The sequence below is a fragment of the Saccopteryx bilineata genome, chromosome 6 (assembly GCF_036850765.1).
Source record: "Saccopteryx bilineata isolate mSacBil1 chromosome 6, mSacBil1_pri_phased_curated, whole genome shotgun sequence".
Lineage (NCBI taxonomy): Eukaryota > Metazoa > Chordata > Mammalia > Chiroptera > Emballonuridae > Saccopteryx > Saccopteryx bilineata.
The window spans coordinates 88,376,318-88,520,496 of NC_089495.1; positions in this window are offsets into that span (position 1 = coordinate 88,376,318).

Here is a 144,179-nt window from a genome sequence, read left to right on the forward strand (position 1 = left end):
GTAAATCAGTATTAGAACCTATGTATTACTGGTGACACTGTTATTTATTTTGAGAAAGTATAAAATCAGAGAAGCAGAACTAATGGGCAAGGAGAGAAGGAAGGAGGGCCAATGGAAGACTGTTATCACTTAGTATTAAAATATACTGACTGGCATCTACGGCCATACCACCCTGAACGCACCCAATCTCGTCTAAAATATACTGACTGGTCAATCTCATGACATTTTTCTAAATAGCAGTGAAATGAATGTATCTCAAGAAAAACCATTTGAAAGAAAATGGGTTAAGAATTTATGTGTTGGCTCCTAAATCCTATTATTCAAAGATTACCACTCCTAAATTTTTACTGAAACCAAAAATTTCTACTGCTCATGTAGATGATCTGAGATGTTTCATACTTCAAGGTCAATAAGAAAATCCCAATTTGGAGGCAAATATATAATAATTTGGTCTTGCTAAGGGCCCACCCACATGAAATTGGAAACAGGCAGCAAAGTGCCAATTGTGACAGAAATATCTGGGCTGGAACACTGGCAAGAGCAGGAAGATAGGGAAGAATATAAACTGATGCATTAGAGGTGCTTCAAGCAAATACCAGGAATCTAATCCTTTGTTATAAATTTATATTGCTTGATGTCTCTGTTTTAAAGATATTTCATTGGGCTAATTATATCTTACTTAGTTGTATATATCAATCAGTGGTACCTTGACACACGAGTTTAATTAATTTCGTGACTCAATTTGCTCGTGTGTCAAATGAATCTCACCATTTAAATTAATGGGAATGCAATTATTCTGATCCAGCCCCCCAAAAAACACATAAAATTTTTATTTTATATGCTTTTAAATAAGAAAATGTACTTTATAAATAATATATATGTATATATATATACACACACACACACACATAATAAGAGAGAATGTAAAGAAATAAACTGGTTTATGAAATGTATTTACCTTTGAGGTCAGACAAAGATGCTGGTGGAGGGGGAGGATACATTAGCATAACAATGGCCCTTCCAAAGCAGTCAGGTAATTGATAGATATGTGTGTTCCAAACTGCCCTCTTGATGTTCTGCTTATCTGTCAGACCTCACCCTTCCTGGACTATTGCATTCCAGAAAGCTGAAATTCTAAAACCATAAAAGGAAATGTACCAACACTTTTGCCTCAGTATCCCCTCAGGTTCTTCCAAACAATATATAATTCACCCCTAGTCTGTAACTGGTGCTCTTCTCCCCCAGAAAAGTGCCTGGCAGGGTTCCTCTCTTTCTTTCAATAAAACCTGTTACTCTGGTCTTTCGGACTCCCATGGATTCTAATATTTGGTGCCAAAACCCAGGACAGGGTACTAACTGCCTGGACAATCCCTCTTTGCTGTCCAAACTTACAACCAGGGAAGCAATGGGCAGCGGCAGCTCATCCCGGGCTTACTCCCTGATTCTGTTTGGACATGTAATTGTAGGTTGATTGGCCAGCAGTCTAACCCTGTCCTGAACCCCTGCTGGACCAGAGAAAGGTAAGGAGTTTCTCCCTCCCCCTTCCCCGGTTGGCCTCTAAATTTCTCTCTAAAACACCCCTTCCTGGTCAGATGGTTTTTGCTGACATGCCTCACATTTTGAGGAGTTTGACTTTCTGTCTCAGTGGACTGCACGGAAGACTAGGCACTTAGCCAAACCTCTCCACTCTCTTGGACTTCTCGTCCTCGGAGCTCCCTGACAGGTGGTGATGACCTCTATCAGGGACGACTCCCCCACATGGAGATTCTCTCTTCTTGGGGCAGTGACAAAAGGTGGGGACGCCCCCTCTTGCTCACTTGTCTCCATGGCTCTTCAGAGTCTAAGCCTTCTGACCAGACCCCTCTAGGATGTCTCATAAAAAACCTCAGCAAACTCAGTCTCTCAGACCTCAAACTGAAGAAATTCATCTTCTGTAACACAGCATGGCCTCAATACAGACTAGACAATAACTCCCATTGGCCTGAAAACAGGACTTTCGATTACAATATCCTAAGAGATTTTGACAATTTCTGCCACCAGACGAGGAGGGCATCAGAAATTCCTTATGTAAAGCCAGTAGCCAGGGCTGCCATCAGAGCAGCCGCCTGGCCCATGCAGGTTCGCATTGGATTCGGACAGTCGGTAAAGAAACAATGGAGTCAAAAACTGATGGGCCATCATTTTTAGTCCTAGCTTGCACCCGGCAGGCAAGTAAAAACACACACTGGGCTCCAAAACCCACTCACATTCAGTGCTCACAAAGCTACTGACTTATCCGAGTTTCCTAGAATCAAAGGTTTCTCCATGTGGCCTCTCTCCCCTCTCCTCTCTGCTCTCTCCTCTAATGATAATCTCAGGAACCAAGAGAGCAAGCTCCTGTTCTGCCTCTATTTTATAGTGTAGAAATCCAAACCTTTAATCCAATATACAAAATAGGGAAGTCTCTAATACAGTCACTTCTCTGGGGTATAATGGGATTGTACCACCCCACATCAAAAAGGGTGGGAAAGGCTTAATCCCAAAACCAAGCCCCAGGCTCCAAGGATCCTGCCTTCCCACAGCACGCCATGGCTGTTCTTTTGGGGACCGTAGGCTGGCTGACTTTTACAGCCATGCGTGAGGAAACCGAGAGTTCTGTGGAAGAGGCTGCCCGGGACCTGCAAACCGAGCAGTGGACGGAGCTGGAGCAAACACAGGAGAAACAGATGCTGACCCTGGAGCTGGAGCAGCTATTGGAGGAGGATTCACAGGTTCGTGAGTTGCAGATTGCCCTGGATGTTGTGGAGAGCCAGCAGCGGCAGGAGGCCGGGGCTGAGGCTGAGGTTGAAGCTGAGGCCAGGTCCGGAGCTGCAAGGTCTGCGGAGCAGAAGGCGGCAGCGGCTCAGGGCTCGAGTCCGGCAGCTGGAGTTGATGTTTTCAGTTCCTCTTTGGAAGATGAAGAGAATCAGGCTGGAGTTGCAATTCGCAGTCTCCAGAAGGTGAAAGCATCACCTACTACCGCCCTGGTAGGTCTGCGATTTTGGGATATAGGGCTGGACACCATCATGCTCTCCGGAGCCAAGATGGAAATGCTGACTGCCATTGCCACGTGCTCCTCTTTGGGACAGTGTAAGACCTGCCAGGATGGCAGGGATGAGGGGGGTGACTGACGCCCCATGTGCGTGGACTGATTTCCTGGACTACTACTACTATCAGCGTGGGCACTCACTGACTCCTTTGTTGGATGGACTTACGGATTACGGATTTTGGACAATGTGAAATACCCTGATGGGGGTGGGGGGGTGGCTTGGCTGGAAGCACTCCTCTGCCCCGGGAAGCTTTTCCCATGGCTAGAAAGAAGGCCGAGGACATTTTGCGCTTTGGGCAAAGGGCTCAGAGACTGGTGAAATGTACCTTTGTAATTGTTGAAACTGTATGATTTCTGCTGTTGTAATTTGTGTAATGTGCTAATTTCTTTATACAGGAATGCTGGTGGTGTATTGTAGGTAGTAAAGTGAGCATAGGGTTGGATTGTTGGGCAGATAAAATATATTATGCTCACTTTGTTAAAGATGGTGCTACCCACATGGAAGCCATCGTCCAGGTGATATTAATGTGTGTTGGGGGCGGGCTGTGGGCAGGCAGGATCCTTGGAGCCTGGGGCTTGGTTTTGGGATTAAGCCTTTCCCACCCTTTTTGATGTGGGGTGGTGCAATCCCATTATACCCCAGAGAAGTGACTGTATTAGAGACTTCCCTATTTTGTATATTGGATTAAAGGTTTGGATTTCTACACTATAAAATAGGGGCAGAACGGGAGCTTGTTCTCTTGGTTCCTGAGATTATCATTAGAGGAGAGAGCAGAGAGGAGAAGGGAAGAGAGGCCACATGGAGAAACCTTTGATTCTAGGAAACTCGGATAAGTCAGTAGCTTTGTGAGCACTGAATGTGAGTGGGTTTTGGAGCCCAGTGTGTGCTTTTACTTGCCCGCCGGGTGCAAGCTAGGATTAAAGATGTTGGCTCATCAGTTTTTGGCTCTGTTGTTTCTTTACCGACTGTCCGAATCCAATGCGAACCTGCATGGGCCAGGCGGCTGCTCTGATGGCAGCCCTGGCTACTGGCTTTACATTTGGTGTAGTCTGTGGCAGGATTCGATACAAATCGGTATGGAGTCACCACCACCTTTGAGTGGTGGAGTAGAGGACTGCCTGCTGTTATGGTTCCCCATGGCTGTCCTTTTGGGGGCCATAGGCTGGCTGACTTTTACAGCCATGTGTGAAGAAACCGAGAGCTCTGTGGAAGAGGCTACCTGGGACCTGCAAACCGAGCAGTGGAAGGAGCTGGAGCAAACGTGGGAGAAACAGATGCTGACCCTGGAGCTGGAGGAAGCGCTGGAGGAGGAGGCTGACCAGGTTTGTGAGATTCGCCTGGAAAAGGAGCAGCTGCTGGAGGAGGATTCACAAGTTTGTGAGTTGCAGATTGCCCTGGCTGTTGTGGAGAGCCAACAGCGCAGGAGGCCGGGGCTGAGGCCAGGTCTAGAGCTGCAAGGTCTGTGGAACAGAAGGCTGTGGCAGCCCAGGGCTTGAGCCCGGCAATGGGAGCTGGTGTTTTCAGTTCCTCTTTGGAGGATGAGGAGAATTGGGTTGGAGTTGCAATCTGCAGTCTCAAGAAGATGAGAGCCCAGCAACAAGGAATACTTACTATGTTCCTGGTAGGTCTGCGATTTGGGGATATAGGGCTGGACATGCTCGCCGGAGCAGAGATGGAAATGCTGACTGCCATTGCCACGTGCTCCTCTTTGGGACAGTGTAAGACCTGCCAGTATGGCAGGGATAAGGGGGGTGGCTGAGGTCTCATGTGCATGGACTGATTTCCTGGACTATGACCGGAGTGGGCACTGATTCCTTTGTTGGATGGACTTACGGATTTTGGACAATGTGAAATACCCTGATGGGGGTGGGGGATGGCTTTGCTGGAAGCACTCCTCTGCCCCAGGAAGCTTTTTCCATAGGCCTAGGACATTTTGCACTTTTGGCAAAGTGCTCAGAGACTCGTGAAATGTACCTTTGTAATTGTTGAAACTGTATGATTTGTGCTGTTGTAATTTGTGTAATGTGCCTAATTTTCTTGCACAGGGACGCTGGTGAGGTAGACTGTGGGTAGTAAAGTGAGCATAGGGGTGGATTGTTGGGAAGATAAAATGTATTATGCTCACTTTGTTAAAGATGGCACTGCCCACATGGAGGCTGTTGCCCAGGTAATAATAATGTGTGTCTCTGTGGGCTGTGGGCAGGCAGAATCCTTGTAGCCTAGGGCTTGGTTTTGGGACTAAGCCTTTCCCATCATGCCCCAGATAGGTGACTTTGTATTAGAGACTTTCCTATTTTGTATATTGGATTAAAGGTTTAGATTTCTACACTATAAAATAGGAGCAGAACGGGGCTTGCTCTCTTCGTTCCTGAGATTAGCATGAGAGAGCAGAGAAAGGCCACATGGAGGAGGCCAGGAGAACCAGCCAATATAGCGGAGTGTTGAGTGAGAAGCCAGTTAGTGCAGAGTTTATGCAGGGAGAAGGAAGGAGATGGGAAACAGAGGTGAATAAGTCTGGTGAGCTAGAAACTTTTGATTCTAGGAAACTCAGATAAGTCAGTAGCTTTATGAGCACTGAATGTGAGTGGGTTTTGGAGCCCAGTGTGTATTTTTTGCTTGCCTGCTGGGTGCAAGCTAGGATTAAAGAAAATGGCCCATCAGTTTTTGGCTTCATTGTTTCTTTACCGACTGTCTGAATCCAATGTGAACCTGCGTGGGCCAGGCAGCTGTGATAGTGGCTGTGGCTTCTGGCCTTACATTTGGTGTAGTCGGCAGGATACAGAGATCAGTATGGAGCTGCCACCTTTGAGTGGTGGAGTAGAGGGCTGGCTCTGTTATGGTTCCCCATGGCTGTCCTTTTGGGGATTGTAGGCTGGCTGACTTTTACAGCCATGTGTGAGGAAACCAATAGCTTTGTGGAAGAGGCTGCCTGGGACCTGCAAACCGAGCAGTGGACAGAGCTGGAGCAAATGCAGGAGAAACAGATGCTGACCCTGGAGCTGGAGCAGCTACTGGAGGAGGATTCACAGGTTCGTGAGTTGCAGATTGCCCTGAACATGAAACATTTCTTTTAGCTCAACTAACTGCTCTCTCCAGGGCTGCCAGGAAGACTATCTCTAACTTTACCATGGATGAACTTTCACACACACACCCCCACTATACAACCCTCCTATCTCTGCATTCTTGATCTCTAAATACTTGCCTCTTTCTTTATCAAGTTCCTACAGGCCCAGATGAGAGAAATCTCTAGAATTACCTACAATCAAATGCTCCTACACTCCTATTCCCCAATACCCCAAGGACAACTCCACAAGGGAAATATCAAATAGGTAGGGATGACAGCAGGAAGAAGATGCCCCTCAGCCCGAGAAGTTCCCTCCTGAATGTTCTCCAAACCCCCTTCCGTTTAAACCACACATACTCAGTCCTTCTAAAAACTTACACCAACAGGTTCCCTGTCTCTAAAAATCTTCACATGTCCTTTCATTTATGAGGAACCAGACCAGCACGTCTCATGAGGCTTATCCAGGAGACCATGTATCACCATGTCACTCTGTCTACTCGGCACTCGCAGCAAGAAATTCACAATTATTACCTCACAATTTTTTTTTTTTTACTTCCTCACTCAGATTTTCAGAGACATTGCCTGGTTCAGACCTTACAGCATGGAAATTGATGACCTCCTTAACTGGATGGGGAACTTGGCTTGGCAAGGTTTCCTTCTTGAGTTCTCTCCAGAAGAAGCAATAATTTTTCAATTTTTTTCTCCTCATCACCCCTCACCATATATTATAAAATTAATAACTGCCTTTCTTTTATATGTGACCAGAGTTGAGAAATGATAGATATGTGTATTCCAAACTACCCTCTTGATGTTCCACTTATCTGTCAGACCTCACCCTTCCTGGACTATTGCCCCTGAGACAGAGGAATTCCAAGAAGCTGGTCAACCTGCCCCAAGAAGGAGCATTCCAGAAAGCTGAAATTCTAAAACCATAAAAGGGAATGTACCAGGACTTTTGCCTCAGTATCCCCTCAGGTTCTTCCAAACACTATATAATTCACCCCAAGTCTGTAACCGGTGCTCTTCTCCCCCGGAGAAGTGCCCAGCAGGGTTCCTTTCTTCCTTTCAATAAAGCCTGTTACTCTGGTCTCTCGGACTTCTATGGATTCTAACAGTAATTAGCAATTTCACAGACAGCTGCCCAGTGCCATTTTTAACAATAAAAGTGAACAAACTCAAAAAACACAAATTTTGCAAACTCATCTGCCCTACATTTCACCTTTTTTGCTCATTTTGCAATTCATACCATAGGCATTCCTGTGCAAGGAATTAGGCACATCACACAAACAAATTACAGCAACAGCATAAGTCATACAATTTCAACCAGACCTGCTCCTCCCATCAGGGTCTCTCATACTGTCCAAAAGCTGCATGTCCATCCAACAAGGGAGCTGGTGCCCCCTCTGGTCACCATCCAAGAGTCAGTGTATATACATAGGGTCTCAGGCCTCCCTCCTCATCTTTGCCATCCTAGTAGCTTTTAAGATGCTGCCCCAAGAGGGAGCATGTGGCAATGGTGGCCAACATTTCCACCTCTGCTCCAGAGAGCATGCTGCCAATCACCCCTGTGTCCCAGGTAATCTTAGAAAACCTACCAGGAGCTTAGTAGGTACTCTTTGCTGCTTGGATTTTACCTTCTGGAGTCTTCAGAGAACAACTTCAGCCCCAGTCTCCTCATCCTCAGAAGAGGAGCTGGAAATTTCTGCTCCCACTGACTCAGAGCAACTCCGCTGGCATAGCTCCAGCTTAAGCTCCTGTGGCTGCCAGCTCTCCACAACTTCCAGGGAAAACTGCAACTCACAGACCTGTAATTCTTTCTCCAGAGACTGCTCCATTTCCAGGTGCAACTCGTATACCTGGTCAACCTCTTTCTCCAGCACTTGCTCCAGTTCTAGAATCTGCATCTCTTTCTTCCATGGTCATTTCAACTCCTTCCAGTCCTCGGTTGCAGGCCTTGGGCAGTCTCTTGCACAGAACTCTTGGTTTCCTCTTGCAGGGTGTTGGGCAGATAAAATATATTATGCTCACTTTGTTAAAGATGGCGCTGCCCACATGGAGGCCGTTGCCCAGGTGATATTAATGTGTGTTGGGGGCGGGCTGTTGGCAGGCAGAATCCTTGTAGCCTGAGACTTGGTTTTGGGATTAAGCCTTTTTGATATGGGATGGTACAATCCTATCATGACTCAGAAAGTGACTTTGTATTATTAGAGACTTACCTATTTTGTATATTGGATTAAAGGTTTGGATTTCTACACTATAAAATAAGGGCAGAATGGGAGCTTACTCTCTCGGTTCCTGAGATTAACATGAGAGGAGAGAGCAGAGAGGAGAGCAGAGAGAGGCCACGTGGAGGAGGCCAGGAGAAGCAGCCAAGATGGCAGAGTGTTGAGTAAGAAGCCAGTTTGTGCAGAGTTTGTTCAGGGAGAAGAAAGGAGATGGGGAACAGAGGTGAATAAGTCTGGTGAGCTAGAAACCTTTGATTCTAGGAAACTCGGATAAGTCAGTAGCTTTGTGAGCACTGAATGTGAGTGGGTTTTGGAGCCCAGTGTGTGTTTTTACTTGCCTGCCAGGTGCAAGCTAGGAATAAAGTGATGGCCCACCAGTTTTTGGCTCCATTGTTTCTTTACCGACTGTCTGAATACAATGTGAATCTGCATGGGCATGGCTGCTGTGATGGTGGCCTTGGCTACTGGCTTTACACAGGGCTATAAAAATCAGCCAGCCCATGGTCCCCAAAAGGACAGCCATGGGGAAACATAACCACAACCAGTCCTCTACCCAACCCATCAAGGGTGGTGCCGACTCCATACAGATCTGATCTGAATCCTGTTGCAAACTACGGCAAATGTTTGGCCAGTAGTCATGGTCATCGTGGCCATACACATGCAGGTTCTCATTAGATTTGGGCAGATGGTAAAGAAACAGTGGAGCCAAAAACTGATGGGCCATTCCTTTATCCAAGACTCATACTGGCCAACGAGCAAATACACACAGGGCTCCCAAAGCCACTTACACATTCTCTGGTTCCATAACCAGAGATTCTTCTCTGATTTTCCCTAGAATCAAAGGCCCCCATCAGTCTTAGTCACCTCTGGCTTGCCATCTGCACACCTCCCTTCTCTTCTCTGTACAAACTGGCTTCTTTTTCAGCACCCTGTCAAACTGGCTTCTCTCTTTCTCTGCCAGCTTGGCTCCTCCTTCAGCACTCTTGCATCCTCTTTGCTCTTACTCTGCCATCATGGCTTTTTCTCTTCCTCCTTTTTTTCTCTCCTTTTTAAAACTTTTCAGGTGCTAAAACCTCTCCTCCAGCCAACATTAGCATAACAATGGCCCTTCCCAAGCAGGAAGATAATTCACAATTTGCAATCAACTGCCCTTCTCTGAAGGCAAACACACATCTGGCTGCCCAAAACTATTTTTAACAATACAAGTGAGCAAAGTCAAAAAAACACAAATTTTACAAACTCATTTGCCCACCATTGGTGATTCAAATATCCTTTGTGCCTTAAAGGAAAAAAATCGCAAGAGTGACTGCAGATATCTCAAATTGCTCGTGAGTTAAGGTACTCATGTGTCAAGGTACCACTGTACTTGGTTAGTTAGCACAATCTTAGAACTTTTACTTAATACTAAATTAAAAAAATTACTCCTTTTGTCTATTAAGATTGTACTTCTATTCTTAAATTTTATTCATTCATTTTTGAGAGAAAGGGAGATAAAGAGAGAAATGGAAACATATATCTGTTCCTGTATGTGTCCTGATTGTTAATATTATATTTCTAATATATTTAAATTTTGATCTAACCAGTGATTCTCTGCTGCTATTTAAAAAAAAAAAATACAATTGTTGGGCAGATAAAATGTATTATGCTCACTTTGTAAAAGATAACGTTGCCCACGTGGAGGCCGTTGCCCAGGTGATATTAATGTGTGTTGGGGGCAGGCAGGATCATTGTAGCCTGGGGCTTGGTTTTGGGATTAAGCCTTTCCCACCCTTTTTGATGTGGGGTGGCACAATCCAATCATGCCTCAGAGAAGTGACTTTGTATTAGAGACTTCCCTATTTTGTATATTGGATTGAGGGTTTGGATTTCTACACTATAAAATGGGGACAGAGCTGGAGCTTGAGCTCTTGGTTCCTGACATTAGAGGAGAGAGCAGAGCAGAGAGCAGAAAGAGGCCATGAGGCCAGGAGAAGCAGCCAAGATGGCAGAGTGCTGAGTGAGATGCCAGTTTGTGCAGTTTGTATCTGGGATAAGGAAGGAGATGGGGAACTGAGGAGAATAAGTCTGGTGAGCTAGAAACCTTTGATTCTAGGAAACTTGGATAAATCAGTAGCTTTGTGAGCACTGAATGTGATTGGGTTTATTTGCCCGCCGGGTGCAAGCTAGGATTAAAGATGAAGGCCCATCAGTTCTTGGCTCCGTTGTTTTTTTACTGACTGTCCGAATCCAATGCGAACCTGCATAGGCCAGAAGGCTGCTGTGATAGTGGCCCTGGCCGTGGCTTCTGGCTTTACAACAATAAAGGAACATTATTTCACTTAAATTAAGGAGCTAAACTGAACAAAACATTTCTTGACAACTCGTGGTTATGAATTAGGAGTGACTTTTATAAATTTAATTAATAAAATAATAGTTTTCAAAATATCTTTTACTTATAACACCAAGCAGAGATTTTATTTTTTTTAATATTTCTTTCTTTTTAAAACATATTTTAAAATAAAATGCCGATAATACATTATTTTTCCCAAATAATGAAATAAGCTTTTTTGTAAAAAAAAAAAATCATTATATCTTTCCAGGAAAGGTTATAAAATTATATAATCTTTTGTTATACATGGCATTAGAAATGGAATTGAGTTCTAAAATTATCACTATAAATTCTTGTCTTTTATAGGAGGGATATTTTATAGTTGATTGAAAGCTCAATGTCCCATATTAGCAATTCATCATTTTATGATATTAATATTCATTTTTACTAAATATGGAAACCTCATATAATCAGCAATTTCCTCATCAATTTGAGGAAATCAAATTCATTATTAAGAGTTAGGGTAATATTAACAGAAAAATGCCATTTCTGGTTTAAAAATAAACAAGTTTTGATTTATGTATTATGTCTAATTTTGCATGTTATAATAAGATAAAATTTATAATGTAATTTTTAAATTATTTTAAAGGCTGTCTAGCTCATTCAAGCTATATGATAAATGAGAGAAAAATTGAGCTGGAAGGAAGGAAAAGAAAAAAAAGAAAGAAGGAAAGGATAAACTAAAAATAAAGTTTATGCTTTTCTTTCTAAAGTTACCAACATAAATACAAATTTATTGCTGATATTCTAAATATAGACTTTATTCTTAGTATCATTATTTGGTGGGCAACACAAATACCAAATTAAACGTTAATTTTATGTATTTAAATAAGGAAAATTACTAGAATTTTCAGACACAACTACTAATAGAGAAATATCTATTTCTATTCCAAGAGGACACAAGGCAAGGTGGGGTACAATTATGTACATTAAAGTGAAAACAAGGGTTTTATGTTGTTGAAGATAAATAAGAATCAAGTGGTCAGAAATCTTTCACAAAATCTTTGTGAGTATATATTAATATCTTATTGCCCTATTCTGTGATTACTACATACATAGTTAATTAAATTGTAGTTTACATTTTAAAAACAGAATTTTTCATAAGATAAATTCAATGCTATATCTTAAGATTTAATACAGCCTTTATTCCATCTAAAGGATGCATGCAAAAACCTTTTTAATGGAAAAAAAATCAAATTCATAACGAAGATTTACGTTGTCTATCATTAAAAAAAAATAAACTTAGGGAATACATAGGAAGAATATGTAGACATATATTATGAGACAATCAAACATACAACAAATAAAGTGAAGCATTTGCCTTACTTTTAACATTATACAAATTCTCAGTAATTTCTAAGTGTTGTAATGTGATTTGTTTTTATTTGCCTTGCTACTAAACTTCTAAATTTCACATGTATATTGTCACCTAATATTAGACAAGGGAGCCACAAATACTCAAAAGAGAAAGCATAGTTTCTTTAATAAATGGTGTTGGAAAAACTTGTTAATTACAGCAGAAAAATAAAATTGGATCCCCACCTTTTACCACTCACAAATATCAACTTAAAATGGATTAAAGACATAAACACAACACCTGAAATCATAAAACTCCTAGAGGAAAAGATAAGAAAAAAGGCTCTTGACACGGGTCTTGTTAATCATTTCTCTGAATATGACACCAAAAGCACAAGTCACTAAAATAAAATAAATAAAATAAAATAAATAAAATAAAATCATAAGTGGAACTACATAAAAGGAAATAACTTCTGCTTAGCGAATTAAAATACAGGCAGTCTCTAGGTTATGGACAAGATAGGTTCTGTAGGTTTGTTCTTAAGTTGAATTTGTATATAGGTTGGAACAGGTACATTTCCCTATGAAATGCAACTTAGACATTAGTCTAACACAGTATTTATTTTTACTTTTTGTGCATATCGATACTTAAATATTTTCAAACCTACAGAACCTATTTTGTTTGTAACCGAGGGACTGCTTGTAATCCACAAAATAAAAAGACAACCTATGAAATAAAAGAAAATATTTGCAAATTCTGATGAAGTGTTAATATCTAAAATATAAAAGGAACTCATACAGCCTATTAATAATAACAATAACAAAATTTTGATTTAAAAAAGGTAGAGGAACTAAATAGACATTTTTCTAGAGAAGACATGGAGATGGTTAACAGGTTTATTAAAAAAATTGTATGATCTTACTTCTATGTGGAATCTAAAAAGGCCAAACTCACAAAAATGAGTAGTATAGTGGTTGCCAAGTATTGGTGTGTGGAGGAAACAGGTTGATATTGGCCAAAGGGTATAAATTCTAGATATTAGATGTTGGTCAAATAAGTTTGTAAATATGATATATATGTTTGCTCGCTTGTGACTTATATTGGGTGTGGGGGACAGGCTATAAGCAGGCCAGGTCATTGTAGCCTAAGGTTTGGTTTTGGGACTAAGCTTTTCCCCACACCCTTGACTGATTGTATGATCTGGGTGGTGCACTCTCATGAGGAATCCAATTATGCCTTGGATAAATGACTTTGTATCAGAGACTTCCTTGTTTGTATATTGGATTAAGAGATTTTGGTTTTCTACACTATAAAGTGGGACAGACCAGGAGCTTGGACACACAGTTCCTGCTATCACAATTGCAGGGGCTTCCCTGATCCCTTGCCCTTCATGAGAAGAGCTGGTTTTCTGCTTTTCCCTTGTCTTCTTTTGTGGTTTGCCTGTCTTGGTGAGACACCAATAAATAGGATGGCCCCCCATCCTCTGACTCTGCCATTTCTTTATCGTCTGCCCGAATCCAATGGGAACCTGCATGTGAATGGCCACGATGGTGGCTCCTGGCCTTACAACTGACGTAGTCGGCAGGATCAAACACATTCAAGGCCTGTGCCACCTTGACAGCTCTCTCAGCAGCTGCAAATGAACCTTGCGCCTGCTAGTCCAATCCCAGTGAACTCCCTTTCAAATAAGGTTGTACAAGGGGTGTAGTAACTGAGCCAAGTGCGGTATAAATGCTCGCCAATACCCCAACAAACCTAAGAATTCCTGTAACTGTTTTACCGTAGTGGGCACGGGGTATGCTTGAATCTTATCTATAACTGTGTCAGGGATAACCTTTGTCTTACCCGACCAGACAACTCCCAAGAATTTAACAGATAACCCAGGTCCTTGTAATTTGTTCTCGTTAACTACCCAGCCACATGCTTTCAAATGGGATAGCAGGGTAGGGACTGCTTGCTCCAATTCTGAAAGAGAATCACCAGTTAGCCCAATATCATCAATATAATGGTACATGCGGACTACCTCTGGCTGTTTCCATTTAGCCAGGTCAGCAGCCACCAGCCCATGGCACAAGGTGGGGCTATGCAAATAGCCCTAGGGTAACACTGTAAAGGTCCATTGTCTCCCTTCCCAACTGAAGGCAAATTGGTCTTGACTCTCTGCGGCTATATCAATAGAGAAAAAAGCATTGGCCAAGTCTGCCACAAAGTGGTATGTCCCCAAATCATGGCTTAGCCGATCCATCATGTTAGCTATCGAGGGAACAGCAGCATGCAAAGGGGGAACAACTTTATTAAGTTCCCTGTAATCTACTGTCATTCTCCAGGTTCCATCTGCTTTGCGCACAGGCCATACTGGGGAGTTGTAAGGACTGTGTGCTGGCCGGATGATCCCCACCTTTTCTAGTTCAAGGATTGTCCCTGTGACTTCTTCATAACCACCTGGCAGGCGGTACTGCTTGGTGTTAGTCACACACCGAGGGACGGGTAATTGCAAAGGGGAATGTGATGCGTGTCCCTTCAATACTGCCTTCACAACCCTGATCCGCAGCCGGAACTCCCCAGCTGTAGTTTTCAACCACAGTCCTTGCAAGACATCTACCCCCAAAACATATTCAGGAATAGGAGATACATACACCTTATATGGCTTAGGAGGCAGTCTCCCTATCCCCAATGGAATAGTTATTGGCTTCACTTGAACAGTTTGGCCCCCATAACCGTCAATGGCCACTGGGGTCCCAGCAAACCACTCTGGGTTTCCATAGAGAAGGGAACATTCTGCACCTTTATCCACCAAGGCCAACACCTGTTGTACATTGGAAGGGGACCAGTGGATAGCCAGTTCCACATGTGGCCTCCAGTCCCCGCCCATCCCCGTTAGACGGGTCCCTCGGCCTTTTTCCTATTCAAACTGGTACAGTTGGGTCTTGGGAGTTCCCCTCTCCCTCGGCCGTCTCTATCATATAATCTTGTAACCAAGCTGTGCGCGCACCAAACGTTTTATTGGTAGCTGCTGGGGCCTTTTGTCTCAGTGTCTGGAACTTCTGCTCTGGTTTAAACTGCCGCCAAAGCTCCAAAAGAATTTTATTAGACTGGCCATCCAATTTCCCCTTATCTGCTCCAGCCTCAATCAAGTCTACCCACATCTGCATTCAGGTAACCTTTACAGGCCCGTTTCCCTTGTTAGTTGGGGGAAAACATAGGCAGCAGCCCTCACTGCTTTATGATCCCGAGCGGCCTCCAGCTCTCCCAAATCTGCTACCATCTGTGTAACTGCATTGATGGGCTGCCCCATATAGGGGCCCAAGATAGCCACAAGTGACCCAAAAAGGGCTGACAGGGCGCTAGCAAGGACAAATTCCCTCATTTTGGCCGTAAACACTTCCTCATCTGGCCCACGAGACCCAGGGTTGAAAACAGCATTCTTCATACCTAGTTCTCGAAGGACCTTTACTAACTCACTGTAGCACTGCCACCGACTCATTGCCCCTGGCAGTTCTCCAGCATTCTGCCAGACCATACGAATGGCAGCCATCACCCATTCTAATAGGGTATGGTCTCCTGGGTTGCCATGGCAGTTCTGAAGACGCTGCCTCAAGGAAGAGTGTGTGGTAATAGCGGCCAATTTCTCCATCTCTGTTCCGGAGAGCATGATGCCATCCACCCCTATATCCCATAATCGTAGTAACCAGGCTACCATGGATTCAGTAGGTTTCTGCCTAAATTGTGCCCCCAACTCCATCAGCTCTGCCTGGGTATAGGGCCAGACCACAGAGTGTTCCATTACCTGGGCAGGAGGCTGTGGCTGCCCCTGAGGGACTCTTTGTTGCTGGATTTTTACCTTCTTGGCGACAACTGGTCGGGCTCTCAGTGTGCGTATGGCAGCTTCAGCCTGAGCCTTCTCATCCTCAGAAGAGGAGTTGCAAGCGCCTGCTCCTGCTGAATCAAAGCCAATCCACTGGCACGGATGCTGCTGCTCCTTTGGTGACCGTTTAGGCTCCTGTGGCTGCTGGCTTTTGGCCAGAAGCTGAGACTCGAGCTCTTGAATCCGGAGTTGTTTCTCCAACAACTGCCGGTGAAAACGTTCAGCTTCCAGGATAAACTGCAACTCGCGAACCCGTAATTCCTTCTCCAGTGCTCGCTCCAATTCCAGCCTTTTCTGCCGTTCTGTTTGTAATTCATGCTGAAGCTTTTGACCTCGGGCAGTTTCCTCTTGAGTAAAAAACATGTAGCCCATGGCCCCTAAGAGGACAGCCATGGGGAGCCAGAGCAGCAACCAGTACTCTATCCCACCCATCAAGGGTGGTGGCTCCATACCAATCTCTGAATCCTGCCGGAAACTACGCCAGTTGTAAGGCCAGGAGCCGTCATCGTGACCATTCACATGCAGGTTCCCATTGGATTCGGGCAGACGATAAAGAAATGGCAGAGTCAGAGGATGGGGGGCCATCCTATTTATTGGTGTCTCACCAAGACAGGCAAACCACAAAAGAAGACAAGGGAAAAGCAGAAAACCAGCTCTTCCCATGAAGGGCAAGGAATCAGGGAAGCCCCTGCAATTGTGATAGCAGGAACTGTATATCCAAGCTCCTGGTCTGTCCCATTTTATAATGTAGAAAGCCAAAATCCCTTAATCCAATATACAAACAAGGAAGTCTCTGATACAAAGTCACTTATCCAAGGCATAATTGGATTCCTCATGAGAGTGCACCACCCAGATCATACAATCAGTCAAGGGTGTGGGGAAAAGCTTAGTCCCAAAACCAAACCTTAGGCTACAACTACCTGGCCTGCTTATAGCCTGTCCCCCACACCCAATATAAGTCACAAGCGAGCAAACATATATATCATATTTACAAACTTATTTGACCAACATTTAATATCTAGAATTTATACCCTTTGGCTGTAGTTGGTACTATTTCTGTTTATGCAATGTATCCTACTCCTTGCACAGTGACCATCATGGAAGATGCCTGTGGTTTAGATTGTAAAGCGAGCCAAAGGGGTGGAATGTTGGTCAAATAAGATGGCGGCTCCTGGCCTTACAACAGATGAGTAAGTTCTAGGGATCTAATGTACAGCAAAGCAATATAGGTAACAAATCTGTATTATGTACTTAAAAGTTGCTGAAGGAGTTGTGTCGGAAGCCAATCAACAACTGCTGGTTGACACAGTCTCAGCAAAGAAAAGGTACGACGATAATTCCCCCTTTAACTTCTTGAGTTAATTTGGTTCCCCCCCCCCCTTTTTTCTCTGGGGTGTATGTGTGCTATCATTTATGGCACAAGGAGAATAGCACCATACTTTCCCTGCAGATTCACAGTAATTTCTTTAGGAGTAAGACAGAGGGTGGGATTTCTACAGAAAAACCTATAAACATTTTGCCTAGGCCTATGGACCTAGGAGGCTGGCTATGATATTCCCCAAAAGGGAATCTATAAAAAAAACTCCCTCCTGAAATCCTATTAGGAAAATATAAATTGTGACTCATGAATAGGTAGGATTCAGAGACTAAACACAAAAGCAACTTTCAGCCTTAACCCAATCCATTACTTAACCCCCCTAGTCCTTTACTCATTATAAAAGAATAAAAAAACTTTCTGTTCCTCTCACATAGCCTATCACATACCTAGCCTTTAGGTAGTGGAATGTTCTGGGAGTAATAGTTGGGATTACTAATAGATAAAAAATAGTAGACATAGTTTTTACTAGACAATATGTTGCTAAGGAAGATAGAATCAACAGGTCTTTTTAGACGAGATTGGGTGCATTCAGGGTGGTATGGCCGTAGACTCAACAGGGTCTTTTTAGAAGCTTGCATCAATATTGTTGTTGCTGCTGCTCAAGTTACTGTATAACTGTACTTAATGATTTATCACAGGATTCATAGCTTAAAGAAATGTACTAACTCTTCCCTGGAATATTTACTCATATTAAAGCAAAAATAACTGTTAATTAATGTATTCCACATATCATGTGATTATAATTTCAGTGTATTCCGCATACCATGTAATTATAACTTAGTGTATAAAAATAAAGCTATACTAGCCATTGGCAGAGATGCCTGGCAGAAGAGCTAAAAAAGAGTTCGGCTCTCTCACTCGTTTTGTGCCGACGCCGTCTCTTCCTGTGGGATCCCTGGATTCCCCCCAGAGCTGGACCCTGGCAGAATTGATCTTAAATGCTCTCACTACAAAAAAGATGATAATTATGTGAGGTGATAGAAGTGTTAACTGAACCTCTGTGTTAATCATTTTACTAGATATATATATATATATATACTATATATATATATATGTAGGTATGTATCAAATCATCACCTGTACACTTTAAACTTATACAATATTATAAATCAATCACATCTCAATAAAACTTAAAAGTAAAATTTTATTGGTTAAATAAAAAATATTATAATTTTGATATAGTCAAATCATTTTAAAAGATATCAATAGAGCAAAACAAAAAGCACAAAACTAGTTTCACAAATATACTGATACTTGCAATAGAAATAGAGTTAGCTTTGAAAACTTATATAAAAATAACAATTAAATATGTGACTTGGAACAAAACCCTATTCATAGGGATAAAATGAAACTAAAACACTGTCTCAGAATATGTCCCAAAGCATATTACAGATATCTTAAATATAATATGTTAACATTTGAGTATATATAAAAAATATCTCTAAGATATATCTTAAGAGTTGGTAAAGAAAAGGTCTGCTTTAAAAAGCATAAGTATCCTAAATTAAAGAAAAATAAAATAAACTGGTTTTACTATAGGAAATAAACTACATAAAAAGGCATAATATTACAACACAAAAAACAGACAGAAAATATGTATGCATAATATATGAGAGCTACTTTTGAAGTATAGTATTACAGAAATAAGTCTAATAAAGTTGAACAATGTTGATAAATAGAAATTCAACTAGACATAGACTGAGCAAAAATATGAAAATAATATCCAGCTGCACTAGTAATCAGGTAACTAAAATTAAAGCAGGTCACAATTATTTTAAAAAGAAATGTTCAAGTATACTAACGTCCAATGTTGGTCATGGTGTAGTAAAATAAAAACTCTCTAATCTGTTTTTGGGAATATAATGTTGTATAACCATTTGGGAGACAAACTGATAATATTTTATAAACATGTAAAATTAAAAATGCACATTCTTATATCAGTTCATATGTACGGGGGGGGTCATAACTAGTTTACAGTTGTGAGTATGGGAAGCAGAGTTTATTCTTATAATCTTATTTATTAATTATTGTTTTATTTTCCATACATACAACTGTAAATGTATTTTTGCCTTGCATTACATGTATACATGAAAAATTACTGTTTATATGTACTACGAAAATGTGTTCAAAAAGTACAGTGCAGCATTAATTTTATTCAAGTAGCCAAACTTGGAACTACCCTAAATAGGAATTTAAAAAAATCTATAGGATATATTCATGTAATGGTACTCAAATTTAAAATAAAGTATATATATATATGTATTAAAATGGACAGATGTCTAAAACAAAAGGTGGAGTAAAAACAAAATTTTTATGAAGATATAATAGATGTGTATAATTTAAAATGTGTATAAATTCTAAAAAAATTTAATTGGAAGAGTGCTAGATAATTTTGAATTAGAGATGGTAATATGATATTTTTATTTCATTGGCTCTGAGTTGTATTTATGCTTTTTTATTAAAAATTAATCTAGTAAAATAAGCTTATAGCTCATAAAATTTTTCCAAGTTTTTAAATTTAGTAATTAAAACTCAGTTTGTTTTCTATAATGCCAGGTGCTTAAATAAAATGTTATGCACAATAAAGCACCATTCATTGTGTAATGATAGTTTTGAATAATAATTGCAAGTAAAGATTGCTCATAGTACAATATTAGTAAATCTCTTTGCAATTTTCTTCTAGTCAACTCCTGATATATTCTTATTATGATTTTCTTCCAAGAAAGAAACAAGAAATTTTATTTCTGTCCACTCCATTATCACATTAAACCAGGGCTCTTTTGGTTATTTTGTAGTTTATACAAGGTTGATTAAAAGTGCTTTAAAGTTCTTAGAACATACTTGTTATTACATCTGATAAGGGGTTAATATCCAAAACTTGTAAAGAACTTAAACAACTCAACATAAAAAAACAACAACAAGCAATCCAATTAAAAATGGGCAAAGGACCTGAACAGACACTTCTTTAAAGAGGACACACAAATGGCCAATAGACATATGAAAAGATGCTCAATGTCACTAACCATAAGAGAGATGCAAATTGAAACCACAATGAGATACCACCTCACACCTGTCGGAATGACTTTCATAATACATTGACAAGCAAGTGTTAACGAGGGTGTGGAGAATAGGGAACCCTCATGTACTGTTGGTGGAAATGAATATTAGTGCAGTAACTGTGGAAAGCAGAATGGACTTACCTCAAAATGTTAAAAATGAAACTGCCTTATGATTTAGTGATTCCACTTCCAGAAATTTATCCAAAGAAACACAAAACACTAATTTGAAAGAATATGTGCATCCCTATGTTCATAGCAACATTGTTTGCAACAGCCAACATTTGGAAACAGCCCAAGTGTACCAAGCCATGGTACATTTACACAGTGAAATACTACTCGCCTATAAAAAAAGAAAATCTTACCTTTTGCAAAAGAATGAATGTACCAGTAGAGCCTTATGCTAAGTGACATGAGCCAGGAAGGGAAAGACAAGTACTATATAATTTCACTCATATGTAGACTCTAATGAACAAATAAACTAACAAGCAAAATAGAGACAGATTCATAGATAAAGAGCAGGCTGACAGCTATCTGGTGGAATGGAGGCTGGGAAGGGGTTGGAGGGTTTGAGCAAAAGAGAAAAACAAAAGAGAAAAGAGCTCATGGGCATGACAGTAGTGTGGTGATTGCCGGGCAATGTGGAGGAGGGATGGAGGAAGGAGAGGAGGGTAGAGGGGGAATAAATGCTTGACGGACAGATACTTGGCTTGGAAGAGTGAATGCACAATACAGTGTACAGGTCATGTCTTGTGGAAGTGTGCACCTGAAACCTATATAATTTTGTTAGCCTGTGTCACCCCAGTGAATTCAATTAACGTTTAATCCCTATGTACCACTAAGTTTATTAGGATTTGGCATGTTAATGGTTGATGTTGAAAATGTTATTCTGTTAGAAAGCTGATGTGTTTGTTTGTCAACCTGGGAGTAGTTATAAAATAATAACTATCTTAGTAGAAGAAATGACCTGGCTTATATTAGAACAGTTGCTTAAAATTAGCTAAAGGATTGTTTTTTATATGTGCTTTTGTTGACTTTACTCTTAAATTTAGAGATGAACTCATATTGGGTAAATAGGCTATATTGCATCCTATTATGTTATTGTTAAATTGTAATTCACATTATTTTAGTGAGCCATACAAGAGAATCATGTTTACTAATTCTCCTAAAAAATGATAGTAACACTAAAAATACTAGTAGTAGTTCTATTGCTATTAATGCTAAGATTGGGTGTAAATTTTTTTAAAGTTTTTTAAATTAATTTTTAAAGATTTTATTTATTTATTTTACAGAGAGGAGAGAGACAGAGGGGGGAAGAACAGGAAGCATTAACTCCCATATGTGCCTTGACAGGGCAAGCTCAGGTTTTCCAACTGGCGACTTTAGCATTCCAGGTTGGTGTTTTATCCACTGCACCACCACAGGTCAGGCTTAATTAACTTTTTTAGAGAGGCAGAGAGAGGAAAGAGAGAAAGGGGAGGGGGAAGAGAAGCATTTACTTGTTGTTCCATGTAGGTGTGTATTTATTGGCTGTTTCCAATGTGTGCCCTGACTGGGGATCAAACCTGCAACCTTGACGTTTTGGGACAGCACTCTAATCAACTGAGCTAACTGTTCTGGACAGATTGGATCTAAGATGAAGACAAAGTCTAATAGCAAGAAATTGACTTACTAATAATAGTGCTTTCCATTTGCTAAACATTAATTGGGGAAAAAAGATGCTTTATATCTATTAACTGATATTTATGGTAATGAGAAGACAAATAATTGTTCAAGTGCGCAAAGTTACTATAGATCAGTGGTCTCCACCCCAGACTGTGGACCGGTACCGGTCCATGGGCCATTTGGTACTGGTCCATAGAGAAAGAAAAATAACTTACATTATTTTTGTTTTATTTATATTTAAGTCTGAACGATGTTTTATTTTTAAAAAATGACCAGATTCCCTCTGTTACATCTAAGACTCACTCTTGATGCTTGTCTCAGTCATGTGATACATTTATCCGTCCCACCCTAAAGGCTGGTCCCTGAAAATATTTTCTGACATTAAACCGGTCTGTGGCCCAAAACAGGTTGGGGACCACTGCTATATATGATGACATTGGGATTGGATTCAGAGACCACACATTGAACACTGATCTACAATTAATTTTTTAAAGAAATAATATAAAGCCTAAAATACTTAGTATAGCTCCTAAAAATCCAGTATCATTATGTTTAGAACCTGAAATGACAAAATGAGGTTGAAAAAGAGAGATCTCAGGAAATGTCTCTGCTGGCACCCCCATAGCCTGGCCGTTATAAAGTTTTTAATGCTATTAATAAATATGATCATTTAAATTATATCCTGAGTAAGTTCTTATTCTCATCAATGTATATATTATTGATAGTTCTTCCTTTAATACAGAATTTAATATTCAATGGTTTTTATTAAGAACATCAGCAAAAAACAAGCAAAATATCTAAACCTGAATGATCATTATAACAGCTGTATTAACATAAAATTCACTCAATTAAAATATAGAAATCAGTTTTGTTTTTTTGTTGTTGTTGTTTTTGTATTTTTCTGAAGCTGGAAATGGGGAGAGACAGTCAGACAGACTCCCGCATGCGCGACCGGGATCCACCCGGCACGCCCACCAGGGGCAACGCTCTGCCCACCAGGGGGCGATGCTCTGCCCCTCCGGGGCGTCGCTCTGCCGCGACCAGAGCCACTCTAGCGCCTGGGGCAGAGGCCAAGGAGCCATCCCAGCGCCCAGGCCATTTTTCCTCCAATGGAGCCTTGGCTGCGGGAGGGGAAGAGAGAAACAGAGAGGAGAGGGGGGGTGGAGAAGCAAATGGGTGCTTCTCCTGTGTGCCCTGGCCAGGAATCAAACCCAGGTCCCCCGCACGCCAGGCCGACGCTCTACCGCTGAGCCAACTGGCCAGGACCTAGATATCAGTTGTTTTTAACACACCCACAAGAGTTGTGTGGCCATCACAACTATCTAGTTTTAGAAAAGATACATACCCTAGTGGAATCCCCATACCCATAAGCAGTCACTTTTTTTTATTACCCCTACTCCTAGCCCCTAGCAACCCCTACTCTACCTTATATTACTGTGTACTTGCTTATTCTGGACATATTATATAAATGGAATCACACATATTTAGTATTTTGTCACTGGCTTCATTTTCTTAACAGGATGTTTTCAAACTTCATTCATGTTGGGGCACTTGTCATTCCTTTTTATTGCTTAATACTTTTTCTTTGTATGGATATATCACACTTGTTTATGCATTATCAATTGATAGGTAGTAGGCTTTTTACATTTTTGATGAATTTGAATAATGCTGTTAGAAAATTTCATTTATAAGTTTTTAAACATATTTTTAATTGTATTTTCTATATATTAACAGTGTAATTGATTGGTTGTTTAATGAAAACTTTCTCTTTAATGTTTTGATAAAGAGCCAGGCTATTCTTTCTTTTTTTTTAAAGCAAAAATTAATATTTACTCAATATGGTTTTTTTTTGTGGCAGAGACAGAGAGAGTCAGAGAGAGGGACAGATAGGGACAGACAGACAGGATGGGAGAGAGATGAGAAACATCAATTCCTCATTGTGATTCCTTAGTTGTTCATTGATTGATTGATTGATTTCTCATATGTGCCTTGATGGGGGGGCTACAGCAGACCAAGTGACCCCTTGTTTGAGCCAGCAACCTTGGGCTCAAGCTGGTAAGCCCTGCTCAAACCCGATGAACCCACGTTTAAACTGGCAACCTCAGGGTCTTGAACCTGGGTCCTCCACGTCCCAGTCCGACGCTTCATCTACTGAGCCACCGCCAGGTTAAGCAGGCTATTCTTTATTCATTTCTTTTCTTTTCTTTTCCACCCTACTGGTTGAGAGTTATGCCTTCATTTTTTTTTTAACAAAGTGCAACTCTGTGCATCATACAAAAGCAAAGCAATAAAAAGAGGTATCTGTCTGCACCCAGTTCAGCCCTCCTGATTTTTCTGTGACTAAGAATGTGACTTTCGGCACTATATCCTCTAAATTTTCTTTTTATGTTCAAATAACGGATTATTTAATATTTTCATCAGTAATATATGAAGTTTCAAATTTCTCAACATCCTAGGAAGCACATGTTTTATCTCTCTTTTGGACACAACCATCATAGAGAATAAGAAACAATATTGATTTGCATTTTCCATATGGCTAATGATTTTGAACATCTTTCCATTGTACTATATATATATATAGTTTATATATATAATTTTCATTTTTAATTGGGATATTTATATTTTTATTGTATAGTTGTAACAGTGTATTATACAGTGTGGTTTCAGGTCCCTTTTCAGATTTGTGACTTGCAAATATTTTCTCTCATTCTGGAGTTCTCTTTGCACTTGATGGTGCCCTTTGAAGCACAATGTTGAAGAAGCTTAATTAAGTACTTTTTGTGTGTCACTTATTTTTTGCTGTCATATTGAAGAAGTAAAATGTACTGATATGGATATATAAAAGCAAAAATACAAAATTTTTTATTACTGAATATCTTTAAAATCTTGATGTTAATTTAACAATTAAAATAACTTCTGTCAGACCATGTAGATTCATAGAATAATCATGGCCTTTAGAAATAAACATCAGTGAAAAATGACAACTTAAATTTTGGATTCACAATGCAAAACCAACAGAATGTAGCTCTTTAATTCTTGACATTATATTATGTATAAACACAAATATAGATGGAAATTTAAGAGTTGAAATTTTAAAAAGAATGTACAAGTTATAATATTATAAGATCAATTAAAATACATTTGTCAAATAATAAAGATTTAAAAAACCCTTCTCATTGATTGTCTCAAAAGTAATCATTTACCAGTTATGGAATCTAAAAAGTAGATTGTTACTCTTTCAAAAGAGAAATAAAAAAAACTACTTTATAATTTTGTTCTGGAATTTCAGCTATATAATTTATAAACATCTGAAAATAAAAGTCATTCTTTAAAAACAAAACTTAAATAAATAAATATATGAATAAGTTAGTATATCAAAAAATTGATATTCTTACCCCTTATATCATATTTCCAAGTTTGTGTTTATAAAAATACTAATTACTGGTATTAATTTGCTTTATAAATGATAGTCAGGATTTTTAATACAATACATTTATCTTAATAAAATGTCATTTGTTACGAAATGAATTGTGTTCCCCCAGATTCAGATGCTGAAGCACCGACCTGAATGGGACTGTATTTGAAGGGAGAGGCTGTAAGAAGGTAACTGAGTCTAAAGAAGGTCATTAGAGTGGAAACAATATTAGATTTTATTTGATATTATATATAGAAAAAGCAATTTCACGGAACAATTACATATTTGCTTATTTACATGTAATGAAGTCATTATTGAATGGAACTTCTGTAAGAATGTTAGAAGGTCAAGATATTTCTACTATTGAACTTAAGATACTAGTTTATTGAATCCAATTGAGTAATTTTAATTAATGACATTTAATTATTTCCTCAGAAGTATAATTTGTTGTTATAAACCAAATAAATAATATTAGATTAGAATTACATATCAAGTAAATTTTATAGGTATTAATATTTCATTGAAAATGTGATTCTAGCAATAATGATTCATATGCACTGTAGTATTTATGTCAATTTTGATCAAATCATTATAAAGTTTTTCCATACTTGTAGGTCAAAATTAATCATTGGATGGTATAATCTAGAAGAATTGTCACAAAAATATTTATTAAATGAAGTAAATATTAAATATTTTTAGTTGTTCTATTCTTTTTACTGATTTATTCGTTACCCTTCATCACCCAAAATTCTGCCCCGGAAGGCTGACTTACATGTACTCCATCATCAGATTTTTTGTTTTCTCTCTAATGGTTTCTCAGTGAACGGGATCGTTGACAGGCAACCAACCAGAAGTAAAGGTATGTAGTGAGGGCATTTCTTCCTAAGGCTCCTTAACTGCAGAGTTGCCCTAATTTGGCTGGGTCCCACGACTGAAGGTTGCTGCTTGTCACAAGTCACCTGTTCTTCTCTTCCAGGTTTTAGTAACTGTTGCCTCTCCTTTTTTAGTACTAGACTTGTAATCACTTTGCTGTTATACACTCCCAAGAATCATATCACCTTTTCTTATTTGTTATACTCTACTCATACTTTTATAACTGTCATCTTTATTTAATATTTCCTGGGGTGTTCTAAATTTACTGTGCCATCTGTTTCATGCTGATACTCTGTCTGGAACAAAGATCTACCTCCAAATTAGATACTTTAAATTTTAAGTAAACTTATGTAAGTTATGGTAGTAATATGATATTAATTTAGTCAAACTAAACCATAAGAAAAACATTTATTTAAATTAATTGTCTCTAAATTTCCTCACAGTTTACCATTACTAATCTCAGTAATCACAAAGTATGAGTCAGATATCTGTAATGAGACTTTCTGACCTCTCCTGGTACTGAAAAATTATTCGGAACTCTAAAAATGTCACGTTATTAAACAAAGGAATTAAAATTTTTGACTTACATTTGTAAAGTCTAGATTCTATTGTGATGGTCAAACTGATGATTTTTAATATTTAAGCATGGATTAGAGAATATATTTTAGGTATCTTCCCATATTATGAAATAATGTTTTGTAAAACAGAAAAAGTGAAACATTTCATAATTTAGATAGCTGCATAAAAAGAAGGTATCATATTTGCAGTAAACATAAAATATAGGGTGTTAGATTTGTCAAGTCTTATTTCATGGATCTAAGATGAAAACTGATGTATACTTAGCAAGAAGAAAGTCAAAATTTTGATGAGCCTGTATTGGAAATCACTACTATACCCAGTCTTTTTCTCCTAAGGAAATCGTCTTTCAAGTCTGAGCTTACATTCTGTCCCTTCCCACAACTTTCTATAAGCAACACAGCTTAAAAACATTTCCTCGGGGAATCTAGTCTTTCATTTTCGTAGGAAAGTAATTTCTACTTTGGCCCAGCTCTTTCCTCTTCTTTACTGTTTGTGAGGAAAGAAAAAGGAAAAAGTTAAAAGAAAAATTATTACCCTGGCTGGATCACTCAATTGGTTAGAGCATCACTCTGATATGCAAAGGTTGCCAATTCTATCTCTGGTCAGGACACATACAGAAATAGATCGATGTTTCTGTCTCTCTTTCCCTTCATCTCTCTCTCAAATTAAACAATTTAAGTACTACAACTTGGAGTTGATGCTTCTCATCTTTCTCCATCCCTTTCTATCTCTAAATGTTAAATGATGATAGATGATAGATAGATAGATAGATGATAGATAGATGATAGATAGATAGATAGATAAAAATTATTATAATTCAATGTGGACTATATAATTAGTGCTTAGAGAATTTCAAGCCTATCCTCCAAATTTTCCAGTTAGGTTAGAGCCATGTGATCAGGTTGGTCTCATAAAAAAGTGTGAATAAAAGTGATGCAGAAATCTGTACTAAAAGGAGGGCGTGGCTTAAAAAAACCAATAATATTTGGCTTAGTATCTGAGAAGACATCAGTGACAAAATTACTCTTAAAGGCTGGAATTATTACTATTTGTATCAGGCATGAAAAAAAATTATTAATATAGTAAGTCCTCAGTTTATATCATGAATAGCTAAGACATGCATAATGAAACCAATTTTACTATATAATTTATGTACACAAGTTAAGTTCCTATGAAATCCCATAAACACTGAACAAAATTATGTTAGTGAAGGACCTGATGTCTTCTAGGTAGAAGAAAAGGTTGTTTCCTAACTTAAGCAGGAGCTTTAAGAGAAAGTTAAAGAAAACTTAAGAAATAAAGCAGGATTGAAAATTAGGTGTTTAAAATATCTTAGCATTTTGTTCCTGGTATTTAAAATGATTAAGATTAGGAGATTATTAAATATTTGTGGAAAGTGTATTTTCAAATCAGCTACAAATCTAAAGATGGAAGAGAATTTGATCTGAGACTTAAAATCACCCTTGGGCCCTGAAGCTGCATTAACAACATTGGTTCCTGGTGTTCCTCTTCCTTTACTTGCTGCTTTCTTCATGTTCAGACTGGCTTCTCCACTATCTTACAGCCTAATTTTAGGCCCAATTTATTGTGTTTATATTTCAACAATGAAATCATATAGTTGTAACTAAAAATAGATTTATAACAAAGTTTTAAAAATATGTAAATCTACAAACTCTTTTTTAGATTCTATAACTGATATACCAATGTTTATTAGCTATTTCCACTTAGATAAGTAACAGACCTTATTTTAAATGTCCTCAAATTTAAAATGTCCCAAAATGAAACTCTTTTATATTCACCACTCATCCCATCACTTTGGCCTTGTCCTGCTCCCACTCTTCCAACCTCACTAAATGGTGCACAAACTATGTTATCACCTCCAATCTCCCACTAACCCCAAAAAAGAAGTATGAAATCTTTCCTGAAACTCAAAGCAGAGAATGCTATTATTTCCACTGTATCCAGCGAAGTCATGTAATTTCCCCACAAATGTGCCCATGTCTCCCCTTAGAACTTGTTATAAAATCCTCAACCCTCTGGATAGCAATTTTCAGCTGCTGTGTTGCAAGAGGTACATTGGTATGTCACAAGAATTTTTAAAACATTCAACACCTATTTTATTTGAGGCACTGATCTTTTTTTTCTTAGATTGTCATATAAAAAAATGACAGCCATCACAACGATAGCTATCTGGTATGAATGAATCAAAATTATACCATTTTTAAATCAAATTTGCAAAAAATATATATTTTTTTCTGTGCCCAAAGTTTAGTTTATGTGTGCCATAAGATTAAAAAAAAAAAGGCTGAAAATTGATGTTCTAGATAGTATACAAACTTAGGCTTGATTAAATTTCCAACTTGTTCAATTCTTGGCTTTGACTTCCTTTGCTCTAGTCATAGGAGTTAGTCTCCTGTATTTTCCTAAATGATAATGTACCCTTTATATTCCTTGCCTTGATACTCTAGCTTCTATAGATAATATATTCTCATCCGTCAAGTCTCAGGTCCTATGACACCTCAAGGAGGCTTCCCAGATTGCTTTATACAAAATAGCATCACCATCCTTTAACGTTCAATCAACCTATTAATTTCTTCCAGCACTTCTTAAAATTTGAATTTTCTCTCTTTTGTGTGTGTGACAGAGGCAGAGAAAGAGACAAAGAGAGGGATAGATAGGGACAGACAAATAGAAAAGGAGAGAGATGAGAACCATCAATTCTTCGTTGTGGCTCTTTAGTTGTTCATTAATTGCTTTCTCATATGTGCCTTGATCAGTGGGTTACAGCAGAGCAAATGACCCCTTGCTCAAGCCAGAGACCTTGGACTCAAGTGAGCTATCTTAAACTTCAAGCCAGCGACCATGGGGTCATGTCTATGATCCCACACTCAACCAAGCGATCTCATGCTCAAGTTGGTGAGTCCACACTCAAGTCGATGAACCCACGCTCAAGCCAGCAGCAACCTTGAGGCTTCAAATCTGGGTCCTCTGCATCCCAGTTCAACACTCTGTCCACTGTGCCACCGTGGTCAGGCTGAATTTTCTTGACTATTTATTACTGGTATCTACAGCTTGACTACTAGGGTCAGTCTCTTGACCGTGTTTTATGTGTCCCTAATGCCTCACTTGAAAAAAATGTTGAATAAAACAGGAATGATACTGAGTAGGTTGAATAAAATTTGCTAATATTTCATACATTATTATTTTAGAATAACTGGTAATGTGATGAATACAGCTATCATGCTCGTTTTCTTTCAAAAAGTCTTTTTAATTCTGTGTTAAAATTTGAAAAAAAATTAACCTTTCCAGAAATTAAATTGTAAATAGTTTTATTATATGGAAATCTGAAAGCCTCTTATTAGAGATAATACCCATAGTCTAGGTAATAATTGATGCTGAAAAAGTTGTAAGTTATGTTTTCCAGAGGTTTTTTGTATGTTTATATATGAATAAACATATAGTTATATTCTTATTAATAATTGTGGTAATAAATCTACAAGCCGATGACATGAATACATAGTATTCTGACATGTCAGAAGTGCTCAGTATAAAAAGAAAAATCTTGCTGTCTGTAAGAATATCTTTGCAGTTTTCACTTTTCATATGCTAGCATTAACTGCATAGTTGATAGTGTGGGTCTTCTTATTAAAACAGATACAGAGCAGAGTAAGGCTAGGTAATGGAAAAACAATGGGACACAGAGGATTAATTCAGAAATTGAGGATTTGGCCCTGGCTGGTTGGCTCAGTGGTAGAGCGTCGGCCTGGCGTGCAGAAGTCCCGGGTTCGATTCCCGGCCAGGGCACACAGGAGAGGCACCTATCTGCTTCTCCACCCCTCCCCCTCTCCTCCCTCTCTGTCTCTCTCTTCCCCTCCTGCAGCCGAGGCTCCATGGGAGCAAAAAGATGGCCCAGGCGCTGGGGATGGCTCCTTGGCCTCTGCCCCAGGTGCTAGAGTGGCTCTGGTCACGACAGAGCTACGCCCCGGATGGGCAGAGCATTGCCCCCTGGTGGGCGTGCCTTGTGGATCCCGGTCCGGCGCATGCGGGAGTCTGTCTGACTGCCTCCTCGTTTCCAGCTTCAGAAAAATACCAAAAAAAAAAAAGAAATTGAGGATTTGAAGAAGAAGCAACAAAATAAAACTTCTTTCTCATCACTGTAAATGGTCCACAATCATATAACTACTGATAGTAAACCCTCTAATAGATAATAAATGTTCTGTTTAAAAGTTTGAAATAATCATTTAATAATTATTTTACATGTATAATTTTATTTTAATTTTTATATCATAAAAATATAGAAATGTTAAGAACATGCTTTTTAAAAATAAAAAAATGATTTGAAATAAATATAAAAGTAAGTGGAGAAAAGGAAGATAAATTTTGATTGGGGAATACTTACTATTGCAATTTATCTATTAATCTACAGTATGTGTGTTTGTGATCATCATTAAAACATTCAAGTCTGCAGAGTGTACTGGTTATACAAAAAGACCCTGTAATTTCACTGCATGGGTTATAGTCTTTAATAAGTTTCCTTATGTCTCTGTCTCTCAGGTTTTCATCTTTAAAACAGGCATAAGCTTCTACCTACCTTATAGAGTTATAGAAAAAAATTAGAGAAAGTACATGCAAATTATAAGAAACTCTCACTACTCATCCATTAGAGTTTAAATTTATACTGACAGTAGATTTCCATAAATGTTATATAAGAGGGATATTATGTCTATTTTTCTCTTTGCAATTATGTTAACAAAAAAACTCTAAAAGTAAGAACCAAAACTACATTACCAATTTTGCCTAGACATATGCGATAGACCCAAAACAAGACCAGAGTAACCATCAAATTAGAATAAAGACAGAAAGCTCTTGTGTGACCTAAAAAAGACCTGATACATACATTCTAATTATTTTTTAACTTTTATGAGCTTATGGCATAATGATACATACAACACTTTTCTAATTAATTAAATATATTTTTAAAAAGCCAAATGATATTGCCTAAACTCTAAACATTCTAGTGATGAACCTGAAGTTTTTAAAAATGTTGTTGATGATAAAAACCAGAAGGATATTTCATAGAAAAAGAGAATAGAGGGCGAGGTGGAAGAAAGAAAAAGAGAAAGAAAGAGATTGCCTCTTATTTTAAAATAGAATTTGTTAAATGGCTTTACATGTTTACATAAAGAGTTTAGCCTAAGTATTTTTAAATTTTTTATTTAGTAAGAAAGCATATTTTAAAGATTTTTTTTTCAGAGACAGAGTCAGAGAGAGGGATAGAGTCAGACAGACAGGAATGGAGAGATGAGAAGCATCAGTCATTAGTTTTTTGTTGTGCGTTGCAACACCTTAGTTGTTCATTGATTGCTTTCTCATATGTGCCTTGACCACGGGCCTTCAGCAGACCGAGTAACCCCTTGCTAGAGCCAGCGAACTTGGGTCCAAGCTGGTGAGCTTTTGCTCAAACCAGATGAGCCCGTGCTTAAGCTAGTGACCTCAGGTGTCTCAAACCTGGGCCCTCTGCATCCCAGTCCAACGCTCTATCCACTGCGCCACTGCCTGGTCAGGCAGTAAGAAAGCATATTTTAATTAAAAACTTTCCTTAGCCTCTTCCTCAAGTAGTTGAGTGATTAAATTATATAAAATTTATTTTTACTCTACATCTAATGTTAATAAAAATTCAACTTATTTGGCACAAAAATGTATATTCAGATATATTTGTTGAAAATATAGAATGCAAAATAAGCATAAATAAAATTAATATAGCTTTGTATACTCTACCTGTGACGGTCTAAGGAATGTCTTTAATGTATGAAATGTTTATTTATCATTGTTTGTTGTGGAATAGTTCACTATTTAGTGATAATCATGCAACCAATATTTTTTTAAATGCAACAGCTTATAAATCATCTAGTTCATACACAATAGTTTGCTTATTAGAAAATTGAATATGGGAACTCTAAAGTAGTTGTCTTCCATGGATTAGATCCTAAATCACTGTATCACATTGCATGTTAATATATTATAATCTCTTTTTAATTTATTTTATTTTTATTTATTCATTTTTAGAGAGGAGAGAGAGACAGAGAGGGAGAGAGATGAGAAAGAGACAGAGAGAAAGAAGGGGGTAGGAGCTGGAAGCATCAACTCCCACATGTGCCTTGACCAGGCAAGCCCAGGGTTTCAAACCGGCGACCTCAGCATTTCCAGGTCGACGCTTTATCCACTGCGCCACCACAGGTCAGGCCAATATATTATAATCTCTACATAGGTTATGCATGTATACTGAAAGTTGCTCAAACAATGAACCTAAATAATATGAAAAGCAAAAGTTATTTATTTATTTATTTATTTATTTATTTATTTATTTATTTAAAGAGAGAGGCAAAGAGCCTGACCTGTGTTGGCGCAGTGGATAAAGTGTCAATTTGGAATGCTGAGGTCACTGGTTCAAAACCCTGGGCTTACCTGGTCAAGGCACATACGTGAGTTGATGCTTTCTGCTCCTTCCCCTTCTCTCTCTCTCCCTCTCTCCTCTAAACTGAATAAGTAAATAAAAATAATTAAAAGAGAGAGGCAGAGAGAGAAAGAGAGAGAGAGAGAGACATAAATACAGGAACGTTAAGGTGTTCCTGTATTTGCCTTGACAAGGGATCGAACTTCCAAGCTCTGCACTTTGGGAAGACACAAAAAATTTTAAATCAGCCCACAGGTATTGTGTTATACAAAAAGTTTAAAGAACAATTTAATTGTATAATATATATTTTATAATCTTTTAAAGCATACAAGTGATCAAAGAAACATATCATATGGTCATAAAGATTTATAAGCTGTTAAATGAACTTTAGAGCAAATGCAGAGAACATGTAACACCTGGCATGGATAGTATGTCCAACGATAATACAAATTCTTTATGGTACATTAACACCTTCAAAAATGACTAATGTTCTAAGATTAACTTCACAGAAAGTTACCGATGAGGGTCGAAATGAAATGTAATTTCATAAAACAAAATCAGCAGGAGAATTCATCCAACGTTCTGTTATTTCTGTTGCCATTAATATTTTTCAATAAACATAATTTAAGGTGTGTCTATGATGGATGATATTTATTTCTTTTAAGATCTGAGTCATTTTTCTATTTATCTAAATTAGAAATATTATATATTCTGTTCCTCATTACCTTCCTAATTAATTCACCGTATTAAAAATTCATCTTACTTTGTTCAGATCAGGCAGGCTAAAACCTTTTAATGTCCTTTTGCTCAAAAATTAATTCTTTCTGTAACTTTTAGGGCAAATAACTTATCTGCATTACTCAAATTCTCAGAAAAGCATGATTAGCCTCTAACTTTGTTTGTAAAACTTTTTAAAGACTTCTATGAAGGTTTTTTTCTTTTGTAGAATATTCAGATTGAATGACAGATGGTTTAGAATAGTAAACTACAAAATGTAATATTTTACTTTATATTTGTTATTGTCTTTGTATTATGATGCAGAGCAATGTGAAAATAATTCTATGTAGCTAGATTTCCAAATAATTCATTCTAAACTTTTTTTTTTTGTATTTTTCTGAAGCTGGAAACAGGGAGAGACAGTCAGACAGACTCCCGTATGCGCCCGACCGGGATCCACCCGGCACACTCACCAGGGGGGACGCTCTGCCCACCAGGGGGGATGCTCTGCCCCTCCGGGGCGTCGCTCTGCTGCAACCAGAGCCACTCCAGCGCCTGGGGCAGTGGCCAAGGAGCCATCCTCAGCGCCAGGGCCATCCCTGCTCCAATGGAGCCTCAGCTGCAGGAGGGGAAGAGAGAGACAGAGAGGAAGGAGAGGGGGAGGAGTGGAGAAGCAGATGGGCGCTTCTCCTGTGTGCCCTGGCCGGGAATCAAACCCGGGACTTCTGTATGCCAGGCCGACGCTCTACCACTGAGCCAACCAGCCAGGGCTCATTCTAATCTTTTAAAATATAAATGAATACTAAAGTTAAAATTTTGATAGCTTTTCTTTTAAATATTTCAAATAAATTATTTTTTATTAATTCTTATCTACAAATAAATTGGAAGGTAAAATAAAATATTAAGTCTAAAATGTTGTTAAGTCTAAATAGCAATAATTTATCATAGAAACAATCAAACAGTAGTATTTGAATATTATATAAGGGTGATTACAGACACCACTGCAAAAAGTATCTCTCATTATCCATCTGTCCCACAAAAGTAGTTAGCTCTATAGTTGTTCCATTAATCTTATCACAATGACTGAGAAGTTAATCGTTATTACAGATTTAAGATTTTAGTAGAATCTCTGCGCTTGTCTATTTATACAGAACCTATTTTTTTTCTTTGAGTGATTCTAGGGCCTAGAATAATTTGTTATTTCGAACACTTCAGGTTGAAGAATAAGTAATACACATAGATTCAACTCTTTATGTAGATAAGGTCTTCCATTAAGTGGAACATGAATTTTTGGTTAAATTACACTTTTTTTTATTACTGTGGTATGAAATTGCTTTTTAATATCTTGTGCATTTGTCTATTTCTTTTTCATTTCATAGCTGCCTATGGCCCTTTTTTTGTGAAATACCTGGAATAAATAAATCTATGGGAACCAAAAGTAGATTAGTGGCTATCAGTGCTGTTTTCAAGAGAGGAGAGAGAAATGGATATTAACGTGTATAGGGATTTTGGGGAAACTGCTGAAATGTTCTTGAATTTAGATAGTAATAATGTTCACACAACTCTTTGGTTATATTAAAAGGTGTATAGTTTAGAATGCAAATTATATCATAATAAAACTATTTTAAAATACAATGATTCCACATTGAAACTTCTGACATTAGAACTCAGTGGAGAAGGAGAATAGGGGACACACGTGAAATAAACCAATGCAATATGAAGACTACAATCTTGCAGGAAACTTGAAGTGTATAGAAGTGAATATTTGAAACTGTGCAAATTAGTAAGAATGAAGCAGGAAGACAAGCATTTTCCCCCATGGAGGCAGAATGAATGTATAATATAATAATATAAGACCAAAAGAATGGTTTAAAATATATTTTGTTATCTCCAGTAACCTTAGAAAAATATTGCAAGTTTTATGTACGTTAAATATAAAAAAGCATTGAGTAGATCAGTTCAATTAAGTATGATTATCTATATAGTATCCAACTGGAGCTTCTTTTGAGCTGTCATCTGAAATTCTTAATGACAAATAGAGATAGTCATAAAGTTTCATGTATGTGTCTTTGTGTATGTGTGAAAAAGTGAATATGTGTGTTTCAGCATATTTGGAGAGTAGAAAATGGCAAAATAAGTTGGGAAGATGGAAGCTAGAGCTTTGCCTTAGGCTCACACATTACTCATCTGCTACAGAAATGAAACATTCAAGGGTAAAACACTAAATCACTGAATATGACAGAGAGAAGAATTTAATACTGTGAGAGCTCTATAGCATGACAAAGTTTAAGAATAAAATAAGGTTGTAAACAAGGAGAAAGATCAAGTTCTCATTCCAGTAAAATTCTTAATTTAAATTTACTCCTTTCAAATAACTTTCATAATTTATACTTTTCCATTTGAAGATCAGATATTCTCTTCTGCAAGATCTTTATATCAAATCTGACAGCAAACCTGTCTGGAACACTGGCTGAAACAAATTTATTATTAAGCTCTGATGCCCAAGCAATATAATTTTTAGTCAGGAAATAAAATTGACAAACAGAAATTCAGTTGACATTATTGCTTAATTAAACTGTATTATTTTACAGACAGTCTGCATTTGTAGGATGCAGGTATTTATCACTCATCCCCCAAATTGAATATAGATATAAAAATACTAGACAAAGCCAATGAGATTGAAAAAAAATTAATGATTAAGTATGCTGTAGCTTTTTATCATTGAAATTACTTCAGTTTTAAGTACTAGTACATAAATCAAATTAGATTGTTATATGGTGGTTAGTAAGATTTAACTGAAAACTCACTGATCAAAAACAACAATGTTTATTTTGTATTTATAACACATGACCAAGAAGAAGGGACAGAAAGGTCACAAAGAGATGGAGGCTAATGGAAGGCTAATATGAATAAAATTATTTACCTGTACCTATACAGAAAAAATGTATACTGGCACTTTCAACAGGATACTGACACCTATTTGTTGTTCTTTCATTTCACTGCCATGTAATAACCACGATTGTCTTAAAAAGAGTTGGGAAGCACAAAACTATTAGGTTGCCAGAAGAGCAAAGACTATAAATTGAAGAGCATTAGTGGAGACTTTTTAAGGTTTCTCAGATTGAATTTTAATATGATAAAATGAGACTGAAGATAAATTTTCTATTTATGTATATTGTAAAAACTAAAAAAAATTGCAAATTTAAGAAGCTTTAGAAACTTTGATAAAAATCTCACCTATAATAACTGCCAAGAAACTTTTTGGTTAGGGTTAGGGTTAATCTTTCTAAATAGAATTTAAGGATAATTAAAACACTTATTTTACTAAATAATTAAACATCTATCAAAAAAGGCATTTTATTGGATTTCAATCATAAAAATTAAAGAATATAAATATATCTAAATACATTGCATTTCAGTTGTATCAATTGGTATAAGAACAAGTTATTATAAAAATAAAACCTGGATGAATTTTATCTTTTAGCCTTTAGTATGTGAATTGTAAAGTGATTAGCACAAAGTTCAGTTAAGGCAAATGCTCATTAAGTAAAAGTTAGAACTATAAATAAAACCTTGTAACAAACTTATTTTTCATCTCATAAACAACCTCAATGTCTGGTTTTCCAGTGTAGTATTAATTTTCTATGGTTGCTGTAACAAATTATAATAAAGTTAGTAATTTAAACAACATAAATTATTAACCTCTTTCAGTTATGAAGGTGAGAAGATGTAATCAAATTCCGTGTGTTCGGCAGGTTATGATAGGCGATAATCTCTTCCCTTGCCTTTTCGAGATTTTAGAAGCCATCTGCTTATCTTGGCTCATGCACTCCTCTCTCCTTTTTCAAGAACAGCAGTGCAGTATCTTCACACTCTCCTACCTCTGTTTCCACTGTCATGACCCTACTCTTTCTCTGACTCTCTTGTCTTTGTCTCATCAGGATCCTTGTGATGAGGATAACTTCTTAAGAACATATTATATTTCCTTACACTAGTTTTTCTTTAATTAAAAGAAATCTACAAATCAATCCCAATTAACTATTTTTCTCTAATTATAAGAAAATTTTGCTAGAATTTTCATTTATGATATTATCAAATTTACCCCCATAACCTTTTATCGCAAGTTTTTAGAAGGATTTAAATGTACCAGAGGATTAATTAAAAGCCAACAGATAGTAATTAAAATTGTATTTTCTTCTGATGAACTTTTTCATATTCTTTTTAACAATGCTGATAAAAGATTTTTTCTTTCAAAAACAAGAAGAAAAATCAAAGGGATTTAATAGCTATTTAGCAGAAATGCACCAACTTGTCTTTATTGTCATGAGGATAAAGAGAGATACTTTTGCAAAACAAGTGTCCCAATGATACAAAAAACTGAAATCAGTAATGTGAATAGGTCTTGGAACTAATCGGTAACAAATGCACAGTGTCAGTCATTGAGGTAACACAGTGTTTTTCAACTGCCAGTGGGTGGACCGGTGAAGGTCTCCCAAAAATTTTGTGTCAGGCTGTGAAAGAGTTAACTATGGTGTTATAAAGATTAGAGAGTCTATAATCATTGGGTCTACAGTCTTCATACAACATCAAGGTGATTACCTCTTTCACAAACTGGCATGAAATTTCTGGCAGACCGACACTTGTCTGTATACCAGAAGTTGAAAATCACAAATGTGTCTGACCTATGGTGGTGCAGTGGGTAAAGTGTTGACCTGGAATGCTGAGGTCACAGGTTCAAAACCCTGGGCTTGCCTGGTAAAGGCATATATAACAAACAATCAATGAACAACTAAAGTGAAGCAGCTAAGAGTTGATGCTTTTTACAACCTCTTCCTCTCTCTGTAAAATCATACATAAAAGTAAAAAAAAAAAAAAATACACTGATGTAGTATGTTCTCAGCATTGCACACATTTTTACCTTTGCTTTAACATCTGAATTGATCATGATTCATGCTGATGAAATTAAATGATAAGATAAATCTCACAAAAATACAGGAAACACTTCTCCACTGTGAGTGATTGTATATAAACTGTCTCAGTATTGTATTAGATGTATGGTAATATTGGAATAAAATTATTATGAAACAGTAATGCATACAAAAATATTAACCTTAGAGTAGTACTGTTAACAACACAGTAAAAATGCATGTATACCACAGAGGATTCATAATAATTTAAGACAGATTAATAGGTTTAGGGGTGGACATTAATTTGGAAAATAATACAGAGTACATAACACATTCCCATCAGACACTATGCAAAGTGGTAAATTATGGGTTATCAAAGAGAAGTTTAAAATATCATTAAGGGAAGGTCCTGATTGGTTGGCTCAGTGGTAGAGCGTTGGCCCAGTGTGTGGAAAACCCTGGTTCAATTCCCGGCCAGGGCACACAGGAGAAGCACCCATCTGCTTCTCCACCCTTCCCCCTCTCCTTTCTCTGTATCTCTCTCTTCCCCTTCCACAGCTAAGACTCCATTGTAGCAAAGTTGGCCTGGGTGCTGAGGTTGGCTCCATGGCCTTCGCCTCAGGTGCTGGAATGGCTCCAGCCATTCTGGAGCAACCTCCCAAATGGGCAAAGCATTGCCCCATGGTGGACATGTCAGGTGGATCCCAGGCGGGTGCATATGGGAGTCTGTCTGACTGCCTACTTGCTTCTAACTTTGGAAAAATACACGCATACACACACACACACACACACACACACACATATAATTAAGGGAATCTCTGAAATTTAATATCCAGTTAAGAAGAGGTAACTAATGAAAATGAAGTATTTGGAGAATCATCAAAAGCTTGATGCTACTCTATAGACAATAAGTATAATATAAATTAAGTCTTAAAATGCAGAAAGAGGTTTGGAGCACTTTAAACAGAAAAAGATGAATTCTGAATTTAACAAAAGTGTTTGTTTATGAATAATGTCTGGGACATAATTTGAAAATGTAGGAATTTGTTTTGTGTGAATATACATTTTTGGCTATGCACCAATAGTTCAGAATGATATGCATGTGTGTTTCAGATAGTTACTGGATTACATTGAGCACACATCAAATTGAAGTAGTTCTTCTTAAAAAAAACATTGGGAAGTTAGAAACTTCTCAAAATTATTATGTAATATGTTCCATTAATTTGTTTCTACATCTGGTAACAATAAAACAAATTTTCTAATATGTGCAGTAATTGCTCTTTTGCAAATAGTAAGGAATGTTCACCTTATATTTAAAACAGTCTAATTTATATATGCACATAAATATATGCACAGTGTATTGCCAGATACACCACACAATCATAAATACTTAATGCTTTTTATTAAGATTTTAAATAGATTTTTTAAAGTTCCCCACATTGTTGCATAAACAGATCATAAAATCAACATGATCTGGCTGTGTAATTTCTTTTTAAAATTAACTTGATATGATAAAGGCCATATATGATAAACCATCAGCCAACATCCTATTAAACGGCATAAAACTGAGGACTTTTTACCTTAAATCAGGAACAAGACAGGGTTGTCCACTCTCTCCACTCTTATTCAACGTGGTGCTAGAAGTTCTGGCCAGAGCAATCAGACAAGACAAAGAAATAAAAGGCATCCATATCGGAAAAGAAGAAGTAAAGCTATCACTTTTTGCTGATGATATGATCCTATACATCGAAAACCCGAAGGACTCCACAAAAAGATTATTAGAAACAATAAACCAATACAGTAAGGTCGCAGGATACAAAATTAACATACAAAAGTCCATAGCCTTTCTATATGCCAACAATGAAATATTAGAAAACGAACTCAAAAAAATAATCCCCTTCACGATTGCAACAAAAAAAATAAAATACCTAGGAATAAACATAACAAAGAACGTAAAGGACCTATATAATGAAAATTACAAAGCATTGTTAAGGGAAATCGAAAAAGATACAATGAGATGGAAAAATATTCCTTGTTCTTGGATAGGAAGAATAAATATAATCAAAATGGCCATATTACCCAAAGCAATATACAAATTTAATGCAATTCCCATCAAAATCCCTATGAGATTTTTTAAAGAAATGGAACAAAAAATCATCAGATTTCTATGGAACTATAAAAAACCCCGAATAGCCAAAACAATCCTAAGGAAAAAGAATGAAGCTGGGGGCATTACAATCCCTGACTTTAAACTATATTATAGGGCCACGATAATCAAAACAGCATGGTATTGGCAGAAAAATAGACACTCAGACCAATGGAACAGAATAGAAAGCCCAGAAATAAAACCACATATATATGGTCAAATAATCTTTGATAAAGGGGCCAACAACACACAATGGAGAAAAGAAAGCCTCTTCAACAAATGGTGTTGGGAAAACTGGAAAGCCACATGCAAAAGAATGAAACTCGACTTCAGCCTGTCCCCGTGTACTAAAATTAATTCAAAATGGATCAAAGACCTAAATATAAGACCTGAAACAATAAAGTACATAGAAGAAGACATAGGTACTAAAATCATGGACCTGGGTTTTAAAGAACATTTTATGAACTTGACTCCAATGGCAAGAGAAGTGAAGGCAAAGATAAATGAATGGGACTACATCAGAATTAAAAGTTTTTGCTCAGCAAGAGAAACTGATATCAAAATAAACAGACAGCCAACTATATGGGAACTGATATTTTCAAACGACAGCTCAGATAAGGGCCTAATATCCAAAATTTACAAAGAACTCATAAAACTCAACAACAAACAAACAAGCAATCCAATAAAAAAATGGGAAGAGGACATGAACAGACACTTCTCCCAGGAAGAGATACAAATGGCCAACAGATATATGAAAAGATGCTCAGCTTCATTAGTTATTAGAGAAATGCAAATCAAAACTACAATGAGATACCACCTCACCCCTGTTAGATTAGCTATTATCAACAAGACGGGTAATAGCAAATGTTGGAGAGGCTGTGGAGAAAAAGGAACCCTCATTCACTGTTGGTGGGACTGTAAAGTAGTATAACCATTATGGAGGAAAGTATGGTGGTTCCTCATAAAACTGCAAATAGAACTACCTTATGACCCAGCAATCCCTCTACTGGGTATATACCCCAAAACCTCAGAAACATTGATACATGAAGACACATGTAGCCCCATGTTCATTGCAGCACTGTTCACAGTGGCCAAGACATGGAAACAACCAAAAAGCCCTTCAATAGAAGACTGGATAAAGAAGATGTGGCACATATACACTATGGAATACTACTCAGCCATAAGAAATGATGACATCAGATCATTTACAGCAAAATGGTGGGATCTTGATAACATTATAAGGAGTGAAATAAGCAAATCAGAAAGAAACAAGAACTACATGATTCCATACATTGGTGGAACATAAAAATGAGACTAAGAGACATGGACAAGAGTGTGGTGGTTACCAAGGGTGGGGGGGGAGGGAGGACATGGGAGGGAGGGAGGGAGAGAGTTAGGGGGAGGGGGAGGGGCACAGAGAACTAGATAGAGGGTGGCGGAGGACAATCTGACTTTGGGCGAGGGGTTTGCAACATAATTTGATGACAAAATAACCTAGACATGTTTTCTTTGAATATATGTACCCTGATTTATTAATGTCATCCCATTACCATTAATAAAAATTTATTTAAAAAAAAATTAACTTGATAGTAAATTTTAATTATTTATCCAATCTGTATTATACTGCTTGTATTTTACCAGTGGAGTTTGTTACTGGCTTATATTCTTATACAAACTAAGTTATCTAAAATAAAATAAAGAGTACATTTAGTTTATGATATCAGCATGCTACCATTTGTTGGTCCTTATTGGAAGTAATTAATAAAAGCATATTGCTAGGATAATTTTTTCTAACAGTAAATGCATATGAATTCATACTGTAAAAAGAAAAAAAAAGCGAAGAAAAAATGTCACCTGGCACTCTTATAAAAAGGTATCCTACATAATGACCATGATTGGGTATGATTACTTGAGCTATATTTTTACTATTTCCTTTTCAGATTGTTTACCATTAAGCAGGCAATTTGGTTATTTTGTTTGATAGATCTATTTCCTGACACAAAGTCTCATCATGTCAACAGCTTATTGAGTGAAGAGAAATTGTGACATACCAAAGGAAGTTATATACATATAAAATGTATACAAAATTTAGTGACTAGGGTACCACCTATGATTCTTCAGCATTAGTAAGTTCTACCTTAATGACAAATTGCAATAATATGTGTAGTAAATAAGGCTATTACAGCTCACAACAAAATGATGGCTGTGCTAGAGAAGAAGTGTTTTAAGAGAAGAAAATAATTTAAGTGGAATCAAGTATCATAAAATGAGATACAGAAGAATTCACAGAATTCAACTTATCACAATTTCTGATTATATCTACTTCATAATGAAGTTTATTACACAACTTCTACTGGAAAGTTCTGTGAATGCAGTTAAAAAACTTTTAACTTGAAAGATGCTTATATGTCATCATGCCTTCTGTTGAATTTGATGGAATCAAAAAACCACAAAAGACTGAATTTCCAATGAGAAGGAAGACAGAGAGACAATTCTTAGATATCTGAATGTAGAAAGATTTTCCAACATTTAAATCTTCAGCCCCATTTATGCTCCTTTTTCAGGGGAGGAGACAGGGACAGACAGACAATATGGGAGAGATGAAAAGCATCAATTCTTTGTCATAGCTCCTTAGTTGTTCATTGATTGCTTTCTCATATTTGCCTTGACCACTGGGCTACAGCAGAGTGAGCAACCCTCTGCTCAAGCCAGTGACCTTGGGCTCTAGCAGGCTACTTTGGGGTCATGTCTATGATCCCACGCTCTAGCCACACACACACACACACACACACACACACACACACACACAAAATCTTGCTGTCCTTTCCAACTACTGTGCTTATGGACCAAATTCAAATTCCTTATTTTACTGACTGCTTAATTCTGCAAAATTAAGCCACTTGTTTACTTAGTACATTACATTAACTCATTTTTATTACACTGCTGACTCCAATGTAAACAGTGAGTAAGCACATCTCCAAAATGTTTTCTAACAGAATATTTTGTGCTCCTTGGATACTTTTAACTGACTTACATGTTGATAGTCATTCAAGGGGCAGTAAAATATTAGCATAAAAAATAGGGAAAGCAACAAAGTTAGTCAACAATAAGAAGAAGTTTTGAATGGAATATGTAGATATAATATGTGGAATCCTAACACACCCTTTGTAAGGACAAAACTAAAATTTTATCATATAATGATCTCCATTTGCATTTGCCTCTTCTTTGATAAACTTGATTTTAGCAATATGCAATCAGAGGTTACACTAACATATAGACATAAGTTAAAATAATAAATCCTGAACTTTCACAGTCTAAGTATATTGTAAATTATGTCACATCTTCTAGCTGTTAGAAAATATATATACCATATACAGAATGTTCTTCCTGATTGCCTCAACAAACAAAACACTGTTTGTAAATACTGATTGAAGGTATACCTCATTACCAAATATACTAAAACAAATCAATTGAAAGACATTATACAGTATCTAAAAATGAAAACATCAGACAAACATATAAATAAACTTTCTATCCAACAATTGAAGCTATATGGTTTAGCTTCCTCCAATTATCTGAAGAATTGATTCCAAACTCTTTCTTCTGATACTCCTCACACATTTCAAATATTATCACTGTTTTGCTACATTTCAAGAATTGTTAGGAACCATCTATATCACATACCTCTAAATTACTCATTATCTAAATTACCTTTAATAATTGAAAGGTATCATTTCATATATATGTATATATTTACATTGTTCACACATATGTATATGTACATATATGTATATGCATATGATATGTTTGTGTGTGTGTGTGTGTGTGTGTGTGTGTGTGTGTGTGTGTGACACAAGATGGCAGAATATGTAAGCAGTAGAACTCAATCTCTCCATATTGACACATTGCACTGGCCAAATCTGCCTCATGTAATTATTGTGGAATTCTGTAGTGTACAGAAGGCTTCAATGGTAAATTGCAGTCAATTTCACTGCTTATGGGAGCAGCTGAGCAAATGTTCCAGAAATATCTTGCCCATACAGCTTGTGAGGACCAGGTTGAGCAAAAGAACCCTGTCCTCTAAATGTGGGAGTTCGCTTCCCTGATTGCTGCCTTTGAATTTAGAGATACAGAGGAATGTTGTCAAAACTAAAAATGAATAAAAACACTGTTTTCTGGGGTTTTATTTGTGTGTGTGTTTGTTTGTTTTAGGTGAGAGGAGGGTAGATAGTGAGACAGACTCCTGCACGTGCTCCAACCAGGACCTACCCAGCAATTCCCACCTGAAATCCACCTAGCAACCTCCGTCTGGAACCAATGCAAGCAACCTAGCTAATTTTAGCACCTGAGGCTGATCTGCTTGACCAACTGAGCTATCCTCAACACCTGGGGCTGTGCTTGAACCAACTGAGCTACTGGATGCAGGAGAGGAAGATGGAGAGAAGGGGGAGAGAGAGAAAGAATTAAATGGTCACTTCTCTTATGTACACTGCCAAGAATTGAACCCCTGACATCTATGTATGTGGTGGGCTGATGTTCTACTCACTGAGCAACCAGCAGGACTACACTATTTTTAAATACTGACTGAAGATATACCTCATTACCAAACATACTAAAACATGTAGTTTGAAAGACATTATTCAACATTTAAAAGAACATCAAACAAATAAGTAAACTTTCTATCCAACAATTGAATGAATGTGATTCAGCTTCCTCCAATTATCTGTAGAATACATTCCAAACTCTTTTCTTAAAACTTTTCTATTGATTTTATAGAGAAAGAGAGAGAGAGAGAGAGAAGAATCAACTCATTTTTTCATTCAGCTTGTACACTTATTGGTTGCTTCTCATATGTGCCCTGACCAGAATCAAATGCACACCAGGATGGCACTCTATCTACTGAGCCATCCATTAAGGGTCAGTTTCAGACTCTTTATTCTGACACTCTACATACATTTCAAATTACATTTATCACTGTTTTGTTACATAATTTAGCCCAATACCTTCTTGTTTATTTTCTCTCGTAAAATTATTTTCTTCATGATATAGTTCAAATACAAATACCCTTTTGAGCCTCCCATTGTTATAAATATCCCCTTTGATGAACTCAGAATCATTTATTTCCATTTTTAATTGTGGTAAAATATACAATATATAACATAAAATTCACCATTTTAACCTTTTATAAGTAAATAAAGCAATAGCATTAGGTACATTCACAATTATGTGCAATCATTGCCACTATCTTTTTCTATATCTTTTTGTCATCTCAAACAGAAGATCTACCTCTTAAAAATTAAATCCCTTTTAACCCCTTCTTTTAGCCTATAGCAACCTCTATTTTTTGATGAATATAACTACTCTAAGTAACTCATAAAAATGGTATTATATAGTAATTTTGAGAAGCTTATTTCACTTACCGTAATGTAACGTAAGGTTTATTCATGTAACGTAAGTCAGAATTTCCTAAATTTTTAAGGTTGAATGATATTGCATGTATACCTATATTTTGTTCATTCATTCATCAGTCAAAGAACATCTGGGTTGGTTCCCTTCTGTCTTTCAACTTTTTTTATTGTGGCAGAGACAGAGAGAGAGTTAGAGAGAGGGACAGACAGACAGGAAGGGAGAGAGATGAGAAACATCAATTCTTCGTTGCGGCTCCTTAATTGTTCATTGATTGATTTCTCATATGTGCCTTGACTGGGGGTGGGGAGGGGTTTTACAACAGACTGAGTGACCCCTTGCTTGAATCAATGACCTTAGGCTCAAGCTGGTGAGCCTTGCTCAAACCAGATGAGCTCGCGCTCTAGGTGGCGACCTCGGAGTCTCAAACCTGGGTCCTCCACATCCCAGTCCAATACTCTGTCTACTGCACCACCGTCTGACCAGGCTCCCTTTTGACTTTTTGTAAATAATGTTATGAGCATAGATGTAAAACTATATGTGTCAGTCTCCCATTTCAAATTGTGGGGTACATGCTTAGAAGTGGGAATGCTGGATTATACGGTATTCTGTTTTGGAAGAAGCATCGTATTGTTATACATATTGGCTCCACCATTTTACAGACCCACTAACAGTGCATCAGATATCTAATTGTAAATGTCCTCATCAATGTTTTTTTTTTTTATAATAACCATTCTAATACTCTAACGTGGTATCTCATTTTGGCTTTGATTTATAATTCCCTAATAATTAGTGATGTTGAACATTTTTCATGTGCTTATTGATCACTTGCATATCTTTTGTACATGTCTTTTCAAAGTCTTTGCCCATGATTTCTAAAATTGTGGTTAAAATATCCCACAAAACATTTATTATCTTAACCACAATAGCAGTATTGTGCAACAGATATCTAGAACTCTTTTATCTTGTAATATTGAAACTCTATACCCACAAAACACTAATGACCCTCCCCCAGAACCAGCCCTTGGAAACTACCCTTCTTCTTTCTATTTCTATGGTTTTTACTACTTTAGATACTTTATATGGGGCGAATAATGCAGTATCAGTTTTTTAGGGTCTGCCTTATTTTGCTCAGCATAATATTCTTGCAGATTAACTATGTTGTGTGTGTCATGTGATAGGATATTCTTTTTATGGCTGTGTATTTTTCCATTTTATGTATATACCACATTTTCTCTATCTCTTCATCTGTCTAAAGATATTTTGATTGATTCTATCTTTTGGTTATTGTGAATCATGCTACAGTGATCATTAGTACATACCTTTTTAAGGTATGTACTTTCAACAGAACCTTTTCAAGATTCTGTTTTGGATTATTCTTTTGGGTACACACTGAGAAGTAAGATTGCTGAATCATATTGTAATTTTATTTTTTTCAATAGTTTTGGGAAACCTCTATACTCTTTTCCATAATAATGGTACCACTTTACATCCCCACCTGTGGTCCATAAGGGCTTCAGCTTCTATGTATCCTTTTGACACTTATTTTATGTTCTTTCAGTTTAGGGCCATCCTGATGAGTGTGAGGTGATACTTCACTGTAGTGTTTTGACATACATTTACATAATTATTAGTGATTTTGAACATATTTTCAGGTGCCTATAATTAACTTGTGTATCTTCTTTGGAGAAACGTATATCCAACTCCTGTGGCTATTTGTGAGTTAATTTGTTGTTGAGTTGTAATAATTCCTTATATATTCTGGATATAAATCCCTTATCAAACATATAATTGGAAATTTATTTTCTTCCATTCTGTAGGATGCATTTTCACTCTTTGTTGTTTCATTTGATACACAGAAAGTTTTTTTGTAATTGATTGATTTTAGAGAGACAAAGTGAGAAAGAACAAAAAACCACAATGGTCCATCTGTTGTCAGTCACAAGAAGACAAATCTTATATGATTCCACTTACATAAGTTATCCAGACTAGTCAGATTTATAAATACAAAAAGTAAATTAGTAGTTGCCAAAGACTGGAGCAGGGGAGAATTGGGAGTTACAGTACTGCAAGCTGAAAAAGGCATCAAGATCAAGAAAGATGGTGGTGACGGTGGCACCACAGTATTCATGTCCTACACAGAGCTGATCTCTACACTTCAAATGAAAAAATGATATAGGTTACATTATATACATTTTACCACAATTTAATATAAAAATAAAATCATGTAGGATTAAACTATGAATATTTACCAGTACTCAAAATAAAAAAAAATGAGTTACTGATTTTGAAGAAAGTAGAATGTAATAAAAAGTACTTAAAGATTTTTTAAAAAGACACACACACACATTCACACACACACACACACACCACAAAGCAAACCAAACCACTCAAATGGAAAAACATTCCTACAATCCCATTTGAAGCAATTATATTAGAACTTCTGGGTGGTCCTGGGCATCAGTAAATATTAAGTGTCCCCAGGTATTTATTGTGTAGTCAAGATTGAGAGAAACTGTTTGGGCTTTTTCACTTCTCTAATTCCCCATGTACACATTCAGATATAAAGTCCTATAAAGTGAATGTATTGCCATTGACTAGAGAAATTCTAAAGTAACAGTTTTATCAACTATTTTAGTGTCTGAAATTTGGGTGCTGCTCAACTAATATTAAGTTCTATTTAATTAACCCATTTATGCCTCATGTGTCATTATTGAAATGGTAGTGACGGGTTATTTATATCACACTGCTTAAGTTCATCACTGAGGTCTGATTTTTCTTACATCTGTCTATTGAGGGTATATGTTATAACATGGAGCACAGAGTTAGTCACTGCGGCAGACACTGGCTTCCTGGGAGCCTGTCAAGAAGTGATGCGAATTTTAAAAAATTTTTTGAAGAATTGAATTTTAAAATTTTCAACCTCTAGCATGAATGGGTTAATATGAAAGGAAACATCTTACAGGTCAAAGTGAAGAGTTCTGTTCTGGCAAGTGATCAATGCATATCAAAATATATTCTGATCTAAAAATACATAAAAAAACCCTGCAGCTAATGGTACAAATTTGGATAAAAAATATATGAGAAACACATTTTAAGTTTTGTCAATTTGTGATAATATAGAGACAATACAAAGAAAGAAAAGAAAGGGAGTGAAAACCAACACATTCTGATATATAATATTAAGGAATGTTATAATTTAAAACAATTGAACTTGAAATCAAAAACCCTGCATGCAAGTATTGTAATAATCCATGTAGAAAAGTGAACAAAATATTTGTTATCTGAAATTTCATCATTTGTTACATAGAATTATTAGTATTTGTCATAGTTTATGTGAGAAGCATGCGTATGATAAATTAATATTGAAAAGTAACACTCTTACCTGACCTGTGGTGGCGCAGTGGATAAAGGGTAGACCTGAAACGCTGAGGTCACCAGTTGGAAACTCTGGGCTTCCCCAGTCAAGGCACATACAGGAAGCAACCACTATGATTTGATGCTTCCAGCTTCTCTCGCCTCTCTCTCTCTCTCTCTCTCTCTCTCTCTCTCTCTCTCTCTCTCTCGTCCTCTCTCTAAAAATAAATAAATAAATGAAAAGTAGTATTCTAAATGTGGAAGATTATGTTAGTAATTCATAAAATGTAGAGGAGATAGGAATACACTTAGGAAAACACAATATCAAAAAAGTTCAAGTATCATATTTTATTATATTACTCCCTGCACTATTATTGATCAGGGTAGAGTACAGCAATAAGTAAGAAATAAAATATTTTCTAGGAAAAATTTTTAATTAGTTTTACTGTTTGAATGCTTTTCCCCAAGAAAAAAGCAAATGATGTCTTTGTAGAATGTTATTAGAAAGTTGGCATAAGAGAGAAAACAAATGTTACATTAACTTGTATTTTTTTTAGTAATGGAAGTTTTAGAGTCACTGTCAGGTGAATAGGCAAAATATAGTCAACCATTTGGAGTGAGGAAATGAAATACACTTTTTTCAATTATCTAACTGGGCAGGATTTCAAGTGATAAGAATGAATGCACTGCTGCAGTGAAACAAATCCACTGGTTAGTGTGGTTACTGAGCTACACTATAAAGATAAAATACATAATGGTTTTTCAAAATATAGATAGTATGAAAGAAGAATGTAAAAATGTCTTCTTAGTATTTATAATCATTACATTTAACATGATACATATTAGTTTAAGTAAAATGTATATTAAAAATAATTTTATCTTTTTTACCTTTTAAACTGTAGCTACTAGAAAACTTAAAATCACCCATGTGGCTCATTTTGTTTTGAACAGAGAATGAAATAAACTCTACTTATTATTTTATGTTTTCACAAATAAATATTGAAAGTAATGATTTGTGCATCAACATGACTCTTTTTTTTTACGTGTTAAATATCTTCCACTTACCTACCACTTGATAAAAATTTAGTAGGAAGTCAAACAGTGACAACTACCATGGTTTGCTACCACCACGAAGCATTGTCTCTCCCTTCTATTTAGTTATCTGAACTAAGACTTTGTTCAGATGAGAATTCTGTCAGATTCTTCTCCCAGATTACCTTTACTTTCTAAAGACTCTTCATTCAGTCAGACAAGGAAAATGACAAGTGCCTCCACATCAGTTCTTCATTTCAGTTCAAGTAAGAATTGTTTGTCACTTGGTTTTCTGGATCTTTCATTTTCCACATGCATTTATGCACACATGTGTTTTATTATAAGAACTTATAAACATGAATTTAAATTATTATTGAAAAAACCAAACTACTCTTTTACTTTTTAACATGTTTTCAAACATTAAATTTTTTAAATTTCCCATAAGATAGTGCAGATTACTGAAGAACATAGTTCATAGTATGTTTCAATAGAGTAAGAAAAATATTACACTAGTTTAGTCATCAAATTTTTAAGTAAATCATATGAAAGGGTTCATTAGATTACAAAACAATAAAAATAAAATGCTAGAGTTCAAACAGAGCAATGGATTCTTGCTGGTTTCCACCTACCCAAACCCTGCAGAAGGTCTGAGACACATCTACAGAATTGTAAATCACATCATGCATCTGTTCTTAGTTTATAGGAAAATATAATTACAAAGAAGTTGTGAAACCAATACAAATAACCTTTCTCGAAAACTTAAAATATATCTTATTATTTTTGAAACATAAGTTGACTATTGATCAAAATTAAACATAATTATATTATATCATTTTAAAAATAATTACTTTTACTACTTTCTCCAACTCCCATTAAACCAAAATTTATTGCCTGGTACTTCTATTGCTTTTAAGTTTTAAATTATTTTTGCTCTGATAACTAATACTACTACTATCTATATTAATTATACTGCTGCTACTGCTTCTACATTTACTGCTATAGTATTAATATATTTCAGACAAACCCAGATCTACTTTTTTATTCTGATCTAAAAGTTTATACTCCTAATTCAACTGTTAATATTATTATTGGAGTTTTAGAATAATCCTTTTATCTCTCTCTCTTTTCAAACTAGAAACATATAGAAATGCTAACACAATTTCATTGATATTTTTTTAAATTTTGAATCAAAAAGAAATAGTTGAATTATTCTACAGTATGCCTTAAAGAAAAAATAAAAAACTTATAAAAATAGAAATTAAATATTTATGATAGACATTTAGCAGCTCCATCTTTCAGTCTATAAAAAAAGCATAAAAACTCAAACTTTGTCAATAAAATTAAAATATAATTAGAATTTTTATCTACCTCTTTTACTATAATTACATAAAGAACACATAAAGTAATAATAAATGATAATGCTATTGCATAAGTTTTCTAAAGAGTGAATTTACATTATTGATTAGGAATAATTAAGATGCTATGGATTTGCATTCATTTAAAAAGTGCTTTTTTTCTATCTTCACAAGGATACTGGTTACTTATTTTTTTGTCTTCTTAAAATAACTGGGCAATAAATATTTGTTATTGTTAATTTTCCATTTTATTTTCAGAGTCGAAGTTTTCATCTTTTCTTATTTTATCACCAAATATAAGTGATTATATTTAACTTTAGTATTAAATTTATTCTGAGACATATTCCATTACATGAAATAGTTTTGCACTGAATATGATTATTCTGGAGAACAATGTATAGAACAATTCTATCCTTATATCCCTGGAAGTTAAAGTGGCAATGAAGAATTCTGTTTTAAAATATGTATGAAGATATAAGGGATTCTTGTCATTTTTGTCATCAAAACATCTTAAGAGAGGCCTTTGTATGAAATATGCTGTCCAAATCAGCTTTTCCATCAAATCTGAAGCTATTTGTCATCAAAAGTAATGAGTGCCTCAGCTGCTACTTCTTACAGCTCAAACTGATAGAAAACCAAAGTACCTTGGCCAGTGGTGGAGCAGATATATGGATGTTTCAGGTTCAATTCCCGGTCAGGGCATACAGGAAAAGCACCCACCTGCTTCTCCATCCCTCCCATTCACACTTTTCTCTCTCTGTTTCTCTCTTTGCCTCCCCTCCTGCAGCTGGCCCCCAGTGCTGAGGATGACTCCATGGCCTCTGTCTCCGGTGATAAAAAAAAAAAAAGGCTTCAGTTGCAATGGAGCATGGTCCCAGATGTGCAGAGCATCGCCCCCTAGTGGGTTTGACAGGTGGATCTTGGTCTGGCGCATGTGGGGGTCTGTCTCTGCCTTCCCTTCTTTCACTAAATAAATTTTAAAAAAAAAGAAAGAAAAGAAAACCAAAGTAAAATTTCAATGAATAAAACTATATTGAATTTCAGATAGCAGTATTATCAAGGCAATTACATCAAATTACAATTATTATTTTGATGGCATTAACAATTGTTAATTAAATTTTGTTAAAGGTTGTTCCATGTTTTCAATAATACATATTAATATATAGGTTAAAGTTAAACATTTAATATGGAATACAGATTTTTTTGTTGGAAGGTATAAAATAAAGATGATATACAAACTTACTCTTCTATATATGAATTCAATAGTAGTGTCACAGAGTGTGTTCAAGAAAGTAAACAAATTTATTCTGATGATTTATTTTAGCTTTTTAAAAAACAGAATAACTGTTGCAGAGAAATAAGAAACAGATTATCACTTTTCAATATGAATTACAATTAAAGACACACTTTCTACAAAAAATAGAAAGACAATACTTACCTGGCAGGGGAGATACCATGATCACACCAAAAGATGGTTTCCCAGCCAGGCTAGTTGGCTCAGTGGTAGAGCATTGGCAGGGCGTGCAGGAGTCCCAGGTTCGATTCCTGGACAGAGCACACAGAAGTGCCTATCTGCTTCTCCACCCCTCCCCCTCTTCTTCCTCTCTGTCTCTCTCTTCCCCTCCCGCAGCCAAGGCTTCATTGGAGCAAAGTTGTCCCGGGCGCTGAGGATGGCTCTGTGGCCTCTGCTCTAGGCACTAGAGTGGCTCTGGTTGCAACAGAGTGATGCCCCAGAGGGGCAGAGCACTTCCCCCTGGTGGGCTTGCCGGGTGGATCACGGTTGGGAGCATGCGGGAGTCTGTCTGACTGCCTCCTCATTTCCAATTTCAGAAAAATACAAATAAACAAAAAAATTAAAAGGTGGTTTCCCCAGGGTGCTCTTATCTAATGCACTGACCCCTGTGATTTCCTCAAATATGGAAAATCTGACTATAAAATTTGTGGTAAAAAGAAGATAAAAGAAAAAAGATAGAAAAACAGATGCAAAGTTTTATTACATAGATGCAAAAATGAAATTGATTAAGAAGTAACATGAAGTATATAGCACTTCAGTAAGTTTCTCTATAAATCGTTATATTTATGAAGTTTGACTTGGCTTTATCATGTGTCCAGCTGTGACAGAAGATTATTTAAATACATAATTATATATTGGTAAAAAACATTAAATGGTGTGAGGAAAATCTGATATTGACAGTATAATTTTGTCACATTATTATCTGATTTAGAATTAATGGAAACATATACAGTGTGTCCGTAAAGTCATGGTGCACATTTGACCAGTCACAGGAAAGGAACAAAAGACGATAGAAATATGAAATCTGCACCTAGTAAAAGGAAAACTCTCCCAGTTTCATACCTATTCAGTGCAGTTCGATGTGGGCTCATGCACAGAATTTTTAGGGCTCCTTAGGTAGCCATCCCATGTAGCCTCTACAGACTCGTCACTGACTGATGGCCTACCAGAATAGGTTTCTCCACCAAACTGCTGGTTTCCTTCAACTGCTTAGCCCACCGAGTAATGTTATTCCTATGTGGTGGTGCTTCGTTATAAATGCACCCATACGTTGCACTTTGGTCACGGATTTGAATTTAGCGAGCCACAGAACACACTGAACTTTCCTCTGTACCATCCACATCTCGACTGGCATGACCGTGGGCTGCTCTGCTGTATACACGGTGTTATGTCATCATCTGCGCATGTGCACATGCTGCCACATCATCCTACAGAAACTGGGAGGGTTTTCCTTTTATTTGGTGAAGATTTCACATTTCTATTGTCTTTTGTTGCTTTCCTGTGACCAGTCAAAAGTGCACCGTGACTTTACACACTGTATATCAAGATTTTGTAACAAAGCCAAGAATTTTGTTGGGGAATAGAAGAATTTTGTTGAAGTAAATGTAAAGTTGCTGAACTCCACAGATTAATAAATTAAAGACTAAGATTCTCTTATTTTTTATTTATTTATTTATTTAAAAATTTTTCCCAAGTTAGAAGTAGAGAGGCAGTCAGACAGACTCCCGCATGTGCCCAACTGGGATCCACCCAACATGCCCACCAGAGGGCTATGTTCTGTCCACTAGGGGCATTGCTTCATTTCACCTGGAGCCATTCTAGTGCCTGAGTCCGAGACCATGGAGCCATCCTCAGCTCCCGAGGCAACTTTGCTTCAATGGAGCCTGGACTGCGGGAAGAGAAGAGAGACATAGAGAAGAAGGAGAGGGGGAAGGGTGGAGAAGTAGATGGGTGCTTATCCTGTGTGGCTGGCCAGAAATTGAACCCCCGGGGACTTTCATATGCCAGGCTGAAGCTCTACCACTGAGCCAAGTGGCGAGGGCTAAGACTCTCTTATTTTAATATACCCAAGACTAAGAGTAAATATAATGTATCTACTTATTCATAATTAAGTTGCAAATAAATTATTTTTGTTACTTTTAGTTACAATAGAGACTACTTAAAAATTCTGTTAAAAAGATGACTGAGGCTGAGTCATGAGGCTTTAGTACCATGGATACTAAATATAAACAAAATAATATGATTATAGAAGATAATTTTAGTGTTATATCACTTTAAAATATATTTACAATATCTAAAAGTGCAAAATAAATGATTTGCTATTCTACCGGAAAAAAGCATACATTTTAAAATAGGCCAAATATAACTTTCAGAGTGTTCTGTAAATTTACATACAAATAAAAAAAATTTACTGCAATTTTGACTAATAGAGATGTAGAACTCTTTACATAAATACTACAATGTTAAATATATAATTTATGTGCAATATTTGTTTTTTTATTTAGTTTGTTGAATTAAAATCTTACAAAAGTAGTTAAGTTCAATTCAAATATACCACAGTGTGTGGTATAATTTGTGGCATAATAAAATAATTATAATATAAAATAATAGAATTTATGGTTAATATGATTAATTAAAAATAAATATAATTTGAATTGTAAGTGTTAATTTAAATATTAATATTCTGTACATAAGCTATAATTATGTATTGAAATTTATATTTTAGAAACCCTTTAAGTTTTAATAAGAGTTCTAAACATCAGTAAACTGTGACCTAAGTGACCCAATCAATCCAGTTAATTTAATTAAGACCTGTAAATGAATACCAAAGAAATCAATAGCTGGCTCTTGTGCCATGTTTGATAAAATACAAAAATATAAAAAGACAATATGAACCTGAAAATGTCAACAATCTGTCTTTCATCATTCTAAAGATGCAAGTCAGGTTAAATTTATATTAATGTTCTTCAATTATAGTCACTCTCCATTGATGTATTTGCACGGAGAATAATCTAAGGAATTCCCAGGAACCAAAAGACATTTCTTGTATTTTTTCTAGTCAGTTACATGAAACTTAGAAAATATGTAAGCAAGTATTAGAGATTTTGAACCAGTGACCTCAGCATTCCAGGTTGAGGCGTTATCCACTGCCCACTACAGGTCAGGCTCTTCACAGCATTTAAATTAATTAAGAATATGTACATCCATATCCCTTTATAATCCCAAATTAGCTTATTTGCCATAAAACTTTGATTTTTTTTTTGAGGTGGCTATAAACACATACACACACATAAGACCACTTTATAAGTAGTGCAACAGCTTCAACTCCTGGTGACACTATAAATAAGAGATGTCCAAAATGTCCTATCCTCAACAGCCCTGCTCAGCTCCTGCAGCCTTATACTTGTGACTTTTTTTATAGAGTCAATCCATTTACTTCCTTCTTCCCATCTTTCATGCTGCTGTTGTACATTTTACCTTTTTTTATGTTATAAACCCCATGGAATATCATTATTGCTCTTGTTTTAAATAATCAATTATTATTTAAAGACATTGAAGTAAAAATATTTTAATTTGCCTATATATTTGTTATTTCAATTATTTTATAAATTTCTTTCTATAGACCCAGGTTTTCCTCAGATAAGATTTATGTCTGTGTGAGCAATGTATTTATTTTAACGTTTCTAAGACGGCAAGTCTTTTGGTAATTCATTCTCTTGGCTTTTGCTTGTTTAAATTGTGTTGTAGTTATATTGAAATGTATTTTTACTAGTTTTGAAATGCTAAGTTGAGAGTTTTGCTTTCTAAAGACATAAAAATGCCATTCCACATTTACTTTGCTTAGACTTGAACAGGATATCTGGAAGGTCCTATATTTGTTTCTCCATAGCTAAAGTGGCTTTTTTTCCCCCCCTACTAAGGGAGCTTTATTATTTTTTCTTGTGATGTGCCTTGTTTTTATGTTTTTTATTTGTGATTCATTGTGAGGGAGGAAGGGCTCAAAGGGCTAAGTTAGTTTGAAAAGTAACAAACCACAGCTGTGCGGCTCTTTTAATCAGCTCCCTGAAATAACTTGCAAAAAAAGCAAGAGAAATGGGATATGTGAACAGTCAAGGACAAATGGTCTGGACCTCTTTTCATATCCCCTCCCTTCTTGGAGACACGAAAATCACCTAGACCTGCAAACAAAGAAGTCAAAGAAATCAGGTGATTTTTACATGCAAGCTGAAGCTATAAAGGTATGTAAGACTCAGAAAAGCTAACTTTGGAGAGCTCATGTTGTGATGTCTAGAATGCCATGCTCCACAGGCTAATAAATCCCTTCCTCCAGAATGTTGTCTGACGACGTTGTCCTCTGGCAATCACTTCCTTTGTCCCTGCTGCAACAGAACTTTGTGAATCTGTGTGCTGTGCTTTAAAAAAAAAAATACTTGAAAAATTTTGGCAATTAATTTTTAAATATTATTTTTTGTTCTACCTTTAATCTCATCTTCAATTTGGAACTCAGTCACACATATATGTATATTACACTACCTCAATATTACTGAGGCTCTGATTATTTTCTTCATGCTTTTTTCTTTCTGTGACTGAATTTGGAATGTTTCTGTTATTGGATCTTGAAGTTCATTGTTATTTTGTGAAGTTGGAGAAAATCTTTATGACTGTGGGTTGGACAAACCTTTCTTAGATACAACATCAAAAGAATTAAGAATGAATAATAAAAAAACTAATTGAAAAACCATACTTCATAAAATTTTGAAGGCTTCTTTTTATAAGACAGTATAAAGGTAATACAAAGATCAGCCTTGGGCTGGGAATTAAGTTATTTGAGGACTATATATTTAATAAAGTATCAATAAATATTCAAAATTTAACAATAAGAAAACAAGAACACGACTTAAAAGTTGTCCAAATATTTGAACAAAAACTTTATCAGAGACCTAAATGGATAAGAAATAAGCATATCTAAAATATGAGAAATCAATCAATGAACAACAAAGGAGTCGCAACAAAGAATTGATGTTTCTCATCTTTCTCCCTTCCTGTATGTCTGTCCATAACTGTCCCTCTCTCTGACTCTCTTTGTCTCTGCCACAAAATAAAGTAAAATAAATTAAAAGCATAAAACATCATTACTCATGAGGAAATTACAATTTAAAATCATAGTAAGATACTATTACATATACAGTAAAGAGGCTTAAGTTAAGAAAATTAACTACATTAAGTGGTGGTAAGGATTTGAAGAAACTTGAACTCTTATACTATGCTGGTGGGAATGGAAAAACCTTACAAGTTTATAGAAAACAATTTGTCAGTTTCTTACACATTAGAACATTTGGCTCCTACATGAGTTAACTTTTCCACACCTAGGCATTTAGCCAAGAGCAACAGAAGCATATACCTATGTGAACACTTTAAAAGACTGTTTACAGCAATTCTATTTGTAGCAGTGAAAAACTGAAAATAACTCAGTCATTCATCAGCATGTAAATTGATAAACTGTGTTATTATCTATATAATGATATAGTACTCTGAAAAAATTGAATGAAATATTGATATATACATTAATTTCCAAGAATCTCAAAATATAAACACACTGAATGAAAGAGGCAATACAGAAAAAAAATATTGCAAAATTTTATTTATATCATGCTATAGAGAAATTAATCTATTGTGACAGAAAGTACATCACTGTTATCCTGGATGAAAGGCACTGTGAGTATTGGTGCAAGGAAAAGTGGAAAGAAAAGAATATAACGGCAGACAGAAAACAAACAAACGTAGTCATAATGGATAATGTGTTATCTGGACTGTTGTGTTATTTTGCATGAGTACACATTAGATATGTCAAAACTTCACATTTTATAATTTAAAATTTTGTATTTTATTGTATGTTTGTTACAACTCAGTAAAGCTGTTTTTAAGAAATGGCAGTTATATATTGGGTTTAATGTGGCTGAGATAAAAAAAATTCTCAGAAATGATGAATATTCATTTGATTAGGTAACATACTTTCACTTGATTAGTCATCTTAAATAAGTGGCTTTAAAAAGATAGGTCAGATGGGAAGCTATATGGAAAAATTCACATGAAATCCTTATTAGATATTTACATTTAGATAAATTAATACAGAACAGATAGTAATATAAGAAGTGAAGTTGCCTGACCTATGGTGGTGCAGTGGATAAAGCGTCAACTTGAAACACTGAGGTCTCCAGTTCAAATCCCTGTTTCAGTAAAGAGATTTAGAAAGAGAAGTGTAAGGTATTTTTCCCCGCTGAGAAGGAAGGAACAGGGCTCGGAGCCACGAAGTGTGGAATAACAAAAGGCTTTGTTGAGTACAGAGCACGCATCCCACCTGGTGAGGTTCCCTGGCCCCGAGGAAAGATGGAGAAGATGGAGGCCAAGGAAGTCGCAAGGATTAAACCGCGTGTGAGATATTTAAAGGGTCCCTCTAGGGAAGTCGAGCTAATATGACGTGGTGAAATCTCACTGGCTGGCAGATGGTCGCTTTTCTCCAAAGGGTTCCTGCGAAGCTTCTTTTGGCAAGCTTGGTTGTGGGCAATCCTAGCCAAAGTTCCCGGGCCTGACCTTTCCCCATTATCCACCGACCTTACAAGAAGCATAATATTTTTTTATTATACAATATACACATTACAGGGAATCTCGGGTTGCAATAGTCTCAACATATGATGTTTTGATTTTCTGATGCTCACTCCTATAAACTCTTAAAAAATTGACATATGAGTGTTTTGGCTTATGCCATTAGCATCATATGCATGGACTATGTGGGTGAACTAGTTTGGTTGCTTGCAGTGGAAGAATAATCAGTACAGTGTACAGTACAGTATGTTTATGTCTTTTTCCTTTTTCTGTGTCTTAGTTATGTTTTTATGTTCTAGATTATGATTTTATGTTAGAATAGAAAATAGATTATGTGTTAGAATAGAAAAGTGACTTAGGCTAAGGTGTGTTTCGACTTAACACCAAAATTTGGGTTAACTCACTGTTGTAGGAAAAGAACTTTGTTGTAACCCAAGGACCCCCTGTATTTGAAATAGCATGTGCAAAGTAGTTTTTTAAAAAGTTTCAAATTTGTATTTCAAAAAGTATGCACTTTTTATTCAACTAGATCAGATGATGTGGGCATTAATAAAGGCACTATAATTTGCTGAAGCACATAATTAATACATTTTGTTGATCAGTTCAATTTTTTAATCAGGTAGACATGTAGATAAAGCTCTGCTGAGCCTGGCAGATTTATGGCTTTATAATATGAAGAATAAAACTGCACTTGAACTGAATAACTAAATCTGATTGGAAATTGCCAAGTCCATGTAGACTTTTGCTTTCCATTTAATATTTACAAATAATAATGAAAAATAAACTATAACATATTCTTCCCTTATTTAAACAATAACCATCTCAAATGCATTTTTTATTATTTTGATAGCAAGAAAAACTGGAAATTAAATAGTATACAAAAATATATAAACTATTTCATTAATTATTATGCTATAAACAGCTCTTTTTGTTTGGATATATTTTAAATTATCTGAAGATTTTTGCAACTTATATACCTTATTTCCAATTATTTTTGGAGACGTACACAAACAGTATTTAATGCAAAAGAATAGCATCTGTGAAAATATGACTAAAAGTAATAATACTCAACAAGCTAATTGTCAATAGCAATAAATTATTAGTATTCACATCATTGCCTAATTATGTTCTTCCTTATATCCACTATTATTCACAGACAAGTAAATAAAAAATGTGAGGTGTGGCGAGTCAAAGTTTCTAAATTAGACTTAATTAAAAATATTCCCATATAGCTACTAAAATTGTCAAAAGCAATTCAGAAATGTTTTTCAATTGAGCTATGAAAATATCATTATAGCTCATTTAATTTATTCTTATTTTAAATTAAGCATTTTAAAACTATAGGTTTGCATGCTTGTAAACAATTATATTTAAAATTTATCAAGTATTAGTCCATGATTTTGTTCCTTTAATTTTCTGGTAGCATTCTTCAGGTAACTGTACTGTACATAAAATGGTAAATAACAGATGGAAGAAATGCATCTTCCTACACCATGGGGAAACAGCATAAAACACAGAAAATGTTATTAAAAACCTAAATGCCACACAATTCATCAAATTCCTTTCTTCATAAACCTTTTAATCACTAAAAATGTATTTAAATTACTTCCTAGAGGGTTCAGGTGATTCTAAATTCACAGTTTCCTTGGTGGGTCATTCTTGATGTTTATTGGTCTCTGTCTGATGAAAGATTACTTGACATCTGTTTTACATGCTTTTAAAACACGTTTGTGGCACACTGTTTTGTTGATGGTGAGAATAGAAAAGTATCAACTTGAGTGCAGGATGCTTTCAGAAATATTGTTATGAAAATCTTATTTGTTCTTTCTGTTTTCAAGCCTTATTTCTTTTTTTACGTAAATTTTCCTTCTCCTATTTCTTATTGTTTATTCTTCCTGCTGCCTATCTCTGTAAGTCAGTGATTTTCAACCTTTTTCATCTCATGGCACACACATAAACTAATTACTAAAATTCTGCAGCACACCAAAAAAATAAAAAATAAGCTATATAGATATTTTTTCCAACCTGACCAAAAAAAAAATAAAAAGTATAATTTTGATTCACTTGCACCAGATGGCTATTGTTTTGTTCGATATTATAAATTTTTATTTGACTATTACAAGAAAAGAGGTTAGTGCCCTTAACTAAAAAGTCAGGTATTGCATGTTTTACAAATTCTTGTAGCACTCCGGTTGAAAATCGCTGCTAATAAGTGAACAATCCTTTCTCTTGCATAATGCCAATCTTTTCTGTCAAACTGGGTCTTTTCTTTCCTAAATCTTCTAAAAGATCTTGTTCAAGCAAGTCTTCCTTCTCTCACAACATCTGAGAGATGTTTTATCTCTTTTATTTACTATTTTCATTGACACAGAAACATGCTTTTATTTCTCCCATTTACATAAGAGCAATGATTTCATTTGACCCAACATTTGTTAAGATTTAAACCTCTACTTCAAATTCTCCCTGTCCCACAACAGTCCTGAAAATAGTTTTCTGTATTCTTTCCTCAATTTCATTCACCTCTTTATTTCTTCAAATCCATCCAAACACATTTGCAAACATTATTCTTATGGAATTATTTTAACAATGTCAGAAATAACTTCCAAATTTGTTAATGGGGTGTTGAAATACCAGTTTTTGTATTATTTGACATAACATCAGCATTTGACTATTTTTTTACTGGCATTGTTAAAACTTCATCCTCTTAATTGTCTTATCAAACCAGCATCTCCTACCAACTCTCTCTGTTAGTACTCTTCTTCTCCATTTATGTTTATCTTGGCAAGTCGTGTTCAATACTCCTTGTTCCATTTTTTCTCTATGTACTTTCAGGTCTAAATAATCATATTAAATTTTGTGATGTTAAAAATGACCCATAAACTGAAGACTTAAATTTTTGTTTCTTTACAAGTGTAGTCTTGAATCTAATTTTATCTTATATCTAATTGCCTACTTTATATAAGTCTTCAAATGTCTAATAACATCTGAAATTAATAATGTCCAGTAAGAACTTCATTTTTTACTGCTCAATCTACTCTAATCCCAGTTTCTTCTTTCCTCATTTAATGGAATTTCTAAATTTGTAGTTATATGGACCAATCATTGACCTTGCTCCATCACAACCCATATTCAATCAGTCAGAAATTCCAGTCCTGGCCAGACAGCTCAATTGGTTAGAGCATTAGCCCAAAGAGCGGAGGATACCAGTTAAATCCTTGGTCAAGGCACATACAGGAATGAATTGATATTCCTGTCTGTCTCTCTCTTTCTCTCCTCCTTCTCTGGTTGAAATTAATACATAAAATTAAAAAAAAAAAATCTTTAGCCTGACCAGGTGGTGGCACAGTGAATAGAGAGTAATAGCATCAGCCCAAGACACAAAGGACCCAGGTTCAAAACCTCAAGGTCACCAGCTTGAGCGTGGGCCCACTACCCTGACCACAGGGCAGCTGGATTGAGCAAGGGGTCAATTGCTTTGCCTCATGGTCAAGGCATGTATGAGAAAGCAGTCAATGAACAACTAAGGTGCCACAATGAAGAATTGATGCTTCTCATCTTTCTCCCTTCCTGTCTGTCTGTTCCTGTCTGTCCCTTTCTCTGTTTCTGTATCTTTCACTAAAATATATATATTCCTGTGTATTTTATTGTCCAAATATACATAAGATCAAGTCACTTTCTACTATCAGCACTGCTACAATACCATCTCCACTTAATTAGAGAGATAATGTTCTCATAGATCTTTCTACTTCCACTCATACCCTCTGGACTGGAGTCTCTTCTCAGCATTGCATCGGGAATGATTCTTTAAATATAATAATTTGACTGTGCTGTTCCTCTACTCCAGAGGTAGGTGCTAGCTAACTATACTCCAAAGGCCAAACATTAATGTTTGCTTTGCAAAGAAATCTTTATTGAAACACAGTCAAGCCTATTCACTTATATATTTTCTATGACAGCTTTTATGCCATACTGCAGAGATATAAGCAGTTATAAGAGAGACTATATATAAGTGCCAAAAGTATTTACTATTAGCTTTTTACAGAAAAAGTTTGTTGATTCCATCTCTACTCAAAACTTAAGATATTCCTTCCCTGCTCACTCAATCATGTGAAATTCCCCAAACACTTAAATAGTCACAAGGCCTTCATCACTTGACTCCCACTATCTCTCTCCCGTTTCAGTCACATTTCTGTCCTTACTGTTCCTCTTTAGAATTTTTGCATTGTATGTCTACTTTGTATGGAATAATCTTTCTTGAGATAATCCTGAACATAGATCCTTGATTTTTTTTCAAGTCTTTGCTAAATTGTTAAATTAATGAGGATTACCTAAGGTTCTCTTTAAATTGCAACTAATCCCACCAGCTCTGTATCCTCAACCTCCTGATTCCCTTTTACTGCTGTATTATTTCCGTAGCATTTAGACTCTAAAAATCATTATTTATAATTTGGCTCAACCTCCCTATAATAAAATGTAATCTCAACTATAGCAGGATTTGTTTGGTTTACTAATCCATTCCAAAAACCTAAATTAGTTTTGGACCCAAAGTAGGTGTTCAATGCATATTTATGTAATAAACATGAATCTTGTGTTTTGAATGCCTAGTAAAACAACTGATATGGACCAGACATATAAGTAGATAAATATGTGAGTGCATTCATGAATGACTAAAGAGTTTCACAGTGGAGACTTGGTGATATATAATGAAAGGTAACTTAAAATAGTGAGAACAATTTAGTTTTTGCATATAATTAAAATGACTGGAATTTGCAAATAAATAAAATGAATATTAAAAATTATTATATTGAGTAAGCATAAAATACTAGTTGAGATTTTAAATAGTAATAACAATAAATATTAGGTAAATTTGCAAGATTTTATTTTGAATGAAAACAGAGCATCAGACCTGGTTAGCTCAGTCTGTTAGTGTCCCCGCCAGGCACCAAGGTTGTGGGTTTGATTTCCAGTCAGAGACACACACAGGAGATGACCAATGAGTGCACACTAAAGTAGAAAAACAAATGAATGCTTCTCCCTCTATCTCTTTGTCTCTCTGTGTCTCTCTCTCTTCTCTCTCTCCCTTTCTCTGTCTCTCTAAAATCAATCAAAAAAAATAAAGAAAAAGAAAACAGAGCATTGGAATTAATAATGTCATGAAATTATTGAGAAATTTAACTTAATATGTGTTAATGAGCTTTAAGACTAAGAACACCATAATCAGGGAAGATATGTTCTTGTTTTTTGCAAGGACAAATTTCAGCTTCAATTTATAAGCAGAAGTGAGCAAGTATCTGAAAAAAAACCTGCTAACGTTATATGTGAGACAGACAATAGCTAGGATAGCATTCTAATAAAACGAGAGATGAAAAAAGTATCTGAAGTAGGAGAAATACAGACAAACAAAACAAACATGCAAATGTTATTTAATACTCGCTAAGGGCTAAGATATGACATATGTTTCATTTTGTTTTTAGTTAATCTTAATAGAAGGTGTTGGAGACAGGCATTGTTTTCTAAAATTTAAATCATTTTACTCCTCAATACCCTTACTGAGGCATATTTTTCTCTTTCTCCAGGCACTGTCTTCATTAAACGGTTCCACCATTCACTTAGTCACTCAATATTAAAGGTTTAAGGTCATAGTTGATCCCTTTTCTGACAATCTCAGATTTAGTTAATCAAGTCCTATGATTTGTATTATTAAAATGACCAATTTATACCTTGCATTCATACAACATACTTGGCCACAGACAAGACACTTTTTAAGTACAGTATTAAGTAATTTTTTTTTTTTTGTATTTTTCTGAAGCTGGAAACGGGGAGAGACAGTCAGACAGACTCCCGCATGCGCCCAACCGGGATCCACCCGGCACGCCCACCAGGGACGGTGCTCTGCCCACCAGGGGGCGTCGCTCTTTTGCAACCAGAGCCACTCTAGTGCCTGGGGCAGAGGCCAAGGAGCCATCCCCAGCTCCTGGGCCATCTTTGCTCCAATGGAGCCTTGGCTGCAGGAGGGGAAGAGAGAGACAGAGAGGAAGGAGGTGGGGGTGGAGAAGCAAATGGGCGCTTCTCCTATGTGCCCTGGCCAGGAATTGACCCCGGGTCCCCCGCACGCCAGGCCGATGCTCTACCGCTGAGCCAACCGGCCAGGGCTAGTATTAAGTAATTTAATCTACAGATACCAATACAATGTGTATACTATTAATAATTTAGATATTAGTAATTTAAATTTTATCCAAAAACATATGTTTAAGTATATATACTTACTAAGTGAAAATATCAAAATTTAAACTCTGATTTCTTTTTCTCCAAAGTATATGTGACTAATCACTTTCTAATAATACTGCTTTAAGTGTTCATGTATTCTCCTTAGATATGTTTTGTGTCACTATTATCTCAGCATCATATCTCATTTGCACTGTGCAATAACTTACAAATTTAATTTTCTATATCTACTCTTACCTCCTCAAGGTCATTCTCCCAACTAAACTCAGACAGATATTTGTTCATTTAAAATAAAATAATATTAGTCTCTTGTTTTAAAGCACATCAATGGCTACTATTTCTTTAGGAAAATAAAAAGAAAAGTCTAAGGAAAAAAAGTCAAGCAAAATCCTCATGCAGATTTACTCTGACCTTTGGAACTCCAGCACTTTATAGCAATGGCTTGGATTAAATAACTCTAACTTTTTACATTCTAGCCACACTCAATCTTTTCTTTCTTTATTTTAGATTAAGAACAAGCATTTATGCATGTAGTTCCTTTTGTTCAAATTTGATACTTCTTTTCTGCCACAACCTTTGTTCAGCTAAATCTGCTAAATTTTTAGATTTCAGTTTAAGTATTGTTTCCTCAAAGAAGGTTACACATTTACTACAATATGACCCAAAGTAGTCTGCATATTTTCATAACCTACATTCCACTTCTAAATAAGTATTCAATTTCCAGATTTTCTATTACTTTATAACATTCGTAAAGACAGGAACCACATTTATCTTGTTCACTGCTCTCTGATTCAATATCACTAATGGCTATAACACTGCTTGTACATTGTACATAGTTCTCAGTAAATGAATGTGGTAAGAATAAATTAATTGCATTTAGTCACATACTGGAAACTTTAAACTTATATTAGCTACAATTTTATGAATATACATTCCTCATTCTTTTAATTCTATGATAAAGATTAAGTGTTCATTATATTATATTGAATTTACTTTTGTATTACCAGTGTGCATATTGAAAGCTAATTTAAAAATAACAAAAATATAATTTAATAAAACCACTGAACAATATTGTTCCAAATTTCAATGTATTATTTTTATAAGCTAACATTAGGTTTGTTAAATATTAATCTTAAATTTTTATTAGATCCAGATTCAAAATCCAACTACTGAATGTAATTTTGTTGAGAATGTGCACCCATTCTTAGGGTCAGGTTATGTTAGTTTACAAATTTGAACTTCAAAATTGATAAAGGCATGATAACAACATTGAAACTACTTTGATCTTCTCCAGGACTCCTACTAATTCTACTATCCTGCATGCAACAATATTAAAAGCCATCACTGGTTTATCTGAACACTTCTAACAATCCAGTTTGATTGTCACATTACATCTTCATAGATTCAAATGTAGCAACTAATAAAGAAACTAATGAAAGTTTTCTAATTCCCTGTGTCAGCAGTTTTTGTTTTAAGCCATCTAAAATACTCAGTTCTTAAGTCAAATAGATCATAATAACAACTTGAGTATATCATGTAAAAATATTTATATAATGTGGAGCATATAAATTTTACAGTATTTTTTAGAAATGCACATTGGTTTTATAATATAGCTATCCATAAAATTTTAAGATTTTATATGTTAAAACAAAACTCCTTTATCCTTGATAAATATACTTCAAAATGAAATGTCAGACTCTTAGAAGGGTGTTTAATTAAATTCATTATATTCATTGTAAATAGGTATTGGAATTATTGTAAATAATTACTGGAATCCGTTTATATACACTATGTATTTTAAACATTTTGAAAATTGAATGTATCGACTCTGCCATTGATCAAGAAATGCTTAACATAGGACCCTAAATATCACTATTGTTTGCATATAAGGCACTTAGTGGTGCTAAATTCTTTCTATAACACCAAACTTCAGTTTTCTATATTTTATTTTATCACAATCTATGGTATTTTAAGAATGCTTTGAAAGTAAGGTATAACATTATCAGGAAAGAGAAAATAAATGAATAATATTATGCCTATTTGGATGAGATGACATTTTCAACCACTGGAGTGCTTGATTCATTTGTTTATTTGACTCATGGAAATACATGCATGTTAGTAAGGCATTTCTAAATATCCTACAACAATTAAACAAGTTAACCTGAAATATGATTGAGAACAGTTGTATGTAGAAGGACTCAATGACAGCTTGCTGAACATTGCTCTTTCCTTCAAGTAGATTTTAATTAGAAAATGATCAAAGACATGTCATCAAATTTCAATTATATTTCTTATTGAAAATATGATGAACTGAAATACTAAGAAAACTTCTAGAGATTTAAGATAATATGAACAAAATTTCCATTATAAATTTTGTTCATATTATCTTAAAAATAAAATTTGCTCATTTGCTTAATGTGTTCCTAAAAGGTGAAAAATAAAACTCTACAACTCTTTGAATTTTCCAAAAACTTAAGACAATACTGTGTCTCTAGTGCATTTAGAAGCTAAAAATACAAAATGATGATCTACCAAAAAAAAAAGTATTATCCAAAAGCCTCTAGTTCGGCTTTGATTCAGACAGTAACATGAAACAAATTGTTGACTGATTGCTGAAGTATTCTCCATAAAGTATATAAGTTGAAAGCAAATAATAATAACAAAGATACTTGTTATAAGGAGACATATACACAAAATGAAATATAAAAAACTAGAGAAGATCAATGTTTTTATCGTCTTCCAGAAGTGATATTCCTTTCACCTTCCAGACTTGAGCAGTTAAGATAGTTTGTCAGTTGTCAAAAAAACATAGCAGCCATGTGTGATAAACAGGGTAGTAATCTCCTAAATATATACATGTCATAATTTTTGAAGCCTGTTAATATATATACTTACATGGCAAAAGAGATTGCTGCGAACTGAATCATGTACCTTCCCTTGATTGACATGTTGACCCTAAGCCTAGCACTCAGAAAGTGAGTATATTTCAAATTAGAGGTGGTTAAGTTAAAATGAGGCAGTAAGGGTGGGCCCTAATCCAATGTGACTGGTATCCTTATAAGAAGAAAAAATTTGAACACATAGAGGACATCAAGGATACACACACAAAAGAAAGACCATGTGAAGAAGACTCAGTTAGAAGGTGACCACCAGCAAGCCAAGGATGCCTCAGGAGAAACCAAACTTGCTAACACCTTGATCTGGGAGAAAATTATTTTTTTCTGTGTTCAACATCCAGTTTGTTGTATTTTTTTTTTTATGACAAACAAACTAATATAAAGACATTGCACTCAGATTAAAGTTCTTAAACTAGAAAGATTATTCTGAATTATCTGGGTGTACTCAATGTAATCACAAGGGTTCCCATAAAATGAAAGGAGGGAGGGTCAGATCAGAGATCAGCAATGAGAAAAGCAAAGACTGGATACCAAAAATGATGGACTCTGAAAATGAATTTGGGGAAGTGAACCACCAACCTCTATACAGCATCAGGTGATGATCTAACCAACTGAGCTATTCAGCCAGGGTGATTTTAGCCTTTAAGACTCATTTTAGGCCCTGGCCGGTTGGCTCAGTGTTGGAGCATCGGCCTGGCTTGAGGAAGTCCTGGGTTCAATTCCCGGCCAGGGCTCTCAGGAGAGGCGCTCATCTGCTTCTCCACCCCTTCCCCTCTCCTTCCTCTCTGTCTTTCTCTTCCCCTCTCGCAGCCAAGGCTCCATTGGAGCAAAGATGGCCCTGGCGCTGGGGATGGCTCCATGGCTTCTGCCTCAGGCGCTAGAATGGCTCTGATCACAACAGAGCGAGGCCCCAGATGGGTAGAGCGTTGCCCCCTGGTGGGCGTGCCGGGTGGATCCCAGTCGGGCGCATGCAGGAGTCTGTCTGACTGCCTCCCCGTTTCCAGCTTCAGAAAATTCAAAAAAAAAAAAAGACTCATTTTATACTTTGACCTTGAGAGCTGTAAGATAATAAATTTTGTTGTTTTAAGACACAAATTTTGTGGTAATTTTTTTTTAAGATTTTATTTATTGATTTTAGAGATAGGAGAAAGAGGAAGGTGGGGAGAGAAGAGCTGGAAGCATCAACTTCTAGTTACATATGTGCCCTGACTGGACCAGCCCAGAGTTTAGAACCAGCGACCTTAGCATTCCCGGTGGATGTTCTATCCACTGCGCCACCACAGGCCAGGCCTTGTGGTAATTTGTTACAGCAACAATAGGAATCTAATAATACACTAATAGTATGTTAGTCTCCAAAATCTAAGAAAAAAAAATTACAACAAAATAAGAAAAAAATAATAATTCTTTTCCTATTAGGAAAAACCTTATTTAATTGAAACCAATTAATATTCAGGCACTATTTATAGCAGGGGTCTCAAACTTGTGGCCCGCGGGCCGCATGCGGCCCGCCGAACAATTTTGTGCGGCCCGCAGACTAATCCACGAAGTTCAAAATATTTTGGATAAAATTAAGTAAGCCTAGGGGCCTACTTGTATTGTTCATTTCTCTAGCATCCTAGCTAGATATTAGCTTAGTTAACAGCAGTTGTGATGCGAACTACAGTTTCTGGTCGTTTTGTGACACTGAGTAAACTGCATGTACGATTGTGCTTGTTGTACTGATTTTTTTTTGTTTTCAACTGCAGTGAGAAAAGTGTTGCGTAACAGTTGCCTTTTGTAGATCTAGTGTGGCCCGCCCAACGGCTGTGATCTTGCTCTGCGGCCCACATGCTGAGTTGAGTTTGAGACCCCTGATTTATAGTGTCCTATATTTCCCTGTAAGGAATGTGTCAGATAATGTACTCAGTATTCATAAGCAGTTATATCATATTATTCATAAGTTTATAGAGCTTCTTAGAAGTTACTTGAATATAGTATCAGTAAATTATATCAGCATTTTAACATTTTATAACATCATACTGATATGAAGAAAGGATTTAAAGTGTTCTAATATAAGGTCACGATCATCATTTCTAGAAAGAAAGACCATAAAAAGGCATAGCTTGTCGGTTGCACTTCTTGCTTTTTAAGTTTCCAACTTGGAAGAAATCCTAAATATTAAAGAGAATTTCAGCAATCTTATAAATCTTTCCTGACACTGGCAAAGGATATTTAATTATCTAGCCTTTGTGTCAGGTACATATTTGATTTGTAAGCAATAAGTAATCTAATTGATTATTTTGCTTGATAATACTGACATTGAATACAATCTACCTTACTTTGCTAATATTCAATTAGCTAAGACATTTGACATAGCAATATTTTCATAAGCTTATTTTCTGGGGACAAAATAAATCGAATATCACTGAATATTCTATGTCTCCTGAGAGTAAGATACTTCATTTAAAAATAATTAATATTACTGTGTTATAATATTTCAGTAAGTATTTACTTAGTATCTGCAATAACTCAGTTTGTGTGTTAAAAGTGGAAGGTAGCAATAATTAAAACAGTCAAGAAGTTAAGAGAGGGATATAAATAAAAACAAAATTGAGCACAATAATTAAGTTTTAATATTCTTTTTATAGCATGCATACATAGAAACAAAGTGCATCATTCTAAGAGTGTTTTGAGAGAATTTGATGAGCTGTATAACCATCATTATAAGTTCAAATTAAGTTTTGTCTATCATTCCATTGTGATCCATCATGGAGGTGGCAGATCTTAGCTAAATTTGTTTAATTTTTTTTAAGAAATTGTCAAACTACTATCTGAAGGTACTATACAATTACACAATCCCACCAACCATATAATAGATTTATTTTCCATAACTGCAGTATCATTTGTTGCACTTATTATAGTAACCTAGTATGTAATATATTATTATAGTCACTCTACAAAAAAAAAGGTGTTTTTAAAAGTTTGCAAAAATTAAAGGCATTACAAGATAACCTGGACTTGTTATCTTTGAATATATGTATCCTGATTTATTGATGTTGCCCCATTAAAAATAAAATTAAAAAAAAAATTAAAGGCATTGACATTTTATTAATAGACATTTCTTAAAATATATCTAAAGTAAACAAATATAATCAACATATGCTACTATTAAATATTTTATATAAATAAAGTAAATATGATTTTATAATCTATCTGTTCTTTGGGGAGAATATAACCCATTATTAAATTTCATATAGAAAAATAAGGTATGTCACCTTAAAAAAGGTAGATGTCTTGAAAATTATTTTTGCCATTTCATCATATAAATTAAGAAAAACTGTATCTTATCTTTAAGAAGACAGAATTATAAAACGGGAAAATCAATTATAGAAACAAATTTCTATATTTATTCTATTTTCCTCAATTATAATAGAGAGAAAATGAATACAGGTGAACATAAAATTATTTTAGCACGCAACAAATTTGAAAGATGTCAAAGTGAATGTTTGAACTATTTACAGCTATCAAGATTATAATTTGCCATTATTAATATAAAACAATTTTCTAAATATATTGATGTTCTTAGTAGAACAAGTTCAATTTTATGTCAAAAATACCCAGTCTACACTTGAAGCAGCAGACCTGCTTTCCATTCCAAAATTAAGTTAAACTAGATAGCAATGCATTACCATAATTACCTCAGTGTGATGTACATGTTAGTGACTAGTGTTATGTTTCTGAGAATGCATAACTTTGCTCTGGGACTCAATACTAACCCAATTTCTGTATAAGTATCAGAGAACAGGCAAATGTAAAATTCATCAGGATAAATATAGAACACTAATAGGAAGGACATTTCAGTGAATTTTGAAGAACATAATCATTGGTGAATACCTCAAAGACAGGCTGATTTCATATAAAAATTTATTTCTAACTTGAAAAATAGAATAAAATCATTGACCCATAGCTTAAAAAATATTCTAATCTATTTCTCTCTGTTTGGACCATAATATTAGCAGGATTATTTTTAGCACTAACCTAAGGAGCTGGCTCTAAAGTTTAAGGTTAAACATAACCCCCTAGGAATATAAGCCTTATAACACTCCCTGTGTGGTTTTTAAACACACATAGGGACTCTATACACCTAATAAGGCCACCCTCTGTTCTCCTTAGGACAGAATTGGGAGAAGACCTTAAACTCTGGTCACTGATGTTAAGTATTCTGGTACTAAGGATGAGCGTGCTAATGAGAAATGCCCAAAACATCATTATAAGTTCATTATAAGTGTAGAGCCTGAGTTTGAAGCCTGGCTCTGCTATTTACTAGCTGTATAATATTGGGGGAGTTAACACTTTGATTGCCTCCTTTGTAAAGAGGTGATCTGAAAATAATATTTTGAAGATTTAATAAATTAATTTATCTATAAAGCATTTAGAAAAATAAGTGACACATAATAACTGGTGTTATATATAATGTCTGACAAGAGAACAGTTCTTAGATGTCCTAAATTAAATTATTGCAGGTAGAGAGTGAAAGAAAGAGACAAGAGCAATTAACCAGTTAATGGGTAGTTGTGGGCCTAATAACAAAAGACTACTTTCATTCTTGAATACATGGTAGAGTTTTGAGTCAACTTCAATATCAACCCTGGGGGACCTCAGCATACTGTTTATGCATAAACTTTTAGAATTGTTACTGACCACTAATCAAAAGTAGTAAATATTTCTTTCATACGAACTGTGCACTAATCCTTTCACCTGCTGTGGCTTCACCTCCCCCTATCTCTTATCTGTAACAGCTAATGTAAATTCCAACACAATTTACATCTTTCTTCCCAAATAAAAAATGTACAAAGAACCCATCAACTCCAGGATGGTGGACATACTTTCCTCACCTAGCCCTGCTCATGCCCCATGACCTAGTCCTTCTGGCTAGCATTTGGCCCAATAAATCTTTTCTTTCATAAAAAGTTTTAGTCGTGAATATTTTTATGTTTAACATGTTTGTTATGTATGCCCTGTAACGTGGCAGAGCTAATAGGTACACTCTATTACTAATGAAGAAACAATATTGTAAATAGATTAATATAAATATAGGTGAATTTTTTTTACTGCTAAAATCTTTTTTTTTTTTTTAACAGACAGTGTAGAATTGATTAAATAGCACGAGTCCATTTTGACTTTAGTTTCCCTCCACAGCTTTCCTTTCACTGTCTCCTAGGATGTTACCCTCTAGTCATCCTATTATCCATTTGTGGATCTGGGAGTCATTGCACACTGTTCGACAGTTCCTCTCTCCTGTTTCAGGGAGATTCCACTTTTTTAAGAGTTTTAGAACCCCCCCACACACACCTGTCCCATTTTATGCCACATAGATGGAGGATTTGAGGTTTCTTTTTGAGCCAGCTTGAAGGATTTGCAGGATACATGACTAATGCATGGTTTTTACAGTCATTGACCTATACTGGGTGAACCTATCCCATTCCACCTATCACTAAAGGAAAACAGGTTGTTGTCCATCATTGTAGGCATTACTTTCTAAGTAATTATGAATCCTAACCTGTCTACATCAAGAAATGGAATCATGGAGTCTACATATAGTTGTTCTCTACCAATATTCAATTTAAACTCCCGGTTCCTGCAGTGTAAACCCTGACAGTTTTATTTTTATTTTTGTAATGCAGGTGCTTGACTTAAGCTTTCATTATCCAGTCATTCATTTCAAAAACACAGTCACTTTAAAGAAAACTATCTCAAATAAACACATTGCCAGTCACAGAACTAGATAAAGAATCAGGCCAGGCCTCCTGGGCAATTGTTTTTGAGATTTTGGTTGATTTCCAGAAACTGACTGTGTGGGCCTCTTGTTGTTGTTTTTTCCTCTTTTTTTTTTAATTCTTTCCCTGTTTATGTTTTAAATAAATGATGAAGATCCCCACCCCTTAGCCCCACAGAAGCAGAACCAAGGCCCGTTCTCACTAGCCCTCCCCACTGCCACCATGACCTCCCAGGTGTGCTGTGTAATTTCTTATAAGTATCTTTTCAGTTTCCTGATGGTTTTTGCTGAAAGACATTTTATAATCATAGTCTAAAGAACTAGGGCTGATCTAGCTATAACATTGGTTATTGATGAACCGAGACTGACAGAAAACAATCCTGTATTTGGCTTAATTCCTGTCATTTTATGTAGGAGGCTCAGTGTCTTTTCTGTCCTTTGCTAATATAATTAGCAGCCACTTTCACTAGCAGATGGGAAGCTTAAATTTTAATCCTGTTTAATTACATACTAGGTGAGGCAGTGTATTTGCTTTGTTCTGTTTTGTTTTTAAAGGCTTTATGTTTTAAAAACAGTTTTATGGTCACAGCAAAATCAAGAGGAAAATATAGAAATTTTCCATATATTCTCTGCCCCATTATCCACAGCTCTCACTGAAGTGGTGAACTCATTACAGTCAATGAACATCTGCCTCTGCCCACAAGTTTCCAAGGAAATTATGTATCACCCACAGCACCCTGAGCCAGTCTTTCCCAAGCCTACTGATATGCTTCCACTCATCTCTCCCCATATTGTTCAGTTCAATAGGGCACATGCTGCCTTCCTCCCCTTGGGATGATTATTTTCTGCCCACTGCTCTGGCCAGAGGATCTCTAATCAAATTAGGTAGAGGGCTGTCATTTTGAGAATTAAAGATTTTCTACATTGCTATAATGAAGTCAGCTTAAGGGGCAAAAATAATTTGTCACTTTTTGTATATGTTTATACATTTTCTGAAAACTAATATTTCTCATGCTTAATAAACTATGGTGTTTTATAGTTATTAAGCATTGATTTCAATCAATATACTTCAAGATGCTTTAGCATTTTTAGCAGTTATTTTTCATTCTCTTCAAAGACTGCTTTTCTTAGATTTCTTAATACCACCACAGCCATCTGAAAACCCATGTGTCTTCATTTCTCTCTCTTGGAAAGAAAAAGTGTATTTCCGTCTTAAGGGGGCTCGCCCATTCCTCCTATAAAGAGGAAACATCTACACCATTGACTTGACATTGTATCAGTCTAGTCGTTCCTTCTTTTATCTTAGATCAGGCTCAATATTTCAAAATGTTTCTACCATTGCCTTCTCTCTGCCATCAGTTAACTTTTCAATGTTAGTTCTGCCTTAACTAATTGTGTCAAGTTTAGAGAGTATTCTGAATGCTATATCTATTGTAGTTTTCAGTATAATTCTTCTATCATTTCAGATATATTAGTATGCAATTTTTTATTTTTACAATATGCTGTCACTTGGGAACCAAAAAACAATTTTTAAAAATCCTAGAATGTAGTGCTCCTGTGTTTATTTTCCCTGCTCATCTTTAACCATGGCTAAGTGATCCAAAAGTCGATTATATTTTTTAAGTAACCACAAACAGAAACATGTAAATAGTCATCTTTTTTACAAATCAAATATCTTTTCAGTCCATTTTAAATAACTTCAACTGGATTTGGAAAGGTCTTTTATTATTTTGTCTCCTTCCAAATTCTTCTTGATTAGATCCTGAAATTAGTTTTTTTCTCTGGGATTCTAGCTCCATCACTAAAGAATTCAAAGAAAGAATGAAATAAGATTACATTACTATCAATACATCTGTTCATGTACATATTGACTTCTGTGAGATTCTTTAGAAAGAAGACCACTAAGACCAAACATTTATGTAAAACTAATGACCCCATGTTTTTGAAAAGCTCTGGTGTTATATTTTCCATCATTACTCTCCTTTCCTGGTGTAAACTGTAATATAAAGGGAAAGTCAGGGGAAGAGCCCACCTTCTTCAGTCTTACACAAATATCTACTCTCCGAAAATTTATTTTATTTTTGACAGTGACAGACAGAGTCAAAGAGAAAGACATATAAGGACAGACAGACAGGAAGGGAGAGAAATGAGAACCATCAATTCTCCGTTGAGGTATCTTAGTTGTTTATTGATTGTTTGTTCATTGATTGCTTTCTCATATGTGCCTTGACTAGGAGGAGGTGTTATAGCAGAGCGAATGACCCCTTGCTCAAGCCAGCGACCTTGGGCTCAATCCAGCAACCTTGAGGTCATGCTTATGATTCCACGCTCCAGCCAGCTACCCCGTGCTCAAGCTAGTTAACCCATGCTCAAGCAAGATGAACCCGCACTCAAGCCAGCGACCTCGAAGTTTTGAAACTGGATCCTCTGCATCCCAGTCCGATGCTCTATCCACTGCATCACTGCCTGGTCAGGCTCTGAAAGTTTCTTGAATAATATTTCCAATGCTATTCACAAATTTTAAAAATAACTATTTATTCTTTATAAATTATTTAGAATAACCTTTTATATAGCACTGCTTGATCATTTTCAACATAGATAGTGAAGAGAAGTACATTAAATTATCATAAAATTAACCTTTTGAATAGTGAGTTTTTTTCATGCTCGCTGACTCCAGGGAGTGAGTTTATTTTTTTCAAAAAATGAAATTAGTTCCAGTTCCAGTTTTATTAACTTAAAATCATGCTTGTTTGACAACAAATTTATGGGAACAAGAACATACATTTGCCTTTTTTTAATGTTGCCTTACACATTTTAAAAATAAATTGATTGTACTCTGGATGGTCAGGAGGCACAAGGAAGTGCATGAACATTTGTACTACTTAAAGGGTTAATAGCTCAAATCAATATGAATGCTTAAAAATTAACCTTGATTTCTGACTCCTGTGCCTTCTGTGTATAAATTGTATGATATATCTTTGGATGCCATTTTTCTCAGTTTATCACTATGGTTTCATGGAGATGTAAAAATGCAACTTTTTCACAATCAGACGGCATCTTGAATTTTTTTTTTTTTTTGGAATATCTGAAACTATCAAAATCCACATTGACTATATTTGTGGATAATACATAAATTTAATTTTCTTCATTATATTTGGGGCTTCCATTTTCTCAGCTGGTCCTTGAAATTAATTGTGCATTTCAGTTATATTAGTGTTGTATATGTCTTTACCATATTTATCTTATTTTATTATCTGGATTGGGAGGAAATGAAAGCAGAGAAGGGGGTAAGATAAACGAAAAGACCTTTTTTTTTTTTTGTATTTTTCCAAAGCCAGAAACGGGGAGGCAGTCAGACAGACTCTCGCATGCACCCAACCGGGATTCACCTGGCACGCCCACTAGGGGGCGATGCTCTGCCCATCCGGGGCATCGTTCTGTTGCAACCAAAGCCACTCTAGTGCCTGAGGCAGAGGCCACAGAGCCATCCTCAGCACCCGGGCCAACTTTGCTCCAATGGAGCCTTGGGTGCGGTAGGGGAAGAGAGAAACAGAGAGGAAGGAGGGGAGGAGGGGGGGAGGAGTGCAGAAGCAGATGGGCGCTTCTCCTGTGTGCCCTGTCCAGGAATTGAACCCGGGACTCTTGCATGCCAGGTTGACGCTCTACCACTGAGCCAACCAGCTAGGGCCGAAAAGACATTTTTTAAGTTGCTGAATAAACTTGTATTTTATATTCTTAAATAACATGAGAAAATATTAAAAATAAAATATTTACCAAGGTTTTGGTTTTGATTTATAAAGCCAAGCTAATAAACTATATATATATATATATATATATATATATATATATATATATATATATGTATATATATATATGTGTGTGTGTGTGTGTATCAAACAGTCTTCTTTTCTCCTTTTTCTGTGCATCAATATAGCCCAGGGCTTCTTTGGGTACTATGCACATCAAATCTATTTCTAGATACTTGGGAGTCAAGAGGATAAAAGGTGTATGAATGTCATAATAATGTAATTATTTCTTACAGGAATACAGCAAAGCCTGGCATTTATGGCTACATAGTGAAAGATATATGGAATTGGGGTGAAAGTAGCCCAGAATAATGGAATAACAAATGCAGTTTCACTAAAAAGATAAGGTTAAAATTCAGATTTGCTACATTGGACAATAGAGGTGCATAAAGTATGTATTCAGGTAGTCTGAACTTTTGTTTTCCTGAAAAAATAGAAAACTGATTTCCAAGTTTCTTAATATTACTATTGTTAATGTATAAGCAAATATTTTGATGACAACTAAATTTATTAAATGATTTATTGAATGTAGGTACTTTATAGTAACTTCATATATACTATCTCACATAAATATTGAAATGACCCTAGAATATGTGGATGCTACTGATGATAGCATGGAGAATCAGATGGTTTTCCCAGGATCATTCAGCTAGCAAGTGTTAGAGCTAGAATATTTATTGTTTAATGTAAGACTTATAAATTAAACAAAACTATAATATATAACCAGTTTCATATCTTACCTATGCTTAAACTATTTTTTCTTCATACTTATATTTTTATAAAAACATAAGACATTGTCAGCTAACAGTGTTATTGAAATTAATCTTGACCCTGGCCAGTTGGCACAGAGGTAGAACATCCGCCCAGCATGTGGATGTCCCAGGTGCAAATCCCAGTTAAGACACACAGGAAAATCACCCATCTACTTCTTTATCCCTCCCCTCTCATTTTCCTCTTTCTCTCTCTTTCTCACCTGCAGCCATGGTTCGATTGGAGCAAGTTGGCCCCAGGCACTGAGGATGGCTCCAGGGCCTCCTCTTCAGACACTGAGAAGAGCTCCATTGCTGAACAATGGAGCAACGCCCCAGATGAGCAAAGCATTGCCCCCTAGAGGGCCTTCCAGGTGGATCCTGGTGGGGGCTCATGGGGGAGTCTGTGTCTCACTCTCCTCCTCTCACTGAATATACATAAATTAATCTTTACAAAAATTAATGTTTAAGTTAACTAAATCTTAAAAATTCTATTTAAGATGACTATTATCAAAAAGGTGAGAAAGAAATATCAAAGAGAATGTGGGAAAAGGGAATATTGTATACTGTTGGTATGAATATAAAGTGGTGCAGCTACTATGAAAAATAGTATGAAGTTTGCTTAAGAAATTAAGAATTGAAATACTATATGATCAAGCAATTCCTCTTCTATGGCACTTACCATGAAAAATATGGAAACACTAATTTGTAAATATTTAAGCACCAAGCACCCTTATTTTCATTGCAGCATTATTCACAAGAGTCAAGACGTAAAAACAATCTGAATATCCATCAAAGAATAAATGTATAAAAAATGTAGTCTGTATATATACCGTGGAATACTACTCAACCGTGAAAAGGTGAAACTTTGACATCTGTAGCAACATGGATGCATTTTATAGGTAATATTTTAAGTAAAATAAATAAGATGAAAAAGGACAAAATATATTATTTCAGTCATATGTAAATATAAAACAAATAATAACTTAGCAAACTTATAAATGAAAACAACAGAGCAGTTTTTACCAGAGGAGAAAGGTGGTGGGGGTAAGCAAATTGTGTATAAAAGTACAAATATTATATATGGTAAGGAGAGACAATTAGACTTTGGAAGATGAGCACACAAAGTATATAGATATTAAATTATAATGAACACCGGAAATTAACATAATACTATTAACCAATTTTACCTGATTAATATTCATTTTTTAAAAAAAGAATGTGGGCTTGATGTGGTGGAGAAGACTAGAGACTACAGACTAGACAGAGACTGTTGATCACAGCCTGCTCTGTACCCAACTGTCTTTGTCTGGATCAGCAGATACTTGTTTATGAAACATTTCTTTTTGAATTTTATGGGAATTACATTCTCTCTTTTTGAGGTCACAAAGCACTACCTCCTTTACCGTTCTTAAGGTGGCATATAAACCTCAACTGCATGATTTGCCCTGCAACCATCATATTTTTGTGGAACCCTGCTATGTACAAAATTATATTAGATTTTCTCCTGTTAACCATGTCAATTTAATTCTTATGCCAGCCAGAAGAAGTTAAAAGGGTGAAAAACCATTTTTTTGTCCCCACAGAAATGATGATTCACATTTATCGTATTATTTTTATGTATAAATCATTTAATCTCAAATTATATGATTGAACAATATATGATAGATCACATTTTTCAAATAATTTAAATTGTTTACTAAACATGGAATATTGTGTATTCATCAAATTAAAAATAACTTACAGATAATTATTATAAATATGTAAACATTACTTAGTGCTTTGATAAAAGGCTTAGAAAATGTATTTTAAAAGATTTCTATTTCTCCAAATAAGTACACTTGCTTAGACTTGTTTACAAAGTCATAATAACTAAATGCTGAAAAAATTAACATGAAAATATTAGTGTTTTTTTTTAATAAATTTTTATTAATGGTAATGGGATGACATTAATAAATCAGGGTACATATATTCAAAGAAAACATGTCTAGGTTATTTTGTCATCAAATTATGTTGCAAACCCCTCGCCCAAAGTCAGATTGTCCTCCGTCACCCTCTATCTAGTTCTCTGTGCCCCTCCCCCTCCCCCTAACTCTCTCCCTCCCTCCCTCCCATGTCCTCCCTCCCCCCCCACCCTAGGTAACCACCACACTCTTGTCCATATCTCTTAGTCTCATTTTTATGTTCCACCAATGTATGGAATCATGTAGTTCTTGTTTTTTTCTGATTTACTTATTTCACTCTTTATAATGTTATCAAGATCCCACCATTTTGCTGTAAATGATCTGATGTCATCATTTCTTATGGCTGAGTAGTATTCCATAGTGTATATGTGCCACATCTTCTTTATCCAGTCTTCTATTGAAGGGCTTTTTGGTTGTTTCCATGTCTTGGCCACTGTGAACAGTGCTGCAATGAACATGGGGCTACATGTGTCTTCACGTATCAATGTTTCTGAGGTTTTGGGGTATATACCCAGTAGAGGGATTGCTGGGTCATAAGGTAGTTCTATTTGCAGTTTTTTGAGGAACCACCATACTTTCCTCCATAATGGTTGTACTACTTTACAGTCCCACCAACAGTGAATGAGGGTTCCTTTTTCTCCACATCCTCGCCAACATTTGCTATTACCCGTCTTGTTGATAATAGCTAATCTAACAGGAGTGAGGTGGTATCTCATTGTAGTTTTGATTTGCATTTCTCTAATAACTAATGAAGCTGAGCATCTTTTCATATATCTGTTGGCCATTTGTATCTCTTCCTGGGAGAAGTGTCTGTTCATGTCCTCTTCCCATTTTTTTTATTAGATTGTTTGTTTGTTTGTTGTTGAGTTTTATGAGTTCTTTGTAAATTTTGGATATTAGGCCCTTATCTGAGCTGTCGTTTGAAAATATCAGTTCCCATATAGTTGGCTGTCTGTTTATTTTGATATCAGTTTCTCTTGCTGAGCAAAAACTTTTAATTCTGATGTAGTCCCATTCATTTATCTTTGCCTTCACTTCTCTTGCCATTGGAGTCAAGTTCATAAAATGTTCTTTAAAACCCAGGTCCATGATTTTAGTACCTATGTCTTCTTCTATGTACTTTATTGTTTCAGGTCTTATATTTAGGTTTTTGATCCATTTTGAATTAATTTTAGTACACGGGGACAGGCTGTAGTCGAGTTTCATTCTTTTGCATGTGGCTTTCCAGTTTTCCCAACACCATTTGTTGAAGAGGCTTTCTTTTCTCCATTGTGTGTTGTTGGCCCCTTTATCAAAGATTATTTGACCATATATATGTGGTTTTATTTCTGGACTTTCTATTCTGTTCCATTGGCCTGAGTGTCTATTTTTCTGCCAATACCATGCTGTTTTGATTATCGTGGCCCTATAATATAGTTTAAAGTCAGGTATTGTAATGCCCCCAGCTTCATTCTTTTTCCTTAGGATTGTTTTGGCTATTCAGGGTTTTTTATAGTTCCATATAAATCTGATGATTTTTTGTTCCATTTCTTTAAAAAATCTCATAGGGATTTTGATGGGAATTGCATTAAATTTGTATATTGCTTTGGGTAATATGGCCATTTTGATTATATTTATTCTTCCTATCCAAGAACAAGGAATATTTTTCCATCTCATTGTATCTTTTTCGATTTCCCTTAACAATGCTTTGTAATTTTCATTATATAGGTCCTTTACGTTCTTTGTTATGTTTATTCCTAGGTATTTTATTTTTTTTGTTGCAATCGTGAAGGGGATTATTTTTTTGAGTTCGTTTTCTAATATTTCATTGTTGGCATATAGATTAGTTTTTGTTTTACTATGTCTTCTATTATTACCCTTAAGTTCTAAAAAATGTCATACTTAAAGTATAGAAAGTTATCTGAATCCAAGGTGTTTATAATATTAGACTAAGCCAGTGGTCGGCGAACCACGGCTCAAGAGCCACATGCAGCTCTATAGCCCCTTGAGTGTGGCTCTTCCACAAAGTACCAAGTGCATGTGCTACCTCGATAAGGAATGTACCTACCTATATAGTTTAAGTTTAAAAAATTTGGCTCTCAAAAGAAATCCCAATCATTGTATTATTGATATTTGGCTTTGTTGACTAATGAGTTTGCCAACCACTGTACTAAGTGATTGTTACAATAATTTGTTGAAATGTATCCCGAATTTAATAACATTTATTTGACTTAGTCATTTACATGCTTCTCCTGGTCATATGAAAAAAATAAAATAAAACAAAGGGCTCTTTCCAAGTGAGTAATTTGCCCCTGCTGACTATATTTTTGACATGGTTATACTTATAGAAAACAGTGTATATATAAATTCTGTTTAGCCTATTATGCTACTTCTTTTTCTATAGAGATTACACGGAGTTATGAGTTTTGCTTGTAAACACTTTCATTCTAATTTAATTGAGCCACAAGATGTCATATGCACTGAAAACCCAGGATAAAATATTTAGGAGATCAATACATGTATACAAGTAGCTTGCCACATTATTAAAAACAACAAAGAAACATCATGATGTTTCTTAAATAATCACAAAGAAAAAAAGGATGAATGTCAAGATGTAGTAATTTTAACATTTACTTTGAGAAGAAATTTATCTATTATGTAATATGATTTAAATATATTATTTTAATAAATATTTTGTTACTGAAAAAAAATTTAATTATGTTAAAAGAAACAAATTTGAGAGTGTAACTTTTAAAAGTTTCAAAGAGAATTCCTTTAAAAAAGTAGATTCCAATAACATTATGTTTTACTTTATTCCCATCTTTGTTGTAGTCCATAATATATACAAAACCTAATAAATATTTCTATAGCCTGGCTTGCATCAACATGTTGTTAGAGCCTGACTTGTATACTCTCAAAATTCAGATGTTCAAGTCCCAACACCCCAAACATCAGAATGTAAATTTATTTGGAGATAAGGCCTTCAAAAAGACAATTAAGATGAAATAAAATCACATGGACACTATGTGACTGTATTTGGAGGTAAGGTGTTCAAAGAGGTGCTTACGTTAAAATGGAGCCTAGAGGGTAGAACCTTATCCCAGTAGGACTGGTGTGTTTATATAAGTAGAAAACCTCAAGGATGCTGGAGCACAGAGATAAGGCTATCCCTTAGCAAATCTCAATTATATAGTACAGTGTTACCAACTATAGCTGTCATGGTTTACATTAGATGTTCAGACCTTATTCATCTTAGAGCTGAAATAGATAAATATTCGAGGTTATGGATGTTTTAACTAACAGATGGCAGGAGGAATGTTTTCACAATATCTATGTATACCAAATCACCTCAATGTACACTGTAAAAACCCTACAATTTTATTTGTCAGCTATACCTTAATAAAGCTGAAAATAAAAAAAAAAGAAAGAAAGAAAATGAGTCTCCATAAGGCACAGCTAGAAGGCAGCCGTCTGCATGCCAAGGAGGGAGACAGTAGGAAAAAGTACATACGCCAACACTGACATCAAGGGTCTTTAACATTTTGATTAAATTTAAATTTAAATCTTAATTCTAGAAATTTTATCTCTCTATGCTATATTTCAACCTTTTTCATTTTATGGCACACAGACTAGTTACAAAAAAATCTATGACAAACCAAAAAAGTCTGTTATATTTTTTTGCCGATCTGACAGAAAAATAGGTATAATTTTGATCCATTCACATTGGATGGCTATTGTACTAGCTGTTCTCATTTCTTTATTTGCTAGTCTAAAGAAAATGAGTTCAGTGTCCCTGACTAAATAATCAGGTATTGTGTACTTTAAAAATTCTCACAGTATACCAGTTTAAACTCACTGCTATCTCTGTATATAAATATATATACTCCCTCAGAAACCTAGTTTTTCCCCAGATAATCAGCAACCCCCAAGGAATCAGAAGACAGGAGGCTGGGCCTTAATAAATAGTTATATGGTCCAGACTGCTGTCAGGTTAAAGATAACATGTTGACACAAGTGAGACCAAATAGAGGGATACCAGAAAATACTCAGAGCTGCCCTCAAGACCTGATGAAATGATTCATCAGTCTTATCTCATCTCCAGCCAATCAGCTCTCAGCATAATCCCAAACATTTTAGCCCATGGTATCTTGTGATTTTGCCCTATATAATTTGTTACCTACATGCCATTGGGTAGTTCAGGCTTTTGAGTATTAGCGTCCCGTTCTTCCTGATAGCACCATGCCAAATAAAATAGTCAATATTTTTCCACTGCAATTTCTGGTGTCTAGTGTTTGGCTCATTAGTGCAGATTAGATAAACTTGAATTTGGATTTCTAGTTTCCAGAACTGTGAGAAAATAAAATTCTATTGTTTAATTCATCCAATCTGTTATGGCAAACCTTGGAAACTAATATACATTTTAATGCTTTTACTGTGAATAATTATAATATACACATAAATTGAATACAACAGAATAATGAAATTCCCATTATTCTACCACAATTAAGATGAACAACAGTCAGTTTAGAGTCAACCATGTTTCATCTTCAACCCCATCTAAGTTCTTCTTTCTTGTGTATTTAGAGAACATTCCAAATACCACAACATTTAATTTTTATTTTTAAAATTGTATATCCCTAAATATAAGAGCACTTTAAGATGCCATAGTCACAGCTGTAATGATCAACAATATTGAATTATCTTTTAAAAATCTATACCAAAAAGTAAAAAATGATTTTTCAAATGAATGTTCTAAAAAGTAATGCAAAATTAAAATTTAACATAAGAAATAATTTTGCTTGAATATCTCTAGGAATGTTTTCCTTCCGTTAGTGAGAAAACTGAAACCAAGCAGATATAACTCATTACACACATGTAATAACATGAAATAAACAATGACTAGTTTTCAAGAAAGAGGATTTTATAAAACTACTTAGTACATACAGCTCATTCTAAATTCACTTGATAATTGGCTTTACACAAAAGAAATGCAAACACTTCCTGTCTTTATGATAAGAAGTAATATTGCAACTATGTTAGGGTCCTATCCCTTCACAGAACCTGGGAGACAGACACTATCTTCCTTAATATGTATATTTACATATCATAGGGAGGAGCCAAAGTCCTTGAGAAAGGGTTATAAGTCCGGCAGAAACCTTATTTAGTTTTCAAAAGGATTTACTACATTTCAAAGAGAAGATAAAATACAATTTTAAGATTTCTAAAATAAATAATTTAAGAAAAAAATAAAGGAGTGGAGGGTAACGGTTTGCCTTATTTATAATGTAGAGAAATAAACTTCTTATATTTAATTTAAGCTTTTTATTTTAAAAAAAATTGTTGTCCTTACAATAGACAGTGGGACCTTAACTTTGAATCAATGGCCACAACTAGCCATTCTGTGATCTCTAAATATAAAATTTTAATTGTCTTTGCTATATCAGCCGGTATGGCAAGGTACAACATGGCCTGTAAAATATTTCAGAGTGACAAAGTTAAAGATTGATCCAAATTCTGTGGGTGTAGGCATTATCACTACTAAATGAAATATATTTAACTGATGGGTTTGAAAATATATGTTCCAACAGATTTTTAAATATAAACACTGAAAATTAACTCCAAAAACTTCTATTGATAATCTTACTGCAATGACAAGTAATATTTATGGTAATTTCATAGTTGATGTTATTAAACATTAGATAAGTAGAAGCACTCAGACACAACACTGAATTGGTAATCTTGTTCTACTCGGAATACAGAACTCTAGCAGAATCATTTAGCAATTGTTTACATTTTCATATGCAATATAATATTAAGATGCTTTTTACTCTTGGATTTTTTTTTTTACTTTTTTTAGTGAGAGTAATTAAGATACGGAGACAGACTTCCTCATGTGCCCTGACCAGGATCCACACGGCAACCCCTGTCTGGGACTAATGCTCTACCCATCTACGCCCATGCTCACATGCAAGCTATTTTTAGTGCCTGAGACAGAGGCTCGAAGGAGTCATCCTCAGTGCCGTGGGTGACATGCTTGAATCAATTGAGGCATGGCTGTGGGAGGGCAAGATTGAGACAGAGAGAAAAAGAGAGAAGGGACAGGGGGAGAGGCGGAGAGGGGGAGAGGGAAGGTTACCTCTCCTGTGTGCCCTGACTGGGAATAGAACCCAGGACTTCCATAGGCAGAGCCTATGCTCTATTGCTGAGCCAACCAGCCAGGGCTTGGATCTTGTTTATATTGATGCCCCATAAGCATTTTCAATGAGGAGAAAAATATATACAATAGGTTCATGGCTGTGTAATAAAAGTGAAAAAATCACTTTTTGAAAGTAAGATGAAAGTCAAATATTTTTAATACTAATAGATAAAATGCGTTGTCATCAGGAATAGTTTCTGAAGGTAGCATCTGTTTTCTGAATGTTTTTCTATCTAAGAAAAAATAGATATTAAAAATAGATGCTCAATTCTTGCTATTGAAAAGAAAAAGACTTCTACTCTAGAGAATTTAGTTTAGAAAACTTGTAGTTGCCATTTATTTCTTCATCTTTTTGCGATGTATTAAAAAAAAACTTTTAGAAACTAAATCAGACTTTTGCCAGCTTTGTGACTCAGAAAGAATTTTTCAAGGACTTTGAACTCCATCTCTTTGAAATAGAAACATCAAGGAAGATATCAGCTTTCTATAGGAGGGTAGGATGTCAGTGGCATCTTGTTCCAAATTGCAAACTAATTATCTCATTAAGATAGGAGCTTATGTACGTATGTGACTAAATAACATCACCATGTGACTTGGGATGAACTGCATTTGACAAATGGTGCTGACAAGTTCTCTCACCCACTGACTAGTCATTGTTTATCTGAGAATATGTATGTAATAGGTTATATCTGCTTGGGTATAGAAAAGGCTCTGATTTTTTTACCTGTGTAATCCCTATGTATACTGCCTGGAATGCACATTAGAATCTGCTTTAATTGCTCATTCAGTAATAATTTTTTTCTTCTACTACTACTTTTGTGGAAAGAATTTCTGGTCTGGGAGAAGATTTGGTTTATAATTGTTTTCTTATATATCTCCTTATCTATTTATCTCTCTATGTATCTATATTTTAAACTTACTGGGCCAATTAGAAGCTTATAATGTTAGGAGAAACATGATGTAGCTGAAAGGACATTGAATGATACATGAGAAGCCTAGTTTCACATCCCCCACTCAGACTCAGTTTTCATTGGCCTTAAATGACTTGCCTATGAAACAAATTTCAATGATATATTAATGCATGACTCACTGTTTACCAACCTGTTTTCAAGGGCAAAGGGATAATTATAAACCAGAATCTAAAAATGTTTAACTATGGTGGTATCAGCACTATTCTTTCTACTACCTGCTCATTTTAAGAATTAAAACTATTACCAAGACTATCACTGGACTCATAAACTTAAATTTGTTTTTCTTCATAAATATCTATATTCTTTATTCATGGCAATATGACTTAATTTTAGATATCTTTAAAATTATAGAAAAAATACTTTAATGTTTCTTTACTGTTAGGGCTTTCTGAACAATTCTTCCTGAAACATGTGACTTGTGCTAAAGACTACCCATGGTAGCTAATTTATAACTGATTACATAGTTGGAAATCTCCAAAGACAGTACCTCCCCAGAGACAGATATTTGCTTTTCAACAAGTGATAAGACCCTTTGTTTATATTCTTATGTTGCAAAGTTGGTAACTCTGATCCTAATTCTCCCTTCAGGAGTTTTACTTGTATAACAAAGATGTATCACGAGAAAACAACAGTCCTTCCAATTATGTTTCAAAGGAAACTTTCTCAACTGGAGAAGAAGGACAGCCGTTTCTTTATACATGCAGAGAAAAATCATTTTAGGGTAGTTCCTTACTTACAATGCTGGACCTGTATGTGTAGGGCAATGGCTAGATTCTATCATATTCAGTTAGAGGTTAGAGTCAGATCACAGGGGAACCATATAGATATTCTTTGTCCTAAGTAAATAGTAAAAATTCGTTCTGCTCTAGAAACACGGTGTGTTTATTTAGGACCACGTTAATATAGATACTGAATACTTAAAATCCCATAAAAATTTTTATGGTTTATGCTTGTTCTATGAATACATTTGAATCTATGTTTTATTTCAAGTAAGTTTACATACATTTTAAGCATTGATGACCAAAAATAAGGATAATGATTGTTATTGAAAGAAATATGGAATTACAGCAATATTTTCACAATGATTTGTGAAGTTATTTTGTATAATAACAATCATGAAAACTTAATAATAAAACATTTAAAAAATTACAAAAGGCATTCAATTATTTATACATTTTAATATTTGAATTTTTATTCTTAACTTCACATACCAATCAGGCAGCAAGAGGAAAGATTAGAAAGACATAAGTGAGGATGTGAGGGTGATCTGGCCACGACATCTATCACCCCATTGATCGCCAGGGTTGATTTGGCTGATCTGGCTGGCTAGGCGGGTATCCCCTTCCTCCCTCACCGCTCCATGTGCGTTCCTCCCTCCTGAAGCTGCGCGCTGGGTTGAAGAGGACGACCTTCCCCGCTAAAGGAGAGGACTGTTCTTAGGTCAAGGGTATACGAGTAGCTGCGCTCGCCTGATAGAACCTCCAAACAATTCTCAAGAAAGACATAAGTGATACTGTTGAGCTTTTAAGCTTTAAAATAATAAACAAATTATATAGTATTTATCAAGTTTTACACCTGGTTCATTAGTTTAATTAACTTGAAAATAAATGTTTTCATTAATACTAATTCAAAACACCATCATCCTTTTTGTTTAATGATGATATTTGCTATATGTTCATGAAAGTATAACTAAAATAGCACAGATTAGCTCCTGCTTTGGAATCCTTGAAGCCAAAAATATACATTTTTGATTAAGATAATATTTTGTGATGTGTATCTTTTTTTTTTCTTTTTTCAATATGCTATAACATTCCAGAGGGCTTTATTTTCATTGTCCCTGGGAAGAGATGTAGTGATCAGAAAATTAAGTTACTTAACAAACATTTTATAGTACTTTTTTCTAAAATTTTATATAATTAGAGATATTGGAAGTGTACTTATCACTTTTGCACCAGTTGAGGATCTAGATTTCAGTTTCAGTGGGATATTCCCTTTTTATTCTTCCATCAGCATGACACTGGTTCACAATAGTCTTTAGCACTTGTAAGGTGACTGGTTCCAAGGAGTTGAGAGAAGTTGGAAGGGGTGGGGGTGGAATGTGGAATTCTAGAAGAATACTAATGTCATGCCATATTTTGCTTTTCCTTTCAGACCTCTACCTCTTCTTCCAGTTACTCCTCTCCCCAATCCTGTATCATCTTCCTGGAGATGGAGGCTGAAGGCCATGCATTCTTACTTCATGTGTATCCCTAAGTGGCCATTTCTAACACTGTGCCTGGACATTTTGTCATGATGGATTTCTATAATGAGGACTGAAATCACATCGTCTAGATTGCTCTGAATATCCTTAATAAAATAAATCCTCTCAATTCTTAACAATATATATTTTACTTTTGTACAAGTTTAATTTATATACAGCAAATAGCACAAACATTAAATATACAACTCAATAATTTATTTACATGTCTATACAGACCCAAAGCTCCCAGTCAGATCAAGATAATAAATATTTCCATAACCTTGGATATTTTCCACATTCTCTTTTCCAATCAATATTTCCATCCTATACTCAATTCAGAATAATAACTATTTTGACTCTGTCACTATGGATTAATGTTGATGGAATTTAAAATCTTTACCTTACTTCACAGTGCACGTAACTTCCAAAATACTTTCATACAAGACAACAAAGCATTCTTCTTAAGAAAACAGCACAACCTAAAAATATAACCTACTGAAAATAATCTTTGGTGATTCATTTTTACATAAGATGGCTGGCCATTCAGTTTCCTTGTAAAGATTTCTTAATAGTATCAAAACATGTACACTGTGGTGCCAATGAAATGACATTTTTAAGTGTTGAGCATATGAGAAGGCAAAAAAGTAACAGATCAATAAAAAAACAAAAAAACAAATAGCCTGACCTGTGGTGGCACAGTGGATAAAGTGTCAACCTGGAAATGCTGAGGTCGCCGGTTCGAAACCCTGGGCTTGCCTGGTCAAGGCACATATGGGAGTTGATGCTTCCAGCTCCTCCCCTCATCTCTCTCTCCTCTCTCTCTCAGTCTCTCTCTCTCCCTTTCCCTCTCTCCTCTCTAAAATGAATAAATAAAATAAAAATTTTTAAAAAAGTAAAAAAATTTATTTTAAAAAAACAAATAAAAAGCATGCATAAAATAAAGTTAAAACCATACTAAATCTATGATGCAAGAATAGAATACTATGACAAAAAACAGTAAAATAAACAGCAAGAGAATAATATGATTATATAAAAAATAAAAGAATGAAAGAGTTGTTAGTCAAAGTTAAGAAAATCTTCCAGAGAATAGACAAAAAAGATACAGGAGGGCAATTATTAGAAAGATATATCAATACAGGAGTTTCACACTTGAGTAATGTTTGTTGAAAGTGAGACTACCCTAAAACCATGAATAATAAATAATTAAAAACAAAATACACAACATTCATAGTACAATGTATATAAATCTACAAATAAATGTCTTCTGAATGCCCAACCTAATAACTATGGTAAAATCTATGCTGAGAAACATTAGTGTGCATTAGTGTGTATTTTTAGAGACCAAGATGTAAAGAAACAATCTCAAAATCTTTCTGGGAGAAAAGGAGATAAGCAAAAGAAAAACAATTTTGGTGAAAGATTGTGCACAAAAGCATTGATACAGAATGGTGTGAAAAGTTACAATATAAAGAAAATGCAGAAATTTCTTTAAAATTCTAAATATGATTGATTGATACTAGTATGTATCTTTAGTTTTAGTTAAAAAATATTCAGAAATGGAGTAGTAAAAATGACTTGTGGGCTCAAGGAAGATTGTCATGTTTTGTGTGTACACTTGCATATTTGTATTCTGGTTTTCTGTTTGTCTAAAAAAAGAAGATATTCAAAGGTATTTTTGGATTTATTAAAAAATGTAGTAGAAAGTATGATAATGTTTATATAGTGGATGAGGAGAGATACCACATTGCACATCACCTTTAACATTTTAAAAATAGTTTGAATATTATTGAGTTATTTTAGTGTTATTTTATTTAATATTAATAATTATTATCTTATAAATACTTCTAACATAAATATATAGAATTTATTTTCTAATATACACATCTAAATCAATATTAGAGAATATGCATAAAGAATCTATGTAAGAACAAGTAATTATTTTTTTTATAATTTAGAGTGTATAAAAGTACACTATGGACAGATGTTTATTTTTTGTTTCTTCTTAATTATCATTGAATATCCACTTTTAAGAAATATACGAAGCTATACAACTATCAAAGTTCTAACTTGGCAAAAGGTTCTTTATTCATAATGCATGAGAGAAATCAAATACAACTTAAATTTCTGTGTAAGTTGGCAAGTTTAAGAACTTTTTTTAAAGGCATAGATTATAAATGCCAAATATTTATGGTAAAATATAAACTTTAAATTATTTATGCACACTAAAAATCATATTCATGAAAAAAAAAGACCTATATCTGAACTACTAACACAGATTCTATTTTGCCAGTTATGTGTCTGTTTCAATTGTCTCTGCTAGAGCTCCCAAAGGAAACTGTTATTTTCATTTTTTCCCCTGTTTGCAGCAATGCAAAACAAGTGGACAGTAAATCAGTGAGAAGAGCAATTTTACAGTAGATCAAAGATAAAATAGTAGGTATGAAGTTCACTGAAAACATAGTTTGGATACCTTTACTGCTTCATCATCACAAAGAGCCGTCATCACTAAAGATAGCCATGATGCAGTGAGAACTGTGTTTGACTTGACATTCAAAAAACCTGGATTGCAGATCTCCTCCATACTTATCTGAACTTAATCAACTCACTGATAATTTATGGGCCTCTTTTTCTTTTTATATAAAACTTGCATAATATTATGTAGAACTATATGAAATTGTCTATATTTGACCATTTTAACCTTCAAGAACAATAATTGTAGGTGATTTACCCTTACAAAAGTTACCTCACTCTGTTGCTCTGTATACTAGATCAAAAAATAAAAGGAAAAATATTTGGTAAATTGCCGGGGTCCAGCCCTGGGGGGGATCCAGGGGTCCCACAGGAAGAGACGGTGTGGCAAAATCGAGTGAAAGAGCCAAATTCTTTTCTTTCTCTTTATTCTCTAGTTAGCATTTACTGCCAGGCATCTCCGCCAATGGCTGGTCTAACTTTACTTTTTATGCACACACACTAAGTTACAATCACATGGTATTTTGAATACATCATTGTTTTAGTTTCACTATGGTTATATATTTCTAGATAACAGTTAATTCATATCTATAAGCTACAAGTCAGGTGGTAAGTTATTCAAAGTACAGTTATACAATAACTTGAATAGTAATAACAATATCGGTACAAACTTCTAAAAGATTAGTACTAATTAATAACTCTATTTTACTGTTGTTGTGAGTCAAGGGCGCAGAAAGAGATAGCAGACAAAATCATCAAGGACTAGCAAAGGACCACCGCTTGCTCAGGCAAATAGCCTTGAGTTCATGTAGTGTCCTAATTCTTTTTTCACAAGACTACAAAAGGCTTGCTATTTAAGAAACTAACATAGCATTAAGAGTAACTTTTACTTAAAGATACATAGAGTGCACCTGCAAGATAGCTAGTAGCAACATAATATCAGAAGGCATTAATTGCTATTGCTGCTATGAATCCCACCACATTCCTCTCCTTATTTTTGGAAAATACAAAAATCTCATGAGAATGTTTTACTGAGAAAAGCCCAGCAACTGCCTTCAGTGACAAAACAAGTCTTTTAACAAAACATTCTTTACTTGCCAGCTGCACTCCCATCCAAGGCCACGCAACAGGCCACTCTACTACACCTTACCTAAGATTCTAATGTCTAGTTAAACTTTATTTATTTACTATATTCATACACTAGTTAAGTTCTAACTTTATTCTTTCTAACATGATTAAGAAGAAGAAATTCTCCTACAAACTTAACCCTTTATGAGGGATATCATGGCCAGCCTCTTATGTTTATGAGCCCAGTTCAAGGGGCTTACAGGCTTTTCTGTGGAACTTACACCTTCTGTCTCATTTCCAAAGAAATTACTATGAATCTACAGGGAAAGCATGGTACTATTATCCCTGTGCCATAAATAATAGCATACACCCAGAAAAGGGGGGAATATAAGGCCAGATTAATTCAAAAGATTAAAGGGGGAAGTATTGTGTGCCTTTCCTTTGCGGTGACTTTGTCAACCCACAGCTGTTGGTCTTCACTGCGGTGACTCTATCAACCAGTAGCCATCGATCTTCTTTTGCTGTGACTTTGTCAATCAGCAGTTGTGGATCTTCTCCTGCTGTGACCTAGTTAGCTAGCATTAGTGGATCGGCTCCCCACAGTAAATGCCATATTTGAGCACTAATATATGAGCAATAACACACATGTGTGAGTATATTCTAATATGTTCTATTTAAATTTAAGCAATATTGTCATCATCACAATTTTTGTTGAAAAGTTTTTGTCCAAAGTCAAAGAATAAGAAATCAATTAATAATATATTCTTGTGTTAAATTATTGCTATGAAACTTAATTCACTGTGAATTCTTAAAAAAATAAAATCTTAACTACCATATTTTAATGATGTATGGCATAATTTTGGAGAGAGTATATAAGTGTACTAGAATCAATTAGATCGGGGTTCATTTTCCTGCTTTGTCACTTACTAGTTGCATCATTTCTAAATTTGGCCTGAATAGCTTTTCATGAAAGGAAAAAAACTAGACCTTCAAGTGATCGATTTTCCAAGGAAAGAGTTTATTCTAATCACTCTTTTGAAACTCAGTTACACACAAAGTGGTCCAATAAAGTGCTCCAATAGATATACTTCATTTTATTTAATATTTGAAAGTTTCTAAATTATCATAATAGTGCTTATATTGGTTTTAATATATTAGAAGAAAATAACAACTTAATTTAAATAATGATAAAATTTAATGTTAATGGTGATTTTATAATGTATAAAGTATATACCAGGTTCATGTACTATATATATTTTTTTAATTTAGTATTCTTTGGAATTTAATGATTTATTCTTGAAAGAGTAAGAACCTGAAGAAGACTTGGACTTCACAAACACAGACACACACACACACAAACACACACAGATACAAATACATATATACATACACACATGTATACATCCATACACACACACATATAATTTCCCCCAAAGAATCAGAAATCCACATGTTGATGAAGGTTTACAAAGAATTTATATATAATTGATTAAAAAGGTTAATAATGATCAGAAATTTAAAATGTTCTGAGAAAACTCAAATGTTGATGTTGTATGTCCATATGTCAACACTCTCATTAATATCAACAAAATGGCTAACATATTCATGTCATGTGTTCATGCCTTTAAAATAACTTAACTTTCAGAGTCCTACTATCTTTGTCTTGATAGTATCTTCCTAATGTTGTCTAAAACAAATACCCACAGATATTGCCATCTCTAGTCTCTATAAATGAAGAAGAGACTTAAAATATTTAAATTCTTAGAAAGCTGCCAATAACGCAGAAACTGAAAATGCTGGGACTCAGTAACATTGTAGGCAATGTCAGCCCTATTCATAAACAGTGGTTATCTTCCTATTTTCTGTTTATCTGCTAGAAGATGAAAGCACCTGAGCATTCAACATTATTTCTCTTCTTCTAATCCATGTGGCAGACTTTACCAGTTTAAGCACAGCAATAATAAACTTGCCATTTAATGAGATCTATGTATATCAAAAAAGACAACTGTCACAATACCAACATTAATAATGTGTGCAGTTGTAAGATATAATAAAGACATTTGCAGCCTCACTGATAATCCTTTTTTACAGTGTAATCTTATTGAAAAAGTGACCAAATTCAGAGGATGCACAGAAGGCACTACAATGATGGGTTATGTATTTGAGATGACATATATCTTTATAGCTTTGGCTCCTGAACTGTGAATATTTTCTAAGTTACATATTTTGTGCCCAATTAGAATATAACAACTTAATATAGCTTCTATCCAATTATTCATCCATTAAATGAATATGTAACATTTTCAATAGTTAACGAGCAAAAGTCATATGACAAAACCAGTAATTGTAGAACTTATTGCAAAAAAAAATTTTTTTTTGAGCAGCTGCAATCACTGAAACTTTTATTGGCTTTTTTTTTTTTTACAAGGAAAAGGGTGCTAATAAGGAATAAAGATACTTGTATATTATTTTAAAAACAGTTGCTAGGAGACCAACTCATCCTTTTTTTGTTTTGTTTTGTTTTACTGTTTATATCAGTAGTACCCTGCACTGAAAATACAGGATTATTTTCTTGGTAGAAAATATCCAATCATTTGTACAAAACTATATACATTTCCTTGTGTTTATTCTCCAGAGCATGCATCTATACATATGCATAGCTAAAGTTTAAAAGATACTTTTCTACTTATTACAGGACCACAGAGAAAGTTCCTAAGCAATATATTTGTCCCCATCATCATCTCCAGGAACCCTAACATAAACATCTAGGTTAAGATAATATGTGATAAGCATGTCATAACAGCAAATGAAGAGTATTGCCCAGTCCACACTCAAATTTGGCACAGCTGACAAGGAGGGCAAAATCCATGTGGAAGTCCAAGATAGGAAAGGTTACTTGACTCCTTCCCCACTCCATCAAACCTAAAGCATATGTTTAACTATTTTAATTATGAGGCTTACATCTTAATGACTTGAAATGAGAGAAAATCATTGAAAATAATCTTACTGTGACTCTGTCAAAAGAATTAGATAACTTATTCCCAAAGTGCTCTAACATTTTAAATTTTTGTGTGTAATACAGAACAAATTGTACTTCACTTTCTGAATATGGCTCACCTGAATTTGATTTCCCTGATAACAACCTATTCTGATCCAGAACACAACTGAATTTTACTAGCACATGATTTTTCTTAAAACATGACTATCTTAACAATTATTCATATTTACTGCTATAGCTGAACTTCAGGTTAAAATTCAATATTTTGGCTATGGTTCTTACAAGTTTGTTAATCATGTCACTACTTACATATGATAAGGTAGAAAATTAATATTATAAAATATTTTATTTATTCCACTGAGTTAAACTGAAAAATCTGTGGAAATATTTATACATTTCCCTTTCAAGTAATAAAAATTCATTTTCATTTTATTACTTACTCATTTTATTAATTTCTAGTATAACATATTTATATAAAATTACATTGAGCCTGACCTGTGGTGGCGCAGTGGATAAAGCGTCAACCTGGAAATGCTGAGGTTGCCGGTTCGAAACCCTGGGCTTGCCTGGTCAAGGCACATATGGGAGTTGATGCTTCCAGCTCCTCCCCCCTTCTCTCTCTCTGTCTCTCCTCTCTCTCTCTCTCTGTCTGTCTCTCCCTCTCCTCTCTCTAAAAAAAATGAATAAATTAAAATTACATTGAAACATTTTATCCTTTATGAATTAACAAATATTAAAAGTATAATAGTTAAAATATAGATAATAATCAGTCATTAATTAGTAACACCTCAGGACACTGTGATTTTACTGATATTATTATGAACTCATAATAATATGTTTGTCTTATAGACCTGTCTTTCTTAATATATTTTGGTATGAGTATTTTGATACATAGATGCTGTGTATATTTTGTTCCATACCATGTTTGTGTTCTTTTATAGTACTTTTGAAATAGAATATTTTAGTATTGAAAAAATTGAATTTATTAATTTTTCCTTTATCATGCAAGTTTTGTGACTTTTCTAATCCATATTTGTCTAACCTGAGGTCACAACAGTCTTTTCTATTTTGTATTTAAAATATCTTAAGTTTAGATTTTACAATAAGGCTTATGATCCATTTTGAGATAATTTTAATGATTTTTATGAGAAAAAGATTGAGGTTTCTTATTTTCCATATGGACATCCAGTTGTTTCAGCAGAAATTGCTTGAAAAACTATTATTTCCCCATGAATTGACTTGGCATATTTGTCTAAAATCAATTGACCATAAATGTGAGCATCTATTTATGTATTCTTTCTTTAGTTCCATTAATCTCTTTTTATCTTTACACCAATTCCACATTGCATATATTGTATTAGTTTTAAAGTATGTCCTGAGGAAAATAAAAACATAAGTTATTCAATTTTCTTTCAAAATTATTCTATTCTAGCTTCTCAGCATTCTTGTGTAATTTTAGAATCAGCTTGACAATTTCTCTATAAGAAAGTCTGCTGGAATTCTGGTTGGGACTATAGATAATTTATGGATGATTTTCAGAGAAAATTAACATTTTAATAATATTGAGTCTCAATCCAAGAACATTGTTTGCCTTTTTATTTATTTATGTCTCATTTAATTTATTTTAAAAATATTTTCTGGTTTTCAGTGTATTCACTTTGTGCAACTTTTATAAACTCATTCATCATTTACTGAGAGATTTCTCAACTACTGAGATTTTGAAAATAATAAATTTAATTTGTTTTTCAATTTTTTCTTCCTAGTATAAAAAAACAATTTTAGATAGTCTTTTTATCCGAGAATATTCCAGTATATTTATTTATTTATCATGTATGGTATTTCTTTGTATTCTATATTTTGTTTTTATTAAAATTTTCTACTTAATTAATCATATTTAACTATTTTTAATTCATCATTTTCATAGTTCATTGCACTGGCTAGAGCACCTAAGAAAGGTTACATGTATGTGGTGAGAACTGACAGTTTTGCCTTTAACAAAATCATTTATACTACTTGCCCTTGTCCATATAAAGTTGAGAAAGTTCTCTTCTATCCTTAGTTTACTGAGAATATATATCATGAATTCTTAGTATATATTTGATTAAAGAGTTTCTACAAATAAAAATTTTCACAGACTTTCCTATACTTGTCACATGAAAAAAATTTTAATGTACAGTGGCCCCTTGTCTATTGCTGGGGTTAGGTTCCAAAACCCCTCGCAATAGGTGAAAATTCGCAAAGTAGCAACATTATATTTCTTTTAGTATTTATATATTTTTAAGGCCTTATAAACCTTTCTCACACTGTTATTAACCTTTCCCACACTCACACTTATTTTGCTTATTTTACCACAAAAATAATTAAAATAATAAATATATAAAATATCTATATATTGCAAAATCCTGTGATGTAGTGAAAAATCCACAATACAAAATGTAAAAATCTGCAATACTGTGAAACCGCAGAAAGTGAACTGCGTTATGGTGAGGAACGAGTGTATTAAAGAAATACTTCAAGATGTTTCTAAAGAAGGAAGTAAAGCATATGCTTGGGGTATTGAAGAAATGACGGGAAATTATTTAGACTGAAGTATAAAAAAATCATAAGAACAAAAGTAAACCTCAGGAGCAAGTCAGATACTTATAACAATTTTAAAGTAGAACATTGTACATTGTACATGGTGTGATTAGTACGGATATATCCTAAGTATAGGTGAAGCTGACTTTTATTTAATTTTTTATATCCTAATTGTAATATGTAAATAAAAGGCATCTAATAATCAAATGACTTTGTTATCTTTTACAAAGAAATATTAGTGAGTAAACAATCACAGGTGACTGAAGAGGACAGGCTTCCTTTTCCCCACTGTGAAAGTTTGAAGCCATATAAGTGTTCTTTTTATAGCTGGAGTCATGAGAAGGAAAGCCATATGACAATCTCACCAGATGCATAAAAGCAGCTGACACAATCTGACATGTGTTTATGTAAAAAAATATTCAGTAAGCGGTAGAGCGTCGGCCTAGCGTGCGGAGGACCCGGGTTCGATTCCCGGCCAGGGCACACAGGAGAAGCACCCATTTGCTTCTCCACCCCTCCGCTGCGCTTTCCTCTCTGTCTCTCTCTTCCCCTCCCGCAGCCAAGGCTCCATTGGAGCAAAGATGGCCCGGGCGCTGGGGATGGCTCTGTGGCCTCCGCCTCAGGCGCTAGAGTGGCTCTGGTCGCAACATGGCGACGCCCAGGATGGGCAGAGCATCACTTCCTGGTGGGCAGAGCGTCGCCCCTGGTGGGCGTGCGGGGTGGATCCCGGTAGGGCGCATGCGGGAGTCCTGTCTGACTGTCTCTCCCTGTTTCCAGCTTCAGAAAAATGAAAAAAAAAAAAAAATTCAGTAAATTAGAAATGAGTGTGAATATCCCTATATATGGTAAAAAAAAAATCTGTGAAGCAACTATAAATAATATATTCCATAGTAAAAGTTAAACAATTTCCCCCTATTGTCAGTATCAAGGCAAGTTTTCGATTTGCATTATTTCAACTTAACATAATGTGAAAGACCCTAGCCAGTACAATAATGCAAGAAATAATATAGACAGTGAAAAAAAAAACAAAACACAACCTCTATTTGCAGATAAAAAGATTGCTTTCATAGAAGCAATGCTAAAGTATTGGTGAAAGCAAGCTATAAGAACTAAAAACTGTATTTATAAAGATTGCAATATATAAAGTCACTTATTAAAAACAATCACATTTAATATATTAGCAAAGGACAGTGGATTTTGAAATTAAAAGAAATCGTATCATATTTAAATATATACAGAAATACAATGAAATAAATGCAATTTTTGTTTAAAGAACACCACAAACCATTAACGAGAGAATTCAAAGAAGGCTTAAATAAATAGGAGAAAAGAGTGTTAATGGATTAGAAACCTCAATATTATGATGTTGATTCTGGCCAGACCTGTGGTAGCACAGAGGATAAAGCCAACCTGAAACACTGAGTCGCCACTCTGAAACACTGGGCTTGCCCAGTGAAGGCGCATATGGGAGTTGATGCTTCCAGCTCCTTCCCTCATATCTCTCTATTTTTCTCTCTTTCTCTCTTTCCTCACTAAAATAAATAAATAAATATGTTGATTCTTCTAAATTTATTTATAAATCTAATACAGTCCCCCCCCAAAAAAAAAAATTCCAATAAAATACTTAGTAGAAAATGACAAGCTACTGCAAAATTTGTATGGAAAAGGAAAGTATTTAAATAATCAAATCAATTTTAAGAAACATAGAACAAAGTTAGAGAGCTTACACTACCTAATTTTAAACAGATCATTATAAAGCTACTACTAAAAATACTATGGTACAGATGAAACTGTAGACACATAAATCAATAAAACAACATAAGACCCAGAAATAGAACCTCTTGTATATGGTCAATTGATTTTCCCATGAATTTATAGAGGCAGCTCAGTGGAGAAAGGGTAGTTTTTTCAATAAATGATTCTGGAACAATTAAATTGCCATATATATATATATATATATATATATATATATATATTAAAAATAGAAGTGAAAAACAAAACAAATAAACAACAATATATTTTATCATATAAAAATTTCTGCAGAAATAAATCATAGGCTTGAAGATAAATTCTGAAATCAAGAAACTTCTAGAAAAAAAAACTTTTTTTTTTACTATTCTGGATTTGTCAAAGATGGATTTATGTAAGAAACAAAAAGCACAAAACATTAAAATATTGATAAATTAAACCAGCAAAATTAATAGTATTTATGTTCAAAAGACTTTTCAAATCAAAAGACAAGTCACAGACTGGTAAAAATATTTTTAAAATACATATTTTATATGACTGGTGCCCAAAATGTATAAATTTCTCTCAAAACTAAAAAATAAGAGAGAAACAATCTAATTTCAAAATGAAAAAAAGATGTGAGCACTTAAAGAAGATTTACTCATAGTAAATAGACATGAAATATTGTGCAGTCACATTGGCCATGAAAAAAATGTAATTTAAAATAGAGAAATAGCAGTATACACCCATCAATAAAATTTCCAAAAATCATATAAAGTGACAATATTAATTGTAAGAATACAGAGTTATCTAAAATTGGGTCATAATATAAAGTGGTACATCCCCTGTGCAAAATATTTTTGTAGTTTCTTAAAAATTTAAAGATGCACCAGCATACAATAAATCATAACTACTCATAAGAAATAAATATTCAGGTGAAAAACTATGCAAGGGTGTTTATATCACTTATTCTTAACTGCCCAAACTGGAAATGTCCACCAACTGATGAATGTGTAATAACATAAAATGATATTATATTAATTTGATGGGTGAAAGAAGCCAGACTTCTCCAAAAAAATAAATAAATAAAAACAAAAAAAATTTACGTTGTTTGTCTAATTGTATTTATTTGACATTCTGTAAAAGCAAAACTATAGAGACAATAAAAAGGTTTGCCAGAGGCGGAAGGTGAGTGGAGGTATTGAAGCAATAAAAGTAATAACATGTAAAAGCAGCTATATACAAATAAAATACTCAGAGGGGTAATTACCTCTACCAAAATACTCTGTCATGAATTACAAGATACTGGTAGAAATGATTTTTTTAAGTGATATGGGATTTCTTTAAAAATATGAAATAGAGTTTTTAAAGTAGATACAAAATAAAAATGTTAGGATGGTTCAAGGTAAATATTATCTTCTTTATGTTTGGAACCACCATTGTCGCCTTGGTTGTAAATGATTTTTAAAAAAATTCTAAACAAAAAAAGTATATAGAGACAAAAATATAATCAAGAATTATTGCAGTAGTCCAAGCCAGCATGCATTATAACTTATGAAAAACGTATGCCAAAGTGATCAGATATGTATTTATTCTCAAGAGGTGGAACTGACAGAGATCACATATATATTTCTTGTGGGATCAAGGAAGAGGGAACTATGAAGTTTAAATAAAATTATAGTTTGAAGACTAGTATATGTTGAGACATATAATTTTTCATATTGAAAAAGTAAGATGTGAAATAGGTGTTAACGTATTTTTATTTTCATTTTTTTTAAAGAAGAGTTAACTGAGTAGTTGTCTGGGAAAGAGTGGAGAGGTATTTTAAAAATTTCCTCTTGGACCCTATTGAATTTGAAATATTAATGTGCAACTAGAAGTATGCAATATGTTATATGAGGCTCAAGTTAAAGGGAAAGGTTCAGACTGAAATTTGTTATTTAAGAGTAATAACTATACCAATACCATGCTGTTTTGATTGTCGTGGCTCTATAATATAATTGAAGTCAGGTATTGTAATGCCCCTAGCTTCGTTCTTTTTCCTTAGGATTGCTCTGGCTATTCGGGGTTTTTTATAGTTCCATATAAATCTGATGATTTTTTGTTCCATTTCTTTAAAAAATGACATTGGAATTTTGATGGGAATTGCATTAAATTTGTATATTCCTTTGGGTTATATAGTCATTCTGACTATATTTATTCTTCCTATCCAAGAACAAGGAGTATTTTTCCATTTCATTGTATCTTTTTCTATTTCCCTTAACAACAGTTTGTAGTTTTCATTATATAGGTCCTATACATTCTTTGTTGGCTGAGTAAAATATCTGTTTATTCCTAGGTATTTTTTTGTTGTTGTTGTTGAAACCACGAAGGGGATTATTTTTTTAAGTTTGTTTTCTGATGTTTCATTGTTGGCACATAGGAAGGTAATGGACTTTTGTATATTGATTTTGTATCCTACGACCTTACTGTATTGGTTTATTGTTTCTAGTTGTCTTTGTGTAGAGTCTTTAGGGTTTTGGATGCATAGAATCATATCATCTGCAAAAACTGAAACCAATATAAATGCCTTTTATTTCTTTTTCTTTTCTGACTGCTCTGGCTAGAACTTCCAGCACTACGTTAAATAAGAGTGGTTCCTCAAAAAATTAAAAATAGAGCCACCGTATGACCCAGCAATCCCTCTACTGGGTATATACCCCAAAAACTCAAAAACATTGGTACGTAAAGACACATGCAGCCCCATGTTCATTGCAGCATTGTTCACAGTGGCCAAGACATGAAAACAACCAAAAACCCCTTCAATAGATGACTGGAGGTGACATCACGGAAATGGCGCCGTGAGAAGCGCGTCCGACAGCTCTCCCCTAAATCACAACAAATTTATCAACTAGAAACAGAAAAATTTATCCTCGGAGCATTCCGGAGTTCCACACAAACTGAAAGCAAAAGGACTGTTATCACTTGAATCTGAGAGACGAGGGTGTGGAGGAAGCTACCGCAGCAGCGACGCTCATTCAAGCCACGAGGGAGTGCGGCTGCGGTGAGTCAGCCCATATACTTGGGAACCGCGAGCCCCCGCGAGCCGCCACCGCCACCGCGAGCGGCCGCCACGAGCCTCCGCGCGCGCGCCCGGTCCGGTTGAGCACCGCTGACGTTCCCAGCGGCCCGCACACTGCGAGTGGGGGTCGCCGGCCACCGGTGCCCGGAGCGCCCCATTCGCGCACGTGCCTTGGGCATTCCATGCACCCAGGGCGCCCTGCTGGCCCGCACACCCAGGGGGCTCCATTATCCTGCGCCTGGTGCGGTCCAGCCGCCAGCGGCGGGGCGAGCGGGAGAGGCTTGGGAGATTCTCTCCATGGGCGGGGCACCTCACCCAGCCATTCAAGCTAACAATCAAGCGTTGGGGGAGGGGCGCGCACAGGCAGCCTAAAATACCATCGGAAACACAGCTGCGACCCAATCACTGAAATTAGCTTAACCCATAAAATCTGCGCACCCTCGGTTCTAATTGATAAGATCTCTCTCAGTTCAGCGATCCAAGACAAGAGGCGTGATATTTTTTAGTGCCTCTCGCTAAAGGGGCGGGGGCAACTTCTGATTGATAGAGCCTCCATATTCAGGGATAAACACTAACAAGAAGGACTTGGCAGATAATAAGGTCTATACTACACTAGTCGTAAGCAGAGACTAGTGCCTCTTCTTCCTGCAAAAACAGGCTACAAAGTGTGGAAAGCCTGGGTTGAGAGGTCCAACTAAATGATAGGCGCTGAACAGTCACCTTGACAACAATTGACTCCCACCTCCGCCTGATTACACTGGAGGCCCTGACTGTCAGAGCCTTTCCCAAAGCCTTGCACTGAGTGGGGATAGAGTGGGGATTTCCCAGCTCTTTGAGCCTCTTACTCCCCAGGCAGAAGCAGTTGCAGCCTTATAGCTGGATCATCAGGCTGCTAATTCAGAGAGGGGGGACTAGGAGAGAGAATCCAGGAAAGCAAACTCTCTCATCGTTGGACCCTGCAAACGCCAACAAACCTTTACTTCCAGCAAGACTAAAGCCAATTATATGACATTGCCATAGAATCCCATCAACTGCAAATCCCTACCTAAGAGTGACACAGGGGCAGAGCCTGGGGTACAGAGTCACCGACTAGGAAGAAGGAGAGAAAAGAAAAAGGAAGAAGTTAACCTCTCAAAATCAAGAAAAACCCACAGACTTTACAACTTGATCCACTAATTATTTTTTTTGTTGTTGTTGTTGTTTGTTTCTTCTATCTTTTTGCCTTTATTTCCTCCACCTCGGTCCTTCTATTCTCTGTCCATCTTATCCTTCCCCTTTCTTGAACTACACTACCCATGAGTGTTGCATTTTATTTTTCTTCTTCATCCTCACCCTCCTTTAAGGTTATACTCCAAAACACTTAACTCTCACTCTCTCCTCTTTAGTTTTTTTTTTTTTTGTCTTGCTTTATTTTGTTTTTTTCTCCTCCTATTTTATTTCTTCCTTCATTTTTCTCTTTTTCTTATTTTTTCCTTTCTATTCGTTTTTTCTTTTCTCATTTTACTTTCCTCCCATATAATCCTCAATCACGAACAAATTAGTTAATTTGGGACTCAAGGCTTTTTTTTGGCTTTATTTCTCTTTTTTGCTTTTGTTTTTATTTTTTTTTCTCTTGTTTGTTTATTTTTGTGGCATTTTGGGTCCTCCCAACCCAAGGTCTCCATTGTATTTAGTCTTCGCTCCACTTAATACAACAGATTTTTACTTATTATTTTTATTTTTTCTTCTTTATTATTCTTTTTTGGTCCTTTTTTCTGATTCCCTCTTATCCCTCTCATTATATCTCTTAGTTGACCATCACTTACAAGCAAATCATCTTATGCTTGTCTAAGATTTTCTTCCTTTTTTTTTTTTTTTTTTGCATTTAGTAGGTCCCTACTCCCTTTTTTTTTGCCCCTTGAACTCTTCACCCCAAATCAGGCCCTCCATTATAGGCACGATATTTCCCTGAGGAGGGGAGAGGAGGGAAAGAGAAGAGAGAAAAAAAGGGGGAAATAATAAATTATTACTGTTTTTTTTGTGGGGTGTTTTACCCTTTTTTTTTTCTTTTTACTCTTTATTAATTCTAATTAGTGCTATCAATAAGACCACCCTCAGATGCCGATAAGAAAGAGGAAATCGAATATTATGGATACAAAAGAAAGAGAGGTAACACAAATAGATGTGGAAAAATCTATGGAGAAAAGACTGAACATATTGGAAGCCTTGGAGCTAAATGACAGAGAATTTAAAATAGAAATCTTAAAAATACTCAGAGATATACAAGAAAACACAGAAAGGAAATATAGGGAGATCAGAAAACAACTCAATGAACACAAAGAATATATTACCAAGGAAATTGAAACTATAAAAACAAATCAAACAGAAATGAAAAACTCAATTCACGAGCTGAAAAACGAGGTAACAAGCTTAGCTAACAGAACAGCCCAGATTGAAGATTGGATTAGTGAAATAGAAGACAAACAACTTGAGGCACAACAGAGAGAAGAAAGAGACTCAAAAATAATAAAAAATAAGAAAGCCCTACAGGAATTGTCTGACTCCATCAGAAAGAATAACATAAGAATAATAGGTATATCAGAGGGAGAAGAGAAAGAAAATGGAATGGAGAATATACTCAAACAAATAATGGACGAGAACTTCCCAAGCCTGTGGAAGGAACTAAAGCCTCAAATTCAAGAAGCAAACAGAACACCAAGTTTTCTTAACCCCAACAAACCCACTCCAAGGCACATCATAATAAAGATGACACAAACCAATGACAAAGAAAAAATTCTCAAGGCAGCCAGGGAAAAGAAGAGTACAACATATAAAGGAAGGCCTATTAGATTATCATCAGATTTCTCAGCAGAAACTCTACAAGCTAGAAGAGAGTGGACCCCAATATTTAAAGCCCTGAAAGAGAGGAACTTTCAGCCAAGAATACTATGCCCATCAAAGCTATCCTTCAAGTATGAAGGAGATATAAAAACATTCACAAATACAGAAAAGATGAGAGAATTTATCAACAGAAAGCCCCCACTCCAGGAAATACTAAGGGGGGTTTTCCAACCAGATTCAAAGAACAATAGAAAACAACACCACAAGTAACAGCTCCACCAAGAAAACAATAAAACCAAACTTAAACTGTGACAACAAAGGAAAAAAAGGGGGGAGAGGATGGAGATTAACAGTAGCAAAGGATGATGAAGTGCAGAAATACTTATAAGATAGGGTACTACAATGAATATGGTAGGTACCTTTTTCATTACTTAACGGTAACCACCCTTAAAAAAACCACCAAAAAACACTTGACTTAAAAAAGGTAGCAACAGAGGAAAGAAGTATGGAACACAAACAAACAAAAACAAATGATAGAAAAACAAAAGAGAAGAATCAAACTAGATACAAAACTAACAGAAAGCAATTTATAAAATGGCAGTAGGGAACCCACAAGTGTCAATAATTACACTAAATGTAAATGGATTAAACTTACCAATAAAAAGACACAGAGTAGCAGAATGGATTAAAAAAGAAAATCCAACTATATGCTGCCTACAAGAAACACATCTAAGCAACAAGGATAAAAACAAATTCAAAGTGAAAGGCTGGAAAACAATACTCCAAGCAAACAACACCCAAAAAAAAGCAGGTGTAGCAATACTCATATCTAATAATGCTGACTACAAGACAGAAAAAGTACTCAGAGACAAAAATGGTCATTTCATAATGATTAAGGGGAAGTTGAATCAAGAAGACATAACAATCCTTAATATATATGTACCAAACCAAGAAGCACCAAAATATATAAGACAGCTACTTATTGACCTTAAAACAAAAACTAACAAAAATACAATCATACTTGGAGACCTCAATACACCGCTGACGGCTCTAGATCGGTCATCCAAACAGAGAATCAATAAAGATATAGTGGCCTTAAACGAAATACTAGAACACCTGGATATGATAGACATCTATAGGACACTTCATCCCAAAGCGACAGAGTATACATTTTTCTCTAGTGTACATGGAACATTCTCAAGAATTGACCATATGTTGGGCCACAAAGACAATATCAGCAAATTTAGAAAAATTGAAATTGTACCAAGCATATTTTCTGATCATAAAGCCTTGAAACTAGAATTCAACTGCAAAAAAGAGGGGGAAAAACCCACAAAAATGTGGAAACTAAACAACATACTTCTAAAAAATGAATGGGTCAAAGAAGAAATAAGCGCAGAAATCAAAAGATATATACAAACAAATGAAAATGAAAATACGACATATCAGAATCTCTGGGATGCAGCAAAAGCAGTAGTAAGAGGAAAGTTCATATCACTTCAGGCCTATATGAACAAACAAGAGAGAGCCGAAGTAAACCACTTAACTTCACACCTTAAGGAACTAGAAAAAGAAGAACAAAGACAACCCAAAACCAGCCGAAGAAAGGAGATAATAAAAATCAGAGCAGAAATAAATGAAATAGAGAACAGAAAAACTATAGAAAAAATCAATAAAACAAGGAGCTGGTTCTTTGAAAAGATCAACAAAATTGACAAACCCTTGGCAAGACTCACCAAGGAAAAAAGACACAGGACTCAAATAAATAAAATCCAAAATGAAAGAGGAGAGATCACCACAGACATCATAGATATACAAAGAATTATTGTAGAATACTATGAAAAATTATATGCCACCAAATACAACAATCTAGAAGAAATGGATAAATTCCTAGAACAATACAACCTTCCTAGACTGAGTCATGAAGAAGCAGAAAGCCTAAACAGACCAATCAGCAGGGAGGAAATAGAAAAAACTATTAAAAATCTCCCCAAAAATAAAAGTCCAAACCCAGACGGTTATACTAGTGAATTCTATCAAACATTCAAAGAAGACTTGGTTCCTATTCTACTCAAAGTCTTCCAAAAAATTGAAGAAGAAGCAATACTTCCAAACACATTTTATGAGGCCAACATAACCCTCATACCAAAACCTGGCAAGGATGGCACAAAGAAAGAAAACTATAGACCAATATCTCTAATGAATACAGATGCTAAAATACTAAACAAAATACTGGCAAACCGAATACAACAACATATTAAAAAAATAATACATCATGATCAAGTGGGATTCATCCCAGAATCTCAAGGATGGTTCAACATACGCAAAAAGGTTAACGTAATACACCATATCAACAAAACAAAGAACAAAAACCACATGATCTTATCAATAGATGCAGAAAAGGCTTTTGATAAAATACAACACAATTTTATGTTTAAGACTCTCAACAAAATGGGTATAGAAGGAAAATATCTCAACATGATAAAGGCCATATATGATAAACCATCAGCCAACATCCTATTAAACGGCATAAAACTGAGGACTTTCTACCTTAAATCAGAAACAAGACAGGGTTGTCCACTCTCTCCACTCTTATTCAACGTGGTGCTAGAAGTTCTGGCCAGAGCAATCAGACAAGACAAAGAAATAAAAGGCATCCATATCGGAAAAGAAGAAGTAAAGCTATCACTTTTTGCTGATGATATGATCCTATACATCGAAAACCCGAAGGACTCCACAAAAAGATTATTAGAAACAATAAACCAATACAGTAAGGTCGCAGGATACAAAATTAACATACAAAAGTCCATAGCCTTTCTATATGCCAACAATGAAATATTAGAAAACGAACTCAAAAAAATAATCCCCTTCACGATTGCAACAAAAAAAATAAAATACCTAGGAATAAACATAACAAAGAACGTAAAGGACCTATATAATGAAAATTACAAAGCATTGTTAAGGGAAATCGAAAAAGATACAATGAGATGAAAAATATTCCTTGTTCTTGGTTAGGAAGAATAAATATAATCAAAATGGCCATATTACCCAAAGCAATATACAAATTTAATGCAATTCCCATCAAAATCCCTATGAGATTTTTTAAAGAAATGGAACAAAAAATCATCAGATTTATATGGAACTATAAAAAACCCCAAATAGCCAAAACAATCCTAAGGAAAAAGAATGAAGCTGGGGGCATTACAATACCTGACTTAAACTATATTATAGGGCCACGATAATCAAAACAGCATGGTATTGGCAGAAAAATAGACACTCAGACCAATGGAACAGAATAGAAAGCCCAGAAATAAAACCACATATATATGGTCAAATAATCTTTGATAAAGGGGCCAACAACACACAATGGAGAAAAGAAAGCCTCTTCAACAAATGGTGTTGGGAAAACTGGAAAGCCACATGCAAAAGAATGAAACTCGACTACAGCCTGTCCCCGTGTACTAAAATTAATTCAAAATGGATCAAAGACCTAAATATAAGACCTGAAACAATAAAGTACATAGAAGAAGACATAGGTACTAAAATCATGGACCTGGGTTTTAAAGAACATTTTATGAACTTGACTCCAATGGCAAGAGAAGTGAAGGTAAAGATAAATGAATGGGACTACATCAGAATTAAAAGTTTTTGCTCAGCAAGAGAAACTGATATCAAAATAAACAGACAGCCAACTATATGGGAACTGATATTTTCAAACAACAGCTCAGATAAGGGCCTAATATCCAAAATTTACAAAGAACTCGTAAAACTCAACAACAAACAAACAAACAATCCAATAAAAAAATGGGAAGAGGACATGAACAGACACTTCTCCCAGGAAGAGATACAAATGGCCAACAGATATATGAAAAGATGCTCAGCTTCATTAGTTATTAGAGAAATGCAAATCAAAACTACAATGAGATACCACCTCACTCCTGTTAGATTAGCTATTATCAACAAGACGGGTAATAGCAAATGTTGGAGAGGCTGTGGAGAAAAAGGAACCCTCATTCACTGTTGGTGGGACTGTAAAGTAGTACAACCATTATGGAGGAAAGTATGGTGGTTCCTCAAAAAACTGCAAATAGAACTACCTTATGACCCAGCAATCCCTCTACTGGGTATATACCCCAAAACCTCAGAAACATTGATACGTGAAGACACATGTAGCCCCATGTTCATTGCAGCACTGTTCACAGTGGCCAAGACATGGAAACAACCAAAAAGCCCTTCAATAGAAGACTGGATAAAGAAGATGTGGCACATATACACTATGGAATACTACTCAGCCATAAGAAATGATGACATCAGATCATTTACAGCAAAATGGTGGGATCTTGATAACATTATAAGGAGTGAAATAAGCAAATCAGAAAAAAACAAGAACTACATGATTCCATACATTGGTGGAACATAAAAATGAGACTAAGAGACATGGACAAGAGTGTGGTGGTTACCAAGGGTGGGGGGGGGAGGGAGGACATGGGAGGGAGGGAGGGAGAGAGTTAGGGGGAGGGGGAGGGGCACAGAGAACTAGATGGAGGGTGACGGAGGACAATCTGACTTTGGGCGAGGGGTTTGCAACATAATTTGATGACAAAATAACCTAGACATGTTTTCTTTGAATATATGTACCCTGATTTATTAATGTCATCCCATTACCATTAATAAAAATTTATTAAAAAAAAAATAGATGACTGGATAAAGAAGATGAGATACGTATATACTATGGAATACTACTCAGTCATAAGAAATGATGACATCAGATCATTTACAACAACATGGATGGACCTTGATAACATTATACTCAGTGAAATAAGTAAATCTGAAAAAACTAAGAACTATATGATTCCATATATAGGTGGGACATAAAAATGAGACTCAGAGACATGGACAAGAGTGTGATGGTTACCAGGGGGGATGGGAGAGAGGAGAGGGAAGGGTTGGGGGGAGGAGAAGGGCACAAAGAAAACCAGATAGAAGGTGACGGAGGACAATTTGACTTTCGGTGATGGGTATGCAACATAACCGAATGTTAAAATAACCTAGAGATGTTTTCTCTGAATATATGTGCCCTGATTTATCAATGTCACCTCATTAAAATTAATTTAAAAAATAATTTAAAAAGAGTAATAAATATAATATAAAAATATTATTTTAAAACATGGCTTGTATAAGATGAAGCTAAACAGTGTAAAAAGAAAATATTAATAAAAGAAGATTGAGGATTAACTCTGAAACACTAAAATATGTGGATGTTTGGTAAAGCAAGATCAGTCAACTAAAGAGAAAGAAAAGAAGCAGCCAAAGGAATATGGACTGCTTATTGATATCCTGATTTACATAAAATATACCTATCCTGTTTGTTTTCTCTTATTTGTGAATGCATTTGAAGGTCCTCTGAAATATTTTCTACAGGAGCTTTAAGATAGTATTTATAGCCTGACCTGTGGTGGTGCAGTGGATAAAGTGTTGACCTGGAAATGCTGAGGTCGCCATTTCGAAACCCTGGGCTTGCCTGGTCAAGGCACATATGGGAGTTGATGCTTCCAGCTCCTCCCCCTTCTCTCTCTCTGTCTCTCTCTCTCCCTCTCTCTCTTCTCTCTAAAAATGAATAAATGAAATTTTAAAAATTGTAAAAAAAAAGATAGTATTTATAAAAAACCAGGAAGTAATAAATATAAAATCAGCAGAATAGCCATTTTTTTTCCTAAGACATCATGTGAATTCCATGCACAGAATTGCCTAACATTTAAAGATATATTGACCAACTAAAATGTTTTTATATTGGTTTCAACATAGAGTAAATGGCCATTCAATTTTGTTTGCTGTCATGCTTCAAAGTTCTATTTAGAATTTCCTAGTACATTCTCTGGGAAAAAATGATAATTGTTCAAAAATAATGGGGATAAAATACATAGAAAAAGTTCTTCATTTTTTTTTTAATTTTAATACTTATTACCACAAATTATATAGCCTAATCAGAACTTGAGTTGTTGTTTTTTTTTTAATTTCTTCTGGATCTTTGGAATGGTTATAACATACTTAATTGTTCCCAATGACTTACATAATACAAAATTTCATTGTAGTTTTAGTTCTCAATTCAAGGATTAGATTTTTGGAGCTCAGTTGTTACAGCCATTACAAAATCTGATGACAAGGAGATGAATAAGCAAAAACAGAGACAGCAGTGTTTTCACAGTATTAAGGAGAAAGCTGTCCTGAATGAAATTTTTATACTTAATAGATGTTATTAAGTAGCTGCATCCAGTGACTAGAGTAAAAAAAAAAAAAATTAAGGAATAAAACCATTCTTATATTTCAAATTTGTAAAGGGGGGATTTAGAAAATAAAATGTTTCTCCAAATAAAAAATGCCTCAGTGTCTGTGACTTGAGTAATCTAAGACATGATTATGTTAGCGAGATGAACTTTCCTAAACCTGCCCTGTGGCCATTTTCCATAGCCATGGTGGTTTTCAACTATAGCACTAAGTTGTTTTTTTTTCTTGTTTTTTTTTTTCTTGTTTTTTTTTTTTTTTTTTTTTTTTTTTTTTTTTTCATTTTTCTGAAGCTGGAAACGGGGAGGCAGTCAGACAGACTCCCGCATGTGCCCGACCGGGATCCACCCGGCACGCCCACCAGGGGAGATGCTCTGCCCCTCTGGGGCGTCACTCTGTTGCATCCAGAGCCACTCTAGCACCTGAGGCAGAGGCCACAGAGCCATCCTCAGCGCCCGGGCAAACTTTGTTTCAATGGAGCCTTGGCTGCAGGAGGGGAAGAGAGAGACAGAGAGGAAGGAGAGAGGGAGGGGTGGAGAAGCAGATGGGCGCTTCTCCTATGTGCCCTGGCCGGGAATCGAACTCGGGACTTCTGCACGCCAGGCCGACGCTCTACCGCTGAACCAACCAGCCAGGGCCTATAGCACTAAATTTTCAGTTTTCTATGGCCATATTTTACTGCTTTGATGTTTTTCTCTATTTCCCCTTGACCAAGATAATATCTTTTTTTTGTTTCATAGAAGTTTTATGCTTGCTGGATGGTAGTCTGCCTGATGGGAATACTGAAGATAACCAGGCTGTGATGCATAGTGATGATTCCATGTACATGTCTTTAGCACCTAGATCAACTTCTTACAGTGTGAAAGATTATTTTCTAAATCCATTCAGTGTTAAGCATGCTTTTAAGGTGCCAGTATCTTAATGTGTTATTTATTTAACAGTATTTAATTTGTGAGATGACATTGTACAGTGGTACCTTGTCACAAGATTTTAATTCGTCTCATGGCTGAGCTTGTGACTCAATTTTCTTGTGTGTCAAATTAAATTTCCCCATTTAAATTAAAGAGAATGCATTTAATCCATTCTGGCCCCCAAAATCCAAACAAATTTTTGGTTTTATATGCCTTTAAATAAGAAAATGACTTTATAAATAACAAATACACACACATATATTTATATATATAAGTATGTATATTATCTATATATACACACACATACATATACATAATATGAGAGAATGTAAAGAAATAAACTAGTTTATGAAGTGTATTTACCTTCAAGGTCAGGTGAAGATGCTGGCAGAAGGGGAGGAGACTCTCAGAGGGGTTTTTTATTTCATGTGCTATCACTTAACATAACTTACTCTCTACACACCTAACATTACATTTAATTGCAAAATTTAACTTACATACTATGTATGATATGTAACTTTATCACTAAACTTAACTGCTATTTTTTTACTTTGCTTAATCATCATTGTATGGTTTTCTTCTCCTTCCCCTTCTCCTTCTCTGCTCTTTTCCAAACTTTTTGGTGTGAGAACTCCTCTTCCAGCAACATTAGCATAACAAAGGCCCTTCCCAAGCAGTAAGGTAAATAGCAATTTCACAGACAGCTGCCCAGCACCATTTTTAACAATAAAACTGAGCTAACTCAGAAAATACAAATGTTACAAACTCATTTGCCCAACAATCATCATTTTCTTCACTGACTTTTGGCTTTTTCACCACACTTTTCTCGCTTTCACTTAGAGTCCATTTCAACAAAAACCTTTCTGTGGAAGTTTGTTTCTTCCTCCCTTTCAGAACATTCGGCAGGCCATCTAGTGGATGGTGGTGGGAGCTCGTGATTCAAATATCCACTCATGACTTAAAGCAAAAAATCCTGTGAGTGACTGCTCGTCTCTCAAATCTCTCATGATTTAAAGTGCTCGTGTGTCAAGGTACCACTGTCTTTAGGTCATGTAAACTGCTGCCACTTCTAAGAAAAAAATGGCTGAGATTATATGCCAGCTTGATTTTTAAAAATTTACTGCTTTATGTTTATTTATTTTTTCAGTGAGAGAGAGAGGAAGGGTAAGAAATGAGAAGCATCAACTCGTGGTTGTATCGCTTTTTTATTTATTATTTTTATGATTATATTTTTTAGTTGTTCATTGGTTCCTTTTCATACATGCCTTAAAGGAGCAAAGGGTCAAGCTGAGTCAGTGACACCTTGCTCAAATCACCAACTTTGGGCTTTAAGCCATGGAGTCATGTTGATGATCCCTCTCTCAAGTCAGCGGCCTTGTGCTCAAGCAAACCAGATTGATGCTCTATCCACTGTACCACCAGTGGTACGGTGACAGCTTGAGTTTTTAAAGAGCCACTAAATGAAGGTTTGGGATGCCAATACAGATGGACTGTCCTAGGGCAACATAAAACTTCTGATGACAAAATGAGCAGGTCAAAATTCTGAGTAGTAATCAGCCAAAAAGAGTGATGTATATAACACATGGAATACAAACATAATCTGTGCCAATCAATAGCGTTTTTATACACTGGAAGCCATTAATCATGATGGAAGGAGACTTCAATTTGGTAGTGAACACAATAAAGTATACTTATTATATATTATAGAACTGTATACCTGAAACTTGTATAATTTTAATTAATTAATGTCACCTCAATAAATTCAGTAAAAAGAAAAAAAATAATGAGAATAACATTTACATTTTCTTGATGATGATACAGATAAACTCAGTAATGTATAGTACTCGAAAATTTGCAAAGTTTTTATAGGAATAGAACAAATTATCCTTTAATGGAAAGAAAAAAAATAACATGTGCAATTAAGAGTGTAGTAATACCATTATCTCTCCTAGAGGAAGTAAAATGATCAACAATGATCATAGAAATTTGTTTCAAACAACAGAATAAAGTTGCAGAATCCAGTGTGCAGGTGAAACGGAGGAGTGTGGCATCATTGTCTGGGGCAGATACCTTGTTGCAATCAGATATAAATCCTAGACCTGAGATTCTGACATGGCATAATGTTGGAAATAATTAAAAGAACTTGGTGAGATAATTTACAACATGAATCCAGAGAAATTTTCTTGGATAGTTTCTAATCTGGGTTGAGTCATCAGAAAGTGACTGCTATCCAAGTATTTTTTAGATGAGTTTTGTGATGTTTTGCAAATCTTTGAAAGGTAAAATCTCTTCAAATCACTGGTGCTTGGAGTGATTTTTGAGAAATTTCATTAGAATGGCATTGAAGGTTTTTGAGAGATAAGTGTGCGTTTCCCCTTAAATAGTTCACGGAGTCTTAGAGCAGATTTAGAGCAGATTTTTTTTCCTCATTTCTGTTAGGGTTTCATGTGGCTCTGAAGATAAGTTTACTTTTTTTCACTGAAGAATTTCATTTCTTTTTCTGCATCTCCTACATTCTGAAAATAAGACAGTGAAAACCATGTTCAATATAAAAGAATTTTAAGATATTTTGAATTAACTTTCCAGTAAAATAAAAAATATTACCTCTTCCTAACTTTGGGGGAGAGAATCAAGAGAAGCTAATTTGGCTGGATTTTGTAAGGGGTTGGCAAATGAGGCATAGCCAAGATATACTTAAGGAAGAAATAATATGATACAGTGGCAAGTCTATGGACCCATTATGGGTGGATAATATTATCAGCCACATGTAAGATACTGACAAAGAAATCAAATCATAGATATTGTGTCCCAATTTAAAAGTCAGAAATTGCTGGTCTGATATGTGGACTTGCTTAATAAAGCAGTCATAGAGAATCATCTCTGGAATATGCAGAGGAAACAGAAATGAAATATGAGATTATCAATACTCAGAATTCACATGAACCTAGGAATAAACATGAAGTTGAATTTATTACATGAACACAGAGAGAGAGAAATAAGCAAAGAATGGATTCATAAAAACCTTATTAAACATGATCCACAAAACTGTGTCCCTCAGATAAGAGCAAAGATATATGAGCTGTCGATGTAAAATACACACAAACACACACACACACACACACACACACACACACGCAAAGACATGCACTAAACATTTTTAAACAAATTATTAGGTTGGAGGCTTCAGAAATAGGAGAAAATACTACTTTAATTATGCTAAGAGATCCCTGAAAAATATGTATACTTGCCTCCCAGTTTTCTTAATTAGAAAAAATACAGTGGTACCTTGACACACAAACACTTTAAATCCAGAGCAATTTGAGAAATGAGCAGTCATTCATGGGATTTTTTGCTTTAAGTCAAAAGTGGATATTTTAAATACGAGTGTTTGGCAAATGAGTCTGTAAAATTTGTGTTTTTTGAGTTTGCTCACTTTTATTGTTAAAAATGTTGCTGGGTTTTTCTGATTTACTTATTTCACTCCGTATAATGTTGTCAAGATCCCACCATTTTGTTGTAAATGATCTGATGTCATCATTTCTTATGGCTGAGTAGTATTCCATAGTGTATATGTGCCACATCTTCTTCATCCAGTCTTCTATTGAAGGGCTATTTGGTTGTTTCCATGTCTTGGCCACTGTGAACAATGCTGCAATGAACATGGGGCTACATGTGTCTTTATGTATCAATGTTTCTGAGTTTTGGGGGCATATACCCAGTAGAGGGATTGCTGGGTCATAAGGTAGTTCTATTTGCAGTTTTTTGAGGAACCACCATACTTTCTTCCATAATGGTTGTACTACTTTACATTCTCACCAACAGTGGATTAGGGTTCATTTTTCTCTACAACCTCTCCAACACTGCTATTACCTGTCTTGTTAATAATAGCTAATCTAACAGGTGTGAGGTGGTACCTCATTGTAGTTTTGATTTGCATTTCTCTGATAACTAATGAAGATGAGCATCTTTTCATATTCTGTTGGCCATTTGTATTTCTTCCTGGGAGAAGTGTCTGTTCATGTCTTCTTCCCATTTTTTTATTGGATTGTTTGTTTGTTTGTAAACAAATGAGTTCTTTGTAAATTTTGGATATTAGGCCCTTATCTGAGATGTTGTTTGAAAATATCATTTCCCATTTAGTTGGCTGTCTGCTTATTTTGTTGTCAGTTTCTCTTGCTGAGCAAAAACTTCTTAGTCTGATGTAGTCCCATTCATTTATCTTTGCCTTCATTTCTCTTGCCTTTGGAGTCAAATTCATAAAATGCTCTTTAAAACCCAGGTCCATGAGTTTAGTACCTATGTCTTCTTCTATGTACTTTATTGTTTCAGGTCTTATATTTAGGTCTTTGATCCATTTTGAATTAATTTTAGTACGAGGGGACAAACTGTAGTCGAGTTTCATTCTTTTGCATGTGGCTTTCCAGTTTTCCCAGCACCATTTGTTGAAGAGGCTTCCTTTTCTCTATTGTGTGTTGGCCCCTTTATTGAAAATTATTTGACCATATATATGTGGTTTTATTTCTGGACTTTCTATTCTGTTCCATTGGTCTGAGTGTCTATTTTTCTGCCAATATCATGCTGTTTTGATTGTCATGGCCCTATAATATAGTTTGAAGTCAGGTATTGTATAATAATTCTCCCAGCTTCATTCTTTTTCCTTAGGATTGCTTTGGCTATTCGGGTTTTTTTACATGATTTCCATACATTGGTGGGACATAAAAATGAGACTAAAAGACATGGACAAGAGTGTGGTGATTACCGAGAGGGGGGGAGGAGAGGGGAAGGGGGAGGAGAAGGGGCACAAAGAAAACTAGATAGAAGGTGACGGAGGACAATCTGACTTTGGGTGATGGGTATGGAACATAATTGAATGACAAGATAACCTGGACATGTTTTCTTTGAATATATGTACCCTGATTTATTGATGTCACCCCATTAACAATAATAAAAATTTATTTATAAAAAAATGGTGCTGGGCAGCCACATGTGTGCTTGCCCTCAGAGCAGGGCAGTTAATTGCAAATTGCAGATTATCTTCCTGTCTGGGAAGGGCCATTGTTATGCTAATGTTGGCTGGAGGAGAGGTTTTGGTGCCAGGAAAGTTTTAAAAAGGAGAGAAGAGGAAGGAGGAAGACAAGAAGCCATGATGGCAGAGTGAGAGCAGAGAGGAGGCAGAGTGCTGAAAGCAGAGCCAAGGTGGCAGGGAAAGAAAGGGAAGCCAAGATGGCAGGGTGCTGAAGGAGAAGCCAGTTTATGCAGAGAGGAGAAGGAAGAAGATGTGCAGATGAAGAACCAGAGGTGACTGAGACTAATAGTGACCTTTGATTCTAGGAAAAACCAGAGAAATTTCTCCTGGTTGTGGAATAGAGAATGTGTAAGTGGTTTTGGGAGCCCTGCATGTATTTGCTCATTGACTGGTACAAGTCTTGAATAAAGGAATGGCTCACCATTTTTTGACTCCACTGTTTCTTTACCGTCTGCCCAAACCTAAAGGGAACCTGAATGTGCATGGCCATCACGGCCGCAACTACTGGTCATACGTTTGGGTTAGTTTGCAGCAGGATTCGGATCAGATCAATATGAAGCCACCACCACCCTTGAAGGATAGAGTAGAGGAGTGGTTGTGGTTATGGTTCCCATGGCTGTCCTTTTGGGGACCATGGGCTGGCTGATTTTAACAGCCCTGTGAGAGAAAACCAAAAGCTCTGCACAGGAGGCTGCCTGAGTTCTGCAATCAAGGAGCAGAAGAAGTTGTAATGGTCATGGAAGAAAGAGATGCAGGTTCTGGAACTGGAGAAGAAGGCTGACCAGGTGTGTGAGTTGCACCTGGAAATGTAGCAGTCTCTGAAGAAGGAATTACAGATTTATATGAGTTGCAGTTTGCCCTGGAAGTTGTGGAGAGCTGGCAGCCACAGGAGCTGTGCTGGTGGAGTGGCTCTGACTCAGAGGGAGAAGGCATTTCCAGCTCCTCTTCTGAGGATGAGGAGACTGGGGCTGAAGTTGCTGTCCAAAGACTCCAGAAGATAAAAGCCCAGCAGCAAAGAGTACCTATTAAGCTCCTGGTAGGTTTACTATGATTATGGGACATACAGGTGGATGGCGGCATGTTCTCTGGAGCAGAGGTGGAAATGTTGGCCACCATTGCCATGTGCTCCCCCTTTGGGGCAGCATCTTAAGAGCTGCCAGAATGGCAGGGATGAGGGAGGAGGCCTGAGGACCCATGTCCATGGACTGACTCTTAGACAGTGACCAGAGGGGGCACCAGCTCCCTTGTTGGATGGACATGCAGCTTTAGGATAATATGAGAGACCCTGATGGAAGGGGGAGCAGGTCTGGTTGAAATTCTATAATTTATGCTGTTGTTGTAACTTGTTTGTGTGATGCCTAATTCCTTGCACAGGAATGCCTGTGGTGTGAATTGCAAAGTGAGCAAAAGGGGTGAAATGTTGGGCAAATGGGTTTGCAAAATTTGTGTTTTTTGAGTTTGTTCACTTTTATTGTTAAAAATGGCACTGGGCAGCTGTCTGTGAAATTGCTAATTACCTTACTGCTTTGGAAGGGCCATTTTTATGCTAATGTCTCCTACCCCTCCACCAGCATCTTTGTCTGACCTTGAAGGTAAACACACTTCATAAACCAGTTTATTTCTTTACATTCTCTCTTATTATATGTGTATGTATGTGTGTGTGTATATATATATATATACACACACACATATATATTTGTTATTTATAAAGTACATTTTCTATTTAAAAGCATATAAAACAGAAAATTTGCATGTTTTTGGGGGGCTGGAATGGATTAATTGCATTCCCATTAATTTAAATAGAGAAAATAAAGAAATTCAATTTGACACATGAGCAAATTGAGTCATGGGCTCGGCTATAAAATGAATTGAACTCGTTTGTCAAGGTGCCTTTCTGGCAAGTAAGTTATTTTTGGCTCACTTCATTAAAGATGGCTGCTGCTCTCACATGGTGATGCTCTTATGTGATACAGCTAATTGCCCTTCTTGCTTGGGAAAGGGCTTTGTTATGATAATATGTGTTGGGGGAGGGGCTTTTGCACAGAAAGGGTTTAAAAGGAGTGGCTAGGAGCCATTTGGGAGAGAGTGACCATGTTCTTGTAGAGAGGAAGAACCTATTTTGTAACAGGGCAGGGAGGCTGCATGGAAGAGGCAGCTAAAATAGCGGAATGGTGAAGGAGAAGTCATTTTGTGCAGGAAAAGCAGATAGAGAACAGATATGAATAAGATTGGTGAGGTGGAAGCCTTTGATTCTAGGAAAACTCAGATGAGTCAGTGATTTTGGGAGCCCTGAATGGAAAGGGAAGTGTTTTCCCTCTCTGTGTTATTACTCACTTGTCAGGTGTGAGGTCTAAAATAAAAGAAAATGGACCACCATTTTTTGGCTCTACATTTTCTTTACGATCTGTCCAGATTAAATGCAAACCAGACGGCTTTGGTAGTGGCCGCGGCAAGTGGCTTTACAGTATCTCTGTGGTGATTATATAAATATAAGAACTGGGTTAAACACTACAATGCCTTCTGCAGGAGTAAATCCTTATTAGCTTCTCTGAGATGGGACTATTGAAGATGACAAGGGAGAGAAATGCTGTGTAATTTATTCTGTAAATACCAATCATGTCACTTAAATTAGAATGATTAAAACCTGATGATAAACTTAATTGTTTTTCTTTATTTCTGAAGATAAAACACGTCTGGAGTTCAATTGTAAAGTGAGTAATTTTTAAACTAACTCCTTAGAAGAGAGGGAGATGTTTAGATACATAGCCTAAAAATAACAGATTTCAAATGAGTTTAGAGGTCACACTAATGCAACTAATCTGTAAATAAGAAGAAATGTATAACAAAATGTGTACATTTAAAAGTGTAATGAAGTTTGCAGATGAAAATTAACTATGTGCTTTGAAAACACCAGAACGGACAATTTTAGAAGAGAAGGGATTTTATAGCATTTGAAGCTACCTATATTATATTGAATTGCATGAACAAAAAATGATACTACAATATTGGTAGTTTTATTGTCCTTGAGAAAACAGATTTGGTGAACTGCAATTTCACAATGGAAAAGGGGACATTCCTTTCTAAAAATATGACTGGCTAACTTGAAGTCTGATTTCTTTAGGCAGACTTTAGATATATCTAATGATTATGGCATGATTGCCAATTCTTTCTCACCATATTTTGGAAAAGTTCTTTGATAGGACTATTGGCACATTTGACTTTGTTGGTCTTTCTTTCTTTCTTTCTTTCTTTCTTTCTTTCTTTCTTTCTTTCTTTCTTTCTTTCTTTCTTTCTTTCTTTCTTTCTTTCTTCTCAGTGGAATGACATGCTCCAAGAGGCATTGCAAATCTTTTAACTCTTTGATTATCCTCTTTTCTTTACATAAATCTCCCTTATTCTGAAAAGTTCTACATCATCTTCCTCAATGATTTAAATTGGAATGAGAAATTTCACATGCCATTAATTCAGCTTCTCTATGTCTTTGAATTGGTCACATCATTCATAATGATGTGCTAATTTTGCTGATTTGTTCATGACTTGGCTAGGCAGCTTCTCAGATTGTTGAAATGATTTTAAATTGCTCTTGAAATTTGAATAAGTAGCTGTGGAACAATAGGACACCTAAAACACAAAGAGGCTTTTTAGAAGAACAAAAAAATAATGTGTTTGAGGATATAAGGAGCTTATTAATGTTTTCTATTTGATTTTTTAAACTAGATAAGATTTTATGAGTAAAAAGCAAAAAAATAGAATGTCTACTAAGTTATCTTTTGTCTGTGTCTAGAAATTCCTATCCTTCCAATGGATTAGTTTATTGTGAGATTACTTATATACATACTTTGCAGAATTTGTTCCCTGAGAAAATAACTTTGAACAATTTTAATATCATTTGGTCAATGAGATATATAACTGGTCAGAACTGTTTATAATGTCTCTAGAAAATGCTTAGGGTCATTAGAAATTTAGGGAAATTATAAACATGGAGTTTACAGGTGGTCTTTGGCAGGTGTTTTAATCTGTTGTTAACCTGTTGTAGGAACATGCCCTTGAGTGTTTATACATTTGAGAGGATCCTGGCTCTTGGCCCGAAAGACTTACACCTAATAAAACTTACATTCACTTTATGTCTATATTTGAGGCAGCAACTCTCTTTCACATCCTGCCATGACATACCAGTTGAAAGTTAATTTTTGGTGGTTCTGTTTTAGAAAATGCAAAGGATTAATGTATATGTCTGAGAATGAGCCTAGAGCAATTCTTGACAGAGAATGAGTGAAGCAGTTATAAAAATGAGTCCTTCAGATCTCTTAGTGTAGAGAATGTAATTGACAGTAACTGACAATCCCAGTTGATAGTGCTCTTGAAGTCCACCACTCTATTCTACTGAGGCCTTATTTCTTATAGGTTGCTCCCACCCAAGGCTGAGTGTGGCAGAGAGTATAAAGCAGTCCTATTCCTGGGAGATGTCAGGCTTTTCTGATGGGGCATAGCTATGCTCAAAGATTTCTCATGACTTTACTAAAATTTTCCTTAGATTTCACAACAGTCAACCATTCTTTCACTTTTTCCTCTTTTCTTACTTCTTACCTTCCTTCCTTCTCACCTTCATTCATGTTTATGCTAATAGCTCTTCCAGCCACTCCAAACTTCTCTTTCACTTTCTTTCAAAAGTAGTCCTTAACAAATGCATTATGAATCTAATCACTTTTTTGGCATTTCTTCCCAGAGAACCTGAACTAAAGAGTGTAGGGAAAAGTTTATGGGATATTGTTTATTTTAGAGAGATGTGGCCTGAAACCAGTTAAGACACTGCTCCAGGGTCAGGGTATGTACGTGTGTTTGTGTGTCTGTGTGTTTGTGCGGGGTGATGTGTTTTTGCTTGTAAGGGCCCGCAGAGTTGTCCTCCATAGGGATTAAACCTTCTATTTGGCATAAAAATATTTAAGATATATATGTTTTATTCTCTCTTTCTAGACTCACTTTTTTTCTTGCTTCTAATTCTGTTTCCTTAATTGGATTCTTTATACCAATTAATCTAGTGTGATTGGTAATCAACCAGACTTTTTCTAAATTTTCAAAGAGTGAGAAAAACTGTCTGTTGGACAAATGAGTTTATAAAATTTGTATTTTTTTAGTTTTCTCATTTTTATTGTTACAAAATGGCACTGAGCAGCACCAGGTATATGTGGTCTGTGAAATTGCAAATTACCTATCTGCTTGAGAAGGGCCATTGTTTTGCTAATGTTTGCTGGAGGAGAGGTTTTTGTACCAGAAAGTTTGTGAAGGGAGAGAGAAGACAAGGAGAACAGAAAGAAGCCATCTTTGCCGAGTGAGAGAGGAGAGAATACAGAGTATTGAAGAGGAAGCTTTGTTGGCTGAGAATTGAGAAATTGTGCAAATAGGAAACCAGAGCTGAGGGGCTTTGCGAGTATGGCTAAGACGGGTGGAGCCTTTGATTCTAGGAGAAACTAGAGAACATTTTCCTGGTTGTGGAACCAGAGAATGTATCAGGGCTTTGTGAGCTCTGAATGAGTGAAAGGGAAATGTTTTCCCTGTGTGTTTGCTCGTCGGCCAACGTGAGACTTTAATAAAGGAATGGCCCACCATTTTTTGGCTCTACTGTTTCTTTACCATCTGACTGAATCCAATGAGAACTTGCATGTGTATGGCCATGATGGAGGTGACTACTGGCTATGAACTGTCAAAAAATAAAAGTAGAACCACAGAAAGCTCAGTTTATTCCTAATCCCAATCATTAGTGATGGACCACTGATCAAAATGAGTTTAATGTATAATATTTGGAAGCACAGATGAGGTTGACAAGTATCTTTTAAGCAATAGGAGATACAATTAAGAGACATTCTAGGGCAAAAAACAAACAAACCATGACTGAGTTTTCAGTTAATTAAAATGAATTTTGACTGAATTATCGCCCATGTTTTTGAAAGTTGTTCACTGACTAGAAAGCACATCAACTCTGTTATTTAAATGAACAAAATAATCACCTATGTTAAGTCACTTTTTTTTATATTTGTAAGAGAGACAGAGAGAAGATTAGATAGAAACAGACAGAAAGGGAGAAAGATGAGAAGCATCAGTTTTTCATTGCAGCTCCTTAGTTGTTCATTGGTTACTTTTTCATATGTGCCTTGACTGGGTGTGGGGGGATACAGCAGAGAAAATGATCCCTGGTACAAGCCAGTTACCTTGGACTCAAGCCAGCAAACTTGGGCTTCAGTCAAGCAACCTTTGGGCTCAAGCCAGTGATCATGTTGTCATGTCTATGATCCCACGCTCAAGCCAGCGACCCTGTGCTCAAGCTGGTCAGCCTGTGCTCAAGTCAGCAATCTTGAGGATTCAAACCTGGTTTCTCTGTGTCCCAGGCTGATGCACTATGTGCTGCACCACAGCCTGGTCAGGCTCAAGCCGCAATTTAAATCAAGGTGACTTCTCATATTTGTAACAAAAATACAAACATAACATTTTTATAATAGTTTGCAAGCATGCAGAACAATGACAGGAATTAATCTTCAGTTGGTATATGCAGTGCATTTTAACAATTAGAAAAACAACCTACAGTTTCACATAACACACAATTTAGCAAAAAACTTATATTTTCTATTAAATTAATTTAATATACTTGAAGTAATAGCAAATAATTACAAATAATTATGATTATGTATTTAAAATAATAACAAATCAGTAGAATAGATAGAGAGATATACAGATTATATAAGGTCTTAAACTGCTCAGCTTTTCAAAGACAAAAGGTCTAATTGTATTAAGGTGACTAAAATGTTTTTCTCTTAATTTTAAAACTAAATTTAATGGGGTGACATTTATCAATAGTGCAGAGGTTTCATCTCCACAGCATTTGAACGATTGCATTGTTTGCCCATCACCTAAAGTCAAATAAATCATTATCTGTTCACCACATATTAGTCTCTTTTTTACTCCCCTAAAATGTTTTTTGATTAATTCTACCTGACCTGCATTCCTGTTTTTGTTCATACGTAGGAAATTAAAAGTGTACATTGATTCCTATTTAATAAATACTGATGTAGGCTTTGTAGATATAAAAGTAGATTCTTAGAAGATTTTTTTGATAAGCACAGCTTCACTATTTATTTAAAATATTCAAGGCTTAAAGAAATTTTGTGACATGTAAAGAGTAATTGGTTAAATCTCTCCATTTACTTGTGGGTTTTATCTAGTATTCATTTTGTATATATTTTGTACCAAAAACGATGTTAGATATTGCATATATGATAGTGGATAAAACAGAAATTCAATCTATGAATGAACAGCATAGTCCAGAATAGAAAGTGGTAATACAGTAATTATGACTGATGTCTAGTGAGAATTAGATTTGAAGAATTATTTGCTTCAATGAAGGAGACATTGGAGATAACACCTTAGTTTGGAAATTCATAAAAGACCTCCAAATAAACACTGCAACAATGCCAAGTTTTTTTTTCCATATTGCTCTTTCTATATAATTACTTCAGTATGACTTACACTTTTTGACTTCAACAGGCAAGAATCAGAAATTGTGATTCTAATGGAAGACAGTGACAAAGCATTGATTCCATTGATAAATTTAAATGTAATCATTACTGTTGAACCTGACTAAGCTTCTCTGTGGGTATTAACTTTGCTGTATTTGAATTTTAAAATAGCAATAAATATTCCAAAAAAAATGATTTGTGATGATTAATCAAGTTTACTAAAAAAGTGGGACATACTAGTATTTATAAGCAAAGTATTTTTATTTTGTTTATAGACTTATTTTCTGTCTTATGATTGATAGGTTAACTGCTGTTTCTATACTTTATTTCTATATGGGTGACTTTCTACGTTAGTAATCTTATTCTTTTAGGTATTTTTTTTCTTGCCTGTTTTAAAATGTCTCTACTGCGTGTAACAGTAATATATATAATTCAATAATACTAGGGTGCCATTTCAATCTAGAAGAAAATAATGGGTGCCAAACTAAGTGGTCTAAAGTCAATATGATTTTAAGAGTAATACAGCTTAACTATTGAAAGTTATTGATACTTAAAAATTGTTAAATCCTAAAATGTTTCTTTGGAGAATAAGCATATATTTAAAATTATAGTTATTAGCTACATATTTGCCTGAATTGTCCATATAGTCCTATCTGGAAAATTAGCTTTCTTAAAGCTGTTAATTTACAATAGAGTTTCTAATTGCCTTAATGGTATTACTGAATATTGTTTTCAATTAGAACTGTGTAGCACATTTAGTGAATAGATGTTATCACTTCATAATATTCATATGATATGCAACACTATTTCAGGCTTTTTATTTGTACAATGTTAAAGGTTCAAAGAAGAAGAGAAAATAGCCTTAAAACCACATTTCATCATTTACAACACCCATTGTAAGTTGCATAAGGCACATTGTAAGTTGCATAAGGCACACCACTGTTTTCGTTTTGTCACTACATTGCTATAGAATAGGAGAAACAATAGGCAAATAAATAGACCTCAGAATATTAATATTATATTTTTTTCAAAATGGTTTTTCAAAACTTTTATTAGGAGTTATATTCTTCATTTCAAAAAGTTATATGATTTAGAATAAAAAAGTAAACTAAAATAAGTATTATTATGAGTGAGAAACTGCATCATCTATCAAAACACTTAGCAGTAATAAATGACAATTATTCACTATGTCATACATATTAACAATATAATACACTCCTCTATATATTAACTCTTAGTAGATAGATTTCTACTCTTTGTCTCATCCTTGTATGTGCCTTGATAACATATGCTTAAGTGGTGCTTGCTGATATGCATTACAATGAACAATACAGCCTGACCAGGCTGTGGTGCAGATGATAGAGCATCAGACTGGGATGTAGAGGACCCAGGTTCATAACCCCCAGGTTCTAACCTTGTGCTCCAGCTGCTTAGTCTGTACTCGAGCTGGATGAGCCCACACTCAATCCAGCAACCTGGGCTTTTCGAACCTGGGTCCTCAGCATTCCAGGTTGAGGCTATCCCCACTGCGCCACCACAGGTCTAGCTATGAAAGGACTTTCTTATTGACACAGATGCCATTACAACTACCACAGAAAACCATGTACCTTAAAATACAAAAATTATTCCAGTAGTGGAAAGTCTGAACAGCCCTAAATTCTTGTCTTTCTTCAAACTGTTACTTTGTGGTCGATGTTAGAAAAGTCTTTATTCTTCTGTGAAAGTTAATTTATGTAATCTAATTTGCAGGAATCCTATACTGAAAAAGGAATTGTCAGATAAGAATCTAAGGCAAAATGAATATTTTTTTTAAGAGATAGAAATTTTTTATTGCCATCATACAGATGGTCTAGCCCAAACCTTGTTTCTGAAATAAAAACTGATTTTCTTAATTCTCTAAATCTGTAATAAAGTGATTCTGTTGTGTATAATCCTACTTTGGCATGCTCTGACTTAATGACTCACTGCTCTTAAGAAATGTTCTACTTATTTCTGAAAACAAAGCAAACTGCCAGAACTTACATGGATTCTATCATTCTCTGTCATTTCATATTTTTTTCTTGACATAGTGTCAAATATTTCTATTCATAAAATTTCTTATTATTATACTTGATGTCTCCCTTTCTTTTTTTTTTTTTTCTTCATTTTTTTTTTTTTTTTTTTTCTGAAGCTGGAAACAGGGAGAGACAGTCAGACAGACTCCCGCATGCGCCCGACCGGGATCCACCCAGCACGCCCACCAGGGGCGACGCTCTGCCCACCAGGGGGCGATGCTCTGCCCATCCTGGACGTCGCCATATTGCGACCAGAGCCACTCTAGCGCCTGAGGCAGAGGCCACAGAGCCATGCTCAGCGCCCGGGCCATCTTTGCTCCAATGGAGCCTTGGCTGCAGGAGGGGAAGAGAGAGACAGAGAGGAAAGCGCGGCGGAGGGGTGGAGAAGCAAATGGGCGCTTCTCCTGTGTGCCCTTGCCGGGAATCGAACCCGGGTCCTCCGCACGCTAGGCCGACGCTCTACCGCTGAGCCAACCGGCCAGGGCGATGTCTCCCTTTCTTAAAGTCTGGCCTTAAAATTTAATTACTGTAACTGAAAACTTGATTCTGAGTTCTTATATCCTTGATCACATCAGACAATTGTGACCATTGTAATAGTCAACTTAATTTTTTACTGTTCTTGCCATAATTATTTTATATATTGTTTTGATATGTTTTTTCAAGCTCAGCTCTGTCCTCTACTTTCTAATTATGATTTCCTCCATATTAATCAATGTGGCCCAGCTTTATCCTAATTCTAAAACTCAAGTTTTATATTCTTCTAACTTCCCTTAACTGTTCCTTATATAATTTATAAATTTTAAAGCAGTCTATATGCATACAAAGATTTAGACTTCTTAACTTTAGATATGCATCAACCCAAATAAAAATAAATTGTAACCATGTTTAGAATTTAGAAAAAAAAGGCAGATACTCGCAATTCCAAAGACATGATAAAATTTTGATGTCTGTGTTAAGTAAGAGTAATTTTTTTTCTTCTTTAGGAGAGCTAATATACTGAACTCTGTACTTGTAAATAAATTACATCCCAGAGTATCCTGCTTCTTTGGGTACTATTATTGTTTCACTAATTGTGGGCGACTTGTCACATAAAAAGCTGTTTGTGACATGTTTCAGTTTTAAGCAAGTAGGATTCTGATTACAAAGATACTTCAAAATCTATTTGAACGGATTAGTAAGATGAATAATGCACTATTTCTTTGTTATTCATTGAAAAGTTTGGAGGAGAGAATTGTAGATATTCAAAATCACTGGTAAAATGTGATAAAAAGAATACATGGCAATGCCCACATTATGTTTTTTTTTTTTTTTTTTTTTCCATCATCTTAAAAGTAGCAAGGCTGAAAATGATTCATTATATTTAGGCATAGTGTAGACAATAAATGAAAAATTATGTGTTTTTTGTACTTTATAAAAGTTAACTCATGAGATTTTTCTTCTATACTAAGATGTCTTGAACATGCATTTTTTTATGAGTTTCAAAGACAATTTGGGTTAAATGCACTTCAGTATGTGAACTATGAAATTAAAAGGAATTCAGTCTTTTATTTTATAACTGAAAGTTATAAATTTTGGATAAATCATACGTGAGAAAAAATCTATCACAGTTACTCTGTTTGAACATTGCAATTACAGGTACTAAGCCTCTGCTAATTTCAATGTAAATTTGTAAAAAATTGCTACTGGTATTATAATTTGTCATATAGTTATTTTGAATATCAGCTAATATATGGTATGTAAATTGCTTAGCACAATATATGGAACTGGTTATGGAAAAATACTGTATGTATGTATACACACAGATATATATTATACAGGGTGGAGCAAAAGTAGTTTTACAGTTATTTGTTTGGAAAATTATACAAGAATAAATTGTATTTTGCATATTCAAAACTGTAAACTTACTTTGACCTCATCCTGTATAGTGTATAAGATGCATTTCATTCCAAGTAAGAGAAAACTTACTTAAGGTATCTTATAATAATGACAAAATTATTCTTATACAACAGTTATATCATAAATTTAATAACTTTTTTTAAGATTCTTACATTGCCCTAACCCCTTAAAAAACACCCAGTCTGTCCTGAAATAGCACATGACTGTTCTCTTCGAAGATTATCTCTAAACTTTCAATCTTACAGAAAGAAAGTGGGACCCTAGCTTTACCAGATGGTGACAAAATGGATAGAGCATTGACCTTGGATGCTGAGGAACCAGGTTCCAAACCCCGAGATCCCCAGCTTGCAGTAGGGCTCACCAGTTTGAGTGCGGGGTTTCTGGCTTGAGCATAGGCTTATAGACATGACCTCATGGTTGCTGCCTTGAGCACAAAGGTCACTGTCTTGAAGCTCAAGGACACTGGATTCAATCCAAAATTACTGACTTGAGCAAGGGGTCACTCACTCTCTTGTAGCCCTCCCCCCAGTCAAGACACATATAAAAAAGCAATCAAAGAACAACTAAAGTGCACAAAAAGTTGATGCTTCTCATCTCTCTCCTTTCCTGTCTGTCTGTTCCTGTCTGTCTGTATCTCTTGAAAGAGAAAGAAAGAAAGAAAAGAAAAAAAAGAAAAGAAAAGAAAAGAAAAGAAAAGAAAAGAAAAGAAAAGAAAAGAAAAGAAAAGAAAAGAAGGCCCTGGCCGGTTGGCTCAGCGGTAGAGCGTCGGCCTAGCGTGCGGAGGACCCGGGTTCGATTCCCGGCCAGGGCACATAGGAGAAGCGCCCATTTGCTTCTCCACCCCTCCGCCGCGCCTTCCTCTCTGTCTCTCTCTTCCCCTCCCGCAGCCAAGGCTCCATTGGAGCAAAAGATGGCCCGGGCGCTGGGGATGGCTCTGTGGCCTCTGCCCCAGGCGCTAGAGTGGCTCTGGTCGCAATATGGCGACACCCAGGAGGGTCGCAACATGGCGACACCCAGAATGGGCAGAGCATCGCTCCCTGGTGGGCAGAGCGTCGCCCCCTGGTGGGCGTGCCGGGTGGATCCTGGTCGGGCGCATGCGGGAGTCTGTCTGACTGTCTCTCCCTGTTTCCAGCTTCAGAAAAATGAAAAAAATAAAAAATAAAATAAAAATAAAAAAAAAGAAAAGAAAAGAAAAGAAAGTGCCTAAAGATATACAACCTAGAAAGAACACTATCTTATGAGCAAATCATGTAGCACCATAGAGAACTTTGGATAAGAAAATCCTCTCAAGGAGCCCAACCAGTGTTCACAAAGAACAAAGGACAAATCTGGTCAGCACAGTAATAATGAGGTCACTTTCTTTTGAGTCTCATTGAGCAGTGCAGGAGATCTGAAAGAAACAAGGTCCTACTACAAGACAGAGGGCAAGAAATGTATATGGAACAGGCAAAAACAAATGTTTTATGTAATAAATAAAAAGTACTTTGTACATACTACCTCATTTGATCTTTTATTTCTAATTTGAATTGCAGAAATATATCTTGATTTCAAAACTTAGCTATTTTTTAAAATTTAGATATAACATTTAACAAGATGACACTGGTCCATAGGGTTATACAAATTTCACTTGTAACCTTAGTTTAATTTTTATTTTAAAATATTGTGTTGACATGGTTCTAAGTGTCCCACTCAATATAACACCCGCAACCTCCAGCATCAAGCCACTATGCCTCATGCAAAGTCTCTTTCCATTCCTACTTCTCCACCCTTTCTGCCCCCTTTTACTCACCTCCTTCCTCCCCTTTCCCTCTGGGAATCGTTACCCTGTCGTCTGTGTCTATGTGTTACGTAACCTCAGTTTTTATATTGGGACCTATTTTACTGTATTCTTTCTTAGGGGTATGGTTTACCCCATATCTACTTTTCACTGTAGCTAATTTATTAGCACAATTGTTTACCTTCTTCTTATGTTTTGATCTTTCATAGAACTAGTAATCTAGACTAGTAGATTGAAAAGCATTTTATAGGGAGAAAATAAAGAACCTAGATATATCTTTTAAGCTTCTTAATATACGATAAATATTCCTAAATACTTATGGTTTATGAAGAGTTGGTGGTTAATTTTGTTTAATGCTTCAATGTTAACAAAGTCCCAAAAGATAATATAAACAGAAACACACAGAGCAAATGGAAAAGCATGGATTGCTTGCCAAGTGATAATTTGCATATATTCTTAAAAACACATTTGATTTAAAGAATCTCTACAGCTTAATTTAAAATAACTTCCAAAATATAATACATAATTAACAAACACATTAACTTTTAAATTATAGTAAGTAAATGGTAATATTATTTTTTCTATATAGAGAAGAGATAACTGTCCCAAGGAATAACTGAATGAGAATAAAAATAAAATCCTTGTAATTCTCAAATATATTGCTGACATACTTTATAGCTTTACATAGAATTTCCCCAAGTGAGTTAAGAAATAAATTATTATAACTAAAAAAGAACTATTATGCATTCTAAATTAAGTGAAAACTAAAAATCATAATACATATAATATAGCTACCCATATATGCTGACTAGTTGATTGAGATCAAACATTTTAAGAAAAGTTTTATTATAAAAATTGTCAAAATAATCTTTTTATATTACTTCCTCCCACAAACTATCTTTTCTTACTTACAGAGTATTAGAGAGCAGATTTCAAACTTTATTTCACTTTGCTAATAAATACTTCAGTGTGGAGAGCTATTTGATAAAAGCATCTTCATATAACATCAATGCCATAATCATACCTGGCATTATTAGTCTTTAGTTTCAAATTATACCCCAGTTTATATTCATATTTTCCTCATTTTTTAACAATATATCTACTTAGAGTTCTTTTTTATTTTCATTTGGGCCATGCTTTGAGTTTTTAATATTATATAATTTATTTGTTTGTTTGTTTTTATTCTACAACAGACCTACCTCCTTACTGACACAACACAGTAACCAAAAATCTGTTAGTTTGTTAAATTTCAGGTATTTTTGATATAATCAGTACTTTCTGTGTTTCCCGAATTGAGGTTTCTCTTGTTACATATTTACATAAAAAGCTTTGAAAAACATTTAAAATAGATATTATTCAATTATAAATTGTCTGTATATTATAATAAAGACCCTATTATAGATTATTACATTTAAACATTAAGCCCTTCATATATTATTCTCATAGTTTGCAAATTAATTCTCATAGTTTGCAAAATACACAGTGATTGTAAGAGACAGATCAAAGTTCCATTTTTGTCATTTCCATGTAATATTCGTAAATGCATTTTACAAGAATATTGTAATCGCTTTGCAAATAACTGTTTTCAGTCATTATTATTTCTATATAATTGCGAGTTCACAAAACAGAGTTTGTTCTTGTATTATTATTTATTAATCATTGTATTATTTTCTGTATGAACAACTGTAAACCTACTTTTGCCTCACCCTGTATTTACCATGCACTGTACTGTTTGCATGCTATATTGCTAGATTTTTTTCAAATTATAATTACCTTGTTATGCTGATTCCTGTTGTTTATTTATATTTTAAGTGAGATTTATTGGCATGCAGCAAGTTGGTCTGATAGATATAGAGATTTAAAAAGATTGTTTTTTTAGACTGAATGCTACTAGGAATACCAGTTCCCTATGATAAAATTATTGCTCTTTACAGTGCTGCTTATTTCTTCACTTTAGTCCTCCCAGAACCATCTTTAAACGGTCTTTTTTTAAAGACCATTAGAAATCAGCCAAATGCTATTTCAGCATGTTCACATTTTAAATCTTTATTGACTTATAAAGGTATGTTACACTTGATATTAAACATAAATTTAAAGTCTCCACATTTGGCATATTAAATTATTAGAAAACCATAGTCAATATCAGAATCTAATAAATATTAGGGATGAATGGTGGTTTATGTTCTCATACATGAATTTTCAACATTATGTTTTGTCTGAGTTGGCAAGTCTATAATGTGTAAAAATGGATGAGTCCAGCAAATCTATTTTCAGAGATTATTTTTGCTACTATTAGAACTAATTTCTGCTGATGTGAAAGTATTATTTGCTTGACCTAGCAAGTATGAGTGTTTAATGGACTTAGCTAAGCAAAGGCTGTGAACTGGTTATCTGAGTCCTAAACCTCAGAGCTTGGCTAATTCACTCATAGATTTAGCCAACTCATTTTACCATTTTAGACCCAAAGTACATTATTCATAAATGAAACTGATGACACTGGATTTGCTGCATAATAGCATAGGAAGAAATAGCTAATCAATAGATGTTTCTTGATATATAAAATGCTATAAATTAACACCCATATTGCCCCATTTGGAGTTATAAAATTCAGTCAGTTATTTATTTCACCACTCTAAATGTTGGAGAAAATGTGGAGGGTTATTTGTTAAAGAAAAATCTTGCAGGAAGTAACACCGGTGCTATGGTTAATGGTGCTGTAATTCAGAAAATTCTTTTTCCATCTCATATATCAGTATGACATTGAATTTCTGATTTTTAGAGTCTGTTATAATGCTATGATTTTTCACAATTAAGCTTTGGTATAAAGTCTACCTCATCTTGCCTAAACCTATTTGGAGAGAGACTCTTACCAATAATAAGGCACATTGCTTTCCATTTTAATTATAAGTGTAAAATTTACAATAATGTTTTCTTAAAATTGGTAAGATGGGCAAATTTCTTAGGTAAATTATTTCTAATGCAAAGTAAAATAAATTTAAAATTATATTCCAAGTTTATAGTGTTAATATGTTGCATGCCTGAATTTTAAAATAAAATTGTTTTAAAATAGAAACTAGAAAATGTCACAGATTTTATTATAATATTTTGAAGTTAAAAAATTAATCCTAAAAAATTATTAACACTTCGTTAAAATACCTTTTTAAAATCTAGTTTTAATTTTAAAACATTTTCTTCCTTAAAATCACTAGTATGATAAATATATTTCTCAAGTCATTTTAGAATAATTAAGACCTGATGATTCTTGGTTAATATTCCTTTTAACAACAAAACAGACACATTATTGAGCATCTATCATTATTTTCTACTGGAAGGGTATTTTAATATTTTAGTGAACAAATAAAGATACATCTTACTATTACTCCATCTAAAATTTAAACACACACACATACACACACTGAGGACATTCTTTATTGCTTCCTGAAGTGCCAAGTAATTCCTTTATTATGAAGCCTATGCATAAAGAAGTCATACAGCAAGTCCATAAAACTGAGGACTCTATTTACCAAAGCAATAAAAAATAGTGTTATTATTGAAAAATAATATTTATCTAAACAAAACTGTTTTTTTTAATTCAAACACTGCACTGAATCATTCTCAGATTTTGGAAATCATTTTATATAAGTATAGAAAATAAGTATTAAAAATAAAATAAATTACTAAAAATAATAAAACTATTAGAAATAAAATATTTCTAAATTATCAATTTGATGCATAATATTTATTTATATTAATGCACCAGATTTATTTATCTCACTTACTGGCACAGAAGTAATTTATAATCTTCTGCTAATTACAGTGCTGCAATAAATATACTTGTATACACATCATTTTTTGCATTTTTGAGTTAATCTACAACAACAAAAGATTGGAATTGGTACAATTGGATCAAATATTCTATGCATGCACATATGCTCTCATTGTTTTCTTATGGGTAAATACCAGGGAGTGAAATAATTGGATTTTATGTAAGTTTACACTTAACTTAAAAATTTCTTGAACATTATTTCAAAGTATTTGTATCATTATGCATCACCAAATGCTTATACATGAACATTGATAACTCTTTTATTTGTTATAGTAAAATACAAAAACAATCCAAATACTCTTCAACAGATAAATGAATAAAGTACCTCTAATAACACATAAACTGGGATGGTATTCAGTAATAAAAAGAAACAAATATTACACACATCCTAACAGAATTGTTATAGCTAAAGTAATTATGTTGAGTAAAAGAAATACGACAAAAAATAAATATAGATATTGTATACTTTCACTTAATTAACTTTCTTAAATACAAATTATTCAGAGAGCAGATTAATGAATGACTGAGAATGCCAGATAGAAAGAGAAATATAGAAAGTGTCATAAGGGGCCCTGGCCGGGTTGCTCAGTGGTAGAGCATCAGCCTAGTGTGTGGAAGTCCTGGGCTTGATTCCTGGCCAGGGCACACAGGAGAAGTGCCCATCTGCTTCTCCACCCTTTATTCTGACCCTTATCTCTATCTTTCTTCCCGTCCCGCAGCCAAAGCTCCATTGGAACAAAGTTGGCCTGGGCACTGGGATGGCTCCATCCCAGATGGGCAGAGCATCACCCCCTAGTGAGCATGCCAAGTGGATCTCAATCGGGCGCATTAGGGAGTCTGACTCTCTGCCTCCGCATTTCTCACTTCAGAAAAATACAAAAAAATAATAATAATAAAGAAAAAAGGAGGGCATAAGGAAAAATTGAGGGGTGATAGATATGTTCAGAAGTTTTATTGTGATGGTCATTTCATAAGGGTGAATATATGTCAAAACTTATCAATTTGTATACAATAAATTCATGCAGTTTTATACAGCAATTATATGATACTTCCAAAGAGGTTCCTCAAAAAGTTAAGAAAAGATTTACCATATGATCTATGACCCAGAATTCTCTTTACTGGGTAGCTACCTACAAAACTGTAAAATATATATTTGCAAAGATATCATGCACCCATATGTTCACTGCAGCATTGTTGGTGGTAACCAAGACATGGAAATTACCAAATATCCTTTGATAAATTATTGGATAAAGAAGATGTGGCACATACATATAGTGAAATACTACTTAATTATAAGAAAAGATAAAATACCACTTGCGACAACATGGATGAACCTTAAAAATATTATGCTTAGCAAAATAAGTTAGTCAGAAAAAAACTAAAAACCATATATTTTTACTCATATGTATGATAGACATAGGCAGTTTTATGGTGGTGACCGGATAGAGGATGATGGGGGTAAAGGAGGCCAAATAAACGGTGACAGAAAATGAGTTGACTTTGGGTGTTCACAACGCACTATATAGACTGTGCATCATAAAAATGTACACCTGAACCCTATATAATAGTATAAAGCAATATCATCCCAATAAATTTAAAAAAAAGAATATAAAGATTATATACAAAGCAGAATAAAATAAGTTCTCTACAGCACTGTTATTTAAAGCAGCAATTCCATGTAACAAAGTAAGACCTTTGCTACGTGTGTAACAAATTTAAAAATGTGCTCCATTGATCATTTGTGCTCCAAATAATCTCCAGAATGCAGATCAAAGCCCTATTTCTTTCACTAAGAAAGTTGTACTATGAAAATATATATTAACAGAATTAAGAATTCAACTTAAGTCACAGAGTAGTATCTTGCTAAAGACCAAGATCTATCTATCTATCTATCTGTCTGTCTGTCTGTCTGTATCTATCTATCCATCCATCCATCACCTATCTAATCAATCTATATATCTATTTATCTATCATCATCTATCATCTATCTGATTCTATTTCAGAACTTTATATTTTTTCTAATAATTTTCTTTCCCTCATATTTCATTAGCATAATATCCCAAATATTGAAAGAAATGATAATGTTAATCTGGATCCAAGTAACTTTTATATTATTAGAAAAAATTGATATTTTTACATTGAAATTTTAGAAGAGTACTTTTATAAATGAATTTATGATTTCTTCTATGACAAGACTATTTTGATTTCTTTATAGAGATCCTCCATACACATCAATATTACTTTCAATAACTTAATGACATGTTTACTACTTTCATAATAATTTGGATAAAAATAACTGTATTCTTGTCATTAAAAATAGAATCACCAGACCTGGCCAGTTGGCTCAGCAGTAGAGCATGGAACCCAGTGTGTGGACGTCCCAGGTTCAATTTCCAGTCAGGGCACACAGGAGAAGTGACCATCTGCTTCTCTACCCCTGCCACTTCTCTCTCTCTCTCTCTCTCTCACTCTCTCTCTCTCTCTCTCTCACTTCTCTCCTCCTGCAGCCATGGCAAGCAAGTTGGTCCTGGCCACTGAAGATGGATCTATGGTCTCACCTCAGGTGCTAAATAAAATAGCTTGGTTGCTGAACAACAGAGCAAAAGCCCCAGATAGGCAGAACACCAACCAGTAGGGGGCTTGTGAGGTGGATCCTGGTCAGGGCACATACAGAAGCCTGTAAGTCTGCCTCCCTGCCTCTCTCTTAAAAAAAAAAAAAAAAAGGAATCACCAATGGATGAATAAGGAAAAAGTGTGGGCATCATTAATAAAAAGTTTGAAGAACACTCAGAAAACTCATGTGACTGGAACAGAGTTAAACAAAGTATAATGTTGTGTTCTGAGAAGTAATTGGGTGTGGGAATTATGTCACATCTGAATGAAATGGGAAATAAGTAGAGTGGTTTGAACAGAAAAGAAGCATAATTAAATTTATGTTTTAAGAAGGTTAACATGGCTGTTATATTGAGGAAACATTTAAGGCAGCAGAACAGAAATAGGGAGAAGAGTCATAAGGTGATTAAAATAGTAAGAGAAGTTGCAGTAGAAGTTGGTGATTTAAGTCAGAGTAGTCATAACAAGGTTGGTAAAATAGGGTCAAATCGTAACTATGTTAAAGGTGAAAATTATTGGAGTTGCTGATGGACCAGACACATGGAATGAAGAAAAGAGGAAAACTAAAGGGTAACTTCAGGTGTAAGCGCTTGCAAATAGAAAAATGATGTCAGCACTAGTTGTCACGATTGATGGTTAGAGTGGGAACTGGTTTGGACAAATGTCACAAAAGCTCAGATTCAGCACACTCTGTTTGAGATTCCTACTGGGCATCACACAGAATGGTAATAGACTTGACTTAGGGTGCGGATGATGAACGTACACTACAGTGCACCGAGGTTGTGTTGCAGTATTGTGCACCCGAAACCGGTATAATTTTGTGAACCAGTGTCACCTCAATAAATGCAATATATAAAAAAAGGAGAAATGTCAAGTAGGTAGTTAGCAATACTGATTTTAAATGTAGAGGAGTACAGAGAGTTGGAGTCATCAGCATCAGTGGTGTTTAAAGCCAAGAGACTACATAAGATAAATTAAAAGTGAGTGCATTTAGAAAATAATCAGAGGGCTGGTCACTAAGATGATGCAAACATTTACAATTAGAAGAAATAAAGAGAAAACAGAAAGGTCACTAAATAAAGTCATAAATGTAGGCATAAATTGAGCTGGCCAGGAAGTCAAGGAAATACATTATTCACAATGGAAAAACAATTGACTATTCCAAATGCTTACAGATAGTTCAAGAAGGATAATAGCAGAGCAATTACCATTCCTTTTTGCAAAGTGGAGGTAATTGCTGACCTTGACCAGAGCAGTTTGAATAGAATGTTGAGAATAAAATATATTTTAATGAATTGAGGACTAGTTTAGATAAATATTTAAAGTTAGAACGACAGAAATAAGTGGATAGTTGGAAGGAGAGGAAGAAACAAAAGAGATGTTTATCTTTGTGTAATAATGGGGGTAATTCCCTGTAGAAGAAATATATATTCTTGAGAGACCTGAGAGAATTTCTGGGGTAAGAAAGCAGAAGATGATGGAATCTAGTCCAATGAGCAGAAGTTGGTCCTATCTAGGATCTGAGATCTGTAACCTACAATAGCAAAAAGGTAGGGCTGTCAATTTATTACTCCAGATGCAGATAGATGCCTCTAATAAATTAATGTTTCTATAAATTAAAAAGCATGGTTGTCAGCTGGAATTGAAAATGAGAGGAAGGATTTCAGAGTTGGAAGAAAGGAGAGACAATATTTAAACAATGAAAAAATTAATGGACAAAGAAATTAGAGTAAGAAAGAGTATTGGGAGTTAGTAAGCTCCACTGAAGATTATTGATCATTAATTTGAAGTGTGAGGGGGGAGGGTTGTTTTGCTTTGTTTTGATTTTGTTAAATGTACATCTGTGTTAGGCTAGGCATTGGATTGGCAAATATAATAGTTGAAGTTAACCGGGGTTATGTTTTATGTAATGAATATAATTACAAATAATATTTTTTTTCTGTAAATTTATTTTGTACCTGGTAGCTATGAATTAAGTTGCATCCCCCTCCAACCCCATATTTATATGTTTAATTCCTAGCTCGCAATATGTCTATATTTGGAAATAGAACCTTTATGGAGACATCAAGGTTAAAGGAGATCAAAATAGTGTACTCCTAATTTGATAGGAATGGTTTATTTATAGGAAGAGAGGTCTCACCTACAGACAACCCTGACTGAACTTTAATCTGTAGACTTCTGGACTTCAGAATTACGAGCAAATTAATTTCTGTGGTTTACACTACCCAATCTGTGGTATTTTGTTAAGGCAGCCCTAGCAGACTATTACGTGGTCATATTTATTATCTTATATTTATGAGAGCTCAGCTACAGTGAACAAGAATTTGCATGTATTTTCATGTTCAAGTGGCTGCACACTTGAGCTCAACAAATAATTCATTCAAAGCTCTATTCATTATTAATAACATGTTGATTTTAATATTGGGCAACTTTGACTCAGCAGCCATAGAATATGGTCTTTACTTTGTGGCCTTGGCCCTTTGTCATGATAACATTTTTTCTTCCCTCCTCCCAAAGTTAGGAAAGTAAATAACAACCAATCAGGAGGCTGGTTTCAATTCTAACTCTCTTTATTTAGCCTCTACAGATTTACTAACAGATAGGACGGTGAAAGACACTGCCCTTCTCTTTCCCACACTTGACTGATAACGTTTACTATCTGATTAGGGAAACTCTCCTATCTAACCTCTTTATCCTTTCTCATCTAAGAAGTCATGTCTATCTCAGTGGCCCATCCTAATCACCAAAACTGTTGAGAACTGTGCAGGGTCTGAGATTTTATCTTTTTTTCTTTAAATCTAGCAAGCTCACCTACTCTTATTTCAAGGATGATGTGAGAATATACAGACTTGGGTTAGACATAAATATACTTTACTATTCATGGCAGAAGCAGTAGCCAGAGTTCATGTTGATTAGTGTCAGTACCCCATGGCCATCAAGTACAATGTAGAAAGCCTATTGTGAAAGCTGGCACAAAAAGTAGACTGTAATAAAGGAGAGCAGCACAAAGCCTGTGGACTCACTACTGTTACTTTAAATTGGAGCAAGTCTGCTCTTTATCTAGGCATTGACATAGCCACATCCCTCAAGATAAAACCTTGTGTTTTTAGCTCTCCTAGAAAATATGTGCAAGAACACCCAGGGTTCTAACATTTTGCCTCTCCAGACAAAGAGATAAACTGAAGAAAGTTACAACATAGTAACAAAAGGAATCTCATTTGTACTGACAATTAGCTCTAAGAAAAGAAAAGTAATGTCAAATATATATAACAGTGTTGGTCAAATAAGTTTGTAAATATGATATATATTTCTGCTCACTTATAGTTTGCATTGGGTGTGGGGAACAGGCTGTATGCAGGCAAGGTGGTTATAGCCTAAGGCTTAGTTTTAAGACTAAGCTTTTCCCCACACCCTTGACTGATTGCATGATGTGGGGTGCTGCACTCTCATGAGGAATCCCATTATGCCTCAGATAAGTGACTTTGTATCAGAGACTTCCTTGTTTGTATATTGGATTAAAGGTTTTGATTCCTACACTATAAAGTGGGGCAGACCGGGAGCTTGTTCTCTCTCAGTTCCTGAGATTAGCATTAGAGGAGAGAGCAGAGAGGAGAGCAGAGAGAGACCATGTGAAGGAGGCCAGAAGCAGCCAAATTGGTGGAGTGCACCTTGCACAAGTGGCAAGGTGCCAGTTGTGCAAGGAGAAGGAAGGAGATGGGGAACAGAGGTGAATAAGTCTGGTGAGCTAGAAACCTTTGATTCTAGGAAACTGGATAAGTCAGTAGCTTTGTGAGCACTGAATGAGTGGGTTTTGGAGCCCAGTGTGTGTTTTTCCTTGCCTGCCAGGTGTAAGCTAGGATTAAAGATGATGGCCCATCAGTTCTTAGCTCCACTGTTTCATTACCGTCTGTCCGAATCTAATGAGAACCTGCGTGGGCCAGTCGGCTGTGATGATGGCCATGGATACTGGCTTTACAAATGAGTAGAAGTCTGTAGGCCTTACTTTGATATAAGCAACCACAAACACTCATCTTTACATTTAACAGAAGTGTTGCCTAGACCAGAAACATTAACATATATTTTTTAAATTGGCAAACTATGAAATGAGCCAATTGCCTGATTTTGTAAATACGGTCTTCCTCCCTCTGTACACCCTATTCTTTTTTTTTTAAAGTGAATTCGGGGAGACAGAGATAAAGATTTCTGCATGCTCCCAGACTGGTATCTACCTGACAAACCCCCTAGGGAGTGATGCTCTGCCCATCTGGGGCCATGCTCACAATGGAGCTATTTTTAATGTCTGAGGCAGAGACACGTCAGAGCTATTCTCAGCACCCAGGGCTAATGCGTTCAAATCAATGAAACCATGGCTATGGAAGGGGAGAGTAAGAGAGAGAAGGGGAGATGAAGGGTTGGAGAAGCAGATGGTAGCTTCTCCTATGTGCCCTGACTGGGAATCAAACCTGGAACCAATGCTCTACCACTATGCCAATCAGCAGCACACCTAGTTTTAATGGAATAGCCATGCCCTATCATGTACTTACTGTCTATGGCTTAAAAAAAAAAAAGAAAGTACTGAGTTATCAGAATTATGTAGAAACTGGGTTGCCTTAGCAAATTTCAATTATAATATGCAGTATCATTAACTATTGTCACCATA